Source organism: Metopolophium dirhodum, chromosome 1 (genome assembly GCF_019925205.1).
Source record: "Metopolophium dirhodum isolate CAU chromosome 1, ASM1992520v1, whole genome shotgun sequence".
Classification (NCBI taxonomy): Eukaryota; Metazoa; Arthropoda; class Insecta; order Hemiptera; family Aphididae; genus Metopolophium; species Metopolophium dirhodum.
Genome location: NC_083560.1, coordinates 63,961,649 through 64,066,873, shown reverse-complemented (window position 1 = coordinate 64,066,873; position 105,225 = coordinate 63,961,649). Strand labels below are relative to the sequence as shown.

Here is a 105,225-nt window from a genome sequence, read left to right as displayed (position 1 = left end):
TGCATATTTTTGCATATTTTACTGAATTTATATGATTATGCATATTTAAAGATTTTGAGTATACAAATGCATTTTATGGTAAAAATTTATAAGAAATCTACAACAAACAAGTTTTTGATGGTTGAATATTGTAAATTAAATAATTTAAAAATAAATAGCCGCCGCACACGGTTTCCTAGTCTATATTTTGAATTATACTATACCGAGTAATAGTTGAAATATTGTGTAAATGTTTATAAATATTATAAATTATAATCGTCTTATTTAATTGAAAATATGTTTTCAAGAATAAAATATTTATTTTTACCAATCGCCCGTATGGTTTATAGTGTTTTTACTAAGAAATAAGAATTAGCCTTTAATGACCGTAATGACCGGCCAGGTTTACAGATTCAGTATTATCAAAAGAAAAATATAAATAAAATATTTATGATTCAAAAATAATTTTTTTTTCTCTATAACTATGCTTTTAAATACATTTTTTTTAAAAATAATAAATGCATATTATACCGCATATTTTGGTTTTTTTTAGTGCATACGTATGCACATATTTCATTGTTTTTTAGCGCATAAAGTTCCTAGCCCTGGCCATCACCTTTTAGGGCAGTAAAAATGCTTTGATTTTCTTCAATACCTGGTATCTTTTCTGGTAGGAAAGTAAATCTAGTCGGCACTGCAGGGGAGGGTCAAAAGTTTTCAAAAGCGTCGAGAAAATAAACAAAAAATTAAGGAAAACCGAGTTTTTACACAAAATAGGTTTAAAAAAAAATAGATTTTGTTTTTTAGTTTATATATTTAAAAAAATTAACTGTAGATTGATTAAATTGTCATTGAATATTTATATTAGCACTTTCTATGCACCATACAATTTTCGAAATATTGCGACTCTTTTATGAATTATTTATAGACATAAGAAAATTTTGAATTTTATAGGTTTTTTTAATTATTGTTGATACAAATATTTTCGCTGGATCAAAAAACTGATAAGTTCCACAAATTCTTCATAAGTTTTCTTACATTAAACAAAAAAACGTCTCATGAAAGTTGAACTAATTTTTTATGAGCGTTCGAAGTTATAATTTTTTGACATGGTATTTTCAGGAATTTTCTTATTTTGTTATAATTAAAAAACGAATAACCGTAAATACTTGAAATTTTCACTAAATTTCCACCAGATGTTTATTTTATCATTTTCTGTTCTTGATAAAATGTTCAAAATATTTTGATTTGTTTTGAGTTATTTACATCCGTTTTAAATTTTAATTAGATATCAATACAATTTTTATCGTTGGATCAAAAAGCTTAAAAATATAATATTCCTAATAAGTTTTCACTGTTAAAACATATTAAAGATACATATTATGCATAATTTTTATTTTATTAGCTTTTAAATTTTTAAATTTTACAAATTCTTTAAAATCTCGAAAATGTTTAAAATATATTGTAGTTAAAAATGTATAAAACATTCAGTTTGTAAATAGCTAAGAATTGAAAATTTAAATAAGGTATCTCATATGTAGTTCATACTGTCACTAAAAACCTAAAAATATTTATGAATACAATTTTTTTTTATTCCTATTTTAAGTTTAAATGTTGACGAAATTAGATGCTTAAGTGAATAACTTATTTATTTTTTTATAATTTAAAAATATTATTATGATATATGCTAATAAATAATCGTTTTTCGCGCATACAATGCTATTATATCATGGAATTTAATAACACCATCCATTAAGCAGTGACCCACTTGTAACATACTGTACAGCAAAGCGGTATTCATCTTTTTTTTACTTAAAAGTGAATAATATTTTATAACAATAAGACACCACTTAAAAAATGTTTTATTATTATATAATTAAGTAAAATGGTGGTGTAAATAAGTATATGTGTATTCGGATTTCACACAGTAAAAAACACAAGTTACAACTCATAGTTATCATAAAACTAATAATACTATATAGGTACTCTATTGTTGAAATATTAAAACGACGAGTGACCTGACGAGTCTGTATACTTGTGAGATCGTAAAAAGCTCGTTCGTTTGTGTATGGTACCGCGATCATCCACCTAATATTATCTTTATTATAGAATTGGAAAATAGCGTAAGGAGGGGCCTTTATTTATTCATTCATTAATGTGCGTTATTATATTGAAACGACAATTTATAACAAAGTAAACTATATAAACTAAATATATAAACTTGTCCTGAAGATTGTGCAAAATACGTATAGATTGATTTATATTTACGTACCTATTTAACATAATATTTTATGAGTTTCTCGACGAATGAAAAAATGTATTTTTACCTTAACGTAGCTTTTTACTTTAGTTGTACAATAGTATTATTAGATTTCGTTTGAAACCAGACATGCATTGAATACAAATATAATATAAAGACGAACAAATATAATTTAAAAATATCGGCAATACACCACATTTGCAGTCGTTTTATCTTATAATAATATTATAATACTAGCTTTGTATATATTTTTGCTCTCGTTTCGAAAACATCAATTGAATTGACGAATAATCAATGACATACAGAGTTTGTGTGTGCGCAATGCGTATTATATGCCAAAACATACAATAACACCGAATACCTTGAACGAAAGACAACCGCACCGAACCGTGTGATTCGAACAGAAAATTACTGAAAATCGTTGCAGCAGACGAAGCACGGTCGTGCGTGCCTTTTGTATGAATACAGGGTGATTCACATCGGCCCTCATTTTTTTTCCTTTAACAATGAACTTTTGAAAACTCTGGATTTTTTAAGTACCTATATTTAAGGACAGTATTTTTAATTTTAAACTACTCAATGGTAGTGCCAAGGTAGCGATACAAACATATTTAATTTATTTCAAAAGGGGACCACGTCCTTTTTTATAGTCAACTGTTAAGGAAATAGTTTTCTGAAAACGTTGATGCATAAAAATCGAAATTCAAATGAGTAGTTGCCAAGCTATTAAGCTTTCAGTATAGGTACTAAAGGGTAATATTCTTAATAGACCGTGGTGATAGCCACCAATTTATAAAGGCTTAATATAATTAATTATATCGGTACTAATGATAATTTGAACATTATAGTAATTAATATTATACAACTATTAATTATGTACTTTATAAAAGTGACCATGTATAATATAATACATTAGAGTAGTAGACTGAATGTTTAAACTCTAAGTATCACATTTATTATAAAATATTTTATATAAACCATTATTAAAAGAACGTGTCAGCAAAACGTATACGCGAAAAATTCCTTTAAAAACATGTTTGTACGTTCCAAGAATATGGGTCAGCAGTAGTTTTATTGTAAAAACACTTATGAACAAAATTGTGGAGAAGATTCAAATCTGGTTCTATAAAAAGGCCGATTTTTGATATTATGATTCTAAATTCTAAAAATAACTGAGAAAATAGCATACAACGGGTATTGAATAATTTACGAAATTTTAAGAATATAAAAATCTGACTAATTTATTGCTAATAATCTTTAGTAGATGATGTCGATTGCTTAATAACTCAGATACTACCAGTCACCATATCAAATTTCGATTGAAAATTTTGAAAACAATCGTCTGCTTTACGATTGAGAAAAGGTGGTTCTCATTTGAAAAAAAAAATTGATAAATCTATAAGTATCTATATATTTAAAAATGTCATAAATGATTATTGTGATGAATGCATTGTTATATAGTAATAATATATAGTAATAGTAATATATATATATTCTATATAGCAGTAGTTCTCAATATTTTTAGGACCGTGACCCAATTTTACCCCCGAAAATCTATCACGACCCACATAGTTTATTTACAAGATTAAAAATGAGTTCTAAAAACAAAATATGGTTACTATTATTATTACTGAATTAATTTATAAATTATAATCAATATATAATAGTGGTACGTTTATAATGAATACTTTTCCTAGAATCTATATAATTCAAAAAACTTCTCGCAACACACCAAGAATTGACTCACGAGTCACAGTTTGAGAAACGCTGTAGTATATAGGATAAAAAGGATGAAGTGAGTATGATTACCACTCTGAGTATTACGCTAACCCGTAGGTACGTCCGTTTTTTCACAGTGGAATACCGAGTCACTGCAGCCCCCTCCGAACGGTGCGAGTGGACGAAACTCTAAGACTCGGCATTGTACCTTGAAAATGTATATGCATATACAATATATATATATATATATACAGGTACATAATCATCTAACACATAAATAATATATTTACACGTGGGTGGCGTCGGCATACGCTGGTCGTATTGTAAAGGACATGCAGGACGACCCTTATGACTATGGCCTTAGTCAACGAGATGACATATCGTAAAGCGAGCAGGTATATACACTCCACCGTGTATAGTGGTAAAATCCACGGTAAAATACGACTGAGAACGTTATTTTTGGTAACACGATTTAGAACGCTCGATATTTAATTTTTTTTCCAACTTTACCAATAATTTAATCCAACGATAATTTGAGCACGATAATCGGCTGATATTGAAATATATTTGTAAAAATGATTTAAGTATATAATGAATATTCAGTATACTACATCTAATAATATTACATATAGTTTATATTTTTGTAAAACCATATTATTTAAGGATTATTATCCTTAGTATGAATATTTGAACAACTCAGAAACTATTTATAAGAATTTTGATTTAGAAACATCAACATTTTAATGAGAATCACTCTATAATTAAGGAAGATTTTCATTTGAAAAATTGAAGTTTGTATCACCACAGGGCACTCGTTGAGTAGTACAGAATTATCAGGAATCTGAAAATATGGTCTTCATGTATACTTAAATATTTTAAAAATCAGAATAAATGGAGGTGAGCATGTTTAAAAAATCATTCTGTATATTACATATTGTTTATATGTTCTGCATATTATTTTTCACGTTGTATTCATATTAATATATTACATATTACATATTATTAGGTGCCCATATATTTGTATAAGATTATAAATATTAATTTATGACTTTTTTCAAGAATATTTATTTTAAGTACCTTACAGGTATATTACTGAATTTTTCAATAGCCAAATAAATTATATGGCAACGTTGCACGTAAATTCGTTCTCAATAGTATTCTTTTTTGGGGGGTTTTTTTGGGTCAGCGGTAAGTTCTTTGTTAATTTTAAGTGTTCACAATCGTTCGGCCAAAAAGGTATAAACGTTCTCAATCGTATACAGCGTGTTGTAAAATATTTGAGTAAATATGTTCAGACAATTTGCTATTCAATACTTTTTAAATATTTTTATTATCAAGTATTTAAGATGTAATTCAAATGTATATAATATTATTATTGATGATAATGTTTTTTGTTTATACTTTGATTTTTTTTTTTTTATTAAGAATAAAGCCTTTAACAACTATGTCATTAGCCTGCGGTTGTGTTAACATTATTTTATTTTAATATTTGGATATACCTATCTCATTTGTTAATAATATAGAGATATACTCTACCTACACGTACAGTACAATAGAGCGATTAATTTATTACTTTCCCCTTTTTTTTTTACTTTTTTATATTCACACTTGCATTTATATATTACACACAACAATAGACACTTGCATTCGTTAATATTTGGGATTTTGTGTTTATGATCGACTGTATATTATTATGTGCCCGATTGGTAGGTATGACTACTCTTTCGTATAACATACACAGCTACTTCAAAACAGTGTTTAAAAATTTTGTTGGAAAGTCGATCATGCGCACGTTTATTTTGAAATCAATCATGCGAGATGTGAATATTTTTCCCCGAATTCTTTTAGTGTGTCGGCCGAATCATTTTAACAAGAGGGTTCAAATCACTCAACCAAAAAAATCTGCCAAGTCTCATAGTAACGGACCGACGAAAAATGAAAGACTTCATACATGTATAATTATCAGTTATCGTACTGTACATCAACTATTATCTTTTCTACTGAAAAACTCACCACCTGCAAGTTATACAAAAAAAAATCCAAAATCTTTGCACCTACCAAATGATTAATCGAATACGTCATATATGACAAATAAATTGTGTAGATATGTGTTGATACCTATTAAATGTATTAATAATAACTAATGCAGGCAGGTAATGGCCCAAATACGGAAAATAATAATATAATCAATTCTAACGTCCGTATGCATGAAATAAATATTTCTACGAAACCAATATAACTTTTAAATTAATGGATTTAAAATTGTTTCGTTTTGCGTTATTTTTCGTTCAACGAAATTCTATAAATTACATTTTGCATTATGTTTTGTTTTTCGGTATTTAATTATTTTTGATTATCACTTTCCGTTATAATTACGTTTACAAATTTCGATCGTTTTTTTGTCAAATATAACGTTATAATCACAACGTTATTATAACATTTGCAAGCCCTGCTTTTAATAATGATCTATTGTCAATGAAGTACTGCTCCCAATAGTTTTGTGCTAAATGCTTATTTCCTATATAAAATCACACGATATATGCAATTATACTTATACCCTAAGTGATGAAAATATACTATAATCCTATTGCTTAAATATAATTTTCATATGTGCATTCAAAAATACTATTTAAATTTTAAAGTTTACCTTTCAAAAATATTATATTTCAGTGTTATACAAAAGCGTCGGAACAAATTCCAAACATCTAAATTAGTTTTTCTAAAAAAAAAAAACTAAATCATTAATACGGCGTGTTAGTATTACCGCTCGCCGGTATACAACGCGTATAGGAATAACATTATAGTGTATTACACACGGATAAAATGTTTTTAGACTCGAAACAATTACTCCGGCGGTCCAATATACGTACACCTATATAATAGGAAGCACACCGAAAACCCTCCGAATAACGTGACCCTTGAGTGGGTATATAATATATATATATTAATAATCTATATCGATTGGAACGGATTGAGAACGACCGGAGTCGCTGGGGAGATCATTAGTTATGTGGTTGTTAATTCGTTATGCGTACGCGGCCGTTTATGTATAATAATAATAATATTGTGTACAGAATTACGGTTTGTATATATAGATTTGTTTTGTTTTTAATTTAAAATTACCACTGCCGAGTGCAAGTGGACGACCGAAAAGCTAAAATATGTGACGTGTCTAGGTGGTACCCGCTTCTAATATAGGTACTATTCTACCGGATAAACGAAACGAGTACCTGTATATATAGGTATAAATAATAATAATAATAAGCGCCTACCGCATAATAACGTGTAATTTTCGTGTTTGATTTCGTGTCCGATGTGTAAGAGATGTTTTTTTTTTGTTTTTATCACGTTGATAAACGTTTCACGAAGAACGCACGCGGCCACTTTAATATTATACATAAACTTTTGATGAAAACCGAACGGTCTCGCCGTCGAGTTGGGCGTTTTCGTCTTATTAACGTTCGGTCATAATATTATAATATTATACGCGTAGCCGATAGGTCTACGCTATTATTATTATTTTATACCTACACATATCATCATCATCATCATCTCTGGCTTTCGTCTAGAACGGTGGCCAGCCCGACGCGTGAACGACACAATACTTTAACGTCCTATAATATATAGGACCTATATTATGTTCGATTATTTTTCTACGGCGTGAATTATGAATTATGTAGATTTGTCAGAGCCGATTTTTTTATTGTTAAAGTGGAATACTACAGGTAGGTATATATAGGTAGATGCGTCTATACACTTTACAGTTGAACAGTGCGTACACCCACTGACCCACTGGCCACTAGGACTACGCATAATACATATTATTATTATTATATCATACTTCCTGGACGATTTCCTCTTCAATTTTAATTAATTAACATAATTTTTTATTATCGGCGGTGCGATCGGTATTGAACTTTTGGAATTAGCTGGATTCAAAAATATACTATAATTATATAGCCTCTCTCTGCGTACGTCTGCTTAATCGTAATAATAATGTAATAGGAAAAACACGAATGTATAATATGTTGAACGGTTTATCTGGAATAAAAATAATAAAAAGTTTAGTTAGGGTTTCGTGGGCGTGTTTTTATCAAACCGAGTGGAGGTCGTTTCAGCGATGTGGGTTTAATTAAAAATCACGGTTGCATACGTTCATAATATATATTATATTGTGATCGTATAGCCGTTTTGATCGAAATTCGATTGAATCTATGATAGAACGATCTCTTATTAACTAGGTACCTATACAATAATGTATAATAGCCGGTATCGTTGTTACCTGTAGCTGGCCAAAATACAATAATATATTATGTGGCAATGTCCAAATAGGAGTAGGCCTAACTATATAGGTAATATGTGTAATGCGGAACGATACCTATACTGAGCTTTTTTTTACAAGAAAACGATTAAACTAGCGGGGGGGGAATCAATACGAATAAAATAAACTTATCCATGGGAGAGATTCAGCTGCAGAACTTATTCAGTCTGTGGTATCGAAGTTTGAAGAAACGCGTACCCGTGAATTATAATACTGTTCGATAGAGCCATCAACAGTTTCGGGCAATTATCATTCAACATTAAGTGAAAATTAAACAATGCGCCCAGATAAAATATTAATTATCTTTCCGTTTCAATTATTTACTATCACTTTTGACTGTGTGTTTTAATTAATTTAATAGTTTCCTGAGATTGTTTTCACACCTGTAGCTGTTGTAATTGTCATTGAGGGCAATATGCTTATAGCCATTTTAATATTCAGATTGGTAAGATTCTTGAAATTTATAATTATGAATCATTTGTAGAAAATTTAAAAATTATGTTAATTTAACACTTGGAAATATATTGATAATGCTGCATGTTTAAAATCTAATATTTCTTCAATAATTTCTGTGGCATTTATATATTTTATACCTAAATCGGCTGCCTCTTATATTTCTTATTAGGTATACCGTATGCCTATACCATAATTTAATATGGCGTGTTAGTTATCAGCTGCAGTTGGCCAATATGCCAAAGTGACAAAGTCTAAACTTCAGTAGGTATAGTACTAAGGTCGACCTATATTGAGATTTTTTACTTCTTAGAATGACTAAACAAGTGGAAGAAATTCAATAGGTACGAATAAAATTAATATTGGCTGCAGAACTTTGGTCGGCTGGTTCGATGTTCGTTTACAAACGCATACTCATAATATAATATTCGATCGTCTATAATCTAATATTCGATTATCTAATCTAATATTTATCATATATATACAGGGTGTCCCGCGAGGATTTACCCATTGCCATATCTCCTGAGATAATAAATATATCATAAATCTGTTTTATTTTATTATACTCAGAGAGACAAGGACTACACAGATTTTATTTTATTTTTTGGTAAAAAAAATGAAAAAATGATTTTATTTTTTATTTTTGAAACGATTGAGATAGACATTTTATAGAGTTTATTTTTGTGAACATTTTGACTCTTCAACTTTCATTAATTTCATGATTTTTAATATTTTTTTTAGTTTATAGGTAAAACAGCAAAAACCCGGTCTTTGTCCGGGCTGCGAGTCCCCCTCTACGGCTACTGGGTATATCCTCAAGGGACACCCTGTATAGCACAGTGGATATCGACAAACGTGTCGGTATACATCGTTTGTAATAATATATATAATATACTCTGCAATGGCGGTTAAAAGTCAAGAATTTCTGCAACCGTTTTACTCGGTCTTATAATAATATGCATAGCAATACGTGTCGTGTCATGTGTGTACTTGTAATCGTCTGCAGACCGATTTGCTTCAGCGATATAGACGCGTGGACGCGTAATATGATTTTATCTATGTATACATGAGACACGATAATACCATTACACCGTCGTCGTAGTCGTCGTCACGTCTCAGGATACATCTTCGCATGTGCACAGACCCAAATCGCAAGTGTAAATGCCGAGGATGAACGACACGACGGCCACGAGGAAATAAGTCGACTTGTCCCACGTCCAGTTCTTTGCGACTTTCGCCCACTTGTAGACCGTCGACACCAGGGTGTTGGGGTTGTCACGTCCGAAGGCGTTCGCGCCTCCTAGACAGGCCGCCGCCGCCACTGCCGCCGCCGCCGCCGCTGAAATGCAGCCGCATCCATTACATCCGCTGTTGTTGGTGCCGTAGTTTCCGGTGCCGATGCTTTGACAGTCGTTGGCCTTGTAGTTTCCAATGTCGGTGCATCGATTGTGGTTGGCGCCGTAGTTCCCGGTTCCGGCGCCGGTGCATTGGCCTTCGTTGGCCCTGTAACTTCTGGTCCCGGTGCATTGAGAGTTGTCGGTGGCCCCGTACTTTGCAGCGGCGGCGGTGCATTGGCCTTCATTGGCCCTGTAACCTCTGGTGCCGGTGCATTGAGTGTTGTCGTTGGCCACGTACTTTCCGATCCGGAGGCACTGGCCACGACATTCGGTGGCGTTCTTGTTGCAGGCCGTGCTTCTGTCGTGTTGTTGAGCAGGCCGGTACGTCTTCTGCACCACATCGTTGCAGCAGAGTGACGTCGCAGCCGTATCCGCTGCGCCGGTGTAACGATCGCCCTTGTTGGTCCGGACGCACGCCGCAGTGCACTTCCGCGTCTTCTTCGTCGACCCTTCGACGTACGGCTGCGATTTCGCCCCTTTGTTGGCTATAAACCGGTATAAGCTTTCGTCAGAATTAATTTCGGTCATCGTTGGAGTCGTCACGTTACGGCGTCGCACCGCTCTGAGTCGCGTCGTGTCGTGATCGTCGTCGTCGTCGTCGTCGTCTTCGTCGTGTTCGCAGAGTAATACCGTCATAGTCGTGTTCCTATTAAACAATTTTCCGATTTCCGCCCAAACCGTCTGTGGAAACCCGCGGTTCCGGCCATTTATTGACATTCCAATACATATCAATATACGGGTACCTAGGCGACGGTGAAAGTAATTAATACATTACTATTGTGTATTACGCGTAATACCAAGCTATAAATGATTCAAGTCGATCGAACGCGCTTATTACAAAATAATAATATGTCGGTTATATTCTACAGTGGCGGTGGTGCCGAAAGTGGCGGCTGGCATCACAGGCAGCTAAAGTTACAACTGTTTTCCGTATCCATCATGTCCAGGATACCTACCGTTTTTTCTGTTCTAAAAAATAACATTCACATGACACAATCCAAAAACTCAATAGAGTTGCTTCCCAATTACTGAATTGGATCCCTGGAGGTCTACAGGTAACATACGAATTGCTTCCGATGAACTTTCTTTTTAATAATAAAACTAAATGTTAAAATGAACTATAAAAACTAGTTACTAAATTATTGTATATTCAACCGACAACCGTTTCCTTCCCATTTTATAACACATACTTAGGAGTGTAGAATACTTAGGTTATCAGTTATCACGTTGGTGTAGATAGTCAACCATAGACCTTATAAGGTAGTATAAGGTATATGACGTATTCAACCTATGTATACATTTGTCTGTACTTATAATAATAATAATATAGTTAGGTATGTATAATAATAGTTCAACCAAATATCTATCAAAAAGGTTTACGTTAGTTAAAATAAATAATATTACAAATAAAAATAAGGTAAACTTACATATTTTACAACATACAGTTTATACAGTCATACATGTTATAATTTGGGCGGTTATTAATTTTTTATTTATTTGGTTCATCGATTAACATTCCTAACTTTCCCAATTAATTTTCCTTTTCAGCTAATTTAAAGACTTTTAGTGTGTTTCACATTGGATCTATTTTTGAAAAAATTTAAAATGATTTGGGTGGGCAGGAAAAATCTTAAAGTCAATATAATCGGGTATGTTGTTACAACACTTAATTATATTTACATGGGTACTAGATAGTGACTATTCAACGTTTCGTTATCATAATACAAAGATAAAAGTTTAAAATTATTTCAAAAATTTGATATAAAAAGGTTAAAATTGTATTAAAATCGTTGAAAATAGACAAATATAATTTTAGGTAGGTATATGACCGACGAACGGCCACTTTGGTTGCACGCGAGAAATAAATGAATTCTCTCTGCCTCTGCAGCTCGATTACCGGTTATAAAAATATGGTTGTGTTCCTACCACCGGCGACGATAACCTTATTTTTAAGGATAAACCGGTCCTTAAATGTGAACCCTCGAAAATAATGTGTCAGAAACAGAATCTGAACAGTGAATACTCAACTCAAATTCGGATTAAGAGGCCCTTATACTCGCATATGTGTTGTTTCCGTCTTACAAACGTACCACATAGCAAGCTTAAAAAAATCTCTTTAATAGATACTTTAATTTGATCTATATTAAAATTGTATAGTAAAACTAAGACTTTAGATTATCTAAGGCACAACGTAGATTTTTTTTATGTTTTAATTTTAAAATGTGCCATGATCATTTTATAACTGTACATTTTTTGTGAAATTTAAAACGCTCATAACTATTGATTCCAAATTTGAATTTCAAAAAAAACCTCCATGTCGGGCCGGGCCCAGGATTATATTCTGGTAGTTCTTACATTAAATACAATAATTATTACTATAATGACGTCATGTTTTAAATTATTACAGAGTAAAGTGGATAAATCTGAACGTACAATTGTCAACATTATGCGTTGGTAAAACGACACAACACATATTATACTTACGGGTACAACGTCGTCGTATGCCATGTCCACATATAGTAAAATAGTAAAGAAAAGCAAAAACAAATCTTCAACTTTTCAATCACAGGCGAGACAATCTAAATTGTTTGGTCGTCTCAATGTGTGGTGGACCCGACTTTAAAGGGCAAAAATATTTCAAATGTAGACGTCATAGGCACGAATTGGGGGGGGGGCTTTAGAGGCTGAGCCCCCTCAAATAGTGACAATAGCTCCCACCCCCCAAATCTCTAACACTATTTGCGCCTAGAATGGTAGACGTTAATATTACATAGTATATTATAAAAATCTCTGAAGTACCTATTCGGTATCAGAACTAAATACGTGAATCATATTATATCGAAATATTAGCCATCGTGTTAGGAATATTATAAATAGGATAATCACTACAATTAACGCCGTGTTCATTAATTATTGAATCGTACACGACTGACGCAGTCTAGTTTTATTTACCCACACGAGCTGCAGATACGACGGTACAAACTGTCACGTACACCAGTCACCGCCACATCGCATATATTATGTACTTATGTATAAAAACGAATCAAAAAACCACACATATCTAATCGACGGCGTTGTCTATAATATAACAATAAAAATAATAATAATATTATTATGTAGTATGTACGCGTCGTTCGCAGAGAACGGTTCGCCAGGCGCACCTCGTTTGAGGGACGACTCAAAAATATCGTCGCGACTCTCCGATACATATATTTATATATATATATAATACAGCTGCTGCACGTCGTCGTCGTGTCCGAGAAATGATTATTATTATCCCGAGGGACACTTATATATATATAATACGGACTTGCCATCGTGCAACTCCACGCTGTATTATATTATATTATACCTATTGTAAATCGTAATAATATATATTATATACTTGTGTGTTATTTGTCTTCTTATATTCGAGTGTCCTTGTCCGTTGGTCACGTCGGTCTATACATGGCGTTTTCAGTATAACGGCCCTCGTATTCTATGGACGCCGTTCTGGACAATATGCGTACCTACCTGTTGCACCGGACATCATTTGGGGACACTCTGCAGTATAATAAAGCTGCAGGTGTCGAATTGTCCTGGCCGCCGTCCGAGTCCGGTATATACCGCGAATACAACGCGTATAATATGTCCCATTCATCTGAACGTCGGCTTTCACCATTTATAATAATATACTTATCGTAAACTGTACCAATATGAAATAACGTGTTAGGTTAAACGTACATACTGTTATATTAATAATATATTATTGTCATATTTGGTCCATATATAGTTTGAACAGCCTTTTTAGGGTCAGGTGCCAAAATGCTGTATACCACCTAGGTAGTATAATCTCTGCACTAATCAAAGTTTTAAAAACTTTACGAGCCGGTACTATGTCATGTTCGTATCTTCAAACATTTATTTTCTGGGGGCCGATCGGGAAGTTGTGACACTCAGTGAAATTTGTCCAAAATAGAAATGACCTATATGGACATAATAAGTATTTAAGAGGGCTCTTCTACACGTTCTCTCTGTTTTACAAACACATAACGTAGCAAATTGTACACTCAGCAGATCACCTTTAGCTCTGTTAGTTTAAAAATTAGAGGTAATTAATCTTTTATACAATTTAGAAGAAAGAATATTATCTACGGAATCTCTACCGTTTTTTTTATATTTTAATTTAATACATTAATTGTTTGTGCATTTTGAAATACTCGTAACTTGCTTTAAAATTAAAATCTAAAAAAAACCTACGAGATTCACTAGATAATAATATTACTTTTAAATTGTTTAAGCGGTAAATTCACTCTAATTTTTAAACTAATATAGATGTGATCTACTGAGCGTACAATTTCTTATGTTATGCGTTTGTAAGACAGAGAGAACACAAACGTAGTGTCTTCTTAAGAAAATGTTCAAATATCCATTTTTATTTATAATACGAAAAAAAAAATTGAAATTGGTTGAATTTTTGAATCAACGAAAGCAACTTATATTTGAAAAATACAACATAATACCAATTATAAAATTGAATGGTTTTTACACATTAATAACTAAGTACTGGTAATCCAATAGGTAATAAAAAACACACTTATCGTTGAAATTGTATGTAATATTTTTAATTGTTTTGTTATTTTAGTAGTATGTTCTTTATAAGTCTAGGGCTAGGATTTGAAGCCCCTAAAAATTGAAAAAAGCCCTTTCAAATAATGCCCTAAAAACACTTAAAAATGCCTTTAAACGTCAAAAACGTAAATGCCTAAATAAAAGTTCGTTATTCTTAGCATAGTGTGTAGTTGAAACACTTTTGTATCTTGGAATGGAAACATCGTGTGAAGCATTCCAAAAAAATAAGCAAATGCATCGAAATCCAAGCCACATTTATTACCTATTAGATTAGCATTAGTTATTAAAGTGTGAAAAGTGAAGAAAAAAAACATATAATTTTACAATATTATGCTGTATTTTTGAAAATATAAGTTGCTTTCATTCATTTAAATTCAATAGATTTTAAAATTGTTTTTACTTCCATATCGTAAATAAATAACTACAAAATGGCTATTTCAAAATATTTAAAAAAAATAAATAAAAAAATATTGAGCGTTATTTAAAATTTTTTTTCAAATATTACCAGGGCTTGCAAACGTTATAATAACGTATGATTATAACGTTATGTTTGACAAAAAAAACTATTGAAATTTGTAAACGTAATTATAACGGAATGCGATACTCAAAAATAATTAAATAACATAAAACAAAATATATTATACATCATTAAATTCGTAATAAATTTAGTATAACGCATAACGTAATTTATAGAATAATATCATCAAACGAAAAATAACGCAAAACGTAATTTATGGAATATCATTGACCGAAAAATAACGCAAAACGAAATATTATAAAATCTATTCAAAAGTTATATTGGTTATTTGGTATTTATTTCATGTAAACAATCTAAGAATTGATTATATTATATTCCGTATCCGGGCCATTACCGGGCATTAGTTATTATTTTTAAATTAATAGGTATTAACACTATTTTAAATAACGATAAACGCAAAACTTGTGTAATGTTTTAATTGTAAATAACATGAAACGGATTTTTTTTTTCAAATGCAAGCCCTCAATATTACTTCAAAAAACTTGCACTACAATATCTGCATTATATTTCAAATTAGAGCTACTGATTTTCCAAATTAATCAACCCAATGCATACATATATATTATGCAGTAGTAAACATTTATATGAACTTAGTACATATACATTTAATATGTCTATGATTTGGTTTTTTTCATTATTCACTCTTGTTTAAAAATGACAAAGCTGGATCCAATTATAGATACCGCGACAACAATGATTGAATAACGTTTAAAATAAAAAAAATGGTTTAGTAATTATCTATAGGTAGGTAAGATTTTGATTTTTCGTTAGAATGAGAGATATAATTTTTATGTCGAAGGTTCTAGAATTCTCCCTAACACACACCTAGTTAGTTTTACACCCTCACGTGGCGCCACCAATCCATAAATGTGGCTTAATAATTTCAAATAGACCAAAATGTCATCATTTTTTGGTTGAGGTGCTAGAGTAATGTTACCCCCGAAGCACCCCGTACTAAAATACCCGTTTCCGGTGTATTTATATACATTTTTTTTTTGATCACAAAATGTTAGGTATATATAATAATCAACACGATGCTATACAATTTTCATGTCGAAATGTTGACATAGGGGTGCCACTTGTGCTGGGGTAACGCACCTCAGTTTTTCGCTTCTTTTATTTAACGACAAGAAATTGTATTTATTCGCTGCAGTAAGCAAAAAAAAAAAAACGATCGGTTTGACATTTCTACAGAATCTCATTGTATACGTGAAACACACACACACATACGTGCAGTGCTCAATAAGACAACTGTTGTCTCATTGAAATTTTGGATAGATGGTTGCCCGCGGGTAGCATTGGCATACCGGACTTTCTAGTTCCCTGCCAATAGTACTATATAGGAATGAAACTATTAAAAGTCTGTTTGAGATAAACGAATATATAGGTGGGTCAATCACATCATTTGTTGTCTCGGAAATAAAGCAAGTTCGCGCGGGCAGACGCCGCAGAGTATATAATATATAAACGCGTAAACGTAATTATATTATATGAGGAAAAAACCGTGTGGGTACCGAGGTAGGTAGGTATATAATGTGTGTGTGTGTGTGTGTTTGTTCCGAGAAGGATAAAAAAGAAATACGATTCGAAAACGGACGACGACGACGAGTGGAAAACGAAACGATACAGAGGATCGGTGGCGGTGGTGTCGACGAGAGCGGAGCGCGTGCGGCGGCGGCGATAATAATATAATGTACGTATAGGAGGAACTCGTCTCCTCCGCCGCAGCCGACGTCCGTCCGCACCGGAATTTCGACGTCTCACGGTGCTCGTTCGCGACCGGTTGTGGCGGCGGCGGTGGCTGCTGCTGCCGGTGATGGAAATTATATCTATATGGCTATATATACTTACACACATATATATACACATATACGTATATAACCTGTGTGGGGCCCAGCGTGAATTTCGGCGGCAGTCGTAGCGACTCCCTCGGCCATATTATAGTAGTTATATACCTATACAGTATAACCACCGGGGACGAAGACGACGGCGGCGGCGGCGACTGGTATATACCTGTGTTACACTCACACACACACACACACACACACACACACATATATGTATATAGTGGTATATAATATTATATATCTTTTGTATATAATATTATACGTGTACGATGGAACCTACCACGACCACGGTATCCGCCACCCGTAGACTCCGGCGGCAGGGCGGTCCCGTACAAAGACGCACGCTCACTCCGCGCGTATATATACCTATACAAAAATAATAATAATAATATGAAATAATATTATATGTACGACGTATAGTTATAATATAATATGAAATATTAAATATTAAATACTCGGGCGGCGGCGGCGATGGTAGACAAATGAAGCCATTATATGAATACAATATATATAATATATATATACAATATACATACATATGCACACTTGTGTGCGTGCATATGTATAATAATATCATATATATACACCTATCGTGTCCACGAGGGGAGGTGTACGGCGGCCGTGGAAACTATTTCGAATCTCTCGTCCGATCTGAATAGTACCTATATAATATTATAATATAAACGATACGCGAGTGCGTACACGTTTTTCAACCGGCCATTTTCCTTCGTTATTAGATAATATATTGCGCATACACATATATATAGGTTACACGCATTTAGGCATGTGTTTAATGCACTCCTCGAGCGGACATTGTGTCATGGGTATATACCTATAATATAATAATATGGCCGTATGGGGGGGGGGGGCACCCATATATATATACCACCTACCAAGTCGCTGGCATCGACTCCGACTTAAGCCGCGCGGTACAATGTCCACGTTGTCGCTGCAGTGTCATTAATACCGTTTTTGGAATTATAATAATATATACATTACGACAATCTTCCCAGTTCCCACACAAACCGACTCAATCACGTGTAATGTGTATAATAATGATGATAATAATACTATTGCCTGTGACAACGATTCATCATAATATATTTAATATTATTGTCATGATGTTATGTATACCTGTCATGTTAATATGTCATGCATCGTAACTCATACGGATATACGGATCACTATGGCCAGGGTTTTTGAGCAAAATTGGAAATGTCGAGGAAAATATTATGGACGAACGCATGGATGATCCGCGAGTAAGCTCGGGAGGGGGGGGGGGTGTGAACGATCGCATGTTAAAGTACAAAATGCATTATTTATTTATACGATATACTATAAATATATGAATAACGAAAGTCAGTAGTTATTAGGTATAAAAGTTTTTTATATAACTGTTAACACGGTATTGTGATTTTTTAGACTAATTTAACTATTTTAGATTCTAAGTCGAGCGATGAATGTATTAATTTTAAAATTATGTGTGTTTATTATTTTTGTGTGTGGTAAGGATAGACGATAAATAGGTAGTCGAAATAATGCTTCGATTTTTAACTTTTGTATCTTTTTTGGTGCGAAAATGAATCTAGTTGATACAATTTAGACAGGTTAAAATGGAAAATTCCCAAGAGTTAACAAAAGGAAAAATAAAAAAAACTAAGAAAACCGAGTTCCGACAAAATCTATTTAGTTTTTTGGTGTAACTAAAAAGTAAAAACTAATAACCGTAGTTACTTTAAATTTTGTTTATATTACCATTTTCTGTACCTACTACATTTCATTTTAAAAATATTTTGACCCTTTTTGATCTATTTCTAGGCATAAGAAAATTAAAATTTTTATAAGTTTTTTTTTAATTGTTGTCGATAAAAAATTTTCCATTCTGTCAAAATGCTTGAAAATGTAATACGATTTTCCTCGTAAGTAGTTTTTAATGGAAATTGATAGGTACTTGACATTTTTAAAAATCGTTTATTTAATCACTATTTCTTTACATGATAAAATTTAAAAATATTTTGATTATTGTTAAGACATTTTCAATTTGCTATTTTTTTGTTTTTTTTTCTTTAATTATCAATAAAATTGTTTTCGTTAGGTCGAAATGCTTTTTCGGTATCGAATAAAAAGAACATACTTAAGACAAGATAACACTACTTTAAATTATGTTATCCTTAATATGTATAATATATATTTTAATAACTCAGAAACTACTCGTCAAATACTACTCTTAAAATACTTCAAATTTTGTTTAAGATACCTACATCAAAAGTATAAAAAAAAATTATCTATGATAAATAATTTAAGTAAAAAGGTTAAATCATATGTGTAAAAAGAGTTTGTATCGCCATAGAACACTCCTTTAATTATATAATTAAAATCTAAATAATATAAACCATTGGTACACATAAAACTTCAAACATTTTTGAATTTTTTTAAATTCATTATTTAAGGTTTTCACTGCAAGTCTGTATTTCCATATAATTATAATATTATATTATTATTCTCTGAATGGTAAGAATAATATTAATCGTTTACGTTAATGGGAGGAAATGGTCATTCCTCCACACGCCGAAATTTGTGTTTTTCAATTTTTTGAACGATAACGGGATGTATCAGTAATTTAGTATCATATTATATATTTATTGTCATTATTCACAATACATTTCTAATGCATAGACGTGTTGTACACCGACATCGGGCGACATATTGTGTTGGTATAATAAACACATTTTGAGTTTTGGCCATATGAGAACAATAATTTTTATTCTATATATTATGCTCTTAACGGAAACGTATAATAAAACGTACCTATGCGGCATTAATAGAAGGAAATGGCCCCCTCGTCGCTTGTACGAACTATACATTTAACACAATAATATTCACTGCTTGACATTCGATTTAGATTTTATAGACCTCAAGCGATTATCGATTGTCATTATTTCCAAGTATTCTTTAAAGTAGGTACTTATATACTATTCACATTATGTACCTACGGAAATATATGGTGAAAAACCGAAAATATATTTATAATGGGGCAATGGGCAGCATATTATGTTTGCAGGTATACAATAAAGTATATAGTGAGAATCATTCTTTATTGAAGTACAACAGAATAACGTTGCAGCACGTTTCAAGTAAACCGATATTTTTGATAAAGACTAGGTAATAAATTAATTCAACAACGTTCCCAATCCCATCATACAACAAAATATATGCTATTAAATCGCGTTCAAAACATGTATATTTTATACCCAAATTTAGATTTTTACTCACTGAAGTATTTATCCGAATGATAATAATATAATATGTATATTGCTGGTTGTATTTTACAAATTAATACAGTTATACGGATGACTCGGGATGAGGAAAACCGAGTATGTATTACATTTCAATAATATTTGTCACTGAAAATTTTAAATTAAAGAACAAAGTTTATTTGGATTATCTGTAAATCGACGGGAAACGGGTAAAATTACCAAATCAAAAATCAACCAAATCAAAATAACTCTAAGTATTTTAAATTTTTATTATTAGCATTTTATATATCAGTACCTACCTGTGAATGCAAATAAAATGGATAATAATTTATAAATATTTCGGTATTTGATAATATATAATATGTTATATAGGGTTCTAGGTACACCATTATTAAATTCGTTACAATTAATACATATTTATTTGGTTTGTTGGTAGTGTTTCGGTTTCGTTGTCATAAATATTACCAGTTTTTTCTATACATCTTTTTATCCCATCAAGACATCTACAGCAACCACTACATTTTTTTTAAGCCTCCCGGGTCATTTATTCTACCAGTGACAAGTTAAAAAATCTTAAATATATGGTTACAGATTTTATTCTGTTTGCTTCAGTAGATTATTGTAGCTTTGGTGGATGTATATAATGAAAAACCATTCTGAGCGGAAACAGTCTAACTTTTCGGTAACCATAGTTTTGTAGTAATAAATAATAATATTAAAATTGTATAATATATTCGTATATTGTTTCTAGATTATTTTAAAGTATTGTTAAATCATTTTGGTAACTGAAATGTGTACTTTTGACCCTCCAGAGTACAACTAGTTCAAATTTCTACTAGATATCCCCCTAGATATTGTAGGTTTCTAATATAAAAAGTGTCTTCAGACACAAACATTCAGCAGAGCGCGAGCGCTCAGAATATATTACATTATTATTAAAAATATGTTTAGTTATGTTATAAGTATACTCTATACTCATTAGTTCTAGTTAATCTGCACATTGTACAATATCAGTGTGGTCTTACAAAGCTTATATTAACATTTTTATATGCCTTGGTATAATGCATATAGTTAGTTATTAAAATTTATTGTTATTGTTAATTATATTGTAGATTTTATTTAAATCCAAGATATAATTACATTTTTTTAAATCGAATAATAACTGTATAAATATAGTACCTATACTTGACCATATTTAAACCAAAATAAACCATTTGGAAAGCTATGGATTAAAAATAAACTCTAACTGAATTTTCGACTTTTAAACTCGGAAAAGCATATCTTCGTATTCAACGATGCTATAAATTTCCTTTTTACGTTTATATTTTTTTATTATTTGTTATCCTTTAAAACTATATTCATATTCCTCTAAACGTAACATAATATTATTATTTATTATAAGAAATTAACGCATACTGATGCGGTCGATTTACTTGCGGTCAACACGTTTATTTTTGTTTCATTCATTTAATCAAAGCAAAAAACTATTAGGGCTAGGTTTCTCTTTTTATATTATAGGTAGTATAATGTTGATATAAGATATTCCTCGGACCTCGATAAAAGAAATCAATTACCGTGTTAGACACTCACTCGTCGTACCTATAAAAAATATTTCCTAAAATATCACTAACCAATATTAGTCTTGTACGTTTGAGTAATTCTAAATAAATTACTAGATATTAAAGAAGAAAAAAACTCTGGGAAGTCACTCTGTTATAGTATTTATTGTCATCGAGTAGGTCACTAAAATGGATGTGTTAAATTTTAACTCAATGGTAAATCATTGCATACCAAAAACAATTCTGAGAGAAGGAGACTGTAGTGGATCAGCATATTATATATTATAAATTATAATATAATTTTATTATGTTAAAGTAATTTATATAATTACTTATTTACGTGGAACCTTGTTTTAAATTTTCAATCCTTAGCTGCAAAAGTTGAATATTTTATAAATTTTTAACTTCAAAATAATTATTACATTTAAATTTGATAAATTTTGTAAAAATTTGAACTTTAAATGCTTATAAAAAAAAATTGTGACTATGTATTTTCAATATGTTTCAACTGCTATTGTATCAATATACAGGAGCCTTGCATAACATTTTCTCGCTTTACTACCCAATAAATACAATTTTATTGATATTTATAGAAAACTGACAATGTCCGTAAACAGCTCAAAAAGAGTTAAATTATTTTCAAAATTTTATCGTGTATAGAAAATGCTAATATAAACATTCAGAGAAATTTTTAAGTATCTATAGTCATACGTTTTTTAATTACAACAAAATAAGAAAATCGTTACACGAGAAATCGAGTGAATATCAAATGTTGTAAAAATATGAATTTCAAACGATCATAAAAATTTAATTTGACTTTCTTGTAGACTTTTTTTTTTTTGATAAAGATAGATAAACTAATGGATAATCTTGAATTACATTTTCAAATCTTAGATTGAAAATAAAAATTTTTATGAATTTTCAACTCAAAATAATTTACTAATTTTCGTGATTTTTCCATATTTTGTCAATTTTTGAACTTTAAATGCTTATAAAAAAAACTGTGACTAAGGATTTTTAGTATTTTTCATGTACTTACGGTCATTTGTTGTAGAGTTACACCAAAAACACAACAGATTTTGCGTAAAAATTCCCGTTTTTCCTTAATTTTTCTTTTGTTTTTCATGTCGCTTGTGAAAACTATTGGGAAATTTTTACTTTTGACCCCCCCCCCCCTCCAAAGTACTAACTAGATTCACTTTCCTATCAGAAAAGGTACTGTTGAAGAAAATCGAAGCATTTCTACTGCTCTAAAAGGTGTCCTCACAGGTGTCCACACATCATTATAAAATCAATACATTCATCGCTCCGCTCAGAATCTAAAATGATGATTGTATTTAATATTTTGATATTATTTAATTGCGGCAAGGACAATTTATATGAGGAACCAAGTTCATATTTTTCACTCGTAAACAAAAGTCTCTCTGTTTATAATTTTAAAATATGTCAAACGCAAACTATAACCAAGCAAATTCATGAATTGTATAACGAATATCGGTTTAATATATATGTATTAATTATAATTATGTTATCTAGAAACACAGATTTACCTAAACTTTTTACTAAACGCCTTAATTGTTTTGAAGTGGTAAAGTTAAAATTAGAGATTCGAATAGAGATATTAATAATAATAATAATAATTAGTTATTAGTTTATTACATAATTATTACATTATACAAAATATATAATATGATGTACCTATAGTATGATTGAGGAATATTGATTTTATAAATGAACTAAGGTAGGTAATTAAATTTGTAATCAATTTTGATTTTGCTATACTAAAATATTGATATTATCGTTGCACTGGTAAGACGGTAATATAATTAGACGACCTATAATTATTAGACCTGTACACGCATATACGATTAAATGTTTAAATAAGGGCTTGCGAACGTTATAGTAACGGTATGTTTGACAAAAAAAGATTGAAAATTTGTAAACTTAATTATAACGGAAAGCGATAGTCAAAAATAATTAAATACCACAAAACAAAACATAACGATTAACAAAATATATTATATTATATCATTAAATAAAACATAACGCAAAACGTAATTTATAGAATTTCGTTGAACGAAAAATAACGCAAAACGAAATTATTTAAAAGTTATATTGGTTTCGTAGAAATATTTATTTCATGCATACGGACATTAGAATTGATTATATTATATTCCGTATCCGGGCCATTACCTGCCCGCATTAGTTATTATTAATAAATGTAATAGGTATTAACACTATTCTAAATAACGATATAAACACAAAACTTGGATAACGGTTTAATTCTGAATTACGATAAACGCAAAAATTGTGTAACATTTTAATTGCATATAACATAAAACGGAATTTTTATTCGAATAAATTGCAAGGTCTGGTTTAAATTGTTAATACAATATTGTTATTATATTTTGAGTACGATATTAAAAATACTTAATTAAATGCTGAACTTATAATTGCAAGCAGAAGATACAATTCTATTATTTTGATTTTATTTTAACAACGAAAAAAAAATAAAAAAAAAATAATATACGGTATACGTTTGCTGTACTGTTGGAAAGCTGCCTGCGGGCACTAATTCACTATACACATGCGAATGGATTTTAAAAATTGCATATTATCTACTTTTACCTTCGTATTCAGTTATAATATGTTGGTGGTCAATGATAAAATCAATTCTATATAGATACATATAGTAATAATTGTTTCTGAACAAGAAACTGCTCTTACAACCTTTCCTTTTTTCAAATATATCTATATCTATTTACTGTTTATATAGATACGCATATTGTATAGGGTATTTTTAACATTATTAAGTTAAGTAATATTGGAGTCGATTGAAAACAGTATAACGTAATAATTTATGTTTATTTTATTACTTTTGTAGATAGGTATCAATAGGTACATTCCGTGTATGGTATAATTGTCCATGTTATATAATCATGTCGGGCGCAACTTATTTTCCTACTTTTTCAAGGGAGTGCATTCGAAACAGACAAATACAATATATTTCAATTATATTCTGACCCACCCAGTGGCGTACACAGAAATGTCCACTCAGGGGATAGGGGAGTATCATATAGTTATATTATATGATTATAAAAATCTCTTCACGGTTTATAAAGTGAAAAAATCCAATGGGGAGGGGGTTTTAAATCCACTATCCACCCTATGTGTGCGCCACTGAACTAACCGTTACCTACCCCTTTAAAACTTTCAAACGTCAATTAAATACGTAATCGAATGCATATGTATAATGCATCAGCTTGATTAATTTGTGTTTATACCTATATAGTTGTAGACATATCTATACATGCATACCTATATCATCTGTATATAATATACATAATATATTATGATACATGATATATATATATACAGCTGATACACTCGAACTCAAATAGTTGACGATTTATAAAAGGACATAGCGAACGAGACAACGGTATATATAGGTATATACTTGAGTAGTTGATAATAATATATATATATACGAGTGTACGAGTATAGTTGGTAAAGTTACGATACATGCATACATTATGTTAGTGTAATTTATTATATAGGCTTTTTTTTATATTAATTTTGTTAAAATGTTTTTTTTTTATTTCTTTGAAGATTCAAGTCGGTATTTTACACCAGTTACTTTTTTGGACAACTCTCCGGCTGACCTCAGACACACGACACACATATACGTTTCCGTTAAACAGTTGTCCTCACGGAAACGAGTATGAATGTATAAATATGTAATGTGATGGTAACAAAGAAAACGAAAATCCTGTGACCACGGAGAGGTCGAACCCGAGGAGTACTCATTTCCCTTCTGTCGACGACCCGCTCAACTTCTTCCATAATACAAATTTTTCAAGCTATACAAAATTAACATTGGAAAATAATATTTATATAAACTTAGAACTAAAAAAAGCGGGTAAGTAGATATCGCTCTGCTGTACAGTAGGTTACAAGTGGGTCAATGTTTAAACTTGAATTCAATGATATAATAGCATTGTATAAGAAAAACGATTCTGAACGGAGATGGTTTATTAGTCTGGATTTTTAAAATTTTTATTATTTGTATTAATAATTTTCAGTAGTTTTTCCCGTGGCATTAAATAACTATTGAGAAAATCGAAAAATGACCCTTCTTAAGTACCATCTTGATTCAATTTGCTAAAAGATAAGGTACTATATGTTGAAATCAAAGCACTCCTTCCGGTAGAAATTTTGTATACAGGATATAAAAAAAAAATAATAAACACCATAGTAAAACCACTATAGCTTCCTCGCTCCGCTCAGAATCTAAAATTAAAGAGTATAATAATGACATAAAATAGGAACAATTAAAAAAATTAATTTCCAAAAATCACGTGAAGTTTTTTGCCTGGTTTTTATTTTAACAACTTTTTATCAACTGGTACAGGTTAGGATTCAGTCGAAGATTTGGATTGGATTATTTATAAACATTAAAATTCTCAGAAAAATATTGTGGTCCAGAATTTTAAATTAAAAATATATCCTATCATCCAAAAAAGAATAAAATTCTATAAAGATTGAAAAACCCGTAAAAAAATTTTAAATTTTATTTTTAAAAATATTGTTTTATAATGACTTCAAACTAGTATCTCTATCAAAATTATTCCAAACAACGTAAATAGCTTTTAATTATTATAATAAAACCTGAAAAACACAGTATACGCATGGGAGCGGGTATGTACGAGATCTCCCCCCACAGGGAATAATTTATACCTACTTATTTTATTTTTTATTACATAGAAGAATATTAGGTATATATGAGGAATGTTAACAAATAAAAATATTGTGATAGACATAAAAAAGTTTCAGAAGTACATTTATGTTATTTTTGGAAAGTGTATTCCATCTCTTTGGTAGGTATATACACAATAGACACGGGTGTTTTTACTTGGGCTTCAACTGTGTATTTATTATAATTTATAAGTTAATAACCATTGATTCATTTCTTAGCGTTTTATAGAGGCTTATAATATTATTCCTTATAGTTACCATTACATTTGCATACACCCGAAATATAATACATAAATACTTTACTGGAAAAACCAGACTAACCAGGGGTACTTGACAAGGCTCAAGGATGAGAGGGGTGAAAATATTTTTGTATCCAAATTATTACACATCGCATAATATGTTTTTCTGTTGATAGGTTAATAAAAAGTAATTTTATGCTGTGCTAAACATATAGTATATTATTCACTTTATATGTTCAAAATGATTAGGTACTTAAGTACCATGTAACCTACCTATTTAGAATTTTTGAATATTTTATTCATAAATGGAGAGATGACGTGATGTAGATACATAAATTGATTTGTATATTTAATGCGCAGACATCATTTTCACATATTAACCCCTCGACGATTTTTCCCATCTGTTAAAATTTTTTTCTAATTCGGGTTTTGAATTTATATGACTCGTTAGTCGTTCATATAAGTAATTTTTATGTAGATTTCAGATTACAGTTCAGTTTAACATTCGGTTTTACATCAATAAATGTACTACAGTGGTTAAAATAGATATAGATGAATTCAATGTCATTTAGTTGCATAGGCGCAAATATCTGTGATTTATGGGCTCAAAATACCGTATTATTCATTTTAGAAATAAAAAATTGCGGGGGCACAATTATTTAATGCACAAGCTTTTTTTATCATTTTTCTTACACTGAAGTTCACTGTGGGCGCAATTAACAATCCCCCGCATAAATATTTACTATCTGCACTGATAATAACGTATTCATGCAAGGGTGTATCTAAAGGTGCATTACCCCTCCCCCCGTCCATAACTAACAAATATATTAATGTTTATCGAACATTTTATATTGGGGTAAAAATTTAAAAACACACTGCGTGGCCCTCCCCCTTATGATATTTTTAGCTACGCCGTTGTATACCTGTACAGTGTGTAATCTTTTATTTAATAGATATTTCTATTATATTATTATAATAATTGTGTATTACAATAATATTGTATGCTATTACAATAATATTGTATGCGTATTACCGCACGTAAGTATATTATATAATATAAATAATATATTTATGAAAACGAAATAGCGTTATATCATGTTCGTTGTTTACGCGTATATAACCGGATAAAAAAACGGTCGGGGATATATTATGCCGATGACGGTGGATTTATTGAAAAGAAAAAAACGGCGCGTCATTGATACCTGCAGCAGAAGTACCGAGAGCACTCGCCCGCCCGCATATTATAATACGTAATAAATGTGCTTTGTCGCGGTGGCGACAACGATATTATTATTATTATTATTATTATTATTGTATAATCCGTCCGATTGAGATAAACAACAAAAAAAGAAAAAGAAAAGCAAAACAAAACGCCGTTTGCCCGGCATCGGATATTATTATTATTAATTCTCATTGCGAGCAGTTTCGTTTCATTTTTTTTGTCCGCCCGTATCGAATCGCCTTGGCGACGAAACGATATTAATTACGGAAAACAACGGATAGCGGCGTGCCGTTATTATAATGTACGATCGTATAGAAATTATAAATATTAAAATAAATATTATATATTATACATGATAATTAATATATTGCGTGTATAAGATGCTATTTTATGTATATAAAAAAAAAACAGTACTAATTGAAAAACAAATCGTTTATCATTGATATATGATTATAATATAGATATTAAACGCAGTCGCATACAGACAGTATCTCTATGGCGATCGACATTGGTGCGGGGATAGGTTCTTCAATTCTCGTATGGTATAATATATATATAATAATTAATAATATACGATCTAAGCTTATAATATAAATAATATTATAATGTATTAATACATATATTATGAAAAATTCGAATGGCGATATCGGATTACCTTATACGAATTCGCGAAACGTCGTTGATTATTATATTGTAATAATAATATTTTATTTTTTGTCGTGGACGAGCTACGTATTGGAACGGTTGTAAATATATAGTGTTACACAATAATATAATATTAACCGTACTACCGAGGTGGGTATTGTGTACAGGCATATCCGGCCAGAGATCTTCTACGATTCGGCGAGACCATTTCGACAACACAACTCGTGCGAGGGATGATTTGTTGGCCGTTTCGAAGTGCTCGACGTTCTCCTCGAAAATGTCCGCAGACGATTCGAATTAATACCTTCAAAGCATATAATATATGATATAGGTGTGTTGTTATGATATTATAATCTGTGCTCAATTTCCAATCCACACGTCGTGTGCGCAAGCCCGAAATGTATATTTCCTAAGACTTTCAAATTCTTACCAGTTTTACTGCCATAGGCGTAACTTTGTAGGCCTTTCAATCAGAAGGTGCTTAAGTCTCGTCTAAAATTATTTTCACTTGATGACCTTATTTTTGTGTTATTCGAATTTTTTCGCTCATTTTTACGATATTAATAAATCGAGTTTAAACGAAATATGATTAAATTGAAACAATAATCGACGAGATATTTATATTTTACAACGTAAGTAATATCATTGAGCACATATATATATTGTAATATAATACAATATACACTCAATGGCAATATATATTTATATTTATATATAATATTCTATGCTTGACTCGTCAAAGCCCACAACTATAGTAATTACTCGAATGTTTTCTCGAAAAAAAGTGTTGACGCTCAATCAACGAAAGTGCGTTAATAAAAAGTCTAAAGCGTCCACAGACTAGTCGTCATATTATATTACAGTCCCTTTAATGATAATAAACAAACGACAACTTTACCCTTTGCAGAAATAATTAGGTGATGGCGTTTCACACCAGTGTCGGTGTCGGAACTTTGAGGTTTAAACACAGCTGTCGGCCATCCCGTGGTCTATATGTAGTAGGTATTACTGTATATATAGACCATATATCATTTCACTAACCCGTGGGAAGTTTGTATATTATGAACCATGTCGGTTGGGACTGTTTGGAGGGTCGGGCCCCCCTGCCAACATAATAATAATGTATAACACCATATGTACGGTATTTAATTTATAAAATAATCAAATATAAAATGAAAATAACTTCTAAATAATAATTATACATACAAAATTATTATTGGGTAGGTGTACCACGATCGGATGTGGAGAAAAAAAGTATTATTTACAAAAATAACGGTGAAATTAGGGAAATGTTAAGGTGGACTACACACACAAACATACACGTACGCCCACCCCTGGCGCCACCTGTAACACCGTTTCACGCTTGCTGCAGGACAATATCATCGCACCTGATTCAGCCATATTATAATCCGTAAAAGCACCGAAATTTACGTCGTATCAATGTAATCTGGCCAGATGGTCATCATCATGTACGCCGCTATAATACAATACAGCACCTATATAGGCCGTAAATGCTTATTATTATGCTATTTTAGATTAGGGAAAAACCTATTCACCCCGTCTGCAACAGTCTCGAGAGAATAACAAGTCGCTACCCTGTGCGTGTACGTGCAAGAACAATACGTCCGTTTTAATTTTTAATTCAAATCGGACGCAATCAACCACTGTAGTTGTACACCACCACCACCACCCATCATAATATATTATATATATATATATAGGTAGAGACAGGACGATGTATTATTATGCGGTGTAGTCCGCAATACAACAATAGTATGTATAGTCTTTGTATAATAATATAGATCTATATCGAGTCGATATAATATATTATTATACCGTATTTATATACCAGTGTGCGTCTGCGGGCCGCCGTTATTATAGTATGTATGTATGAGCCCCTTATTTTATCGGAATTTCACATCACAAATAATTCAGAAACGCATCGTAACAAATTTCATTTTAAAACCGTTAATGGGTATATATATATACCTACTTATAATATTATTAATGAGACGCTCGAACGTTAATAATATTTAATATATTATATTATATTATAATATAAGGGAGCAAATGAGCAGTTGACTTTCTGTGGTTATATATTATATATAACACATACGCATTATTTATATATATATATATAATATAATTGTATAATAATTCATGATGAATTTACTTTATTAATTAATGTCAACGGCCAATATTTTAACGGTTATACGTCATTTTCATGACTGAAGATACACAGCCTATGTATTCTACACGGTGTGATCGTCACGCTACCATTCCCAAGACCTCCAAAGGTTATCTCCAAAAATCTAAATGTTAGAAAAACGACACAATAGAATTTAAAATTTAAGTAAATAGGTACCTACATTTTTCAAATTTTTTTTTATACATTCCTACTAATTAATAATTATTATTATGCGAATAGAATTGATAGCCTTAATTATAGGTGAAATTTTACTAACTAACAAAACGTCCAAGTATATAATGCTTATTGATTACAATTAAACATATTATTTGCTTAGAATAACAGTAATACAGTAGGTAGGTAATCTACTGTGTTTTACTTTAAGTAGATGCGCAATTTTTTTTTTAAATACAGCACCTTCAATCAATTATAATAAGCATTGTACTATGTAATATATATTTATATATATAAGTTTACTGAGATATTAAATGCCTGGGAAAACGTCAAATTATCATAGAATTGTAATAAAATCAATTATAATAATAAACTACCAATAGATATAGGACATAGGTACTAATAGTCACCAACACAATATTCTTTGATAGTTATATAGGTGGCTATAGCTATTAGACTTAAGCAGGGTTCACAGCTTTACATCGCATGTCGTGTATAGTGTCCAAAAGTTGAGTTCAGTGACTATTTCAATAATAAACATTCATCAACTCAAAAACTATTAACAACATTACGTTCTGGAAATTTCGATGTGTAAAAATCAAATTTCTATACAACAATTATTTGATGTTATAGTTATACGTATTTAAACTTTACCCGAGTAGAGTTGTAAGTAGGTAGGTTCATAGTGTAAACCAACATTTTACGGACCCCTCCACTCCTGTATCCAGTGTCTCCTGTTCATAGCTAAACTTCCAATAGCTATTAATATAATATAACTAATAAAATATTGTGTCGACATTTTTAGAAAAACATTCTGCTTCGAAAAATCAAATGAAAAGTGTATAATATTAGTGTCGTTTAAAAAATAAAATTAAAAATCAACAACAATCAAAAATTTTTTTTTAGTGGTTTCACAATTATTAGTGGTCATTTTTCGATTTTCTCATTAGTTATTTGATGCCACGGGAAAAACTACCAACAAATTACAAAAAAAACCACTAAAAATGGAATTTTAATTTCTCACGTTTTGTTCATGACCATAGCGACGAATAAAAAATAATAATATTATAATATTAATTCAACTTACAGTCTATAATAAATAATAACAATATAAGAAATCCAGACTGACAAACCGTCTCCGCTCAGAATCGTTTTTCTTATACAGTGATATTATATCAATTATATGAATTCAAGTTTAATACAATCCATTATACATTGACCCACTTGTAACCTACTGTGCAGAAGAGCGACATTCACTTACCCGCTTTTTTAAATTACATTTTATACAATGTAAAATTATGTAAAGAAAAAAAATGTCCATAAACATTAATAGGTACTTTTCTATGTAATAATATAAGTGCTAACCGTTCTATGAGAATCATCCTGTATATAATAGTAGGTATAGGCAACAAGTAAATATAGGTACGCATTATGCACTATATATTCTATATTATGTTAATGTAAACTACATACCTTAATCTACCTATTTTCGTTTTAACATCAACCGTATGTCTATATGGCGTAACCGCGAGCAATCGTGTCATCTGTGCGCACACGGAGAGACGTAGGCCACGTAGGTATATCTTCATTATATAATATATACACTGTTCACATGATTGGATAATATTATAACAGTATTATGAATGCTGTAGGTCCAAGTGGAATACTCTAAAAAGTATTTATTTTTTTTTGTCTTCTTCTGAATGAGTATATTGTTTCATTCAACGCCGGTCACCGGGTACTTATATAGATATATATATATATGTATAGAAATAGGACCGTCTATTGAATAATTCCCAACCTTCAATTACGCACCAACCTACCTACCTATGTAATATTATGTTAATGCGAGTAATAAAACAGACATCTCTTTTAGTCGTCGAATGTCATGTGTGTAGCGGCGGACGGTTACAATTTCGACACCGTTTATTATTATATAGGTACTGTGCATAATACATACTTACGTACATAATATTGTGTTATACCTACATGCGCGTACAAACTATCGTGTCCCGCACTCAAAACTATTTGGCCTCCCCTTGTTTACACGCATGTGCGGACGTAATACCTTAAACATTTTAATAGTATTCAATTTTACATCATATACGAATAATATATTAATATATTACCATATAGTACCCATCGGACTGTATAATATATTCCGAATACTAATTTTTCTAAATACTATATCGAGAGTACCCATTATGTACCTGCCTACGCGAGTATGCTCTATTTATCGTACCTATATGACTATATAATATTATACCAATTACAGCGTTCCTTAGGTTTTACGGTCAGTATACTGATGTTGAAAGCCTCGCTGTGAGGACAAGAAAAATATGCACCACGAAAATGCTTTTTTTTCACGGAATAAAAAAATAAAATATTTCCCAACAAATGGGTGTGACAATCAAATTAGTCCGTTATATTTATAACTACTTGCTAATTTCCACGGCTTAACTCGCATATTATCGTATTTTTTTATGATCAGTGATAAATTCGAAAATAAGTAAGGAAGCTAGGTTAAGCTAACCGTGTTTCATTAATATTTGGGTAATTGAATCGAAGAGCATTATTAATACCGAGTAATGAGTATCAATTAAATTTTACCATAAAAACATTATAGGGGTTGAATTTATAAAAAGCCCTTTTTAAATGAATCTTACAATATAAAATCAATATCCTCTATACGAATATTTTGAATTTCAATTTTTCACGTAGTTGACTTTCAATCTCACATTAGAGGCTAAAGTGGTTATTTACATATTTTAAATTGAAATGGCCAACTGCTTTTATTTAGCACAATAATTGTTTATCAATCCTGAAGATGACCGAACGCAATTATTGGTCTATTAACCTCAACAATTTCCGAGCGCAACTAGTCTTTCGGCCTTAAACATTTTGAGCGCAATCGCAGGTATAGGTATACTTATATGAAAAGGACATATTAAGTGTGATTAGTAAACTCATTATTATACTTCTGAAGACCGCGATTTGTACTCACCATGTGAAACAGCCCGCCGTAATAATAAAGATAACATATTATACATATTATGACAACTAAAAATAGAGGTACCTAAAGATAATTAAAACTTATGTGGGTACCAACTACCACGTCACTCATTAATCGAAGGTAATGAAAAGCAGACCTACGTGCCAAGGATATTAATATTAATACACAGCATCCTCAACCCCCAAAAATAACACTGCTCATCACCCATCAAGAAAACTAAGATCAACAGACTTTGAATAGGTCCTACTATAGACTCGGATACGGTTACTTGATGTCTCTTGAGTCGTCTATGTAAGTCATGCGATGTTATACTCACCATCATAATATAATTATTACACTTAGGTACCGAATGTGTCACATACCACGAAGCAACCAGAACAAAATATCCGAAACCCTAGGACTTGAAACTTGAACTTCCAATACTCAACATTTAATCTTTCCTGCATCAGTAAGGAGCGGACAAATTAATATAATAAAGCCATAATTGTCCATTTATTATTATTATTTAATAAATATTTTACTAAAATTCACTTAAGAAAAAATGTAATCTTCCATCAAAATTGTAGAAATATTATTTTAAAAAATGTAAACACTCCCAATGGCCACGATACCGAAGGATATTTCTTTGAATAAAAATAAAAAACGATGATTCCCGACATAATGGGTAGGCTGCAGCATATCAAGTAAGTATATTATGTAAAGTAGGTACATAACATAATATGTAGATAGGTCATAGGTGCTCGCATTTACTGTGTATATAATAGTAAAATGTGATATATAAATGATAAAACATATTGTGACAGCTATAATGGCCATGTTTGCCGCGGCTTTTTCCGAGCATACAAAAAAAAATATATATATATATATAACATAATATTATATTGTATTATTTTGGACCACCGTCCGTCGCGCATACGTCGTCGTCGGGTGAATTACACCGCACACAACAATAATATAATAACATGACGTAGGTCGTAGGAATATAATAAAAATATGTGCTATATGCGGGAAACACAAAACGAAACGAATATATTATAATAATAATAATAATAATAATTATTATTATTATTATAATATGACAAGACTGTGGGCCGGTCTGCGGTGGATGTGTGCGCGCGCCGTGTGATTTTTTATTTTTTTCGCGTGCGCACACTCGAACCCAGCGAATTTGCAGCGGCATAGTACCTGCAGTATATATGGCCGTATGCCTGTTTATAATGTATATTATGTATAAGACATTGATGGTAATAATAATAATGCACGTAAAATATTGTCGTTTTCTTTGTGAGGTGAAAAGAGACGGACGGCGTGTACAATAATAATAATAATATTGTGTACATGATATATTATGAATGCGATCGTACAGGTGTGTGTGTATGGTATATAAATCGGTACCGCCGCTGTCGGAGGAGGTGGCGCCAATATGCACAGACAATACACGCACACTCACACACACACACACACACACGTAGTAAATATACAATCAACAGTTGTGTGTATGTGTGTAGTGTGCGACCAAATTATATGTATTATGGTGGTCGGTGCGGGGGTGGGGGTGGGTCGGCCGAATATTATTATCCGTGTGAAGCCGCGCGACGGTCCGTTGTTTCTGCCGCCGACGACCGAACCCTGTTGCACCAGAGCCGCCGCACAGTGCTGCAGCACCAGTGTTGATTTCTTTTTCTTTTTTTTAATCGGCTGTTCGATCCGTTTATTGTGGAAGGGGAGTTCCCTTTATCCTACGAAGTATGATTTATTCGATATCGTATTTTATTATTGTTGTTATTTTTCTTATACATTTTTCTGGGAACTTGATGAATAAATAAAAGTACAAAAAAAAAAATGTTTGTTTCCTTAATACCACCCTACCTATGTAATATATATAAGGTATACATCTAAAATATCATGTATTATTCTGCAGTTAGCAACATAACCGATTTGTGATGTTTGTACGTTTGTTCATTTTTGGATAAGGCTATTGCCCATATCTAAACAAAAAAGGAAGAATATGAAATTTGAAATTGTATTACAAACAGTTTAACATCATTAGCAATGGGCAGTGATAACTGAAAATGCCAATTTGAGGGTGGTTTCTGATAGAAACTAGGATATAGTTGATACTTTGAGGGGGGGAGGGGGTTAAAAGTAAAAATAACCGGTAAAAACAAAACAATTAAGGGAGATCTGGTACTTTTACGCAAAACCCGTACTGAACTAAATCAATTTTCTTTTTTTGGTATAACTCAAAAACGAATAACCGTGGATACTTTACATTTTCACCAAACGTTTATAATATAAAATAATATATATATATATATATATATTATTATATATATATATATATTATTATATATATATATATATAATAATATTATTATTATTTCCTATTCGTGGTACCTATAATATGCTAGATATTTTGACATTTTTTGAACAATTTATATATATTTGAAATTTTAAAATTGTATGTATAAATATCGATAAAAAATGTTTTGCTTGGTTTAAAATGCTTGAACTTTGATATAAGGTTCCCAATAAATTGTTATTATTGCTATTTAAAAAGATAAAAGATACATTGGTATCATTTTTTTTATAAGCCTTTGAAGTTAAAAATTTCAATTTTCAAAATTCATCAAAACCACGATACAATAATTTTCTATAGTTAAACATTTATTAAATGTTCAATTTTAAATTTTGAACAGAGCGATGAATGTATTGATTTTACAATGATGTGTTTTTTTTTAAATTTTTTTTTTGTGTCATTCATCACATTTTCAGACAGTAAAATTGTTTCAATTTTCTTCAACAACATCTTTTCTGGTAGGAAAGTGATTATAGTTGGTACTTTGGGGCGTGAACAGTAAAAAATTTCCAATATTTTACAAAAGCTTCAGGAAAAACAGTCAAAAAAATTAAGAGTATATTTTATACTCACAATGACATTTTCAAATGTAATATTTTGGCAAAATTAATTTTACCTAGGTACTGTAGTAGATACTAATGTCTGATACTAAAATTAATTACTTTGATCACAATAATATCATTAAATATACCAGATACCTAATTTTTTGGAATAATTGAACTTCCTAATCCCACATTATACAATGGCCACTATCAAACCTTTCCCATATCATATATTAAATTGTGTCTACAACAGTGTTAATTGTTATGTACAAACAAATTATATCACATAAGTACCTTTCTGGCTAATTAATTGATCGTATAGAGTAGGTACACGTGCCAAGGCCCAAGGTCAACTTTATTAATCATAATTTATATTATAGTCAAAATAAAAATTCCCAAAGTCCCAGTAAAATTTCACTTGCTGCATATATTAATTTCAATTTTTGCAGTAATATTTAACAACAATATAAATTTGTAGCCATAACAATAATAGTATTAACACTAATAAATATAACTAATAGGTATACGTAGTTAAATAATAATTTTTCTTTTAATGAATGTAATTCTTGTAATAAGATTAATATGAGTATAAAACATAATAGTATAAGAAATATCACACAACTTTTAAAATTTTCAGACTTTTAAACTTTAAAATTTTAACTGACCAAAGTATTTTGTATATCCTATGATGATTTACCTTTTAAAAACAGCAGTCAGTAAAACCTAGGATTTATTGATAAATCCTATAGGTTTCACCGAAATTTGTTCTTTTACCGTCTCCTATCTTTTTTTTTTATGGCGTATCCAAATCTGTAATACGCTTTTAGGGGGGGGGGGCTATATTTTGTAGGAAAATATTTTGTCGAAACATTTATTCTTGGAATATATTAATACATCGGACACATATTTATTTGGAAAATATTTCATCAGAATTTGTTCTGATCGAACCGTATTTAGATACTTGGAAAATATTTTGTCGGAAAGCATTCAGTTTCGAACCGTATTTTTTTGGAAATGTATTCTTTCGAACCATATATACAATAACTCATAATAAACAATTCCAACAAAATATTTTCCTTGAAAATCCGTTTCCACTGGAATTTATTTTCTAGTCTCCTAGAAATACATTTCCGACCAAATGTTTTCCATGAAAATCCGTTTCCAGTGGTATTTATTTCTTACTCTCCTATGAATAAAACTCATGGAAAATACATTTCCGACCAAATATATTTCTGATAAAATGCGTTTCTGACAAATGCGCGTTCCCGATAAATACATTTCTGACAAAATGAGTTTCCGGCATAATATTTATTCGACAAAATTCGTTTCCGATAAAATATTTCTCCGGAAAAATACGATTCCTAGCACATATTTTCCAATTTTATACGCACCCCCTGCTTCCGCACCACGGGTCAATTTTTTTTATATAGATAATGAATTTGAAGTTGTATAAGAATTATTTTTAGTAATATTAACTATTTAAATCAATAAAAACTAATACATTTTAAAACGTAAATGATCTTTGCAGGCTGGAACCGGTCCAAGTGCCGTAGGTTGGACATCATTGCCGTAACATAGCGTGTAAAGCGTGTGGGAAGTGGAAACTTAAAGTCTAAAAGGAAGGAGTATATAAGTTAGAGATGGCAAATAAGTGGCACGAGTTCCATGCTTGGCACGGGAGAAATTTTCGATGGCACCTGAAAGACTTTCATGTGTCTATACATATTTATAAACCTTGGAAGCAACAGCATATTAACCAGACATAAAAAATCTTTCAAGCAATATGAAGCAATGTTTCTAACAATCAATAAAAGTTTATTTTTTTTATAACTTTTTCTACATTATTATCATTCATTTTTCATTTATTTTTTGTAAAAATTCTGTGTTAGCAAAATTAACTAATGGCACGGCAAAATTTTTTTTTAAAATTGTGTCATAAATTACACGTTCACCAAATCCTATTTGCCATCCCTGATATAGATGGAGATCAGGATAATATTAGAGGGCTTAAATATCCGAAAACAAATAGAGCCGTGGGGGTAGCTCCTACACGACCACACCCCTAACATATTTAACAATACAAACAGTTTTAACAGAAACAATACTTAGGTATATGTACCAACATACCTAGTTATTTATTACTAAGAGCCCTTGCAGCAAATTCCATAGTTCACTTCATAAATCTACAGGCTCATTACATTTAGTTTTACACACACCTCCACCACCTCAAAGACGTCTCAAACGTGGTCGCCGACACGATCTTATTACCTAGTTAATTATTATAAATTATATTTTTAACTTTGCACTTAATACTATACATTTATAATGTCTAACCAACCTTAAGTAGGCATTACTACTATACATTATTAATTTATTTATACAATCTGTAAATTAATTTTTTTACAATAAGTACAAGCGCTGTGTGAGTTGATGGGTTGGAGGCTTGAAAGAAGAATCCATCTAGTGATGGAACTTCTTGACAGATTTAGGTATCACTACTATTATTATTATTATTATTATTATTATTAACATGTTAAAATTGTTAAAAAAATTATGATTCTGTAAATATCTGGAGATATCGAATATAGATAGCCTACATAGGCTAGAAATATCTGATTATCTATATATATATAAATGAATGTTTGTGTATGTGGGTGTGTGTGTGGCCTTTATCCATTCCTAAACCGTTCATCCGATTGCGATGAAATTTGGTACAGAGATGACAACCTCTGGGAAGAACGAGTAATATTGTATTAAATTTTCTAACCTTAACTATTTATATTGAAGATTTTATACAATTTCAAGTACAAAATAGTTTGTATACTTTCATGATTTTAACGAATTTTGGGAAAATTAGAACTACAAATGCATATAAAAAATTGTGTTAGTAAATTTTTAATATTTTTAAATAACCATAATAAAAATGTATGAGAAACCGTGTATTTAATTTTCAAGTATTTTTACCCAACAAATATTTTTTATGGACATTTAAAGAAAAAAAAATCTGAGTAAAAATATTTTGAAAATTTAATAATTTACCTATAAAAAATGACATTTGGTAAAAATTTTAAGTATCTATGGTTATTATCGTTTTTTAGTTACAACAAAATTTCAAATCGATTCAGAAAAAATAATTAATATACGAGTGAACTGTCGAAAAAATAATAACTTCGAACCCTAATAAAAATGTGATTTTACGACAAATTGTTTTAAAAATATTACATTGCAGGTTAGAATTAAAAATAAATATTTTCCGCCATGATTACGAGGCAATAATTCATTTCAATTTTAATTTCAACAGATACATTTAAATATTTATAAATTAATATGATATTTCAATAAATTTCACTTATATTGCATATAGCATACCTACTAGGTAGTTAATAATAAAATCACATTAAATATAAGTAAGACTGCACTACTGCAGTTTAAATTAATTATTTAGTTTATTTAAAAACCTGGATTATTGCTAGAATACTAGATATCACAAAAATTACAAGATAAATAAAAAATTGTTAAAATTGTTTGGTACAATTTTTTTTGTTATTGGTAAATTTACTTATTTAAATTTTTTTAATGCGCTGATACTGTAAACGATAAATTTTCAAACAATTATTATTTTGTATTTCGAAAAAAAATCAAAAACCTTCCATGACTTCTCGGATTAGCGAAAATCCCTTGACATTTCCCAGTTTTTCGTGTTTTCGAGGTGTGGTGGGTACTACGTGGATTAATACAAGAATACCGTACAAATTTCCCAAACGCTAAACGCGTCTAATAGATGACTAGAAATTATATAATATTATAAAACAAAAAAATACACGTTTATATTGTAAATACTTTAATATTATAATGTAGTAAAACTCTAAACAAAAAATAAGTGGACGTTAAATATTGCCAATAAAGTCACAAAGTTTCATAAGTATATAATAAATATAAAAGGTATATAGTTAATATTATTGTTGTTCTATGTGCTACATAACAATGTTTATCCATATTAGTTATAAATATAATATAAACGACAACTTAAATAGATACGTCATTACTGTGCACTAATAAAATATCACTAGATAGGTTGTATAATATGGACGGTACAGATTCACTTAAATTATAAATGCATATTGCATAGTTTCTAGTACATATTGTATACATGGAAAAATAATTATAAAAAATATATAATATAAGCAATTAATATAAAGGATATTAAATATCTATAAGAATAAAATAGCGAGAACTAAGTTACAATTCGTAAACGCAAGTACAAAAATAAAACAATATACATTATGAAAATATATCAATGTTGCAAGGTGTTTGAGTGGACGGATTATATTATTATGTTTATTATAATTATATATATATTTATATAGCGAATTCACGTTTAAATATTTTTTTCGCGGTTCCTACGTATTGTCTGAGGTATTTGGAAAAAAATTCCCATTATGAAAATTAATCCATTTTTATGCATCCTAGATGATAATTAATTATAAATCAAAATGTATAAATATAATAAGTTATGTATATATGAATGAGTGTTTTTTTAGGTAAGTATTTCATAAGTCGATTGTAGATTTGTATTATATAATAAACTTATTCCGATTTTGTTCAAACATAATTAATAGCAATATTTTTTGCTCGAAATTCATTATCTGAAAACAATTTGTAGGTATGGACACTTATCATTATTATTAGTATTATTTTGTGTGATCGCATGTGTTTATAGCTTACACTTGATACATTTAAAACAAGCATTTTTACAACTTTGAAAACTATTCTTACACTTACGTTTTGTAGTATTTATATTAAACACCTCACTTATTGCTACAGAATAGTAAATTAGTAAGAAATCACAATTATGCTATATTAAATAATGGCTGTCATTTATATTTTGAACACAGACGAGAGTTTTTGATTCATTCATATTATAATAAAAATATTTAATAAATTATTATATATTAATTATATTATTAATAATATTCCAAGGCACTGCTTCTGTATATAATGCGGCTTACTACATTAACCCAAAACATACATATTTTGATATTTTACTTGCATTGAGTTTACCATAATTTGGTTTATATTCTTATAAATATATATAATAATCCATCATGATATATTGACCATAATCATAAAAAAATTGATCAAACATTCGAGACGAATCATGGTTATTAACTTAAAACTATACGTTTAAAATGTAGAAAATGTAAAATTGTAAAAAATGTGTTTGAAAAATATAATAATTGAGATTATTACAAGTGCGCGTGCGCGTTAATATTAGATCTATAATTTCTAAATGATACCGTACAACCTCAATAGCAACACGAACGACAGACAGACTGCCGAGTTTTTGCTGGCAGTGTTGGTTAAGAACAGCTCTGGACTACCTGAAAAAAAAATACACACAAATATTTTAATCAGAAGTTTGACATTATCAGACATTCTTGTCAGAAACGGCAAGACAAAACAATTACATCATACAAAAACATCCATATAAACTCATTATCAATGAAATTACGTGCCATGTAAATATTTTTTTTTAAATGATTGTGTGTTTTTCTATAAAAGCATCCACGTTTTTATTAGATATTTTGTAATTATATTAAATCTTTTTAAAAATGTTTATCATAATTTATAGTTACATGCAAACAGTAGTTTTGACCGGATATTATGTACACGGATGTAGGTACTATTTAAAAATTGTTTTTATAAATATTTTAGATGTGAATTATTGCTGTTTCAAATTTATAAATCATAATATTAACTTTTTACAAAGAAAAAAACTGTTGCTTGTATACCTAACTCTACGGTACTTGAGTACATGAACACATTCACCTGTCTCTTTTAAATTACTTCCCAGATTTTTAATAAATATTTTTTCACTCAGTATACCGTGTACGTTTATGCCGATATCGTATAATTTTTAATAGGTAATATATTTTATTAATTTAATGTAAAATATATTATGAACATTATTTTGTAATAAAAATAATATTGATTATAAAAATAAATAAAATAATTGGTTCGTACATATGCAATAATAGCACATAACATTATCGAACAGCAACGTATTGCGACATGCATTATAATATTGACTATGAAGTATAAAAAATATAATAAAAATCCAGTCATTTATACAGGTACATAGAATACATACGCGTGTGTTTTTAATAACATATTAGAATGCCATAATGTTTATTATTAATTAAGTAATGCACAACGATCTCCAAATATTACTAAAAACGATAGCCGATGGCGGATAAACTGCGTTCGGTTAAGAGGACGTGATCATACTCGTGTGTTGTCTTCGTCTTACAAGTGCATAACATAACAAATTGTACGCTCAGCAAAACACGTGTAGCTCCGTTAATTTAAAAATTATAGTAAATTGACCTCTTATAAAATCTAAAGGTAAAATTATTATCTAGGCAACCTCTTGGGCTTTTTAATAAATTTTAATTTTAAAGCGAGTTATGAGTACTTTAAGATGTACAAACAATTTACAATTTTAAAATACTCATAGCTCGCTTTAAAAATAAAATATAATAAAAAGCCATGAGGTTGCCTAGATAGTAATCTTACTGCCGTGCAATCAATGGGGCCCTGCAGGGGTAATCTGGCAATCATATTTGGTGCTTCTATTCAACATTAGATCTGATATTATTTCTAGAAAAGGCAAATATTTTACATACATTATTTAAACCTTTACCAAAATGTCTCTCCGTGCTCACGAATAACGCTTTTATCATTGCAGTATGAACCCTGGGTTATTTATCCCATAATTTTGTATATTATACATTGTTCAAAATTAATGAACTAACATATTTTCTAACTGTACAAATAATTTATACATTTTGATATCACCTTTATATTTTCAATATAATAATTTCTAAATAAAAATAAATAAATGAGCAAATTGTTAAATAAGTTATGTAAAAACTAGACTTCTTCAATTTATATTTCTGGCAACTTCATCTTCAACATATAATATTGATCGAGCTGATGGTTTTTCGTTGGCTAATAATAATGAATATAAATAGTTGTTAACTCTTTCTAGTACGGACAAATAGGTATCTTTCTCACTTGCATGAGAATATGGCATTCAAATTAATATTTTTAAAGCAATTTAAATCTTCGACATAAGGGAATGCTGTGATTAGGTAAGCATTATTGATTATTTATTGAGGTATGTTCGTATGTTGTGTTTTGTTAGAAAAGTAATTTTTTAATTTCATGATTTTCTCTCTAAATTCTACTTTCAAGTTGACAGTTTGATTAAGCTTATGTCGATGGTACATTATGATTATTTGTGATTCGGCAATGACGATTAAAAGCGTGATTAAAAGGACCCCACACTTGCATGTCTTGTCTAAGACTAACGTACAAGTGTACAACCTTTAAACTTACCAACTATATAACCACGGTGTTATCTACGTAGTAGTAATTGTGCGTACATCTAAAATGTACGTTCAACAGAAACAATTTTGTGTTGTTATATTTAATATTAGAGTGAGTTTACATAATATACGATCAAACTTAAAGAGATAACAACCTTCTGTGTTGGTACGTTTTTTATGATACATGAAGTTTTAAGCGAGTAATGACTTATGAGTTATGTGTAGGTACGTAAAATATGAAATATTGATGTCTTTGTATGTAAGACGGAGACAACACACGCGGACGTCGGGACGTGGCATCCTCTTAAGAGGATGTCAGCGCACTATTTGTTTTCTCTCTCTGACCGACGAGCAACACGGCAAATTTTACGTTCAAAATAATGATTTTAAAATTTAAACATATTAGTTTCTCAAATTAGAGTAAAATTACCTCTTATACAATTTTAAGTTCTCTAGGTTAGGTTAGGTTAACCTAAAGCGAGTAATGAGTATTTTAAATTGTTTCTACATCTTAAAAAGCTCATAACTCGCTTTAAAATTAAAATATAATAAAACGCCTATAAGATGTCCGAGATAATAATCTTACCTTTAAATTTTATTAGAGGTCTTTTCACTCTAATTTGAGAAATTAATATGGTTTATAGTTTTATACATTATATTATAGTGAACGTAAAATGTGCTATGTTGGCATGTTGCGCTTGAGTCAGAGAGAGATAGCAAATACTACGCTGACATCCTCTTAATAATAATCGTTACGAATAGCTGCAAATTAGACAATCTTGTGCGGTCGAATTTAACGTGTAAAGCAGCTCTACCTCTACTGCGTAAAATCATTGAAAACCGAAACACTTGAGAAAAAAAGTCAGCACTGTTGTGTTGAAACGTGCGAAACGAGAAGCGAAAATATTATTCCAATAACGAAAAACAAATATGGAAACATTTAAAAATTAAAACAACGATTTAGGACTTATCTAGTATAGACTCGTGATTCACGGTGCGCACAAATATTGAAAAATGCATTCATCATTTTTTAATCGTTCCGATTAGGTACCTACACTTTAAATAAGCGAAAGGCAAAATTACGATAACAAACGGATTAATAAAATAGTATTGTTATAGATTTGTATAATATATAATTTTATATAATACAGAACTCAAACGTAATCGTAATTGGCTAAAAATTTCAGTAAAATGGAATTAGGCATGTATACATAAATACAAATGTAATGATCGTATGTTAAATTAAATTACTTGCCCCATATAATATAACGACGAATAAAATGCATGCAAAAATATAACTTGAACAATATTCTAGGTTTGGAGGAGTACACAATTATACACACATGCGAAATTATTTTATTTCATTACCGTAATATTATGTTACTTACATATTGTGATAAATAGAAGAGTAAGCTTGTATTGTTCAGCATACATACATAAATATTTTTATTTATTTATATAATATGCTACACACATAAGTAACTTACTTTCGCTATTAAGTAAAACTTCCTGTAATTATACATTATTAAAATTAAACCAATTGTGCAAACATACGGTTTGGCATTCCAAGTGCCTATTTATGTACTATAGTTACACATATTATAAGGTAACACACGAGACAGTAGATTACTAATTGGTGCTATGAAAATTCGATTAGATTTATAACAAAACCAAATTAATTTTAGTTCTATTTTCTATAACAACAGAACAAAATTAAGTTTATTTTGTTCTATTCTTTACAACAGGTGTACTAAGTTTTTACTAAAAAGAAATACGATAATAACTAAATTAGTCCTAAACATTTAAAAATACCAGTTATGCTAATATTATATAATATACCTAATGAACATAAAGTATAACAAATTGAACTATTAGAAATTGTAAATTAAATATTATGAGTGGAAACAGAGGTTTTTGACATAGTCAACACAATTTTATTCAGATAATGTACCTACTGATTAATTGACAGTGTAAATAATTAAATTGATCATACAACTGGTGTAATAAAATTGTATATAAATAAAAGTATAGATGTAGGGATAAATGTATAATAGTAATTAAATCTTACCCATTTGGAAAGTTTTAGCAGGTGATGACATCCGTCCATCTCCGCCATTAGAGTATGCTAACACTCGAAGTTTGTACACTTTGCCAGGTGTTAACTTAGTAATTTGGGCTTCTAATTTGCTCCCAATTTCAATAATTGTATCATTTGCAGTACTCATATCTTGATCGGATTCCCAAACCCGCACCTATCAATTCACATTATGTAAAACAAAGATTATATAAACTGTATTGGTTTTATTGAAATACAAACCTTATAGCCTTTGATTGGTTCTTCTTCAAGTGTTGGTTGTACATATCGCCAGGTTACTTGTATAGTATCTGGATTTAAGCCATTAATTAGAACAGATGATGGTGGCTTTTGAGGTGCTTTTCTGTATGTTCGTTCTGTAAAAATAATATATGTAGTTTTTGTAACTGTTTGAATAATGACTCAATTTTTTAAGGTAAAAAGTATTATTTAATAAGCTATGTTAGATAAAACTTTTAACAATGTGTCTTTAGAGGAAAAATGTCAGCAGTTATTATATTAACAAAGAAAAGACCATGAATACAGAAAAAAAAATATAAATTGATTGGTATTTGTTCAATATGTGACCTTAACAAGCAAAAATCGAGTTTAATATGTGACCTACCAAAATGAAACCTATATGTGGTGCCACATGGCAATAGTTAATAAACTTCGTTCCACGAGAGAATACGACTAGGCGGTGACCAAAATGTATTATTTCCACGCATCCCCACCACATGCCTGTCAAGGTTGCCTACCGTCGGTATTTGTTGATCGCCGTCGTACTGTTATTATAATATACAAAGTGGTTACTGGTGTAGTCTTATTTTTTATTATTGTAACATGTTTTATGGTAGTTTTAAATAATAACAAGTAATAATCAAAATAAATTATACTTATTTAAAATAAATTACTCCTATACTGATATATTATATTATAATGGTTAGTCGCGGTAATATTTGTAGTGCGTTACTTGAGCCGCTGAATACAGAGAGCCGACGCCACAATGTGAGGGAAATTTGGCCTCACAACATCGGAGCTAATAATTTTGATGCGCGTGGCGGTCGCACTTACTCGTGGAACGGAGTATAGTTATATACTTATATATATTATGTACATTGTACAGACTATGCGTGCTTGCTTATTTTTATAATCATATTATATAATAACTGTGTTTAATTTACAGATAACAGTCATCTTACCTTATTCTGTTAGCCAATAATATCACAGACTATATGAAAATACTAAATAGTATAATTTAAAATACACGAAAAAGTCAAATTTTTATAATAAATTGTAAAATATAATTCAACAATATAAATAATTATAAAAATATTTTAATTTAAGACAATTCTCTGAAATATAACTAGAGTTCCTATAGCCAATGTTGCCGTGGATTTAAAAAAAAAAGTATATATTTTTTATTCTGTAATAATATTATTACTATGTTCATTATTGACAATAATTATCAGTATGTGTTTGGACGATGGTGCATTGTGTGTGAAAGAAAATAAACTATATCTTGGTAGTTGAATTAAATGGGATTAATATTCAAATCAATAAATAAATAACATGATGTTCCACGTGTTATAACTTCTTCGTACCTAGTAGTAGGGCACCATTTCAAGTACGAGTAGATCACTCGGTCTAGTAGGTCACATATTAAACAATTACCAGTTGATTAATATTTTATTACTATTCATTTAATATATAGTTGATGATCAATCAAATAATATTCAATAATTGGTTTATAAAAATAGAAGTTTGTCAATAACATTTGTTAAATTTAAGATCTCACCAATAAATCGTTCACTCTCCGGACCTTCTCCAGCTGAATTGAAAGCCATTACTTTTACATAATATTCTGTATCTGGTTGCAATCCAACAATAAGGGCCCAAGGTTTAACAGATCTACTTAAATAGTATACAGCATCTTCTTCTCTGTCATTTGCATCTTTTTTCCAATACTTTAACTAAAACAAAAAATTAATTAATATTTATGATATTAAAAAAATTTAACAGGTTCAATGCCGACTTCAAATACACCCTGGCAGCAAAGGTGTCCAAGTAATTTTATATGAATTTTTAAGCTTCTAGAATAGTAGAATACTCAGCTAATAATGTATGACTATAAGATTTAGTATGCTATTCAATAAAGATTTAGAAATAAATTGGTGATATTGGTTTTAATTTTGTGCCATTTTTATGATTACAGCAAGATCACATGTTCTTATCAATATAGACGTGGCGTGTGGAGTAAGACACTAAAATACCACCGGAATTGAACGTGTTGATAATATAATGTGTACAGATACACTTGGAGAATCATTTTATATATTAAATATATTATGAAGTATACTTACTCTGTGGCCGATTAGTTTACCACGCAACATTTCCCGTGATTGATCAATTGGTACCCAACTTACATTAATGGCAGTTGAATTGTAAGAAATAGCAAACACTTGTTGTGGAGATACTTGTGGCATATCTTCTGCACTGTATATCACTTTAGGATCTGATATAGGACCAGGACCGATTGAATTAAAGGGCTATAGATACACAAAATGAGTTATGCAAATGGAGGATATTTTGATAAATAAAACTAAAAACTCTCACTTGAACTTTGACTTCATATTCAGTGTAATAAAATTCTGACTTAATGTGCACTACTGCCATTCCAATATTACCACTATCTTGCAATGTCTCATACTGAAAGTCTGTTTCATGACCCATACGTCTCCAATATACTTTGTAATAGATACCTGGTCCGTTTTGATCTTGAGAAGATAGAGGCTATATGGTAAAGATATATATTTAGATCAATTTATAGAAAATTAAGTGACAATAACTTACTTTCCACACAATTGTTAAATCACCAATTTTGCCACCACCACCAGTAATATTTGAAGGTGCTTTATATGGATGATCAGCTGGTGTGTTAACTTGAGGAGAAGGAAGAGATATTTCACCATATCCAATATCATTTCCTGCTATCATTCTAAATTCATACTTGGACCAGGGTTGTAGAACATTTTCTAAAAATGCTTCTTTACGCCCATTATACCTATCAACTTCCTTGATTACAATATCTGTAACATTAAATAACAGTTTTAAGTAAGAAAAATAGAAATGTATTTATTAAAAATTACCTGAGGCCATTGTATACCAAGTACTGTTCCATTGTGAACGGGCCATTACATTATAATGTATAGTTTGACGTCCATTTGCAGAACCGTCAGTCCATTGCAGTTTGGCAGATGTCTTTAAGACTTCAACTTGTATTCCACCTATACAAAAAATAATATAATGAACTACTGTAAGTACATTGAACATACTATTGTAATGCAATGTTTAGGTAAAGTTATAATATTACCTGGAGGTCCAGGAGGTCCATCAACAAATAAAGTAGTTGTTGACGATATCTCTCCAACTACACTGTGCACAAAACATTTGTATTCACCAGAATCTTCCAATGTCATGTTACGAATGTACAACTCCCCACCATTTATGCTCTTAAACATTAAATTGTTAATTATTACACATAAAAATGAATTAAATGCAAAGGTATATAATAATAATAAGGTATGCTTGATAATTGTTGGTACTTATTGGTTATCGCAACTACTTAATTATGCAATGGACTACTGCCTATGTCACACTTCTGTTTGCGACCACTACATTATGTGAAAGCTATTTTATTACAAATATTACAATTTATTAAAACACATTAGGTATATAAAATTATTATTATTATTTAACTAAAAGTTAAAAATATTACCAGTATCAATACGTTAGCTATTTTATGATGTTTTAATTTATATGTAAGTTGTGAGCATGAAAATTATTAAAATTTAAAAATTCCTATAAATTGAAAATAAAACATAATGGTAATTGACTTGAATTTTTTTCATTGACACAATATAATTATTATTATATTGTGTATTTTTTTTTGTTAAATTTGGTGTAATTATAGTAATTAAGTATTTAAGTTATAAGTTAGTTTTGTTGAAGTACCTCTGCTGAGAGTACCTCCTCTTCATTCTGTCTTTTTTTTTCTATGTCATCATTTATTTTTTTTATCACTTATAAGCTTATTGTTCTAATTAAAACAGATGGCATAATATAAAGTTTTGAGAAAAAAAAATGTTATTTTGTAATTCCTATTCACTGTACTTATATTTTGTGCATATGTCTTATGCTTATGTCCGTAGCCAAATAAATAAATATTCAGGTGCCAGTCACCTGTCATTCATTAAAAATGATAAATTAATTAAAATATGTATGATATAAAATAGTTTAATTGTTACCCATAATATATTTACAAATACAAATTGATAATATAAAATAGGTCAAGATGAATAATTTACAATTTGAGGTGATTTAAAAGACAAATACTCACAACATGTCCAACGAGTTCAGAATTAGAATTAAGCAATGGCATATTGTTGTGGGTCCAGACATATGCAATGTCTAAGAGTTCATCAGAAACAGCTTGGCATCGTAATAGTAAATCATGTTTAATAATCGATCTAATTTGGGGATTTAATTGTTCAATAAATACAGGGCCACCTACAGTAGAATTATAATAATTACAAAAATATAAAATAAAAACTATTATAATATAATTACTATAATTACTTAAGAAAACATTAACTTACGCATAACAATAAGTTTTCCATGACTTTCTTCGGTTCCAAAAATATTTTCAGCAATACATATGTACATACCTTCATCATCTCTTCCAATTGGATTAATAATCAAATTTCCATTTTCTAATATGCGACGCCTACCCCCAGACCCTAGACAATAAATAATAACATTTTATTAATTAAAAATGTGATTTGTACAAACACAGTTAATAAAAGAGTGGATTTAAAAATTTCAAATCAGCAGAATAATTTTTGAATAAATCTAGTATATAAATATTATATTACACAAATTAGGTTTATTTAAATACATATTTTATATATCAATGGTTTAAATAAAAAAAGTAGCTTTTCATAATTTATCATTTTAAGATATAAACTATATGAAGAAAAATGTATCAACATTAATTAAATTATTTTATAAGTTACTCAAGTCTATATATTAATTTATTTAAAAACAAATAAAACATAACTACTAACCTATTATATATCCATCTTTTTTCCATGTAAATTTAGGTCTAGGTGCAGCTTCAGGATTACATTCAATTGTTACATTTTTTCCTTCAGCACCATATATTTCAGGCTGTAAAGGTTTCTTTTTAAATGATGGACGTAAAGCTATAAAAGAAAAAGTATATTATAAATGTTTCACTATAGTTTTGTGTACATTAAAGAATATAATTAACTTACATAGCACTCTTAATTGTGCAGATGAGAAACGGGTTTTTAAAGTATTACGAGCTTGACATTGATACATTCCTGAATCTTTAGCATGTTCTAGATATTTAATACTCAATACATTGTCTTGTATCATGTAACGTTTTTGGTCTTCTGGTGATAGCTGATCAATTTCTAGTGGTTCACCATTTTTAAACCACTTATATGTTACATCTGGAACGCCAAAAGCTTCACATGTCCATGTCAAATCTGACAGGTGATCCATGTGTTTATCTTCCAGTGGGATTGTGAAGTTTGGTTCGGCTAAAATAATAAATACAGTTATGATATAAAACTGCACACAATATCTAAAACATTGAACACTCCATAATGTCGTGAAAAATACTTAAATAGCAAAATCTATAGTAAATACTCTCAATTATCTATAGTCCAATGTGTTTATTTATAAAACAACCACCAGCCAATGGAAGTTTAATGAGGAAAAATAGTTTGGAAACATTTACCGATGATTCAATTTCAATATAATATCTAGATATTTTGTAGGACATAAATTGAAGTTTTTTAATAAATTATAAAGCATCACAAAAATGGTTCGTCCAGTTGTCAGGCAAAAGCTGCTTACTATAGCAAAAATGTTTAATTACCTTGTATTGTTAGAGTAACACTCTTCTCTTTACTGTCTCGATCATTAAAAACATGGCAATTATATTCTCCTTGATCTTCCACTTGAACTTCAGGAATTACCAACACACGGTTGTAACTTGTCAAATGAGAACCTTTAGGTAACGGAGAACCTTTTCTTGTCCAATTGTATGAAGGTACAGGACTAAAAGTAAAATTAATCAAAAGTAATTGTTATTAATTATAAAACAAATCACTTATGGATAATATTTAAATTAAATATTGTTCTGCTGTTATAATTACTAAGTTATAGTGTACATTATTAACTATTCAGAAAATAACCAAATTTCTTAGGGGAATAACTTAAAAGCCTGAGTGGTTGGCCAATAACTAAAATGTAAGGTTTATTACAAAATTGCCATAATTTATTACTTTAGGAATCATTTAAATTTATAATTATTAAAAGGTGGGGCATTGGTTGTCGCTGTTGTACAGTAGGTTACAAGTGGATTATTTACGTGGACTCTTGTTTTAATTTTTAATCCTTAGCTATACAATTTGAACATTATATAAATTTTCTCAAAATTCAAACTTTAAATGCTTATAAAAAAAAATTGTGCCTATGTATTTTTAATATTTTTCAACTGCTATAGAAAAAATATATCAGGAGTCTTGTACATAATTTTCAGGCTTTTTGACTCAACAAAATGTTCATTGACAATTATAGAAAATAAAAACTAAAAAAATTGAAGTCGAATGGCTCAACTCGTGCATATGTTTATGTTTACACGTATTATGTATACAATATGTTAGGTATAAAAGCAGATAAATCTTTGAAAAAAAGCAAGTTTAAAATATACTATAACAGGACCACAGGGATTTTAAAAATCTAATGATAAATATATAAAAATAAAATATAGACTAATAAGACGGGTGCCTGGCAACGCAGTGTCAGTAATAAGATTTGTAAAACAAAGCAGCATAGTATTTTGACTTATAAAATTAGGGTAGTTGAACTAATTTAGTTTATATTAAAAAATAATTGCCACTTAACCCTTTAACTGTTCTTGATGTACTATTACGTCCTTGTATTGTGTTATATTATGATTTGCCGGTAACCGTACAACTTTAGGAAACCCTGTTTCACATTATTTTAAACTTAAATAATTAGATCCTATATTCTCAAAATTAAAAAATTAAATTTATTTTTATTATGTGCAGCATACACAAGTTGCTGTGCATAAATAATGTAGCAGTAAAAAGGTTAATTATCACATTACCAAAAGATCATCACTAATTGATTAGAATTTCTAGTCAATATTTATATTTTCAAAAACATAGTATCATATTTTCCTACATTTGTTAGGCATTGTCAAAAATGACTAGAAAATAACACCAATATCTACATAAAACAGCTTATTACATTGATACCATTTGGTAACATAAATATAGTAGATAGTAAAATATAGTATTATTAAATTATGTATAAAAAAAAAATGAGATAGAATAAAATCTTACTATGCAAATGCAACACATTCAAGTCTAACTTCTTGACCAGCAATAGGTGCTTCTGGAAAAGCTTTAGGGAAGTTGTTGGGTAGTATAAGTTGTTGATAGTCAGCTTAAAATATAAAAAACGTATAATTAAAATAAATTTATGTAAACTATAAAAATATGAATACACACAATGTGTCACTACGTGTAACTGGAACAAGGGCCCATTCTTGCCGGTTTTTGAAACTTCGCTTTGCACATTACAACTGTAGTTTCCAGCGTCACTTTCTTCCAAAGAGGAAAAATACAAGTATCCATCAAATGAGACAAACACTCTCCGATCTTCTTGAACCATGTTAGGAAATGATTCCCTGACCCAAAAATATCTCACCTCTAAAAACAGTCAAATTTAATAGACAATTCATTTGAGAGTACATCATAAAAGTATTTAAAAATTATTTCTCACCAGGGAAATATTGAGGAGGATCACAAAATATTGTTTTACCCCAATTTTTATTACCACGTTCAAGAGGACGTTGTAAATTAAATTCACCGATAAATCCAAACGAAAGTTGTATGCTTTCAGAAACTACAGAACCAAACATATTTGATGCTTTACAATGATATCGACCTCTGTCTTCATCCTATTTTAACCAATAAAATTTGTTTAAATATCTTAGTCACCGCTTTAAAAATAAAACTAATTGTATTAATGTTTACCCTCTTAGGAGCATAAATAATAAGGGTTCCACCACTTAATGTGAATCTCATATTACTTAGTGGATCAATTTTTATAGATAATAATTGATCTTGGTTATCATAATCTTCTTTGAACCACTCATATGTTGGTGTTGGATACCCTCCAGCAACACAACTAAAATATTTATTTATTTTTATAAATACATAAATAGTTTAAAAGTAAAATAAAATAATAAAACTATTTAAATATATTTAAACCAATTAATATTTTATTCATATTAATGAATATTAATTTTATTAATAACAATGGAAAATTCTTGTAATTGTATATACATACCTTAGAGCTACATCGTTGGTAATTGATGATCCAGAACTATCAAATACTACATCTGTTGGTTCCTTAATAAAGTAAGGACCTCTGGGAACTTTTTGCTGATCATCAATATTATAGCCATACTTATAGGAACGTTCTTCAACTATTAAATGTTGTTTATTAAGAGGTAATTCACAAATATAAAGCAAATACCGGTCTCCTGGAACTTTTTCAAATCCCCATTTTTGTAATTGAACTGAATACCTGAAAAAATTAATTGTTATATAATATTTTCTATAATTTAGTAGAACACATTTCTATAAATTAAATTAGATTAGTGTCATCAAATTTAGGTATAATTAATTTTTTTCAAGATATATTTACGACTTACGTGTATGCTATATAATCTCTGTTTAATGTAGTATATTGTTCAGGTAAGAGTGCACTTTCAATATCAATAAGTGGAATATTGTTTTCTACATCATTTACCCACACTCCGGGGCTTGTTTGTTTACCACCTACATACCACTGTCTATGTTGTGGGTCTTGTTGCAAGAGTTGATTTATGAGAAAGCCATGTTCATCTAAGTTGTTGACACTAGCTAAATCAGCTCCAAAAGCCTATAAAAGAGGTTCAAAATCAAGTCATTTAAGTATAAAATAAATAATGTACACTATTCACAGGTATAAATGATTTTTTGGTCAAATAAATTATTAGGAATTATACATTTTCTTAGATAGGTTCGAATAAATTCTTGTTTTAAAATTATATTAATTAAAGTTAACATTTATACATTAAATTTAAAGTAGATACGATAAGTACAAATAAAAAATTATAAAGAACTTGATTCAGTGATCGGTACAAATACAATTTTTTATAGATTCCTTTTCAGCCTTAACTGCTAAGATTAGGGATGAATCAAGGTTCAGGACTGAAATTATGGTGGGGAGGCTGTGAATCTGTGATGTTGTACATGATATATAAAAATAGTCAATCTACCTATAGTCTCGATAAACATGTACGATATACCTACCCCTTTTTTTGTGACCTAATTAATACGATAAGATAAAATAAATTAAATAAGATAACTGGGGATTCACAACATTAAACATTTTTCGATCAATACATAATATACTATAGACATGGATGGGCAAGATAACTTAATTATTATACTAATATTAGTAATATACCTCCTTATATTACTGTTATACTATTATTACAATACTACTATAGGCACTAGGTATTGAACTATGGTAATTTTGGTTGGATAATGTATAATAATATTAGTCAGGGTAAATCTATTTAATTTATTTTTTACACAACTTGTTTCTTTTTAATAATAATATTATTTTGAAAATAACAACAGACAATATGTCTCTGGTAGGATTAATAATAAATCCGACATACCAAAATATATTTTGACAGGTGCTGAAGAGCACAAGCTGGAGTTAAGTTAAATAAAAAATTGTTGAAGAATATGATAATTATTTAATGGTTTATTTGTATAAAATACGATAAAATAGGTACCTCCTATATCGGATATAGCTTTATAGTAAGATGGTCATACAACCATTACGTACCTAACCTGAGTAGTATAAATTATAGTCATTAAAAAATAAATGTTTCAAAGTATCGCTTTAATGTATTGCAATACAAAATAATCTATACTTCTTATAACTGAATCGGGATACAAGATACAAGATATAATTGTATCTAAAATACTTGTATCAAAGATCCTGCCCAACCCTGACTATAAGTAATCAGTGTTGTTCATACACTGATCTCAATGATAGGTCTAACAACAAGTTAACACAAACAGAAATAATTGATTTGAATTAGTATGGTATTGGATTCACCTAGTTCTGGTGCATATAACAGCATGTAGACAAGATAGAGCAACCTACTGTTGTTGACATGTATAACTTTTTATAGATTGTTTTTATAAACGCCACTTTAGAACAATAATATTATAAGATATACTTTAAAATATGTATGAATATGTACTAATTATATGGTATGAATTAGGTAGGTTTAAGTTTATGATAAATAATATATTAATTCAATACAATTTTCGTCTTACAAACCAATTTGGTAAATTAAATACAAAATTACAGCAACAGGGGAGAAGGATACGTTGAACTAGTAAATACAATTATTAATTTAAATTGAATTGAATTATTTCTCTGCCTGAGAAATTTATACTATACACTATTACTGGGTACAAAGTAGGTGTATTCCAACTTTAATAACTTTAAATTAAAAACATTTTAAACAATGTTTGATAGGTATTGTTAAACAACCGATTTGGTACAGATAAATTACATGCATTTATGAAACAAATTTATTACGTACACCCAATATGAAAATCTACCGCCGTAACACACAATATAACTTATAACTAATCTTGAATACTGCATTTCACAAATAAAACAAATAACTCTGAATAGAAAACATTAAAAAAACACATTTGTTTATTGACAATACATACTAGACAGTTTCTGTGAGCTTCACTTCTCGGTCGGAATGGTGATTTTACAAACTTATAACAGGAGTTTCCGTACTGGACCCAGTACTGAGGACAATGCCAGGTGGTTTCCACGTCGTTAAATTGCGACCAAGTCGACGGTGTCGAGCACCACAGGACGGCCAAAACGCACAGAAAGCTGGGCTTGATCATTTTGAAAAGCGAAATAAAAAAGCCAAGCACTGTGCCTCGTTCACTACTGATTTACTATGCTGGTTTATGGCCGTTCATCGCGTTTTAACGAGAGCGTGAAGAGCAAATTAAAACAAAGCAACGATTTATAAAAAACAATAGGTGGTGTAAATTGTAAATACCAATGAGTAATGACAATACACGACGAGAATATTATGTTTATTGTCGTGTTATACTGTTATCACCGTCGCATCCCGGAACACGCCCGCCCAATGATGGTTTGGAACAATGCGCAAGGTGGTTTTTTATTAATTGTTATCAGTTTCGTTAAACGGAATGTTGCGTCCGTTGGTATTCGTACACGCCCCTCGTTAGTCATTGACCATTGTGGAGGTAAAAATTAAAAATGCTCAAATATTTAATTATTTGTTTGAACCACAGTCCACAAGGCACAATAAGTTATTGTCAATAACATTTTAATGACGTAGATCTGTAAAGCGAACATACCTACATATCTAATATAATATTTTAACTGACTAATATGCAATATGCATATATATTACCTATTGGCTATTATACATAATTTAGAATATTATGTGGGTGTTACTATACGTATTGCCAATATTATAATTTGAGTGCCTATTCGATATTTCGATTTATCGCAATAATAAAAATATGATAGCGCAATTTATATAAAACTAATTTAAAGGAAGAAATTAGTAATTACGTTAAAACATTAAAAACGTTAAGAACTCAATTACTCAAATCACAAGTCACGACTATGCTCATGTAATATGATTTTAAAGTAGAAATTTCACTTATACCAAATGACAAATATCTACCAAAAATAAATATTTATATTATATACCATCAATGTTTTTCCCAGGGATACATCTTTTAATTATATTTCCTGCATGGCTACCAGTGAAGTGTCTACGGGGGGGGGGGGGGGGCATGGCGAAGGTCATATCCCAATTATCCCCCCCTCCCCCTGAGACCAAATTCTGTACAACATGTATACAATAATATGAATATATGTGAACCATGAGTTAGCGTTATAAAAAAATATAAAGCCTACGAGCTTACGACACAGATAAAGTTCTTCCCTATGCGTTGTGGAATTTTGGTAAATGTACTAGATATTACCCCCAACACAAGCTTAGCTTTTTGGGGGTGCTGCAATATTATAAACTTATTAAGTATAACACAAAATGTATTGAATATTATTGTTGCAAATATTGTTATTATTAAGTGGACGCTATGCCCGCATGAGTTGTCTCCGTCTTACTGCAAATGTACAATATAGCAAAAAACTGTTTTGCGTGAGATAGAACCACTCCCTCGGTATTTATATTAGAATTACCAAAATTCCACAACGCACAAGGAAAAACTTTATCCGTGTCGTAGCGTTTTTATTTTTTTTTTTATAACATTTACCGATAATTTTCAATAATTAAATGAAAAAAAACAAAAAAAAACATAATATTCTCAAACTGATAACTTAAATTTTATTTATGTTATCCGAATAATAAAAACGCTACGGCACAGATAAAGTTGTTCCCTATGCGTTGTGGAATTTTGGTAATTCTACTGTAAAAATACCGAGGGAGTGGGTCTATCCCGTGCAAAACAGTTTTTTGCTATGTTGTACATATTTTGTAAGACGGAGACAACGCATGCGAGTATAGCGTCCTCTTAATACAGAGGCAGTATAGCGTTGTCCCGCGCCAAACTGTTTATGCAAGGCTGGGCATTAACGAGTTAAAAAGTTAATTTAATCTAAACTTTTTAACGTAACTAGTTACTTTTGGCTTTTCATTAACTTAACTGTTATAACTTACTAAATTTCTTTTTTAATTAACGTGAAATTAACAAATTAATTTTTAATTTAGTAAGTTAAGTTAGTTTGTTTTGTTTTTAATTTAATTATATTTCACTATTTCAGTCAATTTCGTTTTCATGTCAAAAAATATTTACCGTGAATTTTTTAAAGTTAAAAATGTATATCATTCGAATCTAACTTGTATGGAAATACTATAAAAAGTATAAACACTTTAGTCTAAAATTTAGTTTTGGGTTGGAAAAAAATTAAGTACGCTATCGTATTGTACAAACAAATTACCTTTTTTTAACTTTATGAAAAGTTAACAAAAAGTGTGTATTGACTTTTAACCTAACTGAGTTAACCTATAGTTAAATTAACTTTTAACTTTTTGTTTTTGGTGCATATTAACTAAACTTAACCGAGTTAAAAAAAAATCATAAACTTGCCCGGCATTGGGTTTTTGCCATAGGTACAAGGTATGCAAAACAGTTTTTTACCATGTTGTACATTTGTTACAAAGTTATTCCCTATGCGTTGTGGAATTTTGGTAATTCTACTGTAAAAATACCGAGGGAGTGGGTCTATCCCGTGCAAAACAGTTTTTTGCTATGTTGTACATATTTTGTAAGACGGATACAACACATGCGGATGTAGCGTCCTCTTAACTAATATTTAATTACTGTAAATTATAATAGTAAATATTTCTATCTGCATATTATATTATTGTTAATAATTTTTGAGTCAATACCACGTCCTTCCGTAGAACCGGGTGATAGGTTCATGGTACAAATAATAGTAATAGCTTCAATGGCGTAATTATGGGATGGGAGTGACAGGGATAACCCCCCCCCCCCCCGAGCTTTTTTTCCCGTCAGTTAGAAAAGTAAATTTTATAATTGAATAATTCAATCTTTAATTTTAAATATTTATAATATTTATAATTTTTTAACAATAACATAATACATTTGAACAAGTTATATCTTTTGGTCCATTGGTTTCATGAGCCGACCGGAGTCCGCCGACCTGGTGATCGCGTTCGTTCCGTCCTGGAAGTCTTGCGAAGCCGTGATCGCCGTCCCTTCCGTGATGTCACGGGTGGGGGAGCATCTATGTCCTATGTTATGCAAATCACACCCCTATATGAATATTGAATACAATTTCAAATAATAAATAACAACTATCCAATTTTTTTTTTCATTTTTTATAGTCTGTTCGATAACAACACTACAACAGTATATTAAAGATTCTGAATTTTAATTTCAAATATGAATGATGACTGCCCTTAGTTTCATACTTATTAATAATGTTGAACAAGCTTTTATTGATTTAATGGTTACTAATTATTTTTAAAAAATCTTTTATTGATTTAATGGATACTAATTATTATTTAACAAATGATTAATGAAGACACTAAAACACATGTTATAAACTATTTTGAAAATAATTTGGTTGGTTAATATTTTTAGTATTTTGAATAAACTGAAGGAGTTTATTAATACTGAATCATAGTGAACAAACAACAAAGTAGGTAGTTATGAACCTTTTTAAAATTAAAATAATACATACCACCTATTTAATAATGTAGGACGTAGGTAACAATGATGATTGATTGCCAACATGTATGAGTCAAAAAATATCTAATACCTAACCCATAATGATTCGCATTTCTCAAAAATTAATATTATTATCATTCTTCCAAAATATATACTTTTTATTTGTATTTATATTGAGGTATCAATAATATAATTTAAAAAGTTCTTAAAAAACAAGTATAGGTACTTATAATTATTTTTTTAATAATTTATAATCAGTAATATGTATTGATAAGATAATCGATTTAACAAAATAAGAACCATGTTTGGAACATTTAAGTAAACCAAGTTATTAAAATGCCATAATATTCCGCTTTAGTTCACATTTATATTGCGATGTCACCCCACCACTCCTTGAATCTGTCACTGTTCCTGTATAGAGTAGCACAACCTGTATATACGTTATGTCTATGACTTATGTATATAATTATTTTTTATAATCATTTATGACATACCAGGATTTTAATAAATACATATAATAAACATACAGTCACCTCATAATTTTTACTACCAATCATTTGATTTGTATTTCAATTCAATCTTTTACAATAATAATTAGTGCATTAATAGTAGATATGTTGTACAAGTTTTACAATTCAGACACTTAATAACTAATACAAATTATAACTATAATTTATATAATATATTCATTAAGAAAATAGATATTTACACAATATGTAATGTAATAAAAATAAAAATTGGGGGACGGAGTGGCCGAGCGGTCTAAGGCATCAGTTGTACTGCAGCCAGCACCGATTCAATTCCTTAGTCACGGGCGGCATTTTTCTTCGGGCAGTCACGGTGTCCGGAGAACGAGTGCCACCATCCCCCAACCGGGCATGGCAGATACCTAAAGGGTGCCCAATCAAAAATTCTGCCAAACACAAACACTCACGTGTAAAAACCCACCACTTCAAAACCCTACCACCACCACAATACAACCCTACTAACAGCTAATGGCTATAGATGCCGGGCTTAAGAATCAATAAAAAAAAAATGTATAATAAGTACTTTAAAATAATTTTCAAAATTTTACATTTATCAGCTTGCTCTTAAAACTTTTAATTTTGTTTTAAAAATAAATATTATGAAACATGTTTTAAATGTTTTTAATATTCTTATTATATAGCAAAAGTGCCAAACTTATATGGCCAAATTTTACGGTTCACAAAAATATTTTTTCATCATCTCAATTCCATCTTGTAGGTAGTTGCATTTTATGAAAAAATTATATAATCACATCAACATACCAGTTGTGAAACCTTATCTTTTACAGTTAATGGATGATGCTAATGTTGCTTATATTTACATAAAACATTTAAAACTAACAAATTAAACACTTTGTATTAAAAAAAATGTTGGTGAATTTTTTTAAATCCCCATCATCTTGAGAAAAATATATTATAAGCACGTACACAATTTTAGCATTTGATCAGAAAAAGTTTGTCACCCCTGTTATATAGTATACATAATAATGCATTTATATAATATAGTCAATATAAACAAAATAAACAACTTTAACAACAAAAGTACCCATGAGTAATGTCATATTATATTATAATAGTTATACAAGTAAAAAAATTTAAACATTTTAATAAGTCTTATTTAGTTGTTAGTAACTATAAATCGTTTTAAGTATTAAACAATTGGTAGTTTTTATATATTAAGCATACCCCTAAAACTCAGGTTATGAACTAATCATAATTTAAATTTCTAGTTGTAAAGAAACAACATTTTAATGTTGCAACTTAATTAAGAATAAATGTAATGTAAATTTATATTTTAGAAAAAAAATATATAGTCAGCTTAATACAATGAAAACAGTTTAAATTAACTACTCTAAAAATTATAATCACAAAAATACATGTAATAATGTAAATATTGATAGTTAATAATAGCTATATATAGAAGCATAATATAATATATCAGTTATGAACAATTATCAGTTAACAATAGGTTAATTAGGTATATATAAACATTTAGGTCATCTTTATCTAATAAAAACTAAATTAATACATTTATCATCGGTCTGGAAATATCATATTCAGAACATCCTTAATCGGGTCACCATTGTAAAATACAGTAAAATCATTCTGTGCAGTAGAACACTTTTCTAATGTACCTTCAATCCACATTTCGATTGGTTCATACCAACTAGCATCCAATAAACAGTGCTCCAAATCGGCTTTTCTATGTAATTGGAGCATTTGCAATATGTCTAAACACCAAGATCTACGGTTTGAAAGTCTGCACATATTTTTCACATAATCAATTAAATCACCAACATTTTTAGGTGGCCATGATTCATATGGCAATAGGTGCGCAATATTCAATAAATCTTCAAAATATTTTAAATTCAAGTTTGAATATTCTTTTGAAAATTCATCTGGATTTTGAGTGTAATATGGAACCAAATCGGGTGCCAAATATGTTAATATTTGATTACTTCTACCCAAACGTTTAATGTAAGCATCCAAGCATTGATTGTATTTTTCAATAATAGTATTTGGATTATCATCAGATAATATACTACGTACTTTTACGAAGAAATGTTGAGAAAAATTGAGTAAATTATAATATAATTTTTCTGTACGCGTACCCGGGGCAAAGTCTACATAATTTTTGGAAAAAAATTCAATAGATTCTAGAATGGTTTTTGGTCCTTCCCACATGTAAACAGAATAATTATTAATGTACTCGTTTTCCTTGTACCCATCTAAAACATATTCATAATCTTTAATACAATCTTTATCTGATCTCGAAGAAAATATCATGACTAAAGGTATTGCTATTGGAGTTGATTGCAAAATTGAATCCACACGTTTAAATAATGTCTCAACGTCTTCTTTATCCGTATTTGTGAAAATAAGAGTTGCGTTTAAACCATTGTTTGTCCAGTTGAATTGCCCAATACAACTATGCACTGTTTTTATGAAATATGCATTACAATCAGTATGAATGGTTTGTATTTGATTGTTACAAAATCCTAATTTACCATAAATAATAGTTAGCACTTTTTTTTCTATACAATGGGGTTCTGGTGTATCTCCATAATTAACTGCCAATTTCCAAAATATCTTTTTTCCAACAGATCCATATTTATTCATTTCTTTTACATTTTTAACAAATATATTAGCCATTTGAACACTAATATCATGTTCTGCAGAATTATTACTATTTAATGGATGATGTATTGGAATTTTTAATTGCCTCTTCGACTTTAAATCTTCAATCGTAACTGGTAATGTCTCTTTTGGTGTGCCATGTACTTGCATAAATACTGACCATGGTAAACTACATACAGGATCAATTTCGATCTTTCTTCTTCTACGTAAAACTTTTCGTAGCCAAATATAGAAATACTTTTCTGCCAAAATGTACTGTTTATTTACCCATTCTTTTGGTTCTTCTTGATTTTCAATAACTTCATCGACATAACTTAGAGACTTAATTGATGATGGAGATGACGACAATGATGAAATACACTCTGAATGAAATAGATCACCATATGCAAACATCTCTTCGATATACTTAGATTTCTTACAATTAACATAATCCTGCCATTTGCAAAAATATTTTTTGGTAAGATTAGTTTGATGTTCTATTAATTGCATAACATCTAGTTGTTCCTTAAAATTGGTTTTAGGATGTGACTGAATAGGACTTATATTCATAGGAATTTGGCATGGAGGTTTCATAGATTCCTTTTGAGCAATTGTTACTGGAAGGCTTGTTATATTGCTGGTTACAAGTGAATTTGATGTAAAATTTGATTGATCCGAGCTTAGGATATCTTGGAAAGTAGATAATTTTTTGGGTGGGTTCCATTGTATTTCAAAATTGGTAACTGGTTTTTGAATTTGTGTAGGTAAAGAAAACTTAGGTAAATTAAAAGTGAATGTAGGTATTTCTAAGCCTGTGGTTTGTATTGGAGTGGTTGAGAATAACTGTCTGTTTGTATCATCATCTTTTGAATTTATTAAAGAATAAGTATCTACTACCATCTGAGAATCTGATATTTCATTGTTCAGATCTTTGTTTACTTCATTATTAGCATCATCATAAAAACGGTCATTAATATCAAAGCTTGAATGAACTGGGGTGACTTTGACATCAGGCATGTTTTCTACTCCAGATATTAAGAATGTTAAATTTTGTCTTTTCTTAGAGATTATGAATTCTTGTTTTTGTCTTCTAAGCTCAGGCGCACATATGGCTAGATTATGCGAAAGATATACATACTTTTCTTTATATTGTAACTGAATATCAGAAAAGAACTCTTTAGCCAATTGTATATCATCAAAACAAAGTTTTTCCATAAAATGTTCCATTTCAAGCTTATAAACTCTCTTGACAGTTGTATATGACATGTTCATCATTTTTATGTTATTATATCTAATACTTGGTATAACTCTTTGTAATATACAACAATTCATAAAAGTTGTACTTCTCAGTAAATTGAAGAACTCTTTACAGTCACTTGACTGTAAATACGTTGTGTTAGCTTTAATACAGAATCTTACTTGAGGTGATTGTTTTATATTAATTGGTAATAAATCATATGCAGTATGAAATTGTGGGTTTCCTAAATGCATAAGTAACTCATACGACACAAACTCTGGTTCATTTGGACATTGTTGTTCTGAATCTCTATACATGGGCATCAACATTTGAATGCAATTGTTTAAGTTTTCCGTGTTTAACTTGATATCAAAACCTGTATAGCCAAGCATTAAATCATAACAAGCAATATGAAAACGGCCAATTTGTTCAAGTATTGTCACAACTTCCGAGTTCTGTAAATTTTGTTGAACAATATCTTTCCGTATTGCACGCAAACGATCCCAACAAAAATCATACCAACAAGCCAAATCTTGTTCAATGTTAGATTCAATTGGGTATATAATATTTTTAAGCATATAATGCATGGTCTTAACAAGTATAGGTGTTGGTCTCAATTCTTGAGATAATGGATTGGCTTGGTCAGCAGAACTTCTAGCATATTGTTTTACCATCATTTCAAAAACTGGTTCCAACTTTGAATCAATAATTTTACATTCAAACTGTGAAACCATGTTACCATGTATACGCAGTAGACGTTCTTTTTCTGGGCACATATCTTGACAGGTACCTTCCATTGGTTTAATTTCATCAACATTAATTTCTTTGATTGGCAGCGTAGTAGATGCACGTAAAATTTTATCCCTAATTTCCAATACTTGTAGTTTTTTATAAACAGTTGTAGCTGAAATTCTTTCATAATTGTGTTCAGTAACTTCAGTGTTATCAAACTGATAATCAGTTGGACTTTGAAAATGTTGATCATCATTAAACAGTTGATATAAACGCTGAGATTTAAAAGGTGGTTCGTCTTTGAATGCCTTATCTTCATCATGGGTAGTTCTCTTCATACGTGAATTGGTGCCATTAAATTTTGCATCGCCCATTTTATTAGTACAACATAAATTGTATGTATACTATTATATATGATACTTAAATATACATTTTATTGGACATACATATTAGATCTCACTGTTTTCATTTTGGATAGAATCACCATTATTTAAAATATCATGCCTGAAAAGAAAAAAAAATAGTTGAAACCATGCAATTATTCAAAGTATACCTATTACCTACATTTGTAACATAAATAGAATTAAGTAGAAATGTTTTACGCTATATTATTTTCTAAAATGTAAAGTAAAAAGTTAATTTATTATGTTGAATTAATACTGTGGTTCGATAATAATAATGTTGCTACGATTACATATTCAACTAAAAAAAATTAATTTAATTTTTAGCACAAAATGTTTTAACAGAATTTCACATATGTATTTTTTGGATTTTATTATCCTATAGGTAGATAAACAATTTTTTGTAGCAGGAATAGAGGACATTTTTTGTTTTTATACATACATTTATAAAATATAATTTTTAATAAATATTTTTAAAAGAGTTATTTTTATGATATGTTGTAAATCTTTAAATAATACATTTTTTTTTTGTTTTTTTTTTTACAAACACATTTAAATGTCAATAAATCTAATACATAAGTAAAATATATATACAAAGTAGACAATTTACTTACAAAAAATATAATAGATAGTCAAAATTAATTATTCTCCAATTTACAGTTTTAATTAAAATGTATATACAAATTAAGATGCCAAAACGTTTTAAAAGTTCATAAATAACCTTATTAATAATCAAAAATGATCTATCATGATTTTTTTATCTTTTAATAACATAAATAAACTTTTGTGATTTATATATATATACATTTTAGATTCTGAGTGGAACGATGAATGTATTGATTTTACAATGATGTGTGTTTTTTTTTATTTTAGATTCTGAGCGAAGCGATGAATGTATTGACTTTACAATGATGTGTGTTTTTTTTTTTATTTTTGTGTCTGTCATCACATTTTAGGACAGTAAAAGTGCTTGGATTTTCTTCAACAGTAACTTTTCTGATAGGACGTAAAAAACAAAAGAAAAATTAAGGAAAAACGGACATTTTTACGCAAAATCTGTTTTCGAGAAAATCGATTTTGGTTTTTGGGGTAACTCTAAAACAAATGACCGTAGGGACATGAAATGTTGACTGAATATTTATAATTGCATTTCCTATACACCATAACATTTTTCAAATATTTTGACTTATTTTGAGCTGTTTACAGACATTGTCAATTTCCATTTTTTTTAGTTTTTTTTTCTATAAATATCAATAACATTTTATCTGTTGAGTAAAAAAGCTTGCAAATTTAATAGAAGGCTCCTAGGTTATTGTTTCAAAGGCAGATGAAAAAAATTAAAAATCCTTAGTCACAGTTTTTATTTATAAGCATTTAAAGTTCAAATATTAACAAAATACGGAAAAATCACAAAAATTAGCAAATTATTTTGAGTTGTGAATTCATAAAAATTTTTCTTTTTAAATCTAAGATTTGAAAATGTAATACAAAATTATCCATACGTTTGTTTACCTTTATCAAAAAAAAATGTCTACTGGAAAGTCAAATTAAATTTTTATGAGTGTTTGAAATTCATATTTATACAACATTTGATATTCACTCGATTTCTCATGTAACAATTTTCTTATTTTGTTGTAATTAAAAAAAGGAATGACTGTAGATACTTGAAAATTTCACTGAATGTTTGTATTAGCATTTTCTATATAGTATATACGATAAAATTTTGAAAATAATTTGACACTTTTTGAGCTGTTTACGAACATTATCTGTTTTCAATTTTTTTAGTTTTTTTTTTTCTATAAATATCATTAAAATTTTATTTGTTGGGTAGAAAAGCATTTTAATGCAAGGCTCCTGATATATTTTTACAATAGCAGTTGAAAAATATTGAAAATACAGGCAGAATTTTTTTTATAAGCATTTAAAGTTCAAATTTTTACAAAATTTATGAAATTTTAAATTTAATAATTATTTTGTAGTTAAAAATTTATAAAATGTTCAACTTTTGTAGCTAAGGATTAAAAATTTAAAACAAGGTTCCCCATAAATAGGTTATATATAAATTACTTTATTCACAATAATATCATCAAATATACTTGGTAATATCATAGGCTGACTGACCGTTTTCGCTCAGAATCGTTTTTCTTATACAATGATATTATATCATTGAATTCAAATTTAACACCATCCATTACAGTGACCCACTTGTAACCTACTGTACAGCAGAGTGACATCCACTTACCTACATGGCATTCATTTAGGTTTTAAATTTTTTTTTTATAACATTTTTAGAAACATTATCATCCCTAGTTTTAAGACTCAGTGAAATATCAAGGCTATTGGTCTTTATCAGAACTATTATAAATTATATTTATATTAATATAATATGTATGTACTTACTTTTGAATAATAATTGAAACATATAGTTGCTTCTAAGGAGAATTATTCTTTCATACAGTTGAACAATTGATTCTCCAAAGTTATTTATCTCTATAAAAGTAAAATAAATTACTAACAAAATACATTTTTAAACATTTACCTAATTTCATAATTAAAAAAAATATTTAAAGTCATTTTTTAAATGTTAAGTAATTAATGAGTGTCGTGTTAAAATATTAAAACTACATTTTTCGCAAATAACTGAGAAAAGTCGAAAAATCAAGAAAAAAACAGAAAAAATATACAACTGCATAAAAATTCATTCTCTTGTTATGATCAAGGTTAGGAGGTAATAGAATTTACATAATTAATATCTTTTTTCTTGGTTAGTTTAAGAATGTCAAAAGTAAAATGAAAATTTGTTTTACACTTCCCTGATATCATTTACAATAATTGTTTTTATTAATTTTAGCACATTTATGATTTATACAGTTATTATAGTTAGAGATTTTTGATATTTTAAGACGTATTCTCAAACATTGTGTATTACACTAATATAAATCATAATATAATTTACAAAATATTAATAACAAAATTTAGAATTCGGTGATATTATTTTATACTCATTGTTACCCGAGTTGTTACCTAATTATTTAATCATTTTTTTATTCATGGCTTAAAAATAATAATTAGTTTAAATCTAAATAAAAACCTCGATAACAACTTATCACTTCAAAACTGTTTTAATAATATTATTTTATAAGGATAAGGTAAAATATGTAGATACTGCTTTGCATTTGAGTCACCATTAAATCAAAATAGATATTTGATAAGTGTCAATTTTATTATAGAATCAAAGAATTAACTTATTATTATGAAATACATTTTATAAATTAATAACCAGCTTAAAGTTCTTATGAAAAATTGTTTTCTCTTCACTAAATAAAATAACTTTTTTTTTTTACCAAACATTATTTTTTTGCAATTTTTTTTTATTAACGTAAGCAGTTAAGCTTACTGAGGACGATAGTGTAGTCAGAATTTATAGGTCGGACTTAGTTTTAAAGTTAGAGCTAATTTACATGTATAGTATTTTCATATACATCCGCCAAAGGATGTCCAGTAAAACAGAAATACACCAAGTATTTTAATATTTTTTATTTTGTAAAGATATATTATTCTGTTACTCTGTTCAACATAAACTATAAGCAATATTGATAAATAATATGTGGTACTACAATGAACATAAAATATTGTGAAAAAAAGACTATTCAGTAACATACCTCAAAATAGTACCTTACTAGTTACTAGAATTTTAAGAGGTAAGTCTTTAAGGTAATGGATTAAAAGACTTGTATAGGACGGATGTTTGCTGGTTTAGCAAGGCTCCTTATTTGGATACCATATGATTATATTGATCTGATGATTGATTCGTAAAGAAGTACCTATTTTATTCTTGAGACTTATGGGATTTTAAAATAGGACAAAGTAAATGGAGAGGAGAGTTTTGTTGCTGGAGTTCTTACTCGGTGTTGTTAGGAAAAAAACATAATCCTTACAATTTGTCAATTATAGCGATTACCGATTTTGAAAATATTAACAGTAATAACCTTCATAAATCATAATTAGTTAAAAAAAATGGCATATTATTACGTAATTGAATCGTAACTGAGATGACGAGAACGACTGCTGAAACAACCCATGCTAGTTATTATTAATATTACATTAATTATGATTGTTCCAAGTTATGATAGTAAGTTTGTAAAATCGAACAAATATTTTTTTGTAATGCATTTTAATTTAACAGCTATTGAAAACGCATTCTACAATTATAACAATTATTGAATATTTAGGCATAGTTTTGAGGGCCAGGGGGTCTAAGACCTGTACTTAAAACTTCTGGGGGGGGGCTTAGTACACGATTTTCTCAAATATAACGGTGTGTTGAACGGTCGATAAACAAACACTAGACATGCAGCGACTCACCTTTTTCTTTCGCGACAGCGGTCGTGTTGGGTCTGTCGGTGGAGAAAACTGTTAGGTAAACCGATTAAATAGACTCCAGTGAAATGGACAGAAAAAAACTGAAAAGTTGGACAACGGATTTGTAACGATGTTTGTTGTTTGGCATTTTTCTAGCCGGGTGAGAAGGCCGCCAAATTGATAACATTCGACGGTGTGCACGGACGTATTCACTGCCGATGCGGAACGTTTTCCGTACACCGCGCCGTTGCGGCTCATGAATTTACAACCATAGACTATAATTTATTATTTTCTACCTCCAAACACTGTACAGATCCATTGACGGTCTATCACATAGACACATAGATAGTACATTAGTACACAATGTCATAAATCGATTTGTACTTACTACATTACGTCATTACGTAATGTCATTTGTCAGTATTTGTCGCCACTGAGCAACCGACTTCCGATGCCAGATTACAACAGTACAACACAATACAGCCTACAACTGAAGTCCGAGACACAGAATATTGATCACTGATGACAGATAGAGATTTTGTTAACTGTTGTATAGTTATCAGAAGAATTAAGGTCCCCACCGTGAAAACTAGAATATATTTCTAATCTATAGAACTTAAAAACGTCAGAAAAAATAAAAATAAAACTACCTATTTAGTAATTACTCAGTATCCCATACACATACTTTGTATAGGGGCACTCATTAATCTTAATTAAATATTAGATAATGTTATTGTTTTTTATTTATTTATTCACATAATTACAACAGATATTGAATAATATTTGATATTTTATTAATATGAGTAGGAATATTATGTTCTAATAATAAATTTGGTAGTTACCTATAATTTAGTATAGTTGTATAGTTGTGGACAATCAAGTGAATCAGGTAAATCATACAAATTATATAGGTCATTTTGTTGGATTTCGTCATTGATTAAAATATTTAAGTACTTACAGCAATTCATTTTATAGGTAATTAAGAAATAGAATATGGTTAATACAAAATATTTTCCAATATTTTACGCGCCTCCATAATTAATAATACATGCATTTATTAAAAAGGTGGGTAAGTGGATATAGCTCTGCTGTACAATAGGTTACAAGTGGGTCACTGTAATGGATGGTGTTAAATTTGAATTCAATGATATAATATCATTGTATAAGAAAAACGATTCTGAGCAAAAACGGTCAGTCAGCCTATGATATTACCAAGTATATTTGATGATATTATTGTGAATAAAGTAATTTATATATAACCTATTTACGTGGAGCCTTGTTTTTAATTTTCAATCCTTAGCTATAAAAGTTGAACATTTTATAAATGTTTAACTACAAAATAATTATTAAATTTTAAATTTGATAAATATTGTTAAAATTTGAGCTTTAAATGCTTATAAAAAAAATTGTGCCTATGTAATTTTAATATTGTAACTTTATATCAGTAGCCTTGAATTAAATTTTCATGCTTTTTTACTCAACAAATAACATTTTATTGATATTTATAGAAAAAAAAACTAAAAAAATTTAAAACTGACAATATCCGTAAACAACTCAAAAAGAGTCAAATTATTTTCAAAATTGTATGGTGTATAGAAAATACTAATATAAACATTCAGTGAAATGTTCAAGTATCATCAGTCATTCGTTTTTTAATTACAACAAAATAAGAAAATCGTTACATGATAAATCGAGTGAATATTAAATGTTGTAAAAATATGAATTTCAAACGCTCATAAAAATTTAATTTGACTTTCTTATAGACATTTTATTTTTGATAAAGGTAGACAAGCTCATGAGGGATCTTGTATTACATTTTCAAATCTTAGATTTAAAAAGAAAATTTTTCATGAATTTCTAACTCAAAATAATTTGCTAATTTTCCTCATTTTTACGTATTTCTCAAATATTTAAACTTTAGATGTTTATCAAAAAAAAATTGTGACTAAGGATTTTTAATTTTTTTCATCTGTTTTTGAAACAATAACCTAGGAGTCTTCTATTAAACTTTAAAGCTTTTTCAACCAACAAATAAAATTGTATTGATATTTATAGGAAAAAAAACAAAAAAATAATGGAAACTGAAAATGTCCTTAAACAGCTCAAAATAAGTCAAAATATTTGGAAAATGTTATGGTGTATAGAAAATGCTATAAATATTCAGTCAAAATTTCATGTATCTACAGTCATTTGTTTTAGAGTTGCACCAAAATCCAAAATCGATTTTCTCGAAAAAAGATTTTACGTAAAAATTCCCGTTTTTCCTTAATTTTTCTTTTGTTTTCACGTTGCTATTGAAAACTACTGAGAAATTACCCCAAAGTACTAACAAGATTCACTTTCCAATCAGAAAAGTTACTGTTGAAGAAAATCCAAGCACTTTTACTGTCCTAAAAGGTGATGACAGACACATCAATAAGAAAATAAAATAAAAAAAAAACACACATCATTGTAAAATCAATACATTTATCGCTTCGCTCAGAATCTAAAATGTAAGAACTCTTATTAAATTACTAAATTTATTTGTTATCTTTAAAAAAAGGTATAATTTTTAATTTTATATGAAAAAAAGTAAGGGCTTTTTAATTAAGTTAAGTTACATTAATTTTCTAGCCAGCTTGTAATTTTCACAAGTTTAAAAAAAAAGTAACTTTTAACTTCAAACTTGACAATTTAGGTTTTGAGAGGAGCCATGAATGTATTGATTTTACAATGTGTGTGTGTTATTTTTTTGTCTGTTATCATTTTTTGCCTTTTGAGACGGTATAAATGTTTCGATTTTTTTAGCAGCATCTTTTCTGGTAGGAGGGTGAACCTTATTGGTATTTTTGGGGATCATAAGTATAAAATTCCCAATAGTTTTCAAAAACATCAGAAACAACAAACAAAATATTAAGAAAAAACTGAGATATTTACATGACTGTTTTTGAAAAAAATTTTTTTTTTATTAAACCTAACTCTATAAAAAAATAACTGTAGATGCATATTTTCACAGAATGTATATATTAGCAATTTCTATGCACCGTACATTTTTTTAATATTTATTTTTTTTGAACTATTTTTAGGCATAAAAAAATTTTGAATTTTAAGTTTTTTTTTAAATTACTGTTGATATACAATTTTTTGCTCGGTCAAAAAAATTTAAAATGTATTACAACAGTCCTCAAAAGTTGTTGTTAGGGGAAATTTAAAAAAATGTTAAACGTAAATCCACATTAATTTTTTATGAGCGTCAGAATTAAAACATTGACAAAATTCATCAATCACGATGATTAGCATTTAGCAAATTATTTCGAATTAGAAATTCACATAAAATTGTCTTTTGTATCTAAGATTTGAAATGTCGATACAAGAGTCTCCTTAAGTTTTCTTACATTTAACAAAAAAAAAAAAGTTTACGGAAAGTTAAATTAATTTTTACGAGCTTTTGAAGCTAGACATTGGATATTCACCTGTAAATTAACAAATTCTCATTCAACAAATTTCTTATTTTGTCATTATTTAAAAATTATGAACTGTAAGTATATGAAATTTTCATATGTTTATTTTATTATTTTTCATACATGATAACATTTTCAAAATATTCTGAAAATATTTATAGACATTTTAAATTTTATTCGTTGAGTCAAAAAGCTTGAAAATGTAATATAGGGTTTCTTATAAGTTGATAATTATTAAAAATCCAGTCACAATTTTTTTTTAGCTAAGTATTGAACATTTAAGACACTAAGAATTCTCATAAATATTCATACTGTAGGTAACCAAAAAATCTAAAAAACAAAAATATATAAACAGTTATTATTTATCGACATTTTAAGTTGAATTTGGACGAAATTACATATACGAAGAATAACGGTTTTAGTTATATTGTTGTAATTTAAAAATATTTTTCATTGCTAGGTTTAATGAAACTTTTAGAGTAATTATTATAATAATGTATACACGCAATACAATTTTGAAATGTAATTTTTTTGCAAAAATGAATTTAACCTACTGTTGTACTAATGCACAATAGTAAAACAAATTACTTACAAGGCCGTCTTCACTTAGAATCGTTTTTTTTTATACAATGATTTTATATCATTGAATTTAAACTTAACATCATCCATTACAGTGAACCACTTGTAACCTACTGTACAGCAGAGCAACACCCACTTACCCGTTTTTTCTATATTAATTGAACGAGTTAAAATAGTTAACTTGCCCAGTCTTGTTGGTACTTATTAACTGGTGTATCAATTATATTATTAATATTATGAACCCAGCCTACCTATTTAAATATTTATTTAAACTTTGATGACACCCATACAATTTTTAGTGAAAAACGATTCGCACATGATTTACTATAGTTATAGTTGAGAAACAACCAGTAGCAGCGCCACGGGGGGGGAGGGGCCTGGGCGTGTCACGGCCCCCTCTAAATTTGTCTTGGCCCCTTGGCCGCCTAACCACAAAAGAAAAAAATAATTGTTATGAATTATGATCACGATCCTCACAATTTACATAATTATGACATTAAATCAAATAATAAAATTGCGGTTATAAACTAAAATGTTTATGTCTCATAAGGAGGTCATCTCAAATTCACTCTTGTAAAGCGATAAAAAATACTATAGAAGTTATTTTATTATTATTGAATCAGTTAGTATTAAGTAAAAATGACCGTAACCCAGAGTCCTAATGTTTGTTCAAAAGCATAAGTTTTAAATTTGTGTACTTATTATTATTTTTCAATAATTTGTTACTTCACATACATGGAGTTAACTTATACTTGCAGGATGTTAAAGCATATATAACTAAAGCTATGGTATTATTTGAAATAACAAATTTAAATGATCTAAGAAATGAAATACCTCATAAAAAATTGTTTAATGAAGCAGAAACACTTTCTATAAAACTAAATATTGACTTATCATCTTCAGAAAAAACAAAAAAAAAGTTAAAAAAATTCAATTTTTTGGTAAAATATGTATGCGAGACAAATAATATAGAAAAAGAACAAAACTTAACAGCTGAAAGCGAATTTTATTCTAAAATATATTATTGCATTAGATTTAGATCAAGTAATAAATGAGATAGAAAAAAAATTTAATAACAAAAAAGACATTTTGAATGGTATAAGTTCATTAGACCCTAAATCTAAATTATTTTTAAATGTTTCATGATTATTTCCTTTAACAGTCCTATAATTGTGAAATAGATACTTTAATATCAGAGTTACAAATTTTGCCTAAATCACTACAAAACTATGAAAATAAATTTACAACTAAAATAAATTAAATTTTTCATTTATATGACTTTCTAAATGAGTATCAAATTGCATTTTCAGAACTGCATAAACTTTGTTTGATATCTATTACAATTCCTGTTTCCTCAGCTAGATGTGAGAGAACATTTGCTTGTCTTAAACAGGTTAAAAATTATCTCAGAAATAAATTAATGGATTCTCATATGTCAAATTTGAGTATGATAGTCATTGAAAAGTTAGAGGCTAATAGACTAAACATTGATGACATTATAAATGAATTTGCATCATTGCATCAAAACCGTTGAATTATTTTAATTTAACATAGTTTATAGTAATTTTAATCATAATAAAAATTATATAAAGTTATAGAAACTAGTGACTAGAGTGTGTAATAAGCCAGAAAAGTATCAATCATATGTTTGTGATTAATGATTATATACCTAAAAGTTAATTTTATAGTTTCTAATTTATCATAATTTATGTATATTTCTTTTAAATCAAAATTATAATAATAAAAATTGTGTAATTTTTTTTTGTTTAAATGTATTAACTCAAAAACAAATATAATTTATGTATTATATTATAAAGTAAAGATTTTTAATGCAAGTTTGTTAAAAATAATATCTAATGTTTAAGTGTGTAAATAATATGACAATATATGATATTTATAATCAATTAAAATGAAAACAAATTATTATGTGGAAACTAAGCATACGCAACACAATCTCAATAGTTAGCCCTCTACCCTTATTGAGCCTATTAATGGGAAAAATTAAACAGATTGCGATTTTTTTTGGCCTTACCAAATTTTCAAAGGCTCCCAATGCACACCCCCCCCCCCCCCCCCCACCCCAAGATAAAATTCCTGGCGCCGCCACTGGAAACAACACAATAAACGTTATTAATGATAGTCTGTCTCCACTCAGAATCGTGTTTCGTATGCACTGATTAATCATTGAATTCAAATTTAACACAATATCCAATAGTCTTACCAGGAGCTATATTTACTTGGGTTATTTTTGAGAGGTGATATTATTTTGAAGATTTAACTTAATTTACCTGTTAGAACAAGGCATAAGTATAATCTCAAAATATAATCAACTACCAAAAATCAAACTAAGAAAATCATAGGCATTAAATCAAAGCTGATAGTCAAACAATTATAAGCTTGATACATAAGTAGTTTTGCTTCTGTGATGCAGGGAACAAGGGTCTGATTGATTTAATGAAATTTTTTTTCCAGACCTATTTCATTGCAATAAAAAGTTCTGGTTACATTTTTTCTTATTATAGTAAAATTCCAATGGAGTTACTTATTGGTAAATATTATTCATCGACAATCTGGACATATTGAAGTTGACTTTTTAACTACTGTCAGAATTACAATAAATTTTATTTTATTGAGTGTCCAATTAAAGTAAAATAAACCTTTAACAAAAAAATACAAATATAGTAGGTATATAAGGAAATGATAACAGTAATACTTTATGTTATATACTTCATGTATTTACATCATAATATTTTTATTTTTAAAAACTACTAATATTCAGCTAAGGGTTACAATTAGAAATATTGAACTGAAAAAAAACAACATTTTAACCAATATTTAAAAACAACTTGTGAGAAAATATAAACATAAATTAGATAAACCGAAAAATAACAACAATTTTGATATCAATAAAAAAAAAATATATATATATAATTTTTAAAAATGTAACAAATTAATGATTTAACTTCAGGAAAAACACTAAAAACGATAAATTGTTGAATAGTTTTTTAAAAGTTTTTTCTCTTAATTAATTTATTGTGAAACAACAAATCATACTTTTAATTCATTCAATACTCATAAGAGTAATATCAGTAAAAATAAATTAATACAACAAAATATTAATTGTTAATAAAATGGATAAAATAATATATATAAAATGATCAGTTTTCCCAATTTTCTGAAACAAAAAAAAAATAGTGATGTTATCTACAACTGTTTAAGTATATTTATTTCTTAAAGTTTAAATATTGGAGGATGGATATTTACCATCTAATGAATGCACTAAATAATAAGTAGGTACATCAAATAATATGTTGTCTAATCATTTTTTCTGGTAGGGAACTAGTATATCTGAGTTACTCTACATTTGTTAGTTGAAAATTGTATACTATAATTATAATGTGGATATGGTCTAAGATGTTGGTAACCCCAATTTGTCTAGTCAGTTAAAAATATGTGCCAATATTTTACAAATTAATTTCAAAATGGTTTCTAGAACTTAAAAATAGGTATTTATTTTCTTTCTGTGAATTTTACATTTGACAGAAATGGCTTTTACTTTTTAGCTTATAAAATTTTTTCTTTAACAACCCCTTTTCTAGTTGAAAAATATTTAGCAACTATGAAGGTGATCTTTGAGGGAAGTTTCTGGTATCTAAAAAATTCTATCTATATTAGATTCTGTGAATTTTTATGCAACACCTTATCATAGTGGAACTATGTCTTTAGGTAACAATATAGCTGGGTGTCAAGCAAGGAAAGTGCGAAAGAATCAAATTTTGTCATGCAACGGTATGTTTCATGGTATACATGTATATTTTATACTTTATTCAAAAGAAGAAATATTTAGGAAATATAAAATGAATATATGAATATTTGTAAAAATTTTTATTTTATTATTAAAATAATTGTTTAGTAACCATAGTTACCCAACTAGACCATCTCAGATCAGAATCATTTTTCATATATTATTTATTTATCATATTATGACTAGATTTGTATAAGATGATAGGTTTATCATAGGATTAAAATTTAATATAACCATTACAATGAAGAAGTATACTCAACACCTACTGTACAACAGAAAAATTACCTACTTTTCCACTTTTTATGACTTATTAATTGTAAGTTCTAAAAACTAATTTGAAATAATGGCACATTTAACACTATTTCAATGGTATTTTTTTGATAAAATTTAATTTAAGTACAATTAAAAATATCATACAAATAACCATTGGTTCTTTCATCACATTTATTTTTATAGCAAACACAACATAATATGCAATAAGAGCATGAAATAAAATAATATAATACAAATTTAATGCTATGATAGAATGTACAATTTTATCACAACTACAAAATTGTGTGCGGGCCTTCTTATATTATTATCACTCGTTATTGTTTACGTTTAATTAATTAATAAACATGTAATATTGACAAATAACAAAATTATGTCTGGGTATTATATTATTATCTTCAAGAACTAGTCAGTTGACATTTGTGGTTGTCGTGAATCGTGATCCATAATTGGTGTAATGTTAATATTTATCAACTTATAATTATTAACTATATATAATTTTTACATAATTATCTAATTTATTTTTTTATTTGTTTATTTATAATCTTAATATCTTTTATACTTTTGTTACTATAGTACATTAAAAAGAATGAAGTATGTTTCTTAAAAATTTCAAATTTGAATAAAAATAACCTTAATAGCTTTCATAGAATAAAAAATTGTATTACTTATAAAGATACATATTATACCCAATTATTTAATTCTAGCTAACGTTCCAGTATTAATCCCCCTAGGCCTAAACCTTAATGTATGGTCAATATTAACATTACCTGTTTTGTAAATATCGACAGGTATTTGTTCTTGTTTTAGATATGTAACAGCATTTACATTTGATATGTTATTACTGTAATGTTTTTCTGATAAATCATGTCTACTGCTATTACCATGTCTCTTTCTTTCTGTTTTACTTTTTGACCTATTATTTATTTTTGAATTTCGTTTTGGATTTGGCTCAATGGCATCATTAACAATGTTTTTATATTGTTGATAATGAAGTGCTTTATGTTGTTCAGTATCACCACAAATCCAAATTTCAGCATTTTGATTACTAAAAACTGATTTTAGCATAGTCAAACTACGTGTTAAAGTGAGTTGGTTAGGCTTATAAGTAAATGGCTCTAGTTGAACTCCCAAATATCTATAACCAGTTAAATGTGATTTCATCTCTTGAAAAGCTTTTTCGAGACATCTAAAATACGCTGAATATTGATCAAAAGGTTTAATGAATACACAAAACAATATTTCAGTGTCAATTTTGTACATCAGAAAATCACCATGAGCCATTGGTTTAATATTAATATCTTTTAATAATCTGAAATCATAAATGTTCAAATAATAATTATTAGCATGAGGGATTATTAAGTTTTGAGGTTAATTTAAATTTAATTTATTTATAAAACTAACTTTATTGAGCATACATTACTTTTATAAAATTATATATTTTTAAAGGTTAGACTTAAATACATTTTTTTTGAAGAATAAAAATATTTAACATTCATTAATAAAATATAAATTACCTCTCTTTAAATGGATATTTATCATTGATACGTTCAACAACTTCGTCATACCAGTTCTCTGAATACACGGTTTTCATATTTATAAATATTATTATATCAGTTTGTTTCTCCATCTCCCACAATTGTTTAAAAGTATAATTTACTTTTGGAGGAATAAAATGTTCTATTTCTAATTTCTATAGATTTAAATATAATTTAAATTAATAAAACAAACAAAATAATAATAGTAATGACTTACTGATGAAGTCAGGCATATAGTGACTTCAATATTGGATAATGTAAATATTTTTGATATCAGTTCCTTCACATCTATCATATTGAATGAGTCTAATCCATATTTTGGGATTGCCAATTTTGTTAATTTAAGGTCATTCATTTTATTACGTAAATTATACAAGGCTATTTCTAAGGTAGATAATAATGGTCTTTGATTCATTTTTCTTTTTATGACTATATAAAATACATGTTGCTCATTATGTATAATATGACCAACGTCACTCACACGTAACTGTTGATCCATTAATGCACCAATTTTACCAAATTTGTATCTAAAAATTTAATTCATTAATCACAAATAAAATTTAAAAATGTAAGTATCATACTTAAATTCAGCTGTCATGCCCATAGAAGTATGAAAATCTTCACAAACACAATGTGCTAAAGAAAATGTAGAAGGCAAACCAAAGATGTCATCCTTTACTTCAAATATATTTAAACTAAACAAAAAATATATTTAGAAAATTGCTTAATGATTTTTAAAAAATCTAGTTAATAGTTAACAATGCAATTGAAAAAATTATTTCAAAGATTTCAAGTAAGAGTTATATGTATTTATAACAATTACATAAAGCTCAAAAGGAAATTTAGTTTAGCAATCTATTGTTTTGATTATTAACTGTTAGGCTACTTACATCTTCTTTTCAGTCTTTGTAATAAGTTTTTTGTATTCATGACTATTGTTATTTTCCCAGTGTTCGGTACTATTTTTGGTGGTCCTAAAAATGGATTTATTAAGAAGTCTTATATATTATATTTATTGAAATTCAACAGTAAATAAACATTTTTTAAAGATTTAAGATACAATAAATGTACACAAAATAAAATAATCTTATTGGGAAAAAAAATTGGTTTTGAGATTAATTAATTAATATTAAATATGATGATATTTACACATTTCCAGTCTTTATAATTGGTTTTCTGTTTTCACAACCATTATTATTATCTCGATATTCAACTTTATTTTTTGGTATCCTAAAAATTGTTCTATTAAGAATAACGTAAAGAAAAACTACATTATCAACTAAACATAGATAAAAAAACTATCCGAGGCAATAGGGTTGGGAGGTTGTCAGCACAAATTGTTTTCTCTCTCTGACCCAAGAGCAACATAATAACAAATTTGAGTTCAGTAGAACTAACTTTGTGTTGTTAGCTCTAGTAAAGACTGAATTAAATCAAATTTAAAGTTAGGTATATTATCTGTGTTCTTATGATGGTTTTTTATAACAATATTTAAATTTTTATGCAAGTGATGAATAATATGTAAAATGTCACAGTTTAAAAACTATCATACCACTTTAAAATTTAAATATTGTAAAAAAAAAAAAACCAATATAATAATATAGATAATATTCTCAAATTTAAGTTTCATAATTGGCCAATTCATTCTAATATTAAAATTAACATACAGTTGGTTCTAATGAACTCAAATTTGATTGTTGCAACATAGCAACATGCTCCAGCCCAGAGAGATAAAACAAACAGTGCTGAAATCCTCTTAAAATATTTTATTTCAAGACAAAAATTATTTTTTTATGAGATGAACTTAGATCAACTATAATGTTCTATAATTAATAAAAGATATTTAAATGACATAGGATAGTGAATACTCTAAAAATAGTATCATTTTTGTAGCCTTTTTGCTAATTAAAAGTACATTTCAGTTAATACAGTCATTTAATAGCTCTACTATAAAAATAATAAAGTTAAATTAAAACAATTGTATTTTTTTAAAAAAAAAGTAAAATATATGTTTTACTAATATTGTAAGTTGAATAATAAAATAAAGTTTTAGATAAAACTAGATTTGAAAAAAATACTGAATTTTTCTAGTCAATGATCACCATCCTGCATACCTAGTATGAACATAGTACATGTTGTAAACATTTTTATTTTAACTAAATTAAATAATTATTTTTAAAGTTATGTAATGAAGAATTTCAATTAATTAAAGCTTAACAGAAAAATTAAGTTTTTGATAGTTAGAACCTAATTTACTAAATATTTACTATGACAGTACTTACATATATTCAGTCTTTGAAATCGGTTTTCCATCATAATTATCCTGGCATTCACCATTATTTGATGTGATCCTTAAAAATAATTGTTTATTAAGAATATTGTACTTAAAAGAACTTGATAAATTAATAATAGATTTATAGATTATAGACTTTCAGGGTGTCTGGTTTATAAAGGCTGTATGTGCACAACATAACAAAAATAAGGTAAGTGGGTGTAGCTCTGCTGTATAGTAGGTTACAAGTGGATCACTGTAATGGATGGTGTTAAATTTGAAATCAATGATACAATATGATTGTAAATGAAAAACGATTCTGAGCGGAGACGGGTTGTCAGTCAAGGATATTTTACATTTTATTTATATTATTATTATCAACATGGTAGCCGAAAAGTTGAATGAAATTTTAGAAATTTCAAGCACCCTCTAGTAGTATTTTAAATTTATAACATAAAACTAAAATCATTATTCTACGTTTAAATATCTAAATTCATCCAAACTTGAACTTCAAAGTACTTACGTGGAACCTCATTTTAAATTTTTAATCCTTAGCTATAAAAATTTAACTTTTAATATGATAAATTTTGTTAAAATTTTACTTCAAATGCTTATAAAAAAAAATCTTCGCTATTTATTTTCAAACTGATATTGTAACAATGTGTGAGTAATCTTGTATTACATTTTCAAGCATTTTAACCAAACAAATACAATTTTATTGACATTTATAGAAAAAAAAACTAGAAAAACCAAAAATCAACTTGAAACAAGTCAAAATATTTAAGACATTTTATCAAGTATAGAAAATCATAAAATATGTTTCATCAAGTTTCTACGGTTATTTGTTTTTGAATTATAAGAAAATAAGCAAATCACTTCATGAGAAATCAAGTGAATATCCAATGTTGTATAAAATTGAACTTCAAAATCTCATAAAAATTTAATTTGTTTATTCGGAAGACTTTACTTTTTTTATAAAGTTTGAAAATCTTGAGGAATGTAGTATTACATTTTTAAACCTTAGATGTAAAAAGAAAATATTTTATGAATTCACAATTCAAAATAATTTCCAAATTTTTATGATTTTTATTTTTTACAAATTTTATCAAAATTTAAACTCCAGACGGTCATAAAAAGTTATTGTGGATTTACGCTAAACATTTTTTTTTAATTTTCATATAACAATAACTTACGAGGAACCTTGTATTGAAAATTTCTTATGCCAATAAATAGCTCAATATGAGTCAAAATATTTTGAAAATCTTATGGTCTAAGGAAAATAATAATTTAATATTCAGTGATAATTTCATGTACTTACAGTAGTTTTTTTTAAGAGTTACTCTAAAAACCATAATTGATTTATTCCTTTAATTTTTTTTTTAGTTTTTTAGGCGCTTTAGAAAACTACTAGGGTTTTTAAATTTTGATTTTCCCAATGCACCAAATAGATTCACTTTCCACCAAAAAAGATACTAAAATTTAAATTTAAAGTATTTTTTCGACTACTTATCGTTTACAGACACAAAAAATATTAATAAATAATTAAAATAACACATCGTTGTAAAATCAATACATTCATCACTTCTTTCAGAACCTAAAATAGCTAATTTTCATAAATTCTTTTTTAATGTTAGAACATGTATAATAATTATGTAATTAACTATTTCAATTATTTATAGCTTAACAGAAAAACCAACATAGCTTTGATAGTTAGATACTATTGTTCTAAATATTTACTATGGTGGTACTTACATATTTTTAGACATTGAAATTGGTTTTCTGTTCTCAATACCATCATCATTTTCCCAGCATTCACCATTATTTAATGGGATCCTTAAAAATATTTTTTTATTAAGATTTTACTTAAAATAACTTGGTAAATTAATTGTACATGGGCTTTCTCAGGGTATCTGGTTTATGAATGGATGGACACAATATAAAAAATATCCATTTTCTTTTATAAATTAAATAATATTAAATACAATTAATGTATATATATATATAATAAAGATTATCAATAATTTAAATCACAAAGATAAATTTAATTTACATATGAGATCTTTATTGTTTTAAATATTTACTATGACGGTACTTACATATTTTCAGACTTTGTATTTGATTTACTATTATTATAACTATCAAAATCTTTCCAGTGGACATCATTATTTTTTGTGATCCTAAAAAATTGTTTTTATTGAAGATACTGGATAAGTGATATTTAAAATAACATTATTCATATTTTATACATAGACTTTCCAAAGGCTTATATAGGTATTTGGATTTTGGCTGATAAATGTGTATTGATTTTACAATGACGGATTTTTTTTTTTAATGCTTTAATTTTTACCTCTAACTTATCTGGAGGAAAAGTGAATCTTAGTTGGTGCATTCAAATTATAAGAATAAAATTCCCAGTAATTTACAAAAAAAATAAATAAAAGGATTAATGGGAATTCTACGCAAAACCTACCATTTTCTTTACACCATCATAACATTTAAAATAATATTTTTACTTCTTTTGAGCATAGGCATAAGAAAATTTGGATTTGGATTAGTTTATTTTAAATTATTGTCGATAAAAGATTATTTTCTATGTCTAAACTTTGAAAATACAATACAAAATTCCTCGTGAGTTTTTCTACCTTAAACAAAAAAAAAAAAGGTTAATAGAAAGTCTATTAAATTTGTTAAGAGCGTTTGAAATTCAAATTTTTACGACATTGGATACTTACTTGTAAATTAATAGTTTCAAATCAAACGATAAACTAGCTGTTATAATAGCAGTTTAAAAATATTTAAGATATAGGCACATTTTTTATATAAACATTTAAAGTTCAAATTTTGATCAAATTCAAAAAAAATATGAAAATCTGCAAACTATTTTATAGTTTAAAATGTATAAAATTGTACACATGGTGGGTGATAAATAGTTCATACTGTAACCAAAAAGTCTAAAAACTATATAAACACAGTACTTTTTAGTTTTTATAGTTTGAGTTAAAATTCAGACTCAAAACGAGATATTTAAACAATGAATAATGAGTTAAGGTATTTTTTGTAATTTAAAAATATTATTATAATATAGGGTGACAGACCTTCTTTGCTCAGACTTCGCTTTTACACATCCATTACAGTGACTCACACAACACCTACAATACAGCAGAGCTATAACCCACTTGCCCGCCTTTTAATTATACTTCAATTATTAATTAAATAATTTAATTTTAAATTATAATATAAATGTATTAGGTATAGAATCTCAATTATACAAATCTAATGAGATAAAAATATTGTTTTAAGATTCTGTTAATTTGAATATAAACTATGGAAATACTTACATATTTTCAGTCGTTGTAATTGGTTCTTTATTTTCATAACCATTGCAATTTTTCAAGAGTTCACCATTAATTCCTTTGATTCTAAATAATTGTTTCATTATGAATGAGGTTAAGAATTATAATATTATTAACTTCTTATGGATGAACTAATCATATGACTAATAACTAATTATATGAACTTAATAATTATGACACAACCACCTCATGAAAATTAAATAAAGCCAGATATAACAAGTAGATATTACATGCCTTAAAACACATACGAAATAGACAAAACGAGTTTATGCAGTCTGAGTAGAACTCACTCAATTTTGGTTCTAGAGTAAAAATACCTATTCAAAATTGAATTGTAAAAATATTTCTGAGAGCAAGAATGTGCGTTTTTCCATTATTCCCAATATTATGTTCATTATATCGTTTAGAAATAGCAAAAATGTCAAAATTTTTAAATGACCTGTCTTGCCTTCCAAAATATTGTCATATTTTAATTTTGTAATCGAGGTTTTTATTCCAACACCAAAATTGAGCGAGTTCTACTTAGACTGCGTAAACACATTTTGTCTATGTGGTTCGCGCGTAAGAAGGAGATAACACATGCGGGTAAGACGTCCTCTTAAGGTAAATTCTCTCTAATATTAACAGTAATAACAGAGGGCTGGTTCTGCTAAACATAAATTTGCTTAGTTGCGTGTGAGTCAGAGAGGGAAAACATATAGTGCGGTGACATCCTCTCAAGTCCTTCAAATTATAAAAAAAACATTTGCTTTTGGGTTGAAATAACTAAAAAGTAACCCAATTTCTACAAAATTATAAAAAATAGCATAATATTGTTAATTTTATTTAGTTATTAATAAAAAAAAATACCTACAATTTTTGATTTCCATTGATTTTGTATTGATCTTCCATTGGTTCTATATTTTTGTGGATATCAAGGTTTTTGCTATCATTCTTGTACATTGATGCACTACCAATAGAAGTATCTCCACTATTGCTATTGTTAGCTACTTCAAAACAATCAGTTTTCTCAGGTTCATTATTTAATGACATTATGTTTTCACTTTTAAAACTATTAGATTTGTTTGTAAAAATTTTATCTTTGTCCTGATAAGGATTTCCATTATGTGTTACTTTATTTGACATTCTGTACAACAAAATTAATATAAATTAAAATTGATACTCAATAAATTATGAATAGCTAATTAGTTAGTTAAAATGGTATCAAGCATACATAAAAAGAGCAAACAACACCAAAAATGTTTTCTTCGAATTATTATTCCATATTATTTATGTTAGAACTATTAAAATTAATTTGGTTGAAATTCAATGTAAAAAGTTTTTATTCAAGTAGATATTAGGGTATTAGAATGGCCCAGTGACGTTATTGGGCTGGACTCAAATATAACTGCCTAACTTTTAAGTGCAATAATTCCTTACTTTACAAAATGAATTACCTATACCTTGTTCCACGAGAGAATAATCAGTTTTTGCGCACCAAGACCGACGGCTTCGGCACACCAGACCCAAATTCCTTTTCCAATTATCCTAAACAATAAATGTCACTCGAGACTGAACATTTCCAACTCGTGACAAACCGATTCTTTTTTTTTCCAAGTTCTCGTGGGAACATTGGTTAGCGACCTGATTTAACTTTTGTGAAACCCTTAGAGTATATCTAAAAATTTTATTCATTTGATTTACGTAAAATTGAGTGACTTTTTGTGCTTAAAGAGATATCAGAATTGCAATATAAATTAAAGTTTTTTTTTAAATATTAAAAATACTAAGAGGGATAATAACCGGGTACGCCATTGTATGTTGCAATAAGTGATTGGTGCAAGTACAATGTGTGCATAAAAACAACTTAACGATGTATACAAATTCTGGTTCTACAGCTCGCATAAAAACACATTACATGATCATCGCACGAGCAACAAAAATTCAAAATTATAAGTTAATTATTGTATAAAGCAAGTAACTTTTACACGTAAAAGATAGGAAATTATGACGTTATCGGCCCAATGATGTTCACGTCTTTTTAAATTCCTCATAATTTATTAAATAATTTGAGTAGAAATATAAATCCTATACCATTTTTCTTACAATTGAACATTCTTTCAAATTAAAAAACTTATTTTTTTTTGATTCGTGTTCTTTTAACATAAGTAATACAATAACATTATTAATATGCTCTTTTACTTGTCTTTGTCGAATTTGGTTTCAAGCTTGAATCGTTTGTCCATTAATTTGTTTTCATTTATTGTTTTAGTTATTAGTAACATTGCAGTATTTTTGATAGGATGTCTTTTTTTAACTCTTGCAGATCCGATGTCCTCGCAAGTAATACTTCTAAAAAAATAACAAATACATTTAAAAGAGGACTTGATTGAATATTTTAATTTCAACAATTACATAACGGAAACGTAAATTGACTAAATATATACCCAGCAAACATATATAATCTACATGATGTCTATGTATATGTTTTTACGTCTATGTATAAGTTGATAACATCCAAGATCTCTTTTTTTTTTAATTTTTAGAAGCACCAACAACTATAGCCATTAGCATTTTGTAGTGGTTACGTTTGGATTTGAGCAACACGTGAGTATGTAAGGAGAGGATAAGTCGGTAAAAGCCCAAGTGATCACCCATACGTGAGCTAGCGACCACGAACAATGCTTGACTGCGGCACACATTAACAACTGCGGCCAAGCATCGAGCAACACCTGGGGGGGGGGGGTCGGAGTTCTATGATCTCTTGTATATTAATTATAAACGCGTATGAAATATCTATATTTATATTTTATATTTGCATCTTTCATTAGTCCTGGAGTTGATAAATATTTAGATACTAAATTTTAATTATTATAAAATAATGTTTCTTTTAATGTATTTTTCATTATTATTATTTTTGTTATGTGTTATAAACACAGAAGGTACTATTATAAAGTTTTTTATTGTTTGTTAGTTTGTTACCTATGTAAGTATTGTTATGTCTTTAGAGTATAATATTATATTATACTTTGTGTAACAGGAATACCTGACAGATGAAATAACAATTATTTTAATTAATATTAGTATTAATTATAATTTACAGTCACTTGCGCTACACGTATAAAATAAAATAAATTATTTTTATTTTTTAGTACTGAAAATAAAAAAATTTTAATTTTGATTTAAATTATTTTGGAATTCATAATAGCCAATTTGTGAATCTGATTATAAGAATAATTTTGATGGTAAAAACATTTATCCAAGTTAAGTAGTTTATTTTTTAGAATTTTTTTAAATATCAATTTTTTTTGATTAATTAATTTGGAACGTAATAACTTTTTTCAAAATATAATTGTTGGGAATTTGCTGACATGAGTAGATTTTTTAAATTAGTTACTAATCATATAATTTTACAATTGTTGGCATACATTTAAGTAGCATAATTTTTTTTTGTGTGTGTGTAAGTTCTTCCTGTTATCCTGTGTATACATACCAAAAAATTATACATTTATTAAATTATTTTAATTTTAATTGTTTTTGAATCAACGCAGTAATATTAATTTTTTTTATTTAATTAGTATGTATGTATTTATTTTACTATATAATAATTTATTTCAACTAATGTAGTATACATTTTGACATTGTTTGATATTGTCATGACCGCAATTGATATTAATACCATTAAGATAATTTATATCTAATTTACAATAATGACATCAGTATCTAGCCCATAATAAATTATAAAAATAGTCACGATACAAATGATAACACTCATAATTTGAGCTGAAACCATTTGTGGTTAGACACCTGATACATAATAAATAGACCTTCGATGTTTATGAACTTGAAATTACTTGCATATGTAAGGACTAAAAAAATATGCACTAAAAATAACCAGAATCATTAAATAGGCACTTATATTTATAAAAAAAAAAGTCTCAGGGTTGTTACATTATAGAGGACATTATATTTGCATGTTTTGTTGTGCGGTCTTCACACAAATAATTTTACATTCAGAACAATCAAATTTTAATTAAATTCAGTTACTTTTAGTTATTTTTAATTTTAGAGTAAATTAATCAATCATACAATTTAAAGGTAAGACTAAGGCATCAAGTAAGTTTTTTTGGTATCTTTGTTTTGAAGTAATTTATAAGCATTTTAAAATAGTATATTTTTCGTAAAATTTGAAATCATTACTAATTATTTCACAATAAAAATAATATCCATAAAAATGCAACGTGTAGCCCTGGATAATATTCTTACCTCAAAATGAGTCGACTCACTCTTATGTTAAAAATAACGTTATACAATAAATTATTCTGAGTGCAACATTTGCTATTTGAATGTGTGTTCAGACACAAAGCATAAGTATAACATGTCCTGTTATTGCTGTGTTATATAATTATTTAACTGATTGGATTTAAAAAATAATAAAAAAATATATTTTTTTTTACAAATAATTTATACTTAAATTAATACTCACTCTTCTGTAACTTTGTCTTCGCTGTCTTTAGAATTAGTACTGTAAAAATAATAGTTAAAACATTTAATTAATATAAACTTTGACAATACAAAATCATTTATAAGAATACCTTAATATTTAAACATAAATTAAATACTCACTTTTCTCTTGATTCTCCAGGAATTTGAGACGTAGGTCTATAAAAGAAGAAACAATAAAATCACCATTCTTATAATATTTTAATAAAACCTAATATATTTTAGTAGGTACTTACTTTTGTTCAACTTCATCATGATATTGAGAATCAGACCTAAACATATTAAATTATATTATTCATTATTGGTATAGAATCTATAAATATATTATTTTAAGAAAAAACTATACATTAAAATCATCAACTTATTTAAATTATTCTTAAAATATAAGTTTGTTTGAACCTTACTCTTCATTTAATTTGCAATTTACAATATTAGCAATAACTCCATTTACTATTTTTTGTTCTGCAACTATATTATGGTTAAAAATGGATTGACCATTACACCTGTATAGAAAAAACATTGAATTATAAAAAATACTATATAGGAGGAATATTTTATTTTATTTAAGCAGTTTTTTTCCTTTTTTGCATTTCTGGAAAGATTTAAAACTAAAGTCAGTTCTTATTGTATGCATATTATGTAGTAAAAGACATGACAAAATAAACAGGCATGTTAGCAAGATTAAAAACATGGTGTATGAAATGTATGAATATAAACACTAAAAATTGAAAGCTATAATCTACAATCTACATTGTCCAGTTGATTTTGATTTTTCCATGTCTATGGGACATACGTGAAAATGGAACTTTAGCTAATATGTTTGTTTATTAGTAATGGTATAAGCAGCTGCTAAGAGATATTTTTTACTAGCATGTTTGAATGTAAAACAAAAACCATGTTATAAAGTTCATAGTTTTTTGGTGAGTAGTTAACTTACTCTTGGTTTAACAATTTATTTTCAGTATCAGACATAACTACTTTTATAGAATATTCTTTACTTTGATTTTCATGACTAAAATAAAAATTACAATAATGCATTTAGGGAAATATAAACATTAAGTAAAGTCAAATTTAATAACTCAAAATGCTCGATGGTTCAATTATGTTTTGTTGTTCTGAAAATTGCAGTTACCTATTGGATTTGAATATTTGTTTAGGAAGTTAAAATATAGTTACTTACTCTTTATTGATTTTGTCTATTAATTCAGTCACCATATCATTCATTATATCATCAACAACTTTTTATATTTGTTTTAATATTTAATTTTTATTGATGTGATTAGAAATAAAATAACCATCACACCTTGCAGTAAGGAAAATAATGAATCATTTTTAAACTCAACCTTAATAAGTTAAAATATTTGATACCTAATTTTTTATCTAGAGATTTTTTGAGTTATCTAGAAATTAGAGTTATCTGTTATATGTATACTTATGCATAGGTATCAGTTTATTGCTAAACCCATTTATTTAATTAAGTTTAACTTTATTCCAATAGGGAATTATATTTTTGTAGGAAATTAATTTAGTATAACTATGTACTTACTCTTCAGTCACATTGTCTATTAATCCATTCACAATATCGCCAATAGCTTTATTTTCTCCTTTTTGTTCTTCATTTTTACCCACGTGATTGGAATGCAAATTGCACCTTGGGGGAAAAATAAACATTGAATTATTTTAGACAGTAAACTACGGCGACTGAAAATTCTAGAAAATGTAATAATTTTTTGTATAGATTTAAAACAATAATTTGTTATTGGCAATAACTTGTCTAAGAAATTAAAATATAATTAGTTGTTACATGTTACTTACTCTTTGTCAATTAATTCATTAACTGTATCATTCATAACTTTAAATACTTCCTTTAGTTCTTCATTTTTATTGGTTTGATTAGAAAAAGAATTAGCATCGCACCTTTAAAGAAATAAAAATATGGAGAGAAATATATAATATGTTAGTTTACTTAAATTATGAAACAATTTGTTTAAATCTTATTAAGTAGGTACAAAATACTGAATTATATAGGTAGATAACTAAATAAAGCTAATATTAATTAGGTTAAATATAATAAAAAGTAGGTATATTTTAAAGAAATATAGAAAGAAGTAGGTAGATATAATTATTAAGAATTTTGAATTTAAACTTTTCTAAAAAATTTAGAAATCAAATTTACTAGTAAGTACCTTTTTTCAATAGTTTTCTCATGTGAATCTTCTGACTTTTCAGTTGTTTTAAGATAATCAGATAAAATTTCAAACAATGAACTAATCTGGAACATCACAATTGCCGCAAAATAGCAGAAAATTCTTAGTATGTACTTCATCAAATTCAAATAACTATAGATGGATTTCCAACGACTAACTCCATCTGATAATGTTCTAAATTTATAAAATAAACAATAAGTAAATTAAAAATGTATGATTTTTTAAAAAACATTTAAAGCCCATGTCACATATTGGAATTTACATAGAATTTTTATGAAAAAAAAAATGCATAGTAAAGCATGCCTATTTTAATAATTTTTTCATAAAAATAACATATTATTTTAATTTTTAATAGGTAGAATACTCATATTATGGAGGATATTTTAGGTCGTTTTTACAGAATACCTACTTATGAGCATATTATACTAAGTTATATTCCGATTATTTTTTAATCTAAAAATATAGACTAGTTTCATTGTAAAAAGCAAATTTACACATGGGAAACCTGGAGAATATTTATGTAGTTGGTAGAGGGTGCTGAAGTCCCCCCCCCCCCCAAATATTTTTCGTTAAATACTACTTATGTACCTACCACATACAAATTATTATATACATACATATTATTATTACACATATTTGTACAAGCCCCTCTGAAATAATAAAATGCGAAAAAATCGTGATTCCAAACGCCTCGTGCCCGAACACCGCCACCCACCACCCACCGATGACGGGTCTGTCGGTCAACGGTTCGTTACGCGCATTCAAAATAACCACTCACTTGTGCGTCGCATCCGCCATCGCGTTCGTGGATTTTCGCCGCGGGTCTGTCGGTTCAACGTGGATCGAGATCGCCACGGTCGCTACCGTTCTGTGGAAAACGTGGCGAGCGCAGAACAGCGATCGGAATGACCAGGAACAAGCACGCGTGGACGACCAACGGAGGATGACGAAAAACGTATAACTGAGGTCTATACGACTACACCAGCACAGACGAGCTTTGTACCGTACCAGTTGTACCCCAGCTATAGTGCGCCAACGCGGTGTAAAACGAAAAAAGTAGCAAACGGTTCACAACGGTCGTGCGATCCGGCGGCGTTCGGAACTTTGGCGGTTCGGCGAGTGGCGACAAACGAGCAATGACTAATGGCTAATGACAGTGACATTGCGTCGTGCGCCCAGTGCAACCACGGTCTCGGACGTAATAATAATATTTTGATCGTAGGTAAGTAAAAATAAAAATAACGTCACATAATAATATTATCGATGGTTACACGACAACATCTCGTATATCGATGTAGAGATAAAATAATAATTTATTTAGAGCCGAGTGCTGCCAATCTCCGATCACGGACTTGGATGATGGGTAAGTTCGGTGACGGTATGCTAAACGTGTCTGTTATAGTATACAAGTGTTTATTATTTTTGTATGCTATAGTTGAGGGTCACTGCAAATTGTAATATACTGATTGTATAATACGTATTTTTATGTATATTATAAAAGTGATTTATTTTACTATTAATAATACGGTAGGTTAAATTATTGTAAAAAAAAAATGATTGTATTTGTATATTACCTACATTGAAAGAATTTATAGTAGCATTGATTATAAATATTATATAAGTATTTATAATCAATGATAGTAGGTACCTATGGTATACTATTGAGTAGGTAACAGCAATTTTTTTTTATTTATTTTGATTAAATTTCTTTTGATCTTAATTTTATTAATAATTATGATATAGATACTTTTATAACTTTCCCCATAATTAAGAGATTTGAAAATAAACTGATAATTTCTTCAAAATCTGCTCTACCTATACTTGTTATTTCTGATTCAACTGTCAATAAAGCCAACGCAGAACACCTTTTTTAGTTCATAGCTTACCTTAAATATTTTTTGTAATTATTTATATTATTTTCCGACTAACTGATGAAAACAATAACCATTTTTGAGTTGTAATAATTGATTTTAACATAATCAAAATATATATGTACATATATAAATATATATATGTGAAAAATATATATCCTCCTTAACTGCTAAGGTTATTGGCGTTACTGAAATACATTTAATTTTAAATATTTATACCTACAAAATACTTTAAGTATGATACATAATAATATAATATACATTTAAGGCTTATGCTATTTTAATTTCATGTGATGCCAAATAACACCTTTGATTGCATCAAAACCATTTAATTTTAATTTTTACCAGTCCATAAATAATAATACCATATAACAACCTAATAACAGTGGCTGAGTGGCGTGTATAGAAATAATTTTTGTGGTGGGTATAGTAGATTGAAACTAGCAAGTGATCTGTTACTTAGAGGCTACTGTCTACTATATATTTAACAGTTTTTATAAATATACCTATTCGTATTTGTCATTTTTCAAAAGGCTGTGAAGTATTATAATTTATAATATTACCTACCTAATAAAATATATTATTGTTCTATTTAAAAATACTGTAATTCGAGGGGGAGGGCTGCAGCCCAATAGGCCCACCCCCTATAGACGCCACTGCCTAATACAGTAATACCTAAACTTACCTATATGTATATAAAACGACGAAAACTCATATTTGAATGTAATGTAGAATAGGTATATAGCGAAAAAATAACGAAAAACTATATTTTTAACCTACCTTTAGCAGTATAATATTCAATGTTGCTATCGACAGTCTTAAGTCTATAAATATATATTTCAACGTGGTAAGAACAAATCTGAACAATGGTGCAATCAGATTTTGTTTGTCTGTCAGAAATCAGAATTGTTAAAAGTTATGTTATTATATTACTGTAATATTGTGTAGGTACTCACAATTATTTACGTATAATTCCCAACCCTCACTTATTTTCACATATTTAGAAACGCATACGATAATAAATTTATGATAGGCCGTGCACATATCGGCGATAGCAGACAGTACACAGATATTTTCAATGGGAGGCGTTATGTAACAAAATAATATGTATATTGTATACGATTCAAAATATTTTTTAAATAGTATTAAATATTAATTCTTATACATCTATACCTGCAACCTATACGACTATACATAAAGTAAAAAATACCACAAGGGGGAGGGGAATGAACACCCCACCCCATGTTTACACAAAAACATTTATTATGATCAGGGCTCGTAAGTTCATGCATCTGCATTTTTTTTTCGCTACACAGGAAAACATGCTAACTAGCCTAACTGAGATACAAATCCATTTCATAACAATAGTAATATTAATATGAAGTTTGATATTGCATGTTTTGGGTGTTAAGGCTTATTTGGCATATAGTTGATTTTTTACAGTCGTTAGTACATATTATTTCATATACATATTTTTTAGACAAATATTTGGAAAGTTTCTTGCTTTTATTTACTTTCCCGTTTACAAAATTATGGTGTTTTGATTTATTTTTATTCAGTGTGTATGTGATTACCTAGTGTCCTAGTACAGACCTATTTAGATTTTATGCGTTTTACGTAGTACCGCGAAAACAATGTAATCGCTACCACTATCATCCTCCACCGTACAAAATCCGTCGTCAAAACGAACCTGTACACGCGTGCGGCTTCTCACCAACCCGCATTTATAATTTTGTACATTGGTACAGTAATAAATAACAGTATAGTTTTCTTGCACTCGCCGATGAGTCGTATGCGTTCGTCTCGTCCGTTCAATTTCTTGTTTTAGTGTTTTCGTGTGAGGTATAGGTACCGTACGGCGTACACATTATTCATATTTTATTTAAACAATGCCAAAAGAAAAACAAACAGTTGCGGGCTGTCTGCAAAATTTGTATTTTTAAATTCATGGATTTATTCTTATTATTTTAAATTTTGCTCATGATTTTTTTACATAATGCATATTTTAAGCGCATAATTTAAAAATGTTAGGCATATATATAAATGCATATTTTCGAACTTTTTAGTGCATATTTTAATGCATAATTTGACAATTTTTAGTGCATAAATGCATGCTAATTTATGCGTTTTTTAGTGCATGAAGTTACAAGCCCTGATTATGACCTATTCTATCTTGTAAGTTGTAGAACGCCTTACCCACTACACCACTCATTTATTTGAACGCATATTACATTGTACATATTATAAATGAATACATGATACATTAATACAAAAATGAGTAATTATGCCATTGATTATACATAGTAAGGTCCATGTCACTGGCACCGCCCATTTTGAATTCCGGGTCAAAACCCGGGGCTTTCGTTTGTGCTGGTTTGTGCAGCAAATCCCTTCGTTTGTGCTCAATCCCTTCCAGAGTTATTCGCGATTTACTCATGGGCGGTGCCGGGGACATGCTAATTGCAAACATTGAATATCGAATCCGGACCAAAGCCGTTTGTTTGTGCTTCGTTTGTTCTGGTTTGTGCTCAATTCCTTCCACAGTTTTTTGTGATTTACCCGAGTAGTCTAGGAGTAGTGTAAATAGAAGTGCCCTTTTAGATATTAAGTAGGTAATTTATAGATATCAGTTTTATTTAATTTATTGCTGATTCTATGTCACTTTGCACATAAACTCTTTTATACCACAAGTAATAAGTTTAAATGTTTAAAAAACTTTTTGTTCACATCAATAAATTCAAAATAACATAAGCAGACAGAATACGAAGTGTATTAAACTATCAAATGCACCATCCACCATTTAGCTGTTATTAATTATTTATATGGTATATTGTTAATTTTTATAATCCGTAGTTCGGTGATATTACCATATTTTAGTATACTCATATTGGGTATTTAAATTTTGCTATTGTCATTGTATAATAAAATATTCTCGTCTTACGTATACATGTTAACAATCACTTTTTTGTTGGTACTGATGTACTTATCTTCATTTTCTAATTTGTTGGAAAACGGGAAAGTATTTTTTTGCCTAAACCCGCCGTACAATTATACTTATTACACTAATAGTGTAACGTGCTGTAACGTGGTCGGAAAAACGACCAGTTAAATACAAAATATCTAGGGAGAGTTGTAGGACTCAATAATTCAATATATATAATTACCGTAGTCAGAGGTAGATGTATAGATATCAGAATCTTAAATGTATTTAAATAACTAGGATTCAGTTATTAATAATATTTTTATTGTATACTGCACTTACAAATAATTATACTCCAAATTTGTAAATTGCATTCTATATATAATATGACAGCATCGTCATCATATGGAGTCCGGTGGTAGTAGTGTATTGAGGTCTAAGGTGCACATTGAACTAATTTACTTATGTATAGGCCATTGGTCTTACAAATTATGAGTGTGTGTTAATATTAATGTATCTGTCAGCAGTTAACCTTACGTAAAAAGTAGAGTTTGAATTATATTCATAAGTAACATGTAACATATTTATAATTATAATTATTACAGTGCCTAAATATATATATTGCAGTAGGTGTATATTTATTTATTTGTTAACATTTTTGTATTATATAAAGTTAAAAAGTTAAGTTACTTCTAACTTAACGAGTTAATTTATTAATTTGTCCTAATATAAATTTCATAGATTTAAAATTGTATTTTGATTTGTATAACCTATTTATATTATATATATATATAAAAAGGTGGATAAGTGGATGTCGCTCTGCTGTACAGTAGGTTACAAGTGGGTCACTGTAATGGATGTTGTTAAATTTGAATTCAATGATATAATATCATTGTATAAGAAAAACGATTCTTAGCGAAAACGATCAGTCAGCCTATATGATATTACCAAGTATATTTGATGATATTATTGTGAATAAAGTAATTTATATATAACCTATTTACGTGGAGCCTTGTTTTAAATTTTCTATCCTTAGCCATAAAAGTTAAAAATTTATAAATTTATAAATTTTTAACCACAAAATAATTAATAAATTATAAATTTGATAAATGTTGTCAAAATTTGAACTTTAAATGCTTATAAAAAAAAATTGTGCCTATGTATTTTTAATATTTTTCAACTGCTATTAGAACGATATATCAGGAGCCTTATATTACATTTTCATGCTTTTTTACCCAACAAATAAAATTTTATTGATATTTATAGAAAAAAAAACTAAAAAAATTGAAAACTGACAATGTCCGTAAACAGCTCAAAAAGAGTCAAAATATTTTCAACATTTTATGGTGTATAGAAAATGCTAATATGAACATTCAGTGAAATTTTCAAGTATCTACAGTCATTCGTTTTTTAATTACAATAAAATAAGAAAATTGTTACATGAGAAATCGAGTAAATATCAAATGTTGTAAAAATATAAATTTCAGACGCTCATAAAAATTTAATTTAAGTTTCTTCTAGACATTTTTTTTTTTTTGATAGAGGTAAACAAACTTGTGAGTAATCTTATATTACATTTTCAAATCTTAGATTTGAAAAGAAAAATTTTTATGAATTCTCAACTCAAAATAATTTGCTATTTTTCGTGATTTTTCCGTATTTTGTCAAAATTTGAACTTTAAATGCTTATAAATAAAAACTGTAACTAAGGATTTTTAATTTTTTTCATCTGCCTTTGAAACAATAACCTAGGAGCCTTCTATTAAATTTTCAAGCTTTTTTACTCGAAAGATAAAATTTTATTGATATTTATAGAAAAAAAAACTAAAAAAATTGAAAACTGACAATGGCCGTAAACAGCTCAAAAAAAGTCAAAATATTTTGTAAGTTTTATGGTGTATAGAAAATGCTAATATAAACATTCAGTCAAAATTGCATGTCCCTACGGTCATTTGTTTTAGAGTTACACCAAAAACCAAAATCGATTTTCTCGAAAACAGATTTTGCGTAAAAATTCCCGTTTTTTCCTTAATTTTTCTTTTGTTTTTCACGTCGCTTGTGAAAACTACTGGGAAATTTTTACTTTTGACCCCCCAAAGTACCAACTAGATTCACTTTCCTATCAGAAAAGTTACTATTGAAGAAAATCCAAGCACTTTTACTGTCCTAAAAGTTGATGACAGACACAAAAAAAAAAAAAAAAACACACATCATTGTAAAATCAATACATTTATCGCTTCGCTCAGAATCTAAAATATGTTGAGTGAAAAATTAAAACCATTACGGGTCGTTAATAATTATAATTATAAATTTCGATTTTATCGTACATTAGCGAATGACGTACAACGGTGGGTATGTTGTAAAAAAACATGTAATGCGGCTATAAAATACGATGTTAATGGTGCCATTTGTGAACAAAATACAACACATAATCATGAACCAGATGATCTTCAATCAATGTTACGGCAAAAGGTTAGTAACAGTGTTAAACGTAAGGCAGTAGAGCAGTTTAGTGAGCGCCCTTCTAAAATTATTCATTCTGAGATGTCAAGTACAGCACTAAGTGTACTCGACTCAAATGATATTACTTTGATTAGGAAAAATATACATACTACACGAATGAATATTTATCCGAAGTTGTCACGTGACTTTCCACAATTGCATGCGACGCTTCCTGACGTAATTAATAAAATATAGACGAAAAATAATGAAAAATGGATTTTTATAAATGATGTCCAGAACAATGTAGTGTGTTTTACAACTCAGATGAACCTTGATTTTCTTAAGCAATGTGATTCAATTTTTATGGATGGTACTTTTTCAAGTTGTCTTTTTCCTTTTAAGCAACTTTTTGTAATTCATGGATTTAAAAATAGCTCATACATACCATTGTTTTTTTCGTTGTTGCCTAGTAAATGTCATAATGCGTACAAGACTGTATTAGATCATCTCAAAAATCATTTATGTGACTATATCCCAAATAGAGTTTTCAGTGACTTCGAACAGGCTATCCACACAGCAATTAAAAATGTGTGGCCCACTACAAATTTGAAAGCATGCCGTTTTCACTTAGGGCAAGCATGGTTTCGCAAAATGCAGTCATTAGGTCTAGCAAAACCATATATGAAACCCGGTGAAATGTCTGAATATTTGAAACTTTTTTTCGGACTTCCGTTTCTACGACTAGATGAAGTTGACGATTGTTTTGTCACAGATATTATGGCTCTTCTTCCACCTAATAATTCAAAATTGACTGAATTTACAGACTATATTTTAGAAGTGTATGTAAGGGAAGATTCGAGATATCCACCGTCATTATGGTCTTCCATAACACGAACAACCAATGCATGCGAAAGTTTTCATTCAAAGCTCAATAGCATGTTTTACCACTCATACCCTAATATTTTTATATTTATTGACGCTTTAAATGAAATTCAAACGAATGGCTATTTAAAAATAAATAAAAACCAGTGTTAATAAAATTTCAATAGAAAAAGAGCATTTTTTAGCGCAACAAATACAATATTATGAAGAAGGTGAAATAAATCGGCTTGAATATCTAAAGTCAATTTCCTTTAAATTTATACCTACAAAATTTTAAAATTTAAAATTATTATTATTTTACTATTATATATTATATTTTGACACAAGTTTACTATTATATACTATATTTTGACACCTTTTTGATGGGTGACCGCAACTAGTATGTAATTTTTGATTATGGCCGCAACTAGTACACACCGATATTATTTGGTACCTACTCAAGAGTCAAAATAAATGGTAATCCAATCAATGTATCATTATTAAGATACCACAAATGACAAGAAAATACTTTTAACGCTAGTTTTTGGATATCATTATTTGAATATTTATATTTTTATGGATTTTTTAAGAAATTTAAATCATTTAATGGTGAATCTGAAGCATCGTTAGAAGCTTATCATACTCTTAAATATAATCTCATTATGAACAGAGTTGAATGTTCTAAGTTTAATGGTTCTGTTTCGTTTAGTTCAGATTTCAAACGAAATAAAAAAATTTTTCTACAATAAATTATTTTAGCCATCCATTTAGCTCGATGACAATCACTTGGTTTTCGTAAATTGTTATTTTCTGGAAGTTCTTTTCTCAGAAAAAATAAACTGAATTGTAACAACTTTTTATAATCGTCACAAGTTAAAACTGAGTCAATTGATCGATAGTACATTTAACTAAATCAGTTCTTATAATTTTTAGTCCACAAGTTATAAAACTTGTATTCATTGACACATTAAACCATTTTCAAATGCGTCTTGAATTATGTTAGACCGCAGGAATTAAAAATTTTTTTAGATAATGCAATATCGGGTGCATTTAATGGACCTATTAAATGCTCAAATACTTTACATATAAAAATTTAAAAAATATGCTGATACGCCATTTTTATTGAATGTCGTCCCAATATTTCTTCTAGTAACACAAGCACTACTTATAAGTCCAGTATTGCTAGCAGTCGCATTAAAACACATAGATTGAATACGATTTGATAAATTCCAGTTATTAATATGATTATAAACAGCCTCAGCTAATATTTTGCTTGTACCTTTTAATAACTGAGGAACACCTAAAATCTTGAAAACACTATTTCCAGAAACTAAAACTGCAAGACAATTTACATGTTCCGTTTTTGTTAATGCTGGTAACATTTCCCATCCCAATGAATAACTAGATAAAATGAACGGGTCAAATTTACTGCTAATGCCGAGTTCTTCGAATCGATTCTCTATGTAGAGCAATAGTATTTAAATCTTGTCCCATCGATTGAATAAGAGCTGGTAACACAAAAATTGAATTCCTGTTACTTACATTAGCTCGGTCTAACCTAACCTAACGCTAACGTTGAGCTGTGATTAACTAAATTAGCATGTCCCCGGCACCGCCCAGAGTAAATCGCGAATAACTCTGGAAGGGATTGAGCACAAACGAAGGGATTTGCTGCACAAACTAGCACAAACGAAAGCCCCGGGTTTTGACCCGACATTCAAAATGGGCGGTGCCAGTGACATGGACCTTACAAAGTAGGTATATATACTATACTACTATGTAATATGTATAAATGTATAATCAATGGTAATAGGTACCTATTATTATTTTAATGAATATTTAATTGACTGTATTTACCGTAACCGTTATATAACTACAAAAATGTGAGCCTGTGGCACATATTATTTCAAGCATAAGTTATGAGTTTATGACAGACGACAGTTATGTCATTTAATATTTAGTGACTTCAGGTAATATTCGTTTTCTTTGATTGCATATTCGTATATTTTGTTTGAGAGTCGTGGGATTACATTTTTTAGTATTTTATATATAACCGTGTCGGCCAGAGGTATTGCCAAGGGGAACTAAGGCCTAGGGGGCTAGTATTGGTCCCACATATACAAAATTACTGGCTACGCTACTGATGTCGACGTATTCAGCGTTGACTGTTGATTGTTGACGTATCTAGACATCTAGTTATTATTTTGTTTAAAAGTAAAGCTATTTGTATCTTGTTTTCGTTATCTTATAATTTTTAATTGTGGATCCTACAATGGGCCAGTGAAATAAACAGGGCGGCTGCACTGGGAGCAAGTTTTTTTTATAAACTATGGTGTAAAAAAGTAACAAGTGATGAGTATTCTAGTTCTAAAAAGACTTGGGACATAAAATTAAGTTCTGCCCCCCCTCACCAAAAAAAGAAATGTCTGGCTATGGAATTGCAATAGGTACCTAATAATAGTATTAATACTTTTAGAAAACAATATAGTCAAACGTTTGATTATAAAATAAATTATTTCAGAACTAGATACATTTTTTCTTTACCTATTTAAAGATTACATCCATAAAATATAAAGATTAAATAGTACTTACTTAGTAAATAGTAGATGCTTGTGTGGTGTTTTGAATACTTTATTCGAAAGGTATTTTTTACAGCACAGCATAATATACATAGGTCATAGGATCTGAAGTTTATTTGTCATACACAAATACACGATACACTCATAGGTACCGGCGTGGAGTACGATTCCAAAAATTTGCAGAATCATGAAAATTTTAATAGCCATTGATACCTATCCGACCTAACATATCCAACGGAGGCGTTGTGTTATCCTAGCATACTTGTATAAATAATCAAATTTAATAATTCAAAAAATTCAAAAAAATTCTCAAGGGTAAAATTACTCAAAATGAGTCAAGATATTACCACGTATTTTGAAAATTGTAATATAAATATTTGGTAAAAAATTCAATCATCTATAGAGATTAATTTTTGAGCTGCACCAAAAAAATACAATCATTTTTTTCAAAAATTGTTTTTGCGTAAAATTTCCTATTTTTTTTTGTTTTTTTCGACGCTTTCGAAAACTATTGTGAATTTTTAATTTTGACCTGCCGAACTAGATTCACTTTACTATCAGAAAAGATACTAATGTCGAAAATCCAGATATTTTTATCCCAAATGTTGATGACAGAAAAAAACAGACACATTGCAAATATACCGCTACGCTTACAATCTAAATAGGCTTATATAATATATATATAAGTACATAAATATTGTCAATAATAAAAATATAGGTAATTCATTAATTTATGTATTATATAGTATATACTCTACAAGAGTGAAGAGACATGTTAAACATGCGGCCCTTGGCTCGTTTTTTTGTAAGCCGTTTACCCGTGGATATTAGCAATATTAATAAACAACTAATTGAAAAAAAAATTACACAATTTTCTAACGTGTCACAAGTCACGACATGTTAGTGAGAATATCCATTATGTTACTTTTCTGTCTTATCATCTGATAAACTGAATTGAATACGTATTGCATAGAGTGCATAGTATATATGTAAGTAATTATTAATTAATAATATAACCAAATTGTATCTCTAAAATGTTTTTTTTCAATACATTTTTATGTGTGGCCCGCATAGTGAGCTATTCAATATATTTGGCCCAGTTAGTACTTTGAGTTTGACATGTCTGCTCAACAATAACAAGGTAATGATTAAATAATTAGCTGATTCACCACCTACCCGCATGACGCAAACGTTATGTTATTAGAGGTACCTGTTTGTAAGCTATTACATGTTGTCATGTTGATAATAAATTAGGACTAGGATTTATATGCAATAAAAAATGTAAAATAAGCGATGTATGGAAAAAAAAACTATACACAATCTGATAGCAAATAATAATCCGTTTTGAAAACTTCGCCAGAAAATTCTTCAACAACACGTTATAATTTAGCACCATCATTTTCAACTTTAGACCTTCACATTTTTCGAAATCACTTATATAAATGTTTATACAAATGTCACGAACAAAATATAAAATTTTGTATCTACACGGTAAACACAGATCGTACCAGTGACTACTTATTAGTAAATTAACTCATGAACAATCTAAATAGGTTACAACTAAGCCCGTAGGCAGCAATAAAAACTATAACGTATTTTAAAATCATATATAAATCATTATGTTTGCCATTGATTTGACATTTGAAAATTGAAGCTAGCCGCTAGGTAAGGTACTCGGTACACCTGAACATTACTACATTAG

At 28.7% G+C, this 105,225-nt stretch overlaps 3 protein-coding genes across 7 annotated transcripts; all 3 read right to left on the bottom strand.

Moving 5' to 3' along the window:
* Positions 1-40,902: 40,902 nt before the first annotated feature.
* Positions 40,903-57,910, bottom strand: LOC132934183 (contactin). Of its 2 annotated transcripts, XR_009662989.1 has the most exons (22): positions 57,484-57,910; positions 55,386-55,615; positions 55,019-55,258; positions 54,703-54,856; positions 54,449-54,626; positions 54,175-54,375; positions 54,007-54,109; positions 52,512-52,693; positions 51,880-52,170; positions 51,670-51,807; positions 51,202-51,342; positions 50,943-51,112; positions 49,917-50,055; positions 49,693-49,830; positions 49,397-49,632; positions 49,160-49,336; positions 48,907-49,092; positions 48,342-48,516; positions 46,787-46,920; positions 46,538-46,721; positions 45,858-45,978; positions 40,903-42,459 (listed from the first exon to the last, which is right to left on the bottom strand). XR_009662989.1 is itself a non-coding variant. In XM_061000461.1 (21 exons), exons 1-21 carry the CDS (start codon positions 57,670-57,672, stop codon positions 42,365-42,367), a joined length of 3,681 nt encoding a protein of 1,226 aa, XP_060856444.1. In that variant the 5' UTR covers positions 57,673-57,909; the 3' UTR covers positions 40,903-42,364. The 2 variants fall into 2 exon arrangements, 1 of the variants encoding a protein (XP_060856444.1); XM_061000461.1 differs by lacking the exon at positions 45,858-45,978 and having other exon boundaries at positions 57,484-57,909.
* A 3,656-nt stretch (positions 57,911-61,566) lies between these two features.
* LOC132935464 (uncharacterized) lies at positions 61,567-71,084 on the bottom strand. The gene is made up of 3 exons (XM_061002027.1): positions 70,908-71,084; positions 68,943-69,032; positions 61,567-66,645 (listed from the first exon to the last, which is right to left on the bottom strand). Exon 3 carries the CDS (start codon positions 66,513-66,515, stop codon positions 63,090-63,092), a length of 3,426 nt encoding a protein of 1,141 aa, XP_060858010.1. The 5' UTR covers positions 66,516-66,645; positions 68,943-69,032; positions 70,908-71,084; the 3' UTR covers positions 61,567-63,089.
* A 6,566-nt stretch (positions 71,085-77,650) lies between these two features.
* LOC132934430 (uncharacterized) lies at positions 77,651-94,073 on the bottom strand. Of its 4 annotated transcripts, XM_061000727.1 has the most exons (21): positions 93,629-94,073; positions 92,830-93,024; positions 92,459-92,560; positions 92,190-92,294; positions 91,048-91,146; positions 90,880-90,915; positions 90,767-90,802; positions 90,627-90,665; positions 88,343-88,492; positions 87,015-87,287; positions 86,147-86,227; positions 84,905-84,985; positions 84,561-84,641; positions 82,819-82,887; positions 81,686-81,766; positions 81,427-81,510; positions 81,118-81,231; positions 80,754-81,063; positions 80,516-80,691; positions 79,769-80,310; positions 77,651-78,098 (listed from the first exon to the last, which is right to left on the bottom strand). In XM_061000727.1, the coding sequence occupies exons 1-21, from the start codon at positions 93,646-93,648 to the stop codon at positions 78,082-78,084; spliced, it is 2,691 nt and encodes an 896-aa protein (XP_060856710.1). In that variant the 5' UTR covers positions 93,649-94,073; the 3' UTR covers positions 77,651-78,081. The 4 variants fall into 4 exon arrangements, with proteins under 4 accessions (XP_060856710.1, XP_060856711.1, XP_060856712.1 ...); XM_061000728.1 differs by lacking the exon at positions 81,686-81,766; XM_061000729.1 differs by lacking the exons at positions 84,561-84,641; positions 84,905-84,985.
* Between the last annotated feature and the right edge of the window lie 11,152 nt (positions 94,074-105,225).

Coding starts and splice junctions, on each gene's coding strand:
- LOC132934183 (XM_061000461.1), bottom strand. CDS start 57,672: ATGATCAAGCCCAGCTTTCTGTGCGTTTTGGCCGTCCTGTGGTGCTCG. Junction 54,110..54,174: donor GTTACACGTAGTGACACATT/GTGTGTATTCAT, acceptor TTATATTTTAAG/CTGACTATCAACAACTTATA. Junction 52,171..52,511: donor TGTTACTCTAACAATACAAG/GTAATTAAACAT, acceptor TTATTATTTTAG/CCGAACCAAACTTCACAATC.
- LOC132935464 (XM_061002027.1), bottom strand. CDS start 66,515: ATGGGCGATGCAAAATTTAATGGCACCAATTCACGTATGAAGAGAACT.
- LOC132934430 (XM_061000727.1), bottom strand. CDS start 93,648: ATGGCGGATGCGACGCACAA. Junction 93,025..93,628: donor ATGGCGGATGCGACGCACAA/GTGAGTGGTTAT, acceptor TTATAAATTTAG/AACATTATCAGATGGAGTTA. Junction 81,232..81,426: donor ACAAAGACTGAAAAGAAGAT/GTAAGTAGCCTA, acceptor TTTTTTGTTTAG/TTTAAATATATTTGAAGTAA.